Source organism: Gossypium arboreum, chromosome 3 (genome assembly GCF_025698485.1).
Source record: "Gossypium arboreum isolate Shixiya-1 chromosome 3, ASM2569848v2, whole genome shotgun sequence".
NCBI lineage: Eukaryota > Viridiplantae > Streptophyta > Magnoliopsida > Malvales > Malvaceae > Gossypium > Gossypium arboreum.
Genome location: NC_069072.1, coordinates 136763328 through 136878185, shown reverse-complemented (window position 1 = coordinate 136878185; position 114858 = coordinate 136763328). Strand labels below are relative to the sequence as shown.

The 114858-nt window shown below is 31.9% G+C and overlaps 9 protein-coding genes, 3 long non-coding RNA genes and 1 other non-coding gene across 23 annotated transcripts; 8 read left to right on the top strand and 5 right to left on the bottom strand.

Moving 5' to 3' along the window:
* The first annotated feature begins 19187 nt into the window (after positions 1 to 19187).
* On the top strand, positions 19188 to 21209 carry LOC108476084 (UDP-glucuronate 4-epimerase 6-like). The gene has a single exon (XM_017778159.2). The coding sequence runs from the start codon at positions 19480 to 19482 to the stop codon at positions 20839 to 20841; it is 1362 nt and encodes a 453-aa protein (XP_017633648.1). The 5' UTR covers positions 19188 to 19479; the 3' UTR covers positions 20842 to 21209.
* Positions 21210 to 24858: 3649 nt separating this feature from the next.
* On the bottom strand, positions 24859 to 27116 carry LOC108474743 (glycine-rich RNA-binding protein 2, mitochondrial-like). The gene is made up of 5 exons (XM_017776754.2): positions 26973 to 27116; positions 26261 to 26394; positions 26097 to 26165; positions 25292 to 25398; positions 24859 to 25206 (listed from the first exon to the last, which is right to left on the bottom strand). The coding sequence occupies exons 2-5, from the start codon at positions 26379 to 26381 to the stop codon at positions 25072 to 25074; spliced, it is 432 nt and encodes a 143-aa protein (XP_017632243.1). The 5' UTR covers positions 26382 to 26394; positions 26973 to 27116; the 3' UTR covers positions 24859 to 25071.
* A 1325-nt stretch (positions 27117 to 28441) lies between these two features.
* On the bottom strand, positions 28442 to 28558 carry LOC128291045 (U5 spliceosomal RNA). The gene has a single exon (XR_008280822.1). It is a non-coding gene; the product is annotated as a U5 spliceosomal RNA (small nuclear RNA).
* A 3292-nt stretch (positions 28559 to 31850) lies between these two features.
* On the top strand, positions 31851 to 37873 carry LOC108476036 (uncharacterized). 5 transcript variants are annotated; one of them, XM_053026053.1, is made up of 5 exons: positions 31851 to 32064; positions 32910 to 32965; positions 33262 to 33466; positions 35575 to 36637; positions 36886 to 37620. In XM_053026053.1, the coding sequence occupies exons 3-5, from the start codon at positions 33389 to 33391 to the stop codon at positions 37368 to 37370; spliced, it is 1626 nt and encodes a 541-aa protein (XP_052882013.1). In that variant the 5' UTR covers positions 31851 to 32064; positions 32910 to 32965; positions 33262 to 33388; the 3' UTR covers positions 37371 to 37620. The 5 variants fall into 5 exon arrangements, with proteins under 5 accessions (XP_052882013.1, XP_052882012.1, XP_052882011.1 ...); XM_017778094.2 differs by having other exon boundaries at positions 31852 to 32225; positions 32529 to 33466; positions 36886 to 37175; positions 37486 to 37873; XM_053026052.1 differs by having other exon boundaries at positions 32910 to 33466.
* Positions 37874 to 38707: 834 nt separating this feature from the next.
* LOC108476037 (chaperone protein dnaJ 20, chloroplastic-like) lies at positions 38708 to 41323 on the bottom strand. The gene is made up of 2 exons (XM_017778095.2): positions 40622 to 41323; positions 38708 to 39065 (listed from the first exon to the last, which is right to left on the bottom strand). The coding sequence occupies exons 1-2, from the start codon at positions 41039 to 41041 to the stop codon at positions 38916 to 38918; spliced, it is 570 nt and encodes a 189-aa protein (XP_017633584.1). The 5' UTR covers positions 41042 to 41323; the 3' UTR covers positions 38708 to 38915.
* Positions 41324 to 43397: 2074 nt separating this feature from the next.
* LOC108475935 (uncharacterized) lies at positions 43398 to 50242 on the bottom strand. 6 transcript variants are annotated; one of them, XR_001870047.2, is made up of 10 exons: positions 50133 to 50242; positions 49205 to 49759; positions 48409 to 48849; positions 47779 to 48292; positions 46022 to 47289; positions 45711 to 45905; positions 45199 to 45634; positions 44821 to 44896; positions 44494 to 44621; positions 43398 to 43905 (listed from the first exon to the last, which is right to left on the bottom strand). XR_001870047.2 is itself a non-coding variant. In XM_053026050.1 (7 exons), the coding sequence occupies exons 2-7, from the start codon at positions 49734 to 49736 to the stop codon at positions 45597 to 45599; spliced, it is 2988 nt and encodes a 995-aa protein (XP_052882010.1). In that variant the 5' UTR covers positions 49737 to 49759; positions 49945 to 50099; the 3' UTR covers positions 43398 to 45596. The 6 variants fall into 6 exon arrangements, 1 of the variants encoding a protein (XP_052882010.1); XR_001870046.2 differs by having other exon boundaries at positions 43398 to 43806; XR_008280312.1 differs by lacking the exon at positions 50133 to 50242 and adding an exon at positions 49945 to 50100 and having other exon boundaries at positions 43398 to 43806.
* Positions 50243 to 54000: 3758 nt separating this feature from the next.
* LOC108475705 (probable magnesium transporter NIPA2) lies at positions 54001 to 58215 on the top strand. The gene is made up of 9 exons (XM_017777686.2): positions 54001 to 54226; positions 54315 to 54515; positions 54632 to 54688; positions 55708 to 55798; positions 56188 to 56348; positions 56492 to 56619; positions 56894 to 57031; positions 57497 to 57589; positions 57839 to 58215. Exons 2-9 carry the CDS (start codon positions 54386 to 54388, stop codon positions 58007 to 58009), a joined length of 969 nt encoding a protein of 322 aa, XP_017633175.1. The 5' UTR covers positions 54001 to 54226; positions 54315 to 54385; the 3' UTR covers positions 58010 to 58215.
* Positions 58216 to 67119: 8904 nt separating this feature from the next.
* Positions 67120 to 68843, top strand: LOC108475359 (receptor-like protein 53). Its single transcript, XM_053026350.1, has 3 exons — positions 67120 to 68213; positions 68265 to 68464; positions 68578 to 68843. The coding sequence occupies exons 1-3, from the start codon at positions 67120 to 67122 to the stop codon at positions 68841 to 68843; spliced, it is 1560 nt and encodes a 519-aa protein (XP_052882310.1).
* A 20-nt stretch (positions 68844 to 68863) lies between these two features.
* On the top strand, positions 68864 to 69904 carry LOC128290668 (uncharacterized). 2 transcript variants are annotated; one of them, XR_008280456.1, is made up of 3 exons: positions 68864 to 69140; positions 69302 to 69332; positions 69482 to 69904. It is a non-coding gene; the product is annotated as an uncharacterized LOC128290668 (long non-coding RNA). The 2 variants fall into 2 exon arrangements; XR_008280455.1 differs by having other exon boundaries at positions 69302 to 69355.
* A 5453-nt stretch (positions 69905 to 75357) lies between these two features.
* LOC128290293 (uncharacterized) lies at positions 75358 to 76398 on the top strand. The gene is made up of 2 exons (XR_008279993.1): positions 75358 to 75402; positions 76221 to 76398. It is a non-coding gene; the product is annotated as an uncharacterized LOC128290293 (long non-coding RNA).
* A 4887-nt stretch (positions 76399 to 81285) lies between these two features.
* Positions 81286 to 84647, top strand: LOC108475355 (receptor-like protein 7). The gene is made up of 2 exons (XM_017777316.2): positions 81286 to 84120; positions 84222 to 84647. The coding sequence occupies exons 1-2, from the start codon at positions 81286 to 81288 to the stop codon at positions 84645 to 84647; spliced, it is 3261 nt and encodes a 1086-aa protein (XP_017632805.2).
* Positions 84648 to 90212: 5565 nt separating this feature from the next.
* On the top strand, positions 90213 to 90896 carry LOC128290621 (putative receptor like protein 25). The gene has a single exon (XM_053026349.1). It carries the CDS (start codon positions 90213 to 90215, stop codon positions 90894 to 90896), a length of 684 nt encoding a protein of 227 aa, XP_052882309.1.
* Positions 90897 to 110645: 19749 nt separating this feature from the next.
* On the bottom strand, positions 110646 to 111541 carry LOC128290107 (uncharacterized). Its single transcript, XR_008279750.1, has 2 exons — positions 111363 to 111541; positions 110646 to 110999 (listed from the first exon to the last, which is right to left on the bottom strand). It is a non-coding gene; the product is annotated as an uncharacterized LOC128290107 (long non-coding RNA).
* Positions 111542 to 114858: the final 3317 nt, after the last annotated feature.

The window sequence follows — 114858 nt, the reverse complement described above, 5'->3', positions numbered from 1 at the left end:
TGTATATTCGTTTCATCGAAAACAACTTTTATGAAATATTTTCAAGAAATCTACCAAACAACAGAAAATATTTTACACAAATTCATTCAAACACCAGAAAGTATTAGATTTTCTAGAAAAGTGAGACATTTTTCAGAAACTATATTCAGTTAAACAAACGGAACCTTTATATCCGAACATGTATTCTAATAACATAACAATTTCATATTTATTTACATCTTTTAAGAAGACAAAAATAAGCTTTTTAAAAAGAAATTGTACATAGGGACAAGTAGTGGATGATAACATAGAGTTGAGCTAAGATAAGATGATGAATTAAAACACACAAAAAAGACTAAAAACACTATTTTTTTTCTTAAAAATTGAAAAGAATAAAATATTAATTAAAAAAATGTGGAGAAAGATTGGTCCATATGGAACACCCTCCAAATTCCCAGGTTGTCAATTTAGTGAAAAAAAAAATGAAACAACCCACATGTCTAAGCACATGGCCAAACACATATCAATCAACAACAACATTAAGAATTGGTCCCATTATAACAAAACCCCCCCCCATTTTGTTGTCTTTTTCTTTTATTGTCTATTTCCAACTTTCCACCTTATAATGTTTAGCCACTTGTTTTGGCTTTCCAACTTTAGGTTAATCATTAGCTATATGACAAAATATTTTTCATTTTTAGCATAAAAACACAAAGAAAAGATTAAATTATGTTTTGAGCAAGGTTTAAGATTGTTGAACTAGTTAGATCATCGGTTTTTTAATTCGATCTGTTTGTTTGGTTAAATTTAATAATTTATTGAGAATTCATAAAAATTATAAAAAAAAAAAAGAAGAGCGAAATTTGATTCAATTGGATCAAACTAGATTTGTCATGGGTAGAGGTGTGCATGGGCTGGGCCGATAAAAAAATTTTGGCCCATTTTCAAGGCCCGGACCTGGCCCGCCCTGAAATATGGGCCTAGAAATTTGTCCAAGCCCGACCAGAGAAAAATGGTAGGCCCGGCCCGGCCCGGCCATTTTTTATTAAATAAAAACTTTAAAATATAATAAATCAAATACATTTAAAAACATAAAACAAAAATTAAAACAAAAATAAATAAAAAATGAGACTAAAATAATTCTTAAAATAATACATAAATTAAAAACATAATAAAAAGTAATTATATTAAAATTGAAAAATTGAAACAAATTAGAACAATATTAAGAACCAAATTATATTAATAACAAAAGTTTTACAATATCAAAATAACATTAAAAACAACAAAAATATAAAGTAAAAGTACTAAAGTTACTTAAAATTAAAATAATTTAATATTAAAATCGGGCCGGGCCAGGCCCGGGCCAAAAAAATCTTACCCGAGGCCCGGCTCATTTTCTAAACGGGCCTTGTTTTTTGTCCAAGCCCATTTTTCGGGCCTATATTTTTACCGAACCCTCCTATTTTTCGGGAGGGCCTTCGGACCGGGCCACCCGCTTAAAAAATAAGAAGATTTGGATAAAATATAAGGCTCGAAAAATGCACTTGACTAAAATTTAAGGCCCATTTTCTATATGGTTTGGACATTGGGCAAGATTTTCTAGCCCAAGCCCGACCTAGCCTGGCCCGAATATAATGTTATAAAAATATTATATTAATTATATATGTTAAATAATAATTATTTCTTTTTTATATTTTTGGCCCAAGACTTGCCATGGGATAGGCCACCCGCTCAAAAAATGGAAGGGTTTGGACAAAATATGATGCTCGAAAAACGAGCTTGGGTAAAATTTAAAGGCCCATTTTCTATATGGCTCAAGCCTTGTAAAAGATTTTTGGCTCGACCGGAATATATTATGTTATAAAAATATTATATTAATTATATATGTTAAATAACAATTAAATATTTTTATATTTATATTATATCAATAACCCAATAACAATTAAATTTATTACCCAAAACCTAAAAAAAACTTAACTAAATAACCCAATCCAAAATATAAAATTATATTTAATACAATAAATATTTATTATATTTATGATAGTAATGTATATTTAATGTGTTAAAAACTTTTATTTTAGCATTTTTTAGTGCTTTTAGTATATTATATTTTTAATATATATATTTAAATAAAACTAATCTAAAAAAAATCAAATAGGGGTGAGTTGGGTCAGGCCCAAGTTTCCATTTGTTGGATTGGATCGAGCTTAGGCAAAAAAGTAAGCCCATTTTTCAAGTCAAGTCCGAGCTTGCAAAAATGGTCTAGATACATTACGTGGGCCCTACCTGATCTCAACTCATCTTAGCCCATGAGCACCTCTAGATCAAACTGTTAGTTCAACTAGTTTTTTAATCCAATTCAACCAGTTCAGAGTGGTTCGTGAGTCAACCAGTCGATCCAGTCTAATTTAAACGACATTGGTTTTGAGTTATTGTACTCTTCATACATTTGAAATTTAGTCATTCTACTTTATTTTTTAGAATTTAGTCTATCTACTTTTTAGATTTCAAAATTCAGGTCAACTTGTTAGTCTTGTTAAAAAAAATTTTGGTTAAATTCGTTGATGTGATGTTTTAAAATAAAAAATACTCGCATGGTAGTTATGTAACAGAAAAAAATGTTGTAATAAACCTGAATTTAATAAAAAAATTTTAATAATGCTAATAATTGGATTTGCATTTTCGAATTTAAAAAGTAAAACAATCAAATTCTATGAATTAAAAAGTAGGGAGATTAAATTTCAAGTGTACAAATAAGTATAAAGACTTAGAGCATATTTTAACCAAATAAAAAAATTATATAAAGAGAGGTTACTCGAGTTTAAGGTCAAGATTTATCATAGACTTTAAAATCGACTAATGATACACTATGCAATTTTCAAAATTCAACTTTAAGTAAGGTTATTTAGTATACGAGTTGGTTCAAAACAGTCCATCTACTATTACATGGACTCAAATTAATGCATGTTTTAGTGAAAAGAAGGGATAAATATCAAAATTACACATGAACTTGGTGCCAATGTGAAATTTGGTTCACGAACTTTGATTTATTGTAGTTATATACATGAACCTTTAGTTGTTATTCATGTGTATACATGAAACTTTAATTTTGATTACATGGTACACATTTTAAAAAATAAATAGCAAAGAAGAGATTGTTGTTTGCTTGTTGTTATGAAAAATGAGAAAAATGACATACTATTTATACTGTTTTTTGAATGGCCAAAATGATAAAATAGCAATGTTAGTTTTCAAAAATAGCAGAGGATTTTCCTCAATCGAAAATATTCTAAAAAAGAAATATTTATGATAAAAGGAACAAATTCTATTTAAAAGGGAACGCACAGTACATGTCGTCAACAAGTGTTGACATGAACATGGACCGGGTCGAACAACAACGACACACATATGTTGAGCCCTTAGCCCCCAATTACTAAATGAAGGTAATAGGTAAGACTATTTTTAAACTCTCTTAAAAATCTTTCCTCAATCAATGTGAGATTACCCACTTTAAATCCCAATTTTGATACAAGATCAAGCTAGAATTTTATCTAAATTTGACTAAACACAATTAAAATTTAATAATGTTTATTTTATTTCGAAATTTAAAAAAACCGAAATTATTTCTGTCTTTATATTTAGGTTTTACCATCTCTAATATCACCAACACTTTTCTTCATATAGGAAAGATAGTTTACTTGGTTTAGAACTAGGGATGGCACCCTTGCTTCCTCAAAATGGTAAAATTTATTTTTAATCCCTTTAAAAATTATAGACTTTTAAGTGAATATAATGGTTAAGTTGCATTTTGCTTTCTAAATATGGTAAAATTTCTTTAGAATCCTTTTTAAAATTACAAAATAATATGTTAACACAATGATAAAATTATACTTTAACTCTCATTAAAAAATGACTTAATCTCGATCTCTTTTAAAATAATTTCCGACTTCATATCTGTTTAGAACTATCCATAAACCAAGCAAGACCACTATTCAACTTTTTTCTATTTTCCTAATTCAAACATCTCTGTTCGAATCATTATTCACTGTAATATCGAAAACCACAATGAGATTTTGACTTAGAAAAAATCCCATCATATGAAAAATTATAGAATATAATTGTGAATAACTTTAAAAAATTATATTAAAAAACTAGAAATTTGTTTTATTATTATTGCTTAATGCTTTATTTAAATAATTAACACTGAAATTTATAGGATGATTTAGTTATCAAATATAAATCACTTGATTTAAACCAACTAAAAATATCTCACTAAGCTTGAGAGTGACCCATTTCAATTAAGAGTTATGATTAAATTTTTGAAAATTATAAAAAAAATGAATAGACATCACTATGAAAGAGAGAATAATATTAATTAACCTATATACTAATTAGAATTATTCATGAATCGGATTGCATCGTAATAAGCAATCTTAAGTTTAAGATATAATATGAATCGAGTTAATAATTCGATTTTTAAAAGTTTACTATTGATATAAAAATAAATAAAATTTAAAATTATATATGAATTTTGATTAAATATGCATTATGATGCTTAAATTTTAGTTTCTTACAAATATGTACATGAAAAATTGTTTTTTATTCAATTAAAATCAATATATTTATATTTAATCATATTAAAATTAGCCAATTAGATTAAACTTTTATGTATAATTTTAAAATTTATCTCAAAAATAAATTTATAATCTTAAAATTTTCACTAAACTTGATAATATCCAACATCATACACAAAAGGCGAAGTCAAAACTTTTTTATGGGAGACTGAAATTAAAATGTAATTTTACAATCGTAAAAATGCAGTTTCACTATTTTAATAACTCATATATTTATAATTTTTAAAGAATAAAATCATTTTTATCATTTTTAGGAGATTAAACTGTAATTTTACCTTTAAAATTTTTAAATTACCTAAATATTTTTTTTTCATTTTAAAAGAACCGGGGCCTTTGCTAGCCCCTAGCTACGCCCCTAATTATACAATTATACCAAATTAATTTTTTATTAGTTTTAGGAGGGGCCAATGTACAATTTTAGTTTTATTAATTTAAAATTTTAAAATTTTAAAAATCTAAATAAATTTTTTATTTTTATTTTAGAAGAATCAGGACCCTACCTTTCCCCTAATTACACCCCTGATCATACAATTACACGAAACAAATGTAATTAATTAAAAATTCAGTACATGAAAAAATTATAAAAAAAAAAATCTAATCGTGACACATCAAAGAGAAGACAGAAGACAACATTTCAACGAACATGCGAAAAAATTTCAATACTTTTGAAAAACAAAAAAAAGACAGCCCATTCCAAAGTGTTGATAGCTTCCATAAACAGTAAGGAACCCAACATCCAACATCCAACATCAAACTTTTTTGCTTCGTAATATGAACCAATCAGATCAATGGTTCTGATAATTAAACTAAATTAACCACAAATTTTATTTCCATTTTCAACATACAGCCAATCCAATGTTTTAAAATTAAATTTAAATTCATAAAATTTTTATTACCGATTCAATTGATTCAATCGGATAAATTATTTATTATAAATTTATAATAAAAAATTTTAAATCAATAAATATAATGTTTATTTACCTAATTAGTATAATAATTGTTGCAGATTCAAAGGACTAATTTTTAAATTAAGAAATTAATTTTAAGTTGGCAATACATAAATATGAAAGGCAAGGTTCTCCAATTCAGTGTTCTGCCGACAATTTCTGTGGATGGAGAGAAAGCAAGGAATAGTGTTTATTTATTTATTTATTTTCAATTCACATGTGATAAATGAAAATATCTACATTTATGTGTATTTATTTATTTAAAATTATACGTATTTATATTTTTTTGAATTAAATGAATTTTTTATACTCTTGAATAATAAACCAACAAATAATAAATAAATAATCATTTATCTCTTATTCTTAGATATTAATATTATAATAAATAAAATAATCTTATTGATTATATAATAATCAAACAAGCAATAAACGAGTTTTAGATGAGTTTTAAGTAATTTATTAAATAAGTTCTGAATAAATATAAACGATTTTGTTTATAAATATAAATAAATTGAATAAATTTATTCGTGTTTTGTTCATTTAATAATGAGTATCAAAATTTTTTTGTTCATTTATTTAGCTTGATAAATGAACATAAGCGGGGAAAAAAATTGATCTTGAAAGTGTTGAATAAAAATCGATATGGACACATGAGTTTGTTACCCGATTCAGAAACCTTTAAGGTCAACTTACTTACCAAGTTGCAACTAGAATTGTTCATTGGTTGGGTTGCAGCTCGATTCTAAATCTAGGCCTATTTTTGGCCTCACTCGCCCAAAGAAACCATTTTCATTGTTCAAAATTAATAAAATACTGAAAATATTTTTTTGTGTTAATATTTTATATATGTTATAATTAAATTTAAATTTTAAAAATATTTAAATTGAGTTTGGATTGAACTAGGTCGAATTGAGATATAAAAAACTTGTCTAAGCCCAACCTAAGTAGAGCCTAGTTGTTCGGCTCTTGAAAAAGTCTAATTGTAACCTAGCTCCTTATATTAATTAAAATCACTCTTTTAAATTGAAAACCTGGCTACAAATTGCGCGTTGAATTTTCGACTAGTGTGAACGTGACATCTTAAAATTGTATTTCAGTAAAACTCTTATATGACATCAAATAAAAAAAGATATTGAATCTCATCATACAAGATAACATGATCACACATAAAATCTTCAAATAAACTCCTTGCTTGACTAATATGAGAGAAGGGCGAAGGGCGGAGCTTGAGGAACAATATGAGGTTCACACGAAAGCTTAATAATCTAAGAGTGTCATAAATCCTCTTTTTTGAGTAAGCAAGATCTTACATATGCATATTCCTAAACAAGTATCCTCCTTTAAATACCCATGAGGTAAATCATGTAATACTGTTAACACCTCTATCGATATATCTCACTCTTGAACTATATGTCACTTCGCTAGGTTTTAAAAATCTACGTGGTGATGAGTCAACAAACTTTACAAGCAACAAACGAGATATTATAAAATTTATCCTTTTTAACTCTTTTTTTTTTTAAATATCTAATCTTGGATTGATAAGGATGGGTGAAGCCACTAACCACAACAACTTCTAAAATTAATATTTCTTTTTTAAGATGGGTGACTTGTAGGAAAATAAGAGTAACATCAATCATATTTTTTTTTATTTTTTTTAAATTATGTAATTAAATTTGAAGCAAAGATATCATAATTGGTTGGTAATAAACAGCTTTCTCAAATTTTATTAATTATTTTAATTAAAAGGAATATTTTTTTTCAATCCCAGTCCTCCGTACTAAAGCAAAGGGACCCAATTCTAATCAAGACAGTGAAATAGAATATATGGATAAGGCTTATGCTTTGGGATAAGTTTTATTGATTCTTTAAAGAAAAAAGAAAAAGCAATGAAAGTGACACTTGTTAACATGTATTAACCGTACTATAGAATTAATTTTTATTATTTTATATCAAAATTTAAAATTATAAAAGTAATATTTTTTATAAAAAATACTTTAAATTATAAGATCAAGTTAACGAGAGAACGTAAGTTCGAATCTTAAAGATACTATTATTAGAAGAAATAATTACGAACATCGAACATAGGCAATGGATATAATGAATAAAAAAGAAATTCTATGTTAAAAAAGATCTAAATTGAATTCACTATATAAACCAACGGTTAAATTATGCTATTAAATTGTGTAATTTACAAAGGTTGTAGATTTAATCCTTGTATTTTCGTATCTGTCATATTTAGTATCTCTACTTTTTGAATTTTAAAGTTTTAGTCCTTACCCAAATAGTAGCGATTAAACTCGTTTGGTTAAATTTAATAACTAGTCGCCATGTGTACATTAGTATATTTAGCCCATATTCTCTAATTGAATTATTCTAAGTCTCTATACTCTTTTTTTTTAAATTTTGAAATTTCAGTCTTGATACAAATAACAATTATCAATCTATTAATTAGATTTCTAATGAGTAATATGTAAAATAACAAATCGATAAAATATTACACATATAATAATATGTTTATTACATCAAATTTTAAAAATAACATAATATAATGAATTTATTATGATTTGACGATCACTGATATTTTATAATTTCAAAAATTGCAATATAAGTAAATATATATATATATATATATATATATATATATATATATATAAAGCTTAATAAAATTTTATATTGGGTAAAGTTTGTTAGACATGGTAACATAGTCTTCAGACCTAGAAGAAGTGTCAAATTGGTCTATAATCCCTATTTCACCTAATTATGCTAATAGCTCTTCTATTTTATCAAATGAAATCTTGATTGAGCATTAACATAGTGAAATATTAATCATATATATAAATAGGAATCTCATGTGAGTCTACCTCACTATTTTATGATATTTCCTGATAGAATAATTCACGTGATTTTATCTCCTTCTTACTTAAAAAAAAAACATTTAAAAAAAGTAAAAAAAATAAAAATTAAAGAGGTGAAGTTAGATGGGTAATCTTGTCGACATGAATAAATGGAAAAAGATTTTTTTAAAATAAAATTTTATAGGTTTTGTTCATATCTGCTATTGGTTTTTTTCTAACTCATAAATAAGAAGATAATACGCTTTAGTGCACTTGAGTCCACGTCCTTTTACGTTAACAATAATGTTCATGCCAATTGAAATAAGACTCAATCGACTTATTTTTATATGATTTTCTCTAAAACTTATTGATAACATCCATTTTTATCTAAACCGAAACAAAAACAATAGTTCAAACTCGACAAGATAAAATATTTTAAAATTATTTAATTTAAATTTATGCCAAGTACAAAACCAACACTTCAAACCAAATCTAAGTATAGATCTAACTCACACTTGAATTTTATTAATGTTTTTATTATTATTATTTACAATTTCTAGGACTCATGTGATAGCACCGCCCTTATACTATGATGAAGGTAAAAGAGTTCATTGCCTCACACAATTTTATCGTCTTAAAGTTTACTCCTTTTATGCTAAAAAAACAAAACCCTAGTACAAATGAACAAAAAAAATAAAAAATACATAGTACAATCACATGAAGCACTCCTAAAAGTTCATGCATTAATCTTAGTAAATAACTTTGTGCACCCATTGGAATTATCTCCATCAATTAACCAATATATTTATTGTAACATGTACTCATTGTTACTTTCTTTTTAAAATAATTGTTGAATATATTTTCCCAAGTTGAATACTTTTAGAGAATAACTTCACGTTAAGTTAAGGATTGTTGTTATATATCATTCACATATTTAATAATCGTATTCCTGAAGCTTGAATCATCAATTAATCACATATATAATATTGTCAGATGATACTGGTGGTTTTTACGGATGGATATCTGAAGATACCTAACACGTCATACGCGATTGTCCTGAAGTTAAACACATATGGTCTAGAATAATAGCAGAAGATAAATTCAATGCTTTCTCGTATGGGGGATTACATGATGGATAGCTGCCAATTTATATAGTAAACTTGGAATGCAAATTGAAGGAGTGGATTGGCTTTCTTTGGTATGGTTGCATGGCATATTTGGAAAAATCGTAATTTATTTGTCTTCCAAGGATCATCGTGAAGTGCCGAGGAGTGGGTTAAAGTTTCATACAATTAGGTTAAACAATACACCTCACTCAATAAGGCAAGTGCCCCGAGACAGCTAGTATCAAACTCAATCACACCTTTACCTGAAAATTGAATTCAATTGAATACTGATGGTGCAATTAAAGGGGAGACTGGGGCTGCCTCGATAGGGGGTTCTACGAGATAGGTATGGGTGTTAGAACCTGGGTTACAATCGGTTTATTAGAATCTGTTTTATTTTAGATGCGGAATTATAGGGCATTTGGAATGGTCTGTTGATTGCACTGGACAGAGGATTCGACAGGTTAATAATTTTTTCAAATAGGTAAGATCAGGCGGTACAAGCTCTACAAAGCAAGCCTACACAATATTCAAGTTTAGCTTTGGTCAGAAGAATTCATCTCTTATTAACTAAGATGGTGCATTGGTCGATTCATCATGTTTCAAGAGAACTCAAAAAAGATGTTGTTTGGCTGGCTAAAATGACGATCGGTTATAATGATGGCCTTCAATTTTTTGAAACACCTCCATGGAGGCTTGAGTTTTTATGTATATAGTTCTTTATAATGTTTTTTCTCTCAAAAAAAGAAGAAGATTACTCTTAAATACCTCTTTAAAATACAATCAAGAGAATCAACTAATTCTCACTCGAATTCCCCTCCCTTTTCCACCGAGTGAACTAATTGAACCGTTTTCGTAATAATTAAAAAGAAAAGAAAAGGCAATTGGGGGAAAACCATGAATGCAAGCTAAACCCGGATTTCAAGTAGGGAATGGAATCATTAAAATTTGAGAAAGTCCCCCACCAGATTACTTTATCAAATATGAAATGTTGGTCAAAATGTTGGCTCCACACCACTTTAGCATCTTCCTTTTTATCTGTGTTATTTTTAGCTAAAGAAACTTCAATCTCAAGATAAAGAGAGGGATTTCTAATTTTCAAAGGTGTTTATACCATAATCTGACTTTTATTTTCATCAAATTGTGATTTTTATTGTGTGAGATTTAATTATAATATTTTATAATTAAACAACGTTATTGAAATAACATCATTTTACGTTGATATATTATCTACACAAACAATGATATTAATCCAATAAAAATAAATGTATGTATTTATTTATATAAATATGTACAATTGAACCAAAATCAAAGTTTACGTATAAAATTGCACATTAAACGTTTATGTATAAATTTAATATTTAACCCTAATAAAGTGAATATTAAAAATTGTGAACATAGAGGTGCCATATTTTTCCAAATTAAATTATATATTAAGCACTTAATTGAGTCGTTATCACGACTCAACTGAACACCAACTCTATGTTTAATCAAAGCCTCATTTATTATTTATATAATTTTTTTATAAATATATTTATTATATAATTATATTTTTCACCTATTATGGTGAAATTTAAATAAATAATTTCAGCAATTAATTTAACTCAAATTAATTAAAAAGTTGAAATCCTTACACTTAAAATCTTAAGACCTCAACCATACCGACACGAATGCAAACATACCGTTACGTAAGATAAGATACACATATCCCATCTCTTTGTGGAAATAATAACCCACACGCAATGTACTCATTTAATTGCATTATTCAATACGTATGCATGCAATAATTTTGTCTCAACATGTTTTTTACCATGATTTTCAACCAACGTAAATATATGGATCGGTTAACAGCTAGGTTAAATTTTATTATTAGTCTTTGTATTTTACATTAGTCAATTTTAGTCTATGTATTTTTTGAAATTTAAAGTTTTAATCATGACCCAAACAATAGTTACAGATTTAGATCATATTCTCTAATCGGATCATTCAAAGTTTCTGTACTTTTTGAATTTTGAAATTTCATTATTGACCCAAATGATAGTCATTAATCCATTAATTAGATTTTTAGTAAGTAATATGTGAAATAAACAAATTAACATAATATTATATACGTGATAATATATTTGCCGCATTAGATTTTGAAAATAATAGAACATAATGAATTTAATAATTATTGTTTGGTGATTATTGAAAATTTAAAATTTCACAACTTTTGTGTAAGGTATAAGAACTAATAGCGAATTTAACCTAGTGTGTACCATAACTCAAATTTATTATATTAGAAAATTGTATTTATATTTGATGTATGGATTGTGAATATATTTAATTAGTTGATACTGTATAAAATTATATAATGTTAATGTATCGAATATAAATTCAAAAATAATATATTAATTATATGCTTTTATAAATGTTACTTTAATCACTATCAAGATATTGATTAATAATTTCAATTAAATAATGTTTTTTAACTTAAAATAGTTACATAAAATTTATTAAAATAAATCATACGTCTCAACAATAAATGATTTCTAGTTTTCTTGAGAGCTCCTTTCTCAACCTTAATTTTGAATACTTGTATACTCTTTGACGTGATGAATGAACATCTCTAATCTCTTTTAGTAATTATATGTCGTGATTTTAACGATGAGTCATGAATAACACATTGATTATTTGTTAGAACTTTATTAATTTCTTCAACTTATATATGGTGTTTTGTAAGTAGAATTGTGAGGTTTAATGTATCGAAGGGAACAATAATTTACATGTTGGTGTTGACCATGACATTTAATATCGGAATCAACTTTAAAAATATCAATATTGTACGTACCCCTAGGGGCGGAATGTCATTGGAGCCACAGCGGGCCTTACCTTACAAAGTTTTTGACAATTATTATCATGCCCTTCAAAAGTTTTAACTTTTAATTAGGTCTCTCGAAATTTTTAGAAACTTTTATTAAACACCTTTTTTTTTTTAAGTTTTAATTAGACCCTTTGAACTTTTTCAACATTTTAATTAGGCACCCAAAATTTATTGGCACGTTTCACCTTTGTGTATGTCCGAAGATAATGAGTTAAGCATAGATAATTGGAGGCACATGTCCAAAACTTTTTCTCCTTGAACTTTAGTCAAAAAGTTAACTGAAAAATGTCACTATTCAATCACTCAATGGGTTAATGTGTCATATCAGCAATCTGTTAAAAGAACACAAAAATTTTAATGATAGTGACTAATTTGCACAATTATTTTATTTAAAATGAAAAAATTAAGAAGATCAAAATAGGATAGCCCCTAATTTAAAATGATGATGGGTGTCGTTTACCCATATATATATATATATATATATAAATGTATATATATATAATAATTTAAAGCAATTAATACCCACAGTTCCAAGAATCAAACAACTTAGTATGAACAAATTAACTACTATATTTCAGTAGCTTAAGTCAAAGCTAGTGTGTAGTTTAATACTCACCCATGAAAAACAAAGACCAAAAGAAAAAAGCAGCAAATTTTGGAACATTAGTTTGTAATTCACTGAGAATCTTGTTGGGGTATGATCTAACAATCTTATCCATATGAAGGAATTCAATGAAGATGGTCCATCCCCACCCACATCTCCATATTCTCTATATTTTACAGTCAAAACTCTCTGTAGTGTTAATTTAAGCAGCATTTCTTTATATATATATATATATATATATATTCGATTTTGTTACACTCATAATGTGAGCGAAAGAAATATTATATGTTCGGTATTTGTATTTATAATTTATAATTGTTTTGTTTTATTTTCTATTTTTTGAATAATTTCATTATATGTTTTGATCATATTTGTTCTTTTTGACAAAATGTCTAGAACTACCTATAGTCCATTCCTAACCCATAAATAGGAGAATAATGCATTTCAACATACTCAAACCCACATCCTCGAGCTAAGACTCAATAATAATAGTAAATTATTATTTAAAATAAGGGATAGTTTTATAATTTCATAATTGAGTCGGTAGCCCAATTAAGGGCGACACCAATTCAACAAAGTGCTTAAATATAATTTACTGGATATCTATATTTATTAAATCAAATGGTAAGAAGTTCGATGTCCTTTTAAGTAAAATTTTCAAAATTAAATTTATTTTATTTAAAAATCTAGCTTGACTCGACTCTAAATTTAATCAAAATTCAATATAATTATCGAAAATCATAGGATTCCTTATATATTATAAATGAAACTTCTAAAATTTTGAAAGCTAGTTCCAACTTAAGACTTTTACAACATTACAACTTCATTGTGGTGTATTCTTATTTATTATAATGCCCCCCTTGAGCCCAAAAAACAAAACGCGTGATAATTCAATTAATGTTCAAAATCCAAATTTTGGGCACATGAATTTCAACTACTAGTACTTTAAACCACTTTTGTCAAGTTAGAAATAAAATTGAGATTAAAATCAGTGGTAAAATATTTTTATTAATGAATAAACGTCAATTATGGTATTTTTATTTAAAAATAATTTAAAATTTATGTGATCGATTTGAATATTTAAATTGGGTTAAATTAAGGAAAAAATTAAAATTTAAGAAAATTATAAAATTAGTACAGCATTTAGTTGTTGACCCTAAATTTGTTTATAATTTAATCAAAATCATTAATCGAAGTCAGAAGAATGTGAATGGCTGTTCAAAAGTCTAAGTGAAGTACCCAGCTTGGAACGGTTGACCCTAAATCTGTTTGCAATTCACATTTGGGTGTTGGCATATCTTTCTCTATAGATTTGTTTCCATTTATAAAATTTTAAACTTACATATACAATACAGTACTTAAAGTATTTCGAAGGTTTAATCACGAGAATTAGATAAGATGGCAAGGGTTTCTCTTACCTTAATCAGTGGTCGAATGTTCGATCCTCGCCCTGAGTATGGAGCAGCTTTGAAACTCATAACCAGCATTTACTTCTTAATGGTTTTACAGAATGCGGAAAATTAGTTATTGGACTCAGCTACAAATCAATTCCGAACAAAAAGTTCTATTTATTCTTTCTAATAGTATAAGAACTACATCGATTCATTTAATAATATAAGGACTAATTTAATCGAATCCCTATAATAAAAAACCTTCTCAAATATTAAAAAAAATGGTAAAATATTTATTTTGGTCTCTCAAATTTTATTATTTTAATTTTTATCTAGTCTTTTTTAATATAATTTTCTAATTTCTTAATGCATCAAATTATATGTATATTAAAATGTATATATATGATATAAATTATTAAATTTATATATTTTTTATAATAAAAAATTGCATTTATATCTTCCCATGTGACCAGGGGAGGTGTCCCTAAAAAGATATGAAGAGTGGGCATTGGAGCTAGGAACCTTCTCATGCATTTCCCACTCAGCTTCTTGCACAATAGGGGATAATGACACTTTTGGTCCTGTTTTTAGTACCCGTGTCCTACGTCAACCCTTGTGTGGGTCTCTTTTACATTCATTCACTTTGGTCTTTTATAAGAATAAAATAATTGAGCTATTCAAATCCAACTTTTTCTTTTTTTTTTTTATCTAATATTTATATTTCGGTATCCGATAATTACATTAAATTTCTACTAAATTCAAAGTCGAGTTAAGATTGATCTTTATACGAGGAGCAAAGCTTCCAGCATTGTTTTTTACATTTACAAAATTCAAACCCTATACTAAGGGAGACGAGAGGGGAATAGGTAGGGCCCTGACCCCGCTAAAATTAAAATATTGTGATTTTTACCCTTTTAAATGTATAAAATTATAAATTAATAATAGTAAAATTATACTTTGACTCCAAAAAAAGTAAGATTTTATTTAGTCATTTAAAAATTATAAATATATTAGCCAATACAATGGTGAAATTGCATTTTAACTCATATAAAAATTTATAATTTAATTGCGATCCCTTAAAAGCTTTTTTTCTAACTTTACCGTACCCTAAACCTTACAAAGAAGCATCAAACTATTTACTACTCCACCTAACCAACATTAATATCTGTTGCTCTAGCAATATCAACAACCGCTACTAGCTCTTCAAGAACTTTTTCAAACATTTGCATAGTTGAGTTACTCTCTGAAGCTAATTTGGCTAGTCTATCCGCAACTTGATTTCTCTCTTTAGGAATATACTTGATCTCCCATTGCTCCATGGTTTGTAAAATCATATCGATTCTTCTAACCAAGGCTGAAGTTAATTCAGTCAGATAAATATCTTGAAGGGCTTTGACAATCTCTAAGTTTTCTGTATGAATGAAAACCATCTTCCGCCCCTTTCTTCGAGTAAATGTTAGACCATCTAAAATTTCCGATAATTCAACATAAAAAATTGAGCAAAACCCTCCAAAACCAGTTATATCCAGCAATCTATTACCCATCTATATTTTATTATTTAAGAGTTTGATTATATTCGTATCACCCATCGACTGGGTTCTAACTCAATTCTGAAATTATTAAAAGCTCGTTATTTTTACATAGTGACAATTATTATTTTTGAAGTTATTTTATCTTTTTATAAACATACAAACAATGGGATTTATACCTTAAACTTCATAATCTTCATTATCTCAACTTTACCCGTTAAATCATAACCATATTTAATTTTTATATTAAATTCTTACATAAAATTTCTACCCACATCGTAACGATACAATAATTTAATTTATATAATATGAATATAACACTATTTTTCCCACTTTATATGAGTAAATTCCCATTTTATTTCCAAGAAAGGGAACACTTAATTATTAAAGAGATCTTCAAACAAATTATTTAGTATTAGATCTACAACATTCATTAAGTAGTCAATTTCAAGCTAAGAAATCCAAAATATTAATTTACTAGAATTACATTGAATCTAGATCATGATTCACCCATTAAATTTAGGGTTTCCAAGTCAAAATCATGTAGTTAATATGAATATTTAATTTAGGGTTTCAAAGTCATTTATTTCCATAGTTAATTTGCACATGAATTTGTTTTGCCCAAAAAATCATTTTCTTGATGAAATTAATTGGGGGGTTTGAATTTGTAATTAATCCTTTGTTGTTGTTTTTTTTCAAGTCGTTTTTTGAGTGATAAATGGAATTAATTATAGGGCTGGAAATATGGTTTTCATTTTCAACCCAATTTTAGTGTCATAATATTAACTTATTTATAAAAAAGTAATATTATATATGTTTAATTCAATAAAAAATGGCAAAATTATGCCGCAAGTCCTTGTATTTAGATTACATTATTTAGTACCCTTGTTTGACACTTTTTTAAAATTTGATACCTTTGTTTTTTGTCCACTGATATGCTTATTTTTTGGCAAAAGGTGTATATTTTGGTATCCATATGTAATAAGATCGACTTTTTAGTGTTTAATTTGTACTTTAGGGCTTACTTAATGAAAGTTAATTGCTATTATTATATTTAAATTTCCATGATCTTTCTAGTAGAATAAATTCAGTTTTATTTTGTTTAATTTAATGTTTAATTTGTTAAATGTAGCATGATGTTTTGTGATTAGGATTGATTTGATAAAATTAATTGTTAATATTATTAGTTGATTAAAAATTTCATCATATCAACCCTAAAACTCAAGTAAACACTAAAGATTTAATATTATTATCTTCAGGTATTAAAATGTATAATTTTTCCAAATACATGCACCATATTAAAAAAGTATCAAGCTCGCCTACCAAATAATATTTTTAGCCTAGAAAGTTTAAAAAAAACTAAACTCTCTTATTTTTTCTCTAATTTAAAATCTCATATTATCGTTAACACTATTAATATTATTTATTAGTCAAAATTAATCATCAATACACTCATGTAATTACGTCAAAAGTAAAATCATTGTGAGCTTGATAAGCAAACCTAATTGGACTAAAATTTTAACTTTTAACTTAAAAATATAAGGATTAAATCACAAATTTTGACTTAAAATAATATATTAAATAATAATACAATAATTAATCTCTTATAAATTTATAATTTAATTAAAAAATCAATAAAAAATAGGAAAGGAAATAAACAACTAGTTTTTGGAAAAAAATTCCCAGCTCACGAAAAATAAAAAAGGAAAGTCATGATTATGACCACCGACACGGCAAGTTTCTTGTCTTGCAGTAATAGAATCTAATTTATTCATATATTAAAAATAAAATATTTAAAATTTTTATATAAAATTAGATTAATTTTTGAAAAAAATTAGAATATGAATCGAAACCTTAAATTCTTTGTCGGTCATAAATATACATTTGAAAATTAAAATTACCAAAAAATAAAACAGGGTTTTATTAATTGTTGACCTAAGTTTAATACAAGTCATGAATCATGGGCCACATGGTTTTCGGTATTTTATTTAGCTTAATAAAATATTTTAAAAATTAATCTTAATTTTTTAATTTTTAGTTTAATATTTATACCTAACCTTCCCAGAAAATGCCTTCTAAATTTGATTATTTTATTTTTATTTTATTTTTCAGTGAATTAAATGGACTGCTCTGCCCACAAGTTTTACATATGGGTCGGTCTATTTTTTATTTATTGGATAATGAGAAGATTAGAGTTTTTCTATTTATATAAATTTAACTAATTTAATTATTAAATATAAAATATTCATAGTCATTAATAAGAGAATGATGTGATTAAGCGCACTCGAACCTATATCATTTTATATTTAACAATAAAATTAATACCCGTTGAGCTAAGAGTCAATCAGGTAAATACCCTTTTATTATTTCAACACTAAAATAAATGTAAAAATCAAATTGAATAAAATTTAATTCGAACTTAACTACAATTTTCGATTTTCATTATTACAACAACTAATTTAATTTTAGTTACATCAATCAATTTTTACGGTCCATCTAGAAGTAACAAGAAGTCTAGTAGTTATTACATTTATTTATGGTGAAAATTAGATTTGGTAATTAAAAATGGAACAATAATAATAATAATAATAAAATCTATGGGAAATTGGTCTAAAAATGGCAACACGTGTGAAGCACATGGGGAGAAAATGGGGGTTTCCTCAAAACAACATAGCTGGCAATTGCAAATATCCCAATCTCTCTTTTACTCCCCATTTTCATCATAAGTATGATAAGTTAATGCATTGATTTTTCTTACATATCATAATTATTATTGAAAATCAAATACCCATTTTTATCATCCAATTTATTGCTCACTTTCCATTTGCAATTTAATCCCCACAAATCATAATGCATATTAATGTCTCTAATTAAATTTGGTATAATATGATTTTATCGATTCAGTTGTAAAATTACATAAAAACTAAATCGTAAAATAAATAATACTTTTTAAACCCGTATCAATTAAGTGTTAGATAAATAATATAATGCCGATTGAATTTTAGTTCGATTGATATAAGTATTGTTGCCAATACAGAAAGCGCATTATATACTACTATTTTCACTCATTTCACTTTTAAATGAAGAATACTGTGCTCGAACAAAAATAATTATAAACCCTAAGTAAAAATTATAAAACAAACATAAATAATACTGAAAAAACCCAAAATCGAAACTTAAATAATAATCAAATTTTCGAAAAAACCCAAAATCGAAACTTAAATAATAATCGAATTTTCTTATCACCCGACTCAACAAATATAGTATATAATTATATCATATATTCTAACATATTATAATAGTTAAGGCAAAGCTAGTTAAAGAAGAACCCAAAAACAGAAAGTGGTTTCCAACCAATACCAACCCCCTTTCCTTTGCTCTAATTTCTCTTTTATTTTATTTTTATTTTTATTTTCATTTTCCCCTTCTCTCTCTCTCTTTATAATCTACCCCTCTACACCCTTCACAACTTCAGGGCTCATCCTCAAAAGAAAAAAAAAAGGGAAAAGAAAATCAAAGTTATTTTTCTTTCAATTGAGCCCTTCATTTTTCTCTCATTTTCTTTCTTCCCAAACAACAAAGTTTAAAGAAAATGCCAACAGATACAAGCAAACCCATGAAATTAGAACGATACAATAGCTATATTCGTAAAGTCCATAGCACGAAGCTGTTGAATGCTTCATCTAAATTTCTATTTCGTGTTACCCTTCTTATTGCTTTAGTTTTGATCTTGTTTTTCACCATTAACTACCCTCCACTATCGGATAATACCCACAGTGCACCTCACCATCACCACCGTCATAGCTTTCTTTCAACTTCACTTTTCTCCGGTTCTTCCCTCGTTGGTGGTGCGGCATGGGAGAAACAAGTCCGTCACTCTTCTACTCCACGTAGAGTTAATGGGTTTTCCGTTTTGGTCACCGGCGCCGCTGGGTTCATCGGTTCTCACTGTTCACTTGCTTTGAAAAAACGCGGCGATGGGGTTTTGGGATTGGATAATTTTAACGATTATTACGATCCTTCGTTGAAAAGGGCGAGGCAGAATCTGTTAAGCAAGCACCAAATTTTCATCGTCGAAGGGGATTTGAACGACGGCCCGTTGTTGACGAAGCTGTTCGACGTCGTGCCGTTCACTCATGTGCTTCACTTAGCGGCACAGGCCGGTGTACGGTACGCCATGCAAAACCCACAGTCGTACGTTAAGTCGAACATTGCTGGGTTTGTGAACTTACTTGAAGTAGCCAAAGCGGTGAATCCACAACCGGCGATCGTTTGGGCTTCGTCGAGCTCCGTTTATGGACTCAACACTGAAAACCCATTCTCCGAACATGATAGAACTGACCGTCCGGCGAGTCTTTACGCTGCAACGAAAAAAGCCGGTGAGGAAATCGCTCACACTTATAACCATATATACGGCCTTTCCCTCACCGGACTTAGATTTTTCACCGTTTATGGTCCATGGGGAAGACCCGATATGGCTTACTTCTTTTTCACTAAAGATATTCTTCAAGGGAAACCCATTGATATCTACAGAACCCAAGATCAAAAAGCGGTGGCGCGTGACTTCACTTACATCGACGACGTTGTGAAAGGTTGTTTAGGAGCGTTAGACACGGCGGAAAAAAGCACCGGTAGCGGCGGAAAAAAGAAAGGACCGGCTCAATTAAGGGTTTACAACTTGGGAAACACTTCCCCTGTTCCCGTCGGCCGATTAGTCTCGATTTTAGAAGGATTGCTCAACACAAAAGCCAAGAAACATGTGATTACGTTGCCCAGAAATGGTGATGTCCCCTACACACATGCCAATGTCACGTTAGCTTACAAGGATTTTGGGTATAAACCCACCACGGATTTAGCTGCTGGGTTGAGAAAATTCGTGAAATGGTACGTGAGTTACTTTGGGATTGAATCGAAACGCTCAAAAGAAACCCAACATTTCGATGAATCCAGTTAAGAACAAGCTTTCATATTTTCATTTCCATGGCTGCTGCCCGGTCCTTTTTAATTTTTCATTGTTATTTAATGGTTATATTGATGTAAAAAAGAAAACCCAAAAAAAGGAAAGGGATCAAAATTGTTGCAATTGTCGTTCATGTAGAATATATAATTATAGATTTTTATATATAGATTTTGACGAAATATATAGGAAATGTGAAGAAAAAAAAAAAGGGGGACAAAATTATGAAAGGGAGAGAGAAAAGGTTGTAGATCTATCGAGATGAGGTGTAATAATTTGGTGGGGTCTGCTTAAGAAAAGGGGCAGGTCTTGACCGTTGATTTTTCATATGAAAAGAAAAGAATGAATTTGTGATTGAACAACAATGATGACATTAAGATTTTTTGTTTTTTATGCATTTCTGTATTTATTTTGAGTTTTATATATAAGTCAAGATTTTAAGTTTTTTGGGTTATGAGTGTTCTTTTTGTTTTTCGTATTAGTCGATAGAGTCTTAATTTGATTGATATTATTATCGATGTAGCGGGACATAGTTTGAGTGTGTTGAAGCGTTTATTTAAAGGTTAAAAAGTGATTATAGTAAACATTAAATTAGTAATGATAAGTTCAAATTTTAAAGATCATAATATTGTTAAGAGAAACAATTATAGTTTTAAACATAGACAGTAAAGTAAACATAAAAAATACTCTAAAAAATTGTAATAAAAAGTAAGAGTCGATTGAATTACTTGAACTAGAGGGATTTGGACTCAAACGGAAGTAAACTAGTCTAGTCTTTCTCGGAGTAATGATACTCCATGAAGCGTAACAAAACCCAAACCCCGCACAAAATGGAGGGTTTATGTGATCTTTAAATTCTTCGGTGTTTAGATATTTTTTTATTTAATAATATAGTTCAAACTGTTCGATGAATTTTAAATTTATTTATTTTTAAAAGGGAAAAGTAAGGCGAGATGTTATTTTAATCTTATATATTTATTTTTAAAAATTATAATAATATTATAATACATTATGCAATAAACCCTAAAATAATCATGTGGGATATTTCTTTTATGTTTATATGTCGAAATCTACATTAAAAGTATTAGAAATAACTAATCAATACCAAACATCACAATACGAGAGTACATATTATAGATGCATCCAATACTCATAAAAGATATTCAAGTTTTAATTTTAAGATAAGTTAACATCGGATTAAAAATAGAGTATACTTAAAGGCAAAGCTAGAACAATTTTTAGGAGGGCTAGAGGAAATTTTAATTTTTATAGTTTATATATTTATAATTTTAAAGGATTAAATTAAATTTTATAATTTTAGAGGGCTAAAGTATAATTTAATTTTTACTAATTTAAATTTTTTAAAAATTTTAAAAGTTTAAATATTAATTTTATATTTTAAGGGCAGGCCCTGTCAACCCCTTTAACTTCGCCACTGAGTATACTAACAATAAATCGATAATAAATTTGACAATATTTAATCCAATTAGATCCAATTTCTAAAGATTTCATATTTGGATTAAATACATGAAAAGATATTCAGCCCCAAAAGGAAGAAAAGTTGAAGGATGATAAAGTTGATTTAATTAATTAATTAAATTTTCCAAAAGACAATAATTGGGTGAACTTTCCAGGGTAGAAGACTTGGTAACCAAGCTTTTTTTCTTTTCTTACATAATTAATTTTAATTAATTAATAGACAACGAAAAGACCCCCGCTGTCTTTTTTGTTTTTTGTTTGTTTTTTTTCTCTGGTATTATTATTGATCCTCTATTTTGGAGACTCACCGCCGACCTTAGATTTTGGCAACCATGCTTTTGATCGTGTTAGGGAAGCGTAAATTGGTACAGGAGATAAACGTGATATGTCTCGTGTTATTTTTTAGTTATTCTATCAATTACGTTAGTTTTAATAATATAAAATAAATAATTTTTAATAAAAAAATTAATTTATTTTTAATCTAATGTATAAAAACTAATTTATTCATTTTCTAAATAGAAATAACCTCTATAATACTTTTACTAAAACTTAAAACATTCTTGAAGATAAATGTAATAGAATCGAGTTGAATTTAAATAGTAATAAGTTTAAATCGAAATTAACTCCTCAAAATTCACCAAATAATAATAGATTTTAATTGGTGTAAATGAAAACATATCATCAATCACATGCTTGGATTTAATTAAGATTTTAACAAATCAGAAAAATCCAAATTTTATAAAATCACACAATTATTTTAAGATCTAAATTTATTATTATCTTAATTCAATAATATAAATTTGCTCTCAATTATTATTAATAGCGAATTATCAACCAAACGGTTTAATCACGTGTATCTCATGTATTTAAGAACAAAAATAATGAAAATTAATAATAATAATAATAATTCACAGCACAACTTATATTAGATTTCTTTCTTTCTTTCTTTTGAGGGACCATAAATTAAAGTTGAAGCAACCTTTAAGGACTTCACAAACATGAGTTGTTTTAAAGCAAAAAAACAGAACATGTTTTGTTGTGTTAAACCCCAGAGTATTGCTTGTAATTTACTTTTGTTTTATTAATTAATTCATTCATTTATTCCATTAATTAGTTGTAAAGTTGAATTTGTGACAGTAAAATACATTATATTCAAAGATTTTGAGAATCTACACTGAGATTTGGGTTTGAATGTTGAAAATGAATATATATTGAGAATCAAATTTACAATTTTATTTTGTTTTCGGCTTATGATATTTAAAATATAAAGATTACATTGGAAAAATAGTACTACTCACGATCAAGCACCTTGAACACTCTTCGTAATCGAGGACAAAACCTTGAATATATGAACATGAAATCTGAATGATACTTTCCATTAATAGAACCGATACCATACCTTGGTAAGTATACAAGGATTCATTTTATTATAAGAAAATAAAAGATTATTGAATCAAATTAGTTTCTCTATTATTAAATAGAGCAATTTAATTATTATACTAATAAAATAAGTAAGTTTATTTACAGTATAAAAGTATCTCAAATTTTCTTTTTAATTGTATTTGAATTATAAATAAGATATTTTATTTACAAAATTATAAAAACTTTAAAAATATCATTTACAAAATTAAATAATGTTTGATAGTAATATTATTTTTACGCATGTATTAAATAGTAAATTTCCATTTATTTTGAATATTCTCTTTTTTACAAGAGTTAATCGTGCATTTTTTTAAATTTCAAATTTATATTTGTATTAATTATTCTTTACCTTATGTCAAACCATTTGTAATACATAGATAATAAATAAGCTTTTTCTTCTTGTTATTACACTTGTAAGACATAAATTTTAATTCTATTTCAATTTGACATTATTTGATTTCATTTAATAATACAAAAGTTAATTTGATCAACTCCTAAAATAAAAGGACCTTTAAAGTACATTCACCAAAAATAAAGCTTAGATAATTTAGTTATAATTTGAAGACAAATTATATATAAATATATTTACAAACGTATGAGCCCTGAAACGTTGGAAAAAACACTGAACATCCATTGTAAAAAGGGCATTCCCCATAGTTTGGTCGAATACTCATTAGCACTTTCGTGAGCACGAGCACGAGCTTGAGTCGTGTGCTCATGCTCACATCACACCATCCGAATACGGGACAGTTAACCCTATTTTTATGTGTATATATATACTAGAACATGCATTGCCAATAACTCTGGGAATGTGAAATACGTAGTAGAACATGTACTTCTTCACATTTGGCAAGAAAAGAATCTCCCTTGGATCAATAAAAGGGTAAGTTGATTCGACTTGAAATTCGAAGCTCGAAAATCAAGATCAATAGGGTATGAATCTCAACAAATGAAAGAGATAAAAACTCACTAAAAACTAGGCTGTGACCTGTGATCTTACCTCTAGTGGTGTCTGCATTTACCTTATAATGAAAGCAAACGCGATGAAATTCCCCTGCAACGAAAGTAAAGATACAAGCAATGAAGAGCATGTTAGAATCGAACCAAGCAATGTTGAAACTCGAAAAGCAAAGCTTACCTTTGCCAAACATAGATAATGTGTTGGGTAAAAACATACAAACAATGGGCAAAATTAAACCTTATAAAATAAATTATAAAGTAGTTGCATAAGTTCAGCAAATCCTTGAAACCAAATGAACACATTCTCAAAACTAAATGCCTATTAGCTATGGAGGCATGTCCGCGGACAGATGATGGTATGGGAGCCTAGAAGCTTGAATCGTCTCTGGATCCACCTCCAAAACCTCTACTGCCACCAAAACCACCATTGTTGCCAAATGAACGAGGGCCGCTAGGTCTTTCATTGGCATAACTTACTCGAATATTTCTCCCTTGGAGTTCCTGAAATTTTCAATACAAAACAGTCAATCTGTAGTTCAAAAGAAACATGTTCTGCATTTAAGTAATTGTTTGTTTTCTTCCTCACTTGTCCATCCATGGCTGACAAGGCATTGCTGGCAGATTCATCGTCAGCGAAGTTAACAAAACCAAAGCCCCTGGACCTCCCAGTGTCTCTATCGGTGATAACCCGAGCTGATAATTGTAAAATACAGAATGAGAACAAGAATAGACACCACCCTCAATACCATAAAAATTGTAATGAATTATCATCATTTAAAATAGATGGGTAAAAGTACCGTGGAGGACCCTGTATTAAGAGTCAGGTTGCATTTTACCCCCTTTAACAAAAATTGAGCATATTAGTCCCTATACATTGGATCAAAGAGCAAAGTGATCATTTATGTTAAAAATTTCGTCAACTTGTACCGTTAAAAACTAGCGTGACTGACAGAATGACCAGATTGACATGTGATGTGCCATGTATACCTCATATTGAGGTACAAGAACCACTAGAATTGAATGAAATTTTTAATAGAAACACAATTTGCTCTTTGATCTAAGATACAGAGATGGACTAATTTGCCCTTTTTTTAGTAAAGGAGGCAAAATGTAATCTGACTCTTGGTATAAGGGCCTTCATGATACTTTTACCAAACAAGATGCAAGCAACAATTCTTCCTACACATCAAACAAAGTTCAATGACCAAAAATAGTTATATTTTCTATTAAAGTAAAATGAAAGACACTCACTTGCACTCCTCATTATTCAACTTCTATGAAAAATCTTGAAGAAAGATAGAGATAAATTATGCAACAAATTACAAAAATATAGTATACAATGCTTCACAAAAATGCTTAATAGTGCCATACGAATTACCAATGCAACTCACCTTCAGTAACATCACCGAATCCAGAAAATGCTTCCTTGAGACTTTGGTCATCGGTTCCATATGAAAGACCTAAGAACCACAGAACCACAGATTCAATTCAAGTCAAATACACATTACATGATAAACATATAATTTCTGACCACCAATCGAACATGTCTAAATACCTCCAATGAAAAGCTTCTTGGTCGATGTCGACATGCAACGAAGTGTGTTAAGCATTGAAGATATCATTGGGGTTTGCCCATTTTGCCTCAAAAGGCTTCCAAGTTTGCTAGAGAATGCCATTATAATGCTTTCACTGTATCATTTTTTTTGCAGCAACAATATCAAGCCAAAGGAACAAAATCAAAACAGCATGCTAGATCAAAGCTAGATAATTTAATTAATAACCAAAACAAAACACACAAAAAAGAACTACATAATGATATGAAGCTTCAAAAATCCCTAAAAATAAATCCTATTATACTATAAATAAAAGGGTTTATGATCCCATTAAAAACTTTAACTTCTCATAACATCACTGTTAAAAACAGGGTGAAATTTTCCAGCTTTCTTCAATCATTCCTCTCATATGAAAGCATTTACACCTCATTTAAAAAAAATTTAACATGCTTCATACATCATATGAACAAGAACAATATCATATATAAGAAATTTTCCATGAAGTCACAGAACAAAGAAACATGCAACATAAACATAAATGAAAACATAAATAAAATCAACAGAGCAAGATAAATTAACTAAAAAGGCTGAAACATCAAAACAAATCAGAACCATAAACCCAGAATGAAATAATCATCTTAAGGAAAATTTAGTAAACGGGTAAGTATAATTAGACCCATATCACAAAAAAAAAAAAAAAGCAATGATCTTTACCTTGAAGGGGAAGAATAACAAGGAAAATTATGAGAGAGACCAGAGATTTAAGGAAGCGGCTAGGGGTTTTGAAACAAACGAGAGAGTAAAGCAAGCAGCTAGGGTTTAAGAGTTAGACCCTCATGAAATATCCTTTTATGTTATTTTAAAGTCGGGCTCGGTTTTGGTAAATAATGGGTAAATTAGTCCAAAATGTCACTAAACTATTATTAAGTTTATGTTATGATCACTGAACTTCAAAAAATTATAAAATCATCACTGAAGTATCAAAATGTTTTCATGTAAGTTATTAAGTTGTAGACATCTTTATTGTATGACTTTTTTTTTTTTTTTTCATTGTACCAATTGAAAGTTCTTCTTCCCCTTCACTTCTATAATTTATTTTTTTTATGAAACAACTTTCTTCTATGATGTTTTACACTTACTGTCACATCAACTTAAATTTAAGACATGTTATTCTATTTGTCGATAGATATTGACCCACAGTACCGATCATCAAATCCTAGCTTAGAGCTTGATAGGTGAACTTTTTTTTAAATTTAACAGCATTGTGACTCAAATCAAAACCTTTAAATAGTTTATTGACCATTTTGTAACTTTTTAAAATTCAGTGACTGAAACATAAACTTATTAATAGTTTAGTGACATTGGATAGAATTTACCTAAAAAAATATTACAACTTTTCCAAATATTATAAGATAAACTAGAAAAATAATCACTTATATTTGGTTAACTTTTATGTTTTTGTCTAATTATTGCAACTTGGTCACTAACGTCATTGATTTTGATCATTGTGTCATTACACAACATTAATCACACGTCTTCCATATTATTGCCAGGTAATTTAAATATTTTTATGTTTATATGAATTTAAACCAACACCGATTCATTTAAAATTGATTATCTTTATTTCATCCTTCACTTCTATAAAATATTTTAATGAAAACAATGAAATAACTTCTTTATTATTTTTAGCTTCGCATATTTTTATTTTCTAAAAAATCAAAATTTTCAACAAAAATATATTTTCTTCAATATTTTCCATTTTCTAAAACCAAACAAAGTCTAGGTAAATCAAATGATAGCAAATATATATATATTTAAATCCCTTTACTTTCACTTTGTTTAAAAGAAGAATGCTAGCCAAAGTCCAAACAAGAGAAAAGAGGTTGCTTTCTCTTACTCGTTATTTTTGGTTAATTATAAAAATGTATGGAAAAACAAAAGGATGATTATAATAATACCACAAATGACATTCTGTAATTATATCAGAATACTGAGTTAGAACTTATAAACTTAAATGCTTAAAAAATAATATATAATTACTTTATATTTTCATTTTAGTAATATTATATTATAACTACAGCTAAGAACTTACTGAAAATTGTACACTCAACTTCCCAAAGGCTATCAAATATCAGCTAGAAGCCTTTTAAACTTGAAAATATTTTAGAACTAGACTTGTTGGGACTCATCGAGATAGACGAGCCCTCCAAAAATTGGCGTATGCCGCTTAGAACGGCGAGCACACGGTATTCTCTAGTAAAAGGCGAAAGAATAGTTCGCTCTGTGCTCACCGCACGGCTCCGTGACTATACCTGAGCGATTCGCGTTAGTTTATATAGCTGAAGTTGGAGTGTTGGCCTATGTTTGTCATCGATGTGGGATACAGCTGCAATAAAGTACCATTTTATCTTTATTTCTCAGGACTTAAAATCGAAAAGGGACCACGAGTAAAATTTTCTATTTAATTATTATATATTATCAGTATAAATAAATTATTTGAATAAAATATTTATAAATATTTAACTCAAAATCATTTAGTCTAGCTCATAATAATTTTTATTTTTCAAAATTTTTATTTTATATTTGTGTAATTTTTAAAATTTTTATAGGACTTATATTTAATTAAATTAATTATTATATTTTATATTCTATTCATGTAATTTATGTTTATAAAATTAGGAATTAATTTAAAACATTTAATTATTTGTTTGATGTAAAAACACATTAGAACTGTGTATAATAAAACACATGATGTTTTTGAGTGTTTGGTCATTTGTAGAGGGAACAATTGTTGGGTTCCAAAGATATTGGAGGATTTTGGGTTTTGCCCATCCTGGCATAAGGCAAACGCCTATGCAAAGGCCCCCATTGGGCCCTTATGGGCCCTTATGGGCCCTTTGGCCATTATATCAATATATTATATTTTTATATAATTAAGGGGGGATTGATTGCATTTCGATTTCGATTTCTCAACTGGAAAAATATATATTTCGATACCTGTAAATTAGTTTTCTGTTAAATGATAATGTGATGCGTTAAATTCATGTCGAAATTTTTTATGGGTAAATTATTAAATTAGTTTCAACTATTTTTTTTGATTTAATTACTAAAATTTTTAAATTAAATATTTTAATCACTTTGAACTAATATGGGCTTTTTATTAATTTAGTAATAAAATTAGCCCTTTAATGTTCACACATTCTATTAATTGATTCTAAATGTAAAAAATAAAAATAACAAATTTAGCCTTTAATATTTTTAAAATTTATTATTTTAGTTCTAATTTTAAAAGAATTTATAAATTTGGCCTCAGCATTTACAAACTCTTTTAATTAGTTCCAACTCTAAAATTTTAAAATTTAAAAATTATTTTTATTCTTTTTTATAACACATCGACTAACCCAAGTGAGATATTAAAATGAGAAAAAAGAATAATATCTATCAAGTCACTTGCAACAATTTCTTTTATTGTAATTTAAGCTTCACACCGAGCCAAACCAATTGATTTAGAATTTATCTAGAATAATTGGTTTCATTACAACCCAAACAGATAATATTCTTTTTATTTTTATGATTTATCCCAACTTTTTAAAGTTATTTTTATATACGATATTTAATTAGCTACTAACATGAAGCGAAAAGATAAGCTTAAATTAGCATTCTTGTTTGGCAGTGTCCAATATAGTTTTGTTGTTAATCTTAAAATTTCGGTAATCAAGTTTAACTCCTAAAAATTATTTTCAATAAAATTAAAAATATAAAAAAAGACAAACAAATGTACATATATAAAAATTTATATAATATGAAATATTAAATTATTAAAATTATATTTAAGCGATGAATAATTATAATAAATGGTAAAATTAAGAGGTTGGTAGGGTTCGCCTTGCCTAAAGTGATTTATTTTTCATATGATCCTTTTAAAATTTTAAAATTTTAAATTAATAAAGGTAAAATTACATTTTACCACCTAAAAATATAAAAATTTAATTTAATTCTTTAAAATTTATAAAGATATAGTCTATTAAAATGATGATATTGCATTATTTCTATCGTAAAAATTATAACTTAACTTTAAGTTCCTAAAATATTTTCTGATTTACCCCATGATAATATAATATAAATAAAAAGCTATATAAAGGTTTGTTTGTGGTGTTTATGCTTTTTTTATATTGACTTTGTTAATTATTTAGCTTGACTTTATAATTTAAATAATTTAATTAAAAATAGAAAAATAAAATTGTAAGGATGCAATGGTAAAAGCAAAATCACATGGGGGGAGAGTCTTGGGATTCAATCATCGAACATTTTCTTCTTTTTTTTGCCTTATATTCTCTTTTTATATTCAATGAGAAAGGATAGGGTTACAGGTGTAATAAACAGATGGATGAACTCATAGACTGGGGTGTTGCCACGTGGTTATTCTCCACTACTTGAAAAGAAAATGGATTTCCTTGCTGTAACTAAACTCCTGGGTGAAGGATTCATTAATACAAAACCTCTCCTAATACATATTTTATATTTATTAATATTTTATTTAGTTTAAAATTTAGTTGATATTTATAAATAGCTAATATAAATATATTTTAAATCTACTATATTATTTATATTTTTCGAGCTTATTATTTTTTTCAATTTTAAATAAATATTTAAATTTAGACAAAGAGCGCAATCTATTAACAAATCTATTCTCCGCATTGCATAATTACTGTTTTAGTCAAGTTCAATTTTGATTATAAGATTTCAATAGATGGGTTACAATTTTATCATTTTATCAATATATTAACGTTTTCAACATTGGATTGATTATTAAATTAATTTTACTGATTCTCGATTTGATTGGTTTAATTAAATAAATTAATTTAAAATTAATATTAATATTAAAATAGAGAAAATAAATTCAATCGACTATTCACTATTCGCATGTCAAGTAAAAAGCATTTATAAGATCTTTCGAGATTAATTCAAATTAATTATTCTACCATTAAATTGATCAATTTAATGAAAATAATGAAATAAGGTTAAATGTTAATTAATTGTAATATATAATTTATTGAACCAACTAAAACTTAATCCATCCAAATTTAAAAAAAAAGTTAAACTTTTATCTAATTACAATTTAATTTGATTCCTATTATATAAATTTCGATATATATTTGGATAAAAGATTTTCTCATTCTTTTTAAATTTAAAATTGAGAAAATTGATTTCTTTAAAAAATCGGAGCAATTTAATTTAGTCAAATTTAAAAGTGAGTAATTAAGCATATTTAATCACCATATTAATATATTTCATCAAGTATACATAATTTTAATTGAGTAACAACAAGTTTAGTCCTTAATATTTACGTATTTTGTTAATTTGATCTTAATATTTACAAAAATATTGTAGACTAAAATTATTAAATCGAAACCATATTAAGAACTCAAATTATGCATAATTAATAAAAATATTAACACTTAATTACCCTTTATTTTCAAAATTAATAAAATTAAATTACTCCATTTTTTTGGAAGGACTGTTTTTTTTTTTTTTTACAAAATATTTGGGCCTTTTGTAGGTTTCTTCTTCGGCCTCTCTTAAATTAAGTAATTAAAAATTGTTTTTGTTTGGATTTGATTTTGTTGTAAGATTTTCTGTCTCGCATCGAACCTCCGAAAATACAAATTAATAATAAGGCCTTCTTCTTTCAAAGAAGAGCTCTTTTATAGTTTTCCTTTATTTTCTCTCAAAATACCCAGCACTTCAATACCCAAAGATTAAGAGAAAAAAACCCTCAAAAAAAGAAAAGAAAATCATATAACAGGTAGAAAAAGAAACTGGGATTAAACTTTACTTACTTCTTCTACTTATCTCTTTAATTTGTATTTTCTATAATTAATTTTTTATTAATTCAAGAGCAAAAAAAGAAAAAGTAAAAGAAACGATCTTGTTCCTTCCTACAATGCCCAATTTGTTGCGGGCAAGGTAATAATCTTAACCTTTCCTCATTACCCTTCAAATTTCATTTTTTGTTTTTTTAAAAGCTGATTTTTTGGCTTGGAATCAAAGCTCTTTTTTTTTTTTTTTTTGCTTTTTGATCGATATCCATTTACTATTAAGGTACTTAGAAAAAGAAAGTTTCTTTTTTTTAAAAACCTTTTTTAGGGTTTTTTTAAATTTGATGGTTAGAGAAAATTGGGGTTTTCTTAATGTTATTCAATTTTAATTTAATGGATACTTGATGTTATCTCAGCTGAAGTTTTTGTTTGATTGAATTGTTTTTTGTAGGGTTTTCATCCGGATCAACAAATTGGGGGGAATTTCCCAAATTGGGAACTGATTAGGGTTCTGATTAGAGTATAAATGAGCTCAACCTCTCGTTTTTGCAGTATCGGATTGAAGAGCTGTTTGTTTCGAGGTTTAAGTTATTAAAACAGATTGCTTAAAGGGAAATGGTGATTGAAAAGCTTTTGGACATGGAAGAAGATTGCTTTCGTATATAATTGTGTAGATAGTGATTCAAAAGCTTGAAGATTTAGTTGTTTTAGAGAAATAGGGTATTTGGGTTTTCAGTAAATCTTTTATGTGTTTGATCTCAATTTGGGGATGGTTTTGGCATTGGATTATATTATTGGGACAAGGAGGTGATGATTCTCTATTGTGCTGCAGATAACAGTGAGGGTCAGATTGTACTGGACCATTTTTGTTTCTTGAAGAACCATTTGGTATACCATAGTTTTTGAGCTAGAATTCTTGATCAGAACAGCATTTCTTTAAGTTATATTTCTATTTGGGGCATTATTGAAGTAGCTTAGGGTAAAGCAACAGTAGGGTTTAGCAGTGATTGGAAACTTGCTGTGGTGATTTTATTATTTGAAGTGATTTAGTCATAGATAGTTGACTTGGGGTTACATTTGAGGTTAGGGAGATTAAGGAGCTTGGTGGGTTTAGGAACTTTTTTTGAGCTATTAAGAGTGACAGGAGTTTCATGGAGGAACACTGAAGCTGGAAATGTATGCAGGGATATGGGGCATGGATAGGAGCATAGTTACTTGTTGTTCCTTTTCTGGGACATTGCTGTTGGAAGATAATCCAAGTGTTTTTGCGCTCAAAAGGCATTCTTATTTCGTGTTCTAAACTTCTGTGAAATGTCGCGTTGCTTTCCTTTCCCACCACCAGGATATGAAAAGAAGGCTAGGACCGATGACGTGGACTTGCTAAATAAGGTTAACACCGCTTACTTACGTTATGTAACATTTTTATGATAGAATTAGCATTCATTAGTATCATGAGAACAAATTCCCTGATCTGAATTAGACTGTAACATTTCCAAGTGATGTTAAATTGCCTTATAAGGTTTCTTCTATCTTGTCTCAATGTATTTTATGTAAATATAGTGTTCTGTGATTTTATTCTTATTGATGATTCAATAATGCCTTGCCTTGCTGAATGAAGAATTTTTATAATTTCGGATTAGGTTGATAGGCTGTATGTTATGAACATGTAGCAACTGAATCATATAGAAATAAACAGTTGAACTGCAGGCTTATTTAAAATGGTATACTGGGATTTCTTGTTCTAATTTGTATACTCACCATTAGGCACTAGCTGTGATATTTATGATTGAATGGACATCTCAAGGACTAGTTGTTAGCATCTCAAGATCTTAATTAATTGCTGAATGAACATCTCTAGCTGTGATATTTATGACTGAATGAACTCTATTTGGTCTTGAAATGTATTCTATGAAGACCCATTTTTTTGCCTTAACCAAGTGAATGCGTGATTCTAGAGAAAACTGTGTGTTAGACTTAATAGAGTAACCATTCTGGTCAGCGCATGAAAAGTCCTTACTCCTATCTTTCACTAGAAGGCACCAATTTCTCTAAAGGAAACAAAAAGATAAAGCCAGAGTACCTGGATCACTGCAGCGAGAATAAAACATTTTATTGAAGTGATTAATTAAGCATAGTTAATTGGGGATATTTATGTTGACCATGACTTTTTGTTGCTTTACTGCATAATTTGAGAGGAAGAGTATTTTCACAATTGACATCAAATATGTAGATGAAAGCTATCTAGAATTGCAAGTGAATCTGCAATTAAGAAAATGAAGTTTTTTGGTGTATTTTTCATGTTTTTCTTTCTCGCATTTTAGAACAGTTTAAATTAGTTTTGTTCCCGTTCATAATTTCCTTTCCCTTATCCCTCTGGTTTGGGTTATTGTGTGCTGGTGTTGAGAGACTACAGTCAGTAGACTATATTTCCTTAGTGTATGCAGCTTCCCCCCTCCTGCCCCCCACCTGAAAAGGCAAATCTGTTCCTCTAAGCCTTCAAGTACAATGCATGTATATATGTTAACAATCAATGGTGTCTGAAAGTTGAGTGGGACAATGTGTGTGACAAGTATATTGCGCCTTGAGAATTTCTTGTTTAAAGGATGGAATTTCAAGTGAATAGATCTTCTCTAGTACTTTGGTCTTGAAAGTGTCCAGGGATGGTAATGCTAATGTCAATGAAATCCACCTTGCTTTGGTGGCGTAGTGCTTATCTCCTTTCTATCATCTATTTTGTACTCATGCCATGAAGGCTGTGGTATTACCTGAGTTCCTATTTCTTAACAGCCTTGTTCTACTGCTCGTATATCCACAAAGTTAGGTTAACAACTGCTCCATCATCACCCTGTGCACCCAAAATCTAGAAGAGATTTTCGGAACATTTTGGCGTATAGGCAGCACTTTATGGATTTATATATCATTTTCCATGCTCAAACTAGTAGAAGTTGGTATTTTTTCCTAGTTGTTTTTGCATGGTTAAGCTCTTTGGACAAATACCAATTTTACTCATTATGTACTATGTTATGCGACGGGTATTTTGTCTGTGATTTAAAGTTTGGTATTTCATAATTGTTATAGCATACAACGTTTTATGGTAGAGGTTTGTGGAACTTAACAATCTATTCTAGCTAGTGCCGTCTGTTTGCTGATTCGTTATATTGTTGAATGATGGTGGTTCAACCTTGTCTCCTTTAATTCCCTTCTGTCGTAATTTTTCAGGATAGAATGCATAGATTATCTTCTGCACTAACTTTTAACTAATCCTGTCGATAATTTCTTGATGTACAATTGGTGTGTAATTTGTCGACTGAGGTATTTTCTCAGTTGGTATGCTTTATTCGGTATTAATTGAAACTTGGTGCTATTGGATCATTTAGTGTTACTTTCAACTTTTTAGGCTTACTGAAGATATGTTTGGTTGTTTCCAAGTTACTTAAATGTTCTTTTACATTGGATTTGTGAAACTATGTTTTTCAAACATTGTTCTCAATTTTCAGGAGAAGCAAAAAGAGAAGTCACATAAGAAGGAGAAGAAGGAGAAGGAGAAGAGAGAAAAGAAAGAAAAAAAGGAGAAAGATAGAAGCGATGGAAAGCATAAGGATAAGAAAGACAAAAAGGAAAAACACAAAGACAAAGACAAAAAGAAGGAAAAGAGTCGAGATAAAGAAAAAGAGAAGGAAAGAAGTAATCCCTCAGAGGAAAAGAAGTTTTCTGGTCATCCTGATGGTCAAAATGGGGAGAAAACCTCAGATGAGAAGAAATTTCTGGGAAAACCTGAAGGTCACAGTGGGGAGAAGTTTATCCAGAAAGAGAAGGGTAGGGATAAAGATCGAAGCAGTTTTTCAAGTGAGAAGAACTTTGCTGGGCACATTTCAAGTTTTAACGGGGAGAAGATCAGCCAGAATAGTCATCCGGCTCAAGATTTTAGGGATTCTAAATTTGTGCAGGAGTTGGCGGGGAGGGTCAGAGATGAAGGTGCTGGAGCTGCAAGCCAATTGGCAGATAAGTCTATGGGTACTAACCGGAAAAGAGATGAGGGAATGGTCGGTTTTGTGGCTAAGACTGCCAACAAACCGGCTGAAGAGAAAGAAAAGTCTAAGAGAAGTGATGATAGGAGGTTCGATGTGCATGGGATCAAGGAGGAGACCAGAGCTGGTGGAAATGCTATGGTTCCGAACCTTGCTGGGGCAGTTAAAGCTAAAGTTGAAGGGATCCCTAAACAAGTGGAGAATAATACCGAGAAGCGAGGGGAGGGGAAAGAAAAGGTTAAAGAAAAAGAAGGTGATAATAAAACCAAGGATAAGCGCAAAGATAAAGACAGAGAGAAGCAAAGTCACGGCAAAGATAAGGATAGGGACAAAGCGAAGGAGGAGAAGGCGAAGGCAAAAGGTGAACATAGGAATTTGGAGCTGGATAACTTAAAAGGAAGCAACAAAGATGGCCCTGGGGGTAACATTAATCTGAAAACTTCTCATCCTTCCAAGGATGGAAACAAGGGTGTTGTTGCTGAGGAAAATCTCCGCAAGCGGAAGAACTTGGAGAAAAATGGATTTTTTCATGGTGAGTTTTATACCATGATTGTATATACAATCCCGCTGATCACTTGAAACTTTTTTGGTGTTAGTTTAGGTAGGTGATCACTTGAAACTTTGGTGTCTTTTATCTGTTAAGAAAACCTGTGCATAAAATTGAGCAATTGCTTTCATGGCAATAATTTATCAAATTTTTTGTTAGCAGGGGCTAGAGTTGGAAAGCTCTATAATCATCTTGGTAACAAGTTCCACTTTCTTTTTTGCTTTTTCTTACAGTTGATGACATTAAACCCAATAAGTTGCCCAAAACTTCTTCCTTTCAACCGTTGACGGGCAATGGAAGGACATTGGAACCTTGTCAAGCTCCCATTCCACTTACTTTAGATAGCAAGGGGGCAGGAACCAGTCTTAAGGTCGATAATAAAGAACGCAAGGTGAATGGCATCATTGAAGCTCAGCTGTTATCTGTCTCCCCACCAAAGCAATTATCATCAAGTGCACAAGCTAGTCAAATTGATGAAGTGTCTATCAGACCGCCCCATCCAGACTTGAAGTATTTGAGCCAGGTACTTTCAGTGCCCAAAATGGAAGAATGGTCTGATTTTGATGACCAATCATGGCTATTACACAGTATTGAATCTCAATCAAAGAAACCCAAGGTGGGATTTTCAGAGATTGACGAGCCACCACAAGTATGGGCCGACGCTCTGCAGATAGAGTCGGCTGATGTTTGTGCTCTCCCATATGTTATTCCATATTGATTTATCTTTATTTAGTGAGCACATGTTTAACCCTCCTACACTGCAGCAGGGTTTTGCCCTTGTTGGGGGCGGATTCTTTGGTTTTATTCAGCATTCTTTTGTTGTCAAACTCTAGTGTTGCAGTGAATGTTTTCGAACAACTGACTGCCATATTGATCTGCCACGGCAACCATCACGTTGGTCCATCACGTCATTCCACTGCTGGAAGTGTAGGGTGCATATCTGCGTCCTGGTGCCAAGCTACTAATTCATTTCAAAGCACACGAACCGATGAAAGCAACCGAATGACTGAAGGGTGCCTTAAGAAAAGGTAATGTATAAAGCTTGTGCATATTCTTATTTGAATTGCTTAAAGCTGAGATGGTCCTTTCTAATTGAGATTGTGAGAGAAACTAGCTGTGGTCTTTGCAATTCCACTGCAATTTTGATTTGTAACATAGAACTCTTATATTTACAATAAATGTAAGATAGAGGGAAAAAAAGTAGTGGCATTCATTTATTCACCTCTCCTGTAAGTGTTGTTCATATTACCATTTTGCTTTTTGTATACGTTTATAGGTTTTTTCGATCAGATTCGAGTCCCACGAAGCTGTCTTAGTCTTGAAATTAACCACACCATTATTCTGTCTGACATCCTGTTAGTTCTCATAACTGTCTTATATTTAATCCTCTGACTGTGTCTGGGTTCTTCATGCTTGTAAGCTACGTTATTCCGACTCTTCTCATTTTTCTCAAAGTACTCGTGTCCAGACATGGATGTGAGGATATGACCGTCAAAGGTCTTCATATACAAAGGAAACTTAGAAATATCTGGTTTTACCCGTGTTAGAATATAAATCAGACCAGTTGATTCAATTGGGAACTTTTAGGTCAAGTAGTTCGACTGTAGCGATTTAATCGAAGATTTTAAGAACTGTGAAAACTGGAAACCGGAAATCAGATGACCTGGAAGAGCTCCGGTGAACTCACAATTTGTGTATTTTAAAGAACTTAAAAAACGTAAGGGGCTTATTAAGATTAAATTCGAGCAATGCTGTTGCCTGCTTGAAGTACGGTAACGGTATTTATAATCTTCACTTCTCTTTAATGCATTCACAGATAATATTACTAATTTCGTCAGCTCACTCATCTTGTTCTTCGCACTTCCATTCGTATTTGTTTCTTTCAATAATCCACTGAGATTAAACCCATTGAATCTGAAACCCTTATCGGTTTAACCTTTGTTTCAGTTTTTTTACTCATCATTGTAATTTGATTGAAAGAATGATTATACCATTTATTGTGATCATTTGTTAAAAAACAAAGCGTAAAATGAAAAATCACAAAGAGGCTTCAACTTCAAGACCAAAATATGAGCAAAGTAAAATTTAAGACGAGCAAGTCAAACTCTGATAGATTTTATGTACATATTAGAAGACAAGTCCTAAAATTAGCATTGGAAGTCATATTTTGAGCAATGCTATATGTATACAAGAGAAAGCCAAAAAAGCTAGCAGAAGGCGTTTCATGTTTTGTATGAACAGAGGTTGAAAGGGAAATTCTGTTTTATAGTTCTTTAGATAATTCTTCCCTTTGCCTACGCATTCGAGCTCCCCATGACATGTTTCCTCCGGCATCCCTGTTCATGCTTCTTCTCTTCAGCTCTGATAGCTGAGATTGCCATCTATTTTTCCACTCGCTCCGATCTTCTAGATCCTGGTTGTGAAGAAAATGTAAGAATTTAAAGCAAAAACGTAATGGATTCTCTCAACGGACGAGAAAATATGACAGTAAGTAACGCAGGAACGTCGAAAGACTCTAAACAGTTATGCGTATTTGTCAGCCCTGAAACAATTTATTACAGGCTAGAAGGAAAGCAACTTTCATCAGAAAACAATCCAAAAGTAGAAGGTTCAGAAGAAGATAACAAAAGCTTAAGATCTGCCAAATATCATACAGTATAATTAAGGGACCAGACAAAACCGAAGGACTTCATCATTAACGGTATTTAGTCACAAGCAGCAAATCCTATTGGCAAGGAAAGCAACAAATGAGGTCTCTCTGCTTTGCTCTAATAACCATGGCAAATTGAGGGAGAATGGCAGGTGCCCATGTTTGAACCCCAGACTTTTAAAGCATACAAGTGTGGCAATCACATCTCGCTCATATGGAAGCTATCAAAGTTAAGGAAATGTTTGAAAATGATGCACCAAGAAACAACTAATAAGTACCAAAGCAAAGGAGGAGGACTAGTTAACCATCATTCACATTTGCAAAGACAAGGGAGCTAACAAAGGCAGTTTCATCGTATTGCAAAGCATACGAAAACTCCAGGTAACTAACTATACAGGAACTTAATCGGTATGGTGTCAAGAAGGAAACGGAAGTCGAACTAACAGCTTAGACTCAAAGACATAATGAACACATTAAACACTATAAGTGTCCATTAGTTTTGCAGAAAATGACTTCTAGAAAATGACTTCTAGAAACGATGTCCTCGTTCACTAGTATTTCTTTCAAGAGAGACAACTTGGTCAACGAAAAATTAACCCATTTCTTCCGGAAAATGTCTTAAGCTTTAAGCACCATAGATCCCCTACGAATTGAGTTCAATCCCACTTTAAAGCAAAGCATAAAAAAAGAAATCCTAAGTATTGTTCAATCCTTTTTATATCAATAGAATTTTGCAGAAAAAACAACCACCGACAAAATTTATATTAAACTGGATGATCCAACTAATAGACTGTCAATTTTCTGAAAAAATAAGTTGAATTTTCATAAACCAATTTTCTAAAAGATGTACCTAGTCTACACTTCAATACCCTTGAAGCTTTAGGAAATACAATAATTTTTTCTATGTTCTAATTATATTGGAAAGGACCAAATTTCCATATGTTTCTCTCAATTTCAACAGACAAAATATACTAAATTTCAACCAATCCCAGCCACAATATAAATTGAAAAGTTTGTCAAACCATCAATCCAATACCCAAAATAGACATCAAAATTATTACAATTTGAAATTCCAACTTAAAAGCTACCAAAGTTCAAATCTTGGAGAAAGAAATTAGATTCATGGAATAGAACAAAAAAAAAGGTTAGAAATTCCCATAATAAAAAGTGAAAAGAAAAATAAAAAATAATTGATCAAAAACCCATTTCAAGAGCAAAACAAATAAAACCCAGATAAATAAAGCTCCCAAAAACATTTAAAAAAAAACCCAAAGTTAAAATTAATAAGAAAAATAGAATAGAAAATAAAAGAAGAATACCTCATCGTATTGATAACGTCGTCTAGCAGAGAAAGCAAGGTGAATCCCCAAAGCTAAATCCTTATCATACAAAGCCCTCCTCCTTGGATCCGACAAAGTCTCATAAGCTTCCTGGACCCGTATAAACCGCTCCGTATACTCCTCGACCCGATCCGGCGGAGAAACATCCGGGTGGTACTTCCTAGCTAGCTGCTTATACGCTTGTTTTATCTCCAACGAAGTACCCCTTTCTGATATCCCCAGTAACTCATAAAAACTCATCTCTTTCCTCGCTTCATCGATTTTCGCCTTGATTTTGAACGACCCAAATTTAATCCGGGTCGGTTGGAACGTTCTACGTAACTGGAGGAAGGAAGTTTCCGGCGAAAAGAACCGGGCGTCTGTCCCCGGTATCGCTGTCAATCCATAACTGCAACGCATCTTGCCGGGGGGGGGGGAATTGGAAAAGATTTCTTTGCCAATTATGAGGGAAATTTGTTCATTAGTTAAGTTTTGCAAAAATTGAGATGAAATTTAGAAGAAAAAAATGACAATAAATTAAGAGAAAAAGAGAGAAATTATTGGTTGTGTGGAGAGGGAAGGAAGAAAGGGAGATTAGGAAGGAAAATGATATTTTGTGGGGGGGTGAAAGTGAAAGGAAAATTTGTTTGGAAGGATTAGAACACACGTTTCCCTTCTAAACTCGAAACCTTTATTAAGCTTTGTTTTATTTTCCTTTTTAACTACGAAATTGATATAAACTTCATTAATAATTTAACATTTAGTAAGACACATGTTAACTCGATTATCATAAATATTTATGTGTAAGAAGATATAAATTTGAATATGTTAAAATATATTATTTTAAAAATAGATTAGGAGTAATTTTAAATATTATATTAAAAAATCAGATATGATAATAACAAATTTTTAAAGTTTTTTAATATTACGTAAAAATAGTAAATTAACCTAGTATTATACATATATGCTATGTTTGATGTCAGTATTATTTGTTCATCACGTTTTTGAGCTAAAAAGTTTTTCTTCTTCTTATTTTGTAGAGATCATATTTTTACATGAGTTTTTACTTATTTTACCAGTTTCTACTTTAAATTTATACTAATTATTCTTTATTTTATGTCTAGTTATTATAGTATATATGTAATAAATAAGAATTTTTCTTTATTTTATTATTTAGTAACCGAACAAGACAATAACGATAATTGGATCGTAATTAAAATTTTAAATTTTATAAATTAAAAAATATCAAATTAAAATACAAAGATTTACGTAATATTTGATAAGTTAGAAATTAAATATTGAATTTGAATTATATAAATTATATGGATATGTTTAGCAAAAAAATTATTCAACAAAATGGGAATGAAAAATAAATAAAGAGTAGTCAAATATTGAAAGTAGTCTTAGACTAAAATAAATAAATAAATAAATAAAAAATAAACTTAACATATTTTTATTAAGTGACAAAATAACTTTTATTTATCTATCATTTTCAATATTTTTATTGAAAAATCCTATTAGGTAGTTCTTATCTTAAACATATTTAGAAAAAGTAAATTATTGAAAAGACGAGCTTTCAATTAGTCAAAAAATTTTATTGACTAATCAAATAAATCCTATATTCATATATATAATTAACATACTTAACATATTATTTATATTTTAAAAGAAATTTGGGAATTATTCCTTTTATAAAAGTATAATGCTCAAAAGATTTGAATACTTATGCATTCTGAAGGACATTGGAAAGTCAAATACGCATACAAAGATTACGTTTTAATTACAAATTAACTGACAAATATTAACCTTACTTAGTAGGTAAACTTACAAATCTTTGAAGTGCCTCTTAATATTGCATCTACGGCTCTTCCACAAAGCAAAGCATTTAGTATTACTTAATAATTGATTTAATATTATTTTATTTTTTAAAACTAGAGAGAGAAATTTGGTTTTTATAAATCCTAACCACTTGACATCTCAGAACCGTTACTTTCCAGTCCAATCATAAAATCATTTACTCTGAAGTTTGGTTTTATCTATTTTCTGAAAAAAAATTGGAATACCAATTGAGAAATATCCAAATCAACTTTTCAAAATGTCCACATCCACATCCACATTTCACGTAACCCATCAATTGTTTTCAATTTATTTTGGGTTTTTTTCTATCATTATATTCTCACCTTTAATTGATTAAGTCTTAAAGCATAAAAATTAATGTTAGTACAGGAAAATGTGCTAAGTATATTAAAACATATTATCTTCACATTTAAGGATTAAAAAAGTTAATAAATAGTTTTAAACATTGTATTTAAAAAATTTACTATAAATTTTCTGACTTGGACTGTTAGTACATTTATTTTAAAATTTTAATTTAAAGGCATGCAAATGATTTTCTAATCCTAGCTGTAAAATAAAATAACTTCTACCCTAGTATTTATTCAGTGACTATCCTTTAAATATTGTAATACATATTTGGGATAAAAAACATTTATTAATTTTTATTAACTTGAAAGGCATTTTTCTTAAAATTATATTATTTCCATAGACAAATATTATGTTTCAAAAATTTTGGAACTCAAATGAAAAAAGGAAAAATGTTTGGTAGAGACTTAAGAGAATTGATCGATTTATCCTATAATGCATATATTAAAATGATAATGATTTTCAAATTAGAAGCTAAATTACAGATTAATTAAAAATGAGTAGTTAACAACAAAGAACACAGCTAGATAAAGAATATAAAAATTATGATGCACAGTGTGACATCCAATTAGGGTTTAGAGAATTAGGTTAAAAAATTATCTTAAATGCAGTGTCATTTTGATGTCTGCTTCGTCACATTCCGAACATGTTCCTAGATATCCTCTAAAGGCCCTCCAAACACGTTTAAAAAAATAACTAAAATATTGCTTCGACTCTTCATTTTTCTTGATATATCTAAACCACAAACAAATACCCTCTAAACTCTCCAAATCATGAAAATGAAAAATTGAACACAGTCATGTTAGAAAAATATTAGTATCAATCACGCACACATGAATCCAAGTAAATATAGTGCTGCATGCTAACTCAACAATTTCCAGTGTTTGACATCAAGGCTGCGCTCTTATACCACCATATCCATGCCTCCTAGAACAAAAATACAAGCCAAAAAAAGGGGGTGGGGGAGGAAAAAGAAAAAAAATCTGGAAAGAAAGGGGAAAAGAAAAAAAAAAGAAAAGAAAGAAAGAGGAAGACCGAAGATGATAAAAAATGGGTGAGATTTAGACGATACCATCACAGCCCTAATTGAAATCAACCATAACAAATCATCAGCTGTCTACCAATTCCAAATTAAAACAAAAATGGCTAAAATAATAATAATAAAATCCCTTGAATGTCATCACTTTATCTATGCAAGTCCCTATACTTTTGTTACACTCAAATAAACCCCTACCCTTTATACCTTTCATTTGAAATAAAAATCTTTAGTTAGGTACAAATCAAAGATAAAAAGACTAATTTGGGACTTGCTTAAGAAAAGTGAAATAGTTCAGAATCAATTTTTTTAAATATTTTAGCCAACAAAAATTTCACTCTCAAGTAAGTCTCAACTACAAGCTAAACCCCCAAGGAAAGGCCATGTAATGTTTCAATTTTAAAATAGGAAACTTGGAAATGGTTGACATTAATTTTACCAGGAGACAACCATGCAACAAAGTAGAATGTAATGATTTCAAATTTCTTCCTTGATCAAATAGAGTTTGAGGGACCAATTGGCATCAAACTACCACAGCCAGAGCAGTACTATCTAGGCCGCAAATGCAAGCAAATCGAACTTAACAAGTACTACCATATACAGAACTGAGACAAGCAGTATCATGAAAGATTACCTGTGAATAAACCACGAAATTATTTTTATGATCAACCAATCTGGCTATGGGGCTCAAATATAGACGCTATTCATCCCCGCGGAGTCTGGTTACACAGGACCTTAAAGTAGCTTTGGAAAAGAATTTTCCTTGGAAATGACGAAAAAAGGGAAAAAAAAAGAAAAAAAAAGAGAAAAAAGAAAGAAAAAAAAAATACAAGCAAAGTGAAAAGATAGAACCAAGCCCAAAACGCAGCAGTCACCTAATTTGAATCAATCAACACTAAAGAAATTTAAACAAAATATATATCTAATAGCATTAGCTCTCTGCCACAAAGCAACTGCATACCTTCACATAGATAAAGTTAAAAATCAACCCTCCAAACTGATCACTGACAGGTCCAACAGGAACACCGTGAATAAACCTGCATGAGTTGGGATATAACAGGCTGTCTAGACCATCAAAGGCAAATAAAACAGGTCCTATGATCAAGCACATCAATCAAAGGCCAAGAGTTGTAGGACATCAATACGGCTAGAAGACAAAAACAATCGTGGAAGATAAGCATGCGTTGGAATTTAAAGAGATGTACACACGAAGAACACTTGCTAATACATACATAAACATAAATAGAGGCAGAAAGGATAGATCTAAACAAAGAAGCAAACTTTCAAGTAAACACTTCATAAATTACAGTTCATAAGCAGAGATAATGGTCCCACATACATCTAGAAGTAAAAGAGCCTTGCTACAAACATTGCATGGTTGATTGGAGAAGAAAGCAGAACACTGCTTGAAATACTTTATCCATTGTAAATGTGAGCTCAAAGACTTCAATGCCAATCTGTTCCACATGCCTGCAAAGGATAAAAGAGCACAATGGCGTACATTTATGAAGAAACAACAATTGTCTGAAAAATCCAAACACCAAAAGAAACACTAAGCAATGTCTTAAGTGACTGCTGTTCGTATAGGAGCCAAAAGCTGTCATCGATCTTAATAGCTTGTTCATATCTGAACAAGCTTGAATTGATCAAAGGCTAAAGTGGAGACTGAGTCAGACAGCTTGGAACAGCTTTAGTCTAAAAAATCCCCAAGGTTCAGTAACACATTAAGCCCACGGCTCATTTCTGACGAGGAGAAATGGATTGATCTCCTGACCCTGCAAATAAAAACATTAATCACCAACCGTACAACTCGATTAGTGTTATTTCATTTTTGGTGATTTTTGACATTACCATTACTACCAAGCCACTGCTTACTACTTGATCTTTCAAGTCTGTCTGGTTCATCTGCATTCAATTTGCTATTTGGTGAGTGCCCTTCATCACTGTCAAATTTTGGTAAATATTTGCTTCTCAGCTCCTGATCATCATTCACTGAAACTTTCAAGTCATAAGCCTCCTCTTTTGAAACCAGCATTCCATCATCCCCTGTATTTTTCAAATAATTAAAAATGGGAGTATGCAGAGCCCATTACCGTATCCAGTCTTTCCTATTGTTTTGCCAAAATGTGAACTTTTATTGTTACGATCTAAATAATACTTACCTTCAGCTGACTTTGACCTTGAATGCCTTCTGTGCCTCGAATCATTGTCTTCAGAACTTCTTGGTGAAGACCTGCTTCCTCTAGGAGGCTGAGCTTCACCAGATGCTAAATGCTTTTTGTCATGACGTTTTGATCTTTCATCTACTTTATCAATGGATCGATGTTTTCCATCAGTAGACTTTGACCTGGAGCGCCGTCGGTGTTTTAATCTAGTTTCATCTGAATTTCTGGGGGACCTCCTGCTTCCTCTGTGATGCTTGCCATCAAAAGATCTTGACCTTGACCTCTTTCTATCCCGATGCTTGCCATCAGCAGATCTTGACCTCAACCGCCTTCTATCCCGATGCTTAGATTTCTTATCTCTGCTTCTCTCATTCCTCTCTTTGGTGTAATGCCTACCTTCAGAAGATCCTGATCGCGATCGCGAGCGCCTTCTATCACCGTGTCTCAATTCATCTTTTCTCACTTCATCAATTTTACTGCTGGAGCGAACCTTGCCTTCTACAGAAATTGATCTGGACCGCCTTCTGTGTTTTGAATTGTTTTCATCTGAACTTGCAGAAGAAGACCTGCTTCTTCTTTGAGGTCTACCTTCTGAAGATAATGACCTCGATCGCCTTCTACTGCGGTGCTTTGTTTTTTCATCTGGGGTCTCATTCTTTTTGTTATCCGAATCAACAGACTTTGACCTAGAGCGCTTTCTATATTTCAATTTCTTTTCATCATCATTCTTTGGGGATGACCTATTTCTTCTGTGATGCCTTGGTGATGTTGAACCAGGACGGGATGATTTCCTAAGCTTAGGTGAACTTTCTCTACTATGTTTAGGGGAGTCAGAATCTACAGGAGTTAATTTTCTAGTTCGAGGACTAATACTCCTATTTCTCCTCGAAATAGATGAATGACGATCACGCGATCTCTCCGAATCTCGTCTGCCACTCCTGTCATTGTCATCCCTATCTCTATATGAACGTCGTTCACTTTCATATCTTGAACGATGATGAGATCGCACAGGTGATCTGGACCTACGGTCCCTTTGGAAACGGGGCAGAGGTGAATAAGAGCGAGATCTCCTCCTTCGCCTATAACTGATTGGTGATCTTGACTTTGACCTTGACTTTCGCCTATAAATGATTGGTGATCTTGACTTGGACCTTGATCTTCGCCGATAACTAATTGGTGATCTAGACTTTGATCTTGATCTTCTCCGATAACTAAGGGGTGATTTTGATTTGGATCTTGACCTTGCATGAGAAGGGGATGGTGACCTATAAACAGGAGTTATAAATTAGTATAACCCTGATTTATCATTAAGGAAATTTAAAGCCTAGGAATATACAGACAAACAAGGGAAGACTTTGATCTTTTGATTCCCAATATGTAAAATATCATCTGTAAGACAACGAAGATTTAAAAACATGAAAGAATCGGAGCAAAAAAGACATGTTCTACTCATGATAAAATACACATCATGAACAGTATTGATTGAAAAACAATGCTGCAGACAGCAGCCTATTGTATACCCATAAGCCCAAAGGACCAAGACAGAGATACTCCAAACATGCTAAACAGTGACATTCCGCTTGCAAATCACTTAATCCCATGCAACTTTATAATAACAGCTCTTAGGCAAACATAGGAGAACACAAGTAACTCCATTCTTTAACAATATGGAAGCAAAGCCTCAGCAAATATTAAGCCTTAAGAAACAATACATGCTTGCAGGGAAATAAACTTGTCCTGATGAGGAGACATACCTAGACTTACTCTTGGTTTCCTTCTCTTCAGAAACAAGTCCATCAGCTTTCAGCTTCCTACTTATTTCTGCAGCTCTTGCTGCAGCTAATTCTGTTGCAGACTTCATACTTGCAGCTCGGTTAGCTGCCTGCTGAGCAGTCAATGTTTGTTGCATAAGCAAAGCCTGCTGGAATTGCATCTGTTGCATGGCAACAGCTTGCTGCATCATCAAAGGCAGAGATGAAGAAGTCAAGGATGAAATAGCAGGTTTCGGAGGAAGTGTTTTGGCCATTTCCACATTTAATGGTCGACCACCAATATCCATATTGTTCAATGCCAAAGCAGCTGTTGCTTCCTCTGGTTTTGAATATTCTATGTATGCAAAATGCTTTGAATCAGTGATTGTACACTCAACAACTGTACCACAGAAGCTAAAAAGCTGCTTCAACTGTTCCACTGTGAGAAGTGGGTTAAGATTGCTAACTTGTAGGGTTTTTTTCAATGCATCACCCTTTGCAGCTTTGTCAGGAGAGTCTGACAAGGAGCAGATAACTGTGAGGTTGGACACTTAGCTAAAAAGGAAATATATAGGACTTGGAAAGTAAATTAAAGAAATGACGCAGTTGAAAGCAAGATAGTATAAACAGTACCAGATGAATCTTTGGTTGACTGAGTTTGTGATTGCACCTGAGCAGCATGAGCTTGAAGGGCCTGAGCAGCAACAATAGCCTGAGCAGCAGCCATTGCAGCTGCAGAAGGTGCCATAGGAACCTGACTGAGAGTTCCCATGCTGGTTGTTGCTGCCAAAGCAGTCATCAGCAAATTGTGGGGAGGATGGTTCAATTTGCAATCAGTTTTAGCACAACGGCCATTGAGGTATTCTCGACAAACTTCCCCAAGAGATGCCCCCATTCCTGGTAAAATAGCACCACCTGAAGCACCAGAAACAATACCTGGGATCATACCCAACAAGCCGGGGAAAGCTCCAGAAACAGATCCTGTGTAGTTTGGCATGTTGGGCATTGTTTGATTTACTAGATTTGGATATGTGGATGCAGGCGCCACCCCTAGTACAGCTCCAGTAGAAGTACCTGCATTATAACAAATTCAACATCTGCACCATGAGCACTAAGAATGCAATCAAAAGCTATGCCCGAAAGTGAAGTCAAACATCTCAACACTAAACAATAACAGAAATTCAACAGCAAGTTAGATGGCAGCGGGCAAAATTATATGAGAACCACATCAGGAAATTTTCTCATTCCAATTTGTGAGGCTTCTTCACAACGAACAAGGTAAATAATACTATTTCAACTACTTGAACATTAAGAAATTTACATTATATAGGACAATTAAATAGGGTTAACGAATATAGAAAAATTTACATGACAAGTGATAGCAAAAGATACAATTAAAAATGAATAGACGTAGCCTTAACAATGTTACCTGCACTGAAGAACACTGGGAATGGGCTGCCCATGATGGGTTTCCCATTGCACTCAATGTTCACCATATAGTTCCCTCTCTTGGGCACCACATAAGTCACCGTGTAAGTCCCATCTCCCATATCCTTCACAATGCCCTCCTGTTCCGCACCCCCAACACCCACACCTGGCGAAACTTTCACCTTAATCTGCGCACCTCCACTCTGCACTTTCCTCCCATCTGCATCCTTTGTTACCACCATAAAGGTGGAGGCTGCACATGCCGTGCCACCAGCTATTCCTGGTCCTGCTGCCATGCACTTAGCAGGATCCACAGGTCCAACCGGTTTGTCCACCAAGTCATTGGTGTCCTCAGACTCACTATCCGATGAAGCTGCCACCACATCCTTGTTACGGCCCTTATCAACATCTTTGAATGTGGCTTCGAAAGCCGCTTTAGCAGCGGCAGCTTTTTCAGCCTCACTTTTCAGCTTGGCCTCTTCAGCTTGTTTCATCCATATAGGCTTTGGAGCAGCTGAGGTCCGATCCGCCATCAAATTTAAAAAAACCTAAAGACCTAAAAGTCAAAAAATAAAATTAGCAATTACCCAAATTCTAAAATCTAAAAATACCAAATCCATTTCAAGTATTGGAAAAAAAAAAGCGATCTGATGTACTTCAATAATCCTAGAAAACTCCAAAACTAAAAACTGTACCAATTTCAATTTTCAATTCGAATGCAACCCTAGAAAGAGAACCTACCGAATAGGTGAAGCAAAACCTTAAATTCGAAGCTAAAAAGGGAGAAAAATACGTTAAAATTAAGCATTTGAGATTCCATTTTTCATAATTTGATAACTTTTGGAGTCCATTAGGCTATGTTTGGATGCAAAGAAAATTAAGGAAAATGTAAGAAAATATATAAAAAAAAAAAAAGGAAGGGGCATTACCTTATGCTGCAAATCTGGGATCCGACGGCGAAGCCGGGCGGATAACGAATATATGTACATACATAGGGCTGAAAGCGATGCGATGGGGGGCAAAAGCGGGATTTAATTATAAACCTTTCGAATAAACAAAAAATATTGGTCAAATTTTAGCTTTGGTCCCTCTATTATGTAAACATTTGGGATTTAGTTTCTATAATTTTGTCTCTACTTTGTAATGTTACTAGTACGGTACTTCCACATTTCACTTTGGGTTAATTATTTGCTTGTGTCAAATTATAAAGTAAAAAATTAAATATGAAAATATACTCTAAAGCTAGGTTCTCATAACTCAGGCCACTGTTTGTATTGTTAGATTAAATAAATCATCAAAAACCTATAAAATAAAATAAAAAATTGATTTAATCAGTCAGGTCAACTAGTTTGATGCCTTTCTAGACCGATATTCCAGTCAGTTCGATCCAATTTAAATAATCATAACTTTAAAAGCTCAAAAAACAAACACAATTAGTACAACTTAAACTCAGCCCATACTTAAAATGGTGAACATCTTTCACCATCACACGATCACATGATGTTTAGACAAGCTCTTTTTTAACTCCTTATGTTAGCATAAATTTTATTTTGTTAGAAGTGGTGTTATCAAAAATAATTATGTCATTAAGTTAATAGAAATAGTTAACTATTAATTATTTAAATTAATTAATGATATTTAAAAAATTGAATAAATTATGCTAAATTAAAATTCAAAAATTTAAATTTAAATTTGAGTATAATAAAAGGATCAAAACGAAAGGAAAGGAGGATCAATGGATTATTCACATAACGATCAAAATTTTCAAAATAGTCATATAAATACTTAACATTTACAAAAGTGCTTAAATAAAAAGCTTTTCAAATGCTGTATATCATGTTTCAAATTATGTTTCTTTTTTTATTTTCTTTTTAAGCAATATCTAATTCAACTATCACTTGTTTTATTTTAAATACGTCAACATTTACTTAATTTTTACTACAAACTAAGTTAAAAGTGTGTAAAAAGCCCTTATTTGAGCATTTCTGTCAAGGTCATACCTTTATATGACCATTTTGAAAGTTTTGATTTTTATATAAGTAACTCCTAACAAGTTGATCCCTAATTTAAACATTTAAATTTTTTTTACTCAATTAAGAGGAAAAACTAGGAATTTTGTTTCCTTTAAAACTCAAAATGCTTTTTTACCCTATTAATATTTTACCTAAGTTATTTTATACAAAAGGATATAATTAAAAAAATATTATAATCAATCAATTTATTGATTATGTCTAAATATACATAAATAAAGATGTCATTTTATTAGAGATTATGTCCAAAAAGATAATATAATTCGAGTTTATAAATAACTCGCATCAATTAGAAAATATCCAACCTTCTAGATAAAGAAATATTTTTACCTTGTTATGATCCATAAAACTAACAAGAAGGGTTAAAAGAGGTAAAAGTTATTGGAGGAGCATTGGCTCTCAAAATTTTAGAAAATTTCTATTATACCCTTTAAATTTTTTGAAATTTCAATTAAATTCTTAAATTTATTAAAAATTTAATTATGTCTTTGAAAAGTTTCAAAAATTTTAAGTAGACCCTTTAATATTTTTGAAAATTTTCATTAGTCCTCACAAAATATTGAAAATTTCAATTAAACCTTATTATTTTTGAAAATTCATATTAAATCCTAAAATTTTAAAATTTTAAGTGATCTCCCAAAATTTAATGACACGTTGTACTACCAAGGACTACTATGGATAAATTAAAAGGTTGATACCACATTACGCCTTCTAACTTTTTCAATGTATTTAGTGAAAATACCTAATTACACTGAAAAAAAGGATCATGTTGAATTGAGGGATCACTTATTAGAGCTAAGGGGCTTCAAGCACAACGTGATTCTTGACAAGAAGTTTGAATTGGGCAATTGGGAGAGCTAAGGGCAAGTCCCTAACCTCTACAATCTCTACGATTGTTTTAGTATGATGAATGTATTTTTTGTGTTTTTTTTTATATTTCAGAAAAATTAATCTCTTTAAAATTTGTAACTATTTTTAATAGTGTTATTTCACGTTTTGAATCAGAGTTCTTTCATTGAAAGTGTAATGTACTTATTGGTAAGATTAACATTTTTACTAAATAGTCTAACGAGACAACTGTGTATTTTTGGGTAAGTTTATAACCATTGCCATCTTGTAGTTGGAGATTGGCTCGATGATTTGAAAAATTCATTGATTTTACTTTAGACATGAATTTTTTTAAGATTTAATAAAATTTCTAGTTTAGTTTTTATATTTTTTAGATATTCAAAATTTAATTAGTGAATTTTTACTTTTAAGAATTTAATTTTTATAATTGTCGATTTAAATCATAAAGTGCATTTAATAACATTATTAATTGATGTTTGTTATATATAATATATGGTAAGTTCTTATTTGAAAATTAAAGTTGAATTAATAAAAGATATTCAAATTTAATGAAAGCTAATTAATTGAGTTATTAATTAGACTTTATTTTTAAATTAAGTAGAAATTTTAAATTCTAAAATTAAAAGTAGAAAAACTAAATTTTAAAGCCTTCAAGAGTACATGAACTAAGAGCATAATTAAACAAAATTTTAAGCATAAATTATAAAAAAAATTATTTTTGTTTACCTTAAGTTACATTTTAGTCATTTATGTTTGAAATGTTACATTTTAATCACTTACGTTATCATGTTATAAATTTTAGTCACTAAGCCATTAATTGCCATTAATGGTGTAACGGTAAGTTGACGTGGCACTTTAAATAATAATTTCAAATGAAAATTTTAGCTTAATTGTACAATTGGTCCCCATATTTTTTCATTTTGAGCATTTTAGTTTTTTCTTTTATGTTCTTTTAACTTTCTTTTTTTTTCTTTTTTTTTTCATTCTTTTCTGTTTCTTCCTCTGTTTTCCTCCCTTCTTCATTTCTCTTAACGCAGTTTTTCTATGTTTTCCATTTTTTAAAACTAGTTCACAAGCTCGCCTCACTCGAAAAAAATAAATTGTTCAAAAAAAATGGTACAGGGACTAATTTTAACAAATGGAAAAACATAGTAAAACTATGTTAAAAGAAATGGAGAAGGGAAAAAACAGAGGAAGAAGCAAACGAGAATGAAAAAAAAAGAAAAAAAAAAAGAAACGTTAAAAGAACATAAAAAAATTAAATTGCTCTAAATGAAAAATTATGAGGACCAATTGTATAAATTAACTTAAATTTTTTGTTTGAAATGATGATTTAACGTGACATGTCAGCTTACCGTTACACCGCTAACAGTAATTAATGGTTCAGTGACTAAAATGTTACAATGCAATAACGTAAGTGACTAAGACGTAACATTTCAAATACAAGTGACTAAAATGTAACTTGAGGTAAACAAATGTGACTATTTTGGTAGTTTATCCTTTTTTTAAACATTGTCTCTTATTAAAAAAACTATTGTTTTTAGAATTGGACTGAACTGGTTAGATCATGAACTATTAGAGGGTATTGGACTAGAATAAAGGGTTGGATTGACTAACTCACAAATTTGTTGAATTGACGGTTGAATCGTGATAAAAAAATCGATTGAACTGATTTTTTTCTATTTTTAATTTTTATGAATTTTAAAATAACTTATACAATTAAACCGAAAAAATTAAGCAAACCGATTGAACTGAAAACCAGTGGTCTGATTTGTTCTACCATCAGTCCCAATTTTGAAAACATTGTAAAAAAACAAAAGAATTAGCAAAATGATGAAAAATGAAGGACTATGAGTGAAAAAAAGAGATTAACGCGGGATTCGGAAGCGATATAAAATAGTAGTTTGTTTCTGCAACGATTGTGTAAACCTAAGTAACGAACTTAGCTTATTTTACAACTCTTTTTCTCTATGCAATTCGTTTTCTTTTCAAAGAAAAGAATATATTTTTCAAGAAATTCACTATTTTTATTTTTATTTTCTCTTCAAATTCTTGATTGTTATTATGATATGAATCTCTAGTTTTCTCTCCTTTTTTCATTTTAAAAAAATTTTGCAGTGTGCCAAGAAAAAGTTGAATAAAAGGTATATATAAGTTAAAAGAATCATGCTTTTTCAAAGTGTTTTTTTTTTCAGAATTGTTTAGTGATATTTTGATTTGATTTGGATATAGGAATATCTGGATTGAAAATCTTGGCCCTGCGCAAGAAGATTTAAGTCTTTTTCTTTTTTTTGGTACGAAAGATGAAAGGAATGTCAATGGACAATATTCGTGGCCTCATTTTGGCTGTTTCATCGAGCGTTTTTATTGGATCTAGCTTTATTATCAAGAAACAGGGTCTTAAGAAAGCTGGATCATCGGGACCAAGAGCCGGTTTCTTTCTTTGCTTTCTCTTTGAATTTTTGCTGATTTTAATTTTGTTAAAATATTTGAATTAGAGTCTAATTTCAAGTGTTTTTTTAATTGATATCTGAAAATTCTGATATTAGGGCAAGGAGGACACTCTTATTTGTATGAACCTTGGTGGTGGGCTGGAATGATAACCAGTAAGTTCAACAATCCACTTCTAATTTTGTTGATTTCTTATCATTTTTGTTTCTCTGTTTTTAAGTTGTGAATTGTAATTGATGAGAATTAGTTGGAATTTCTGAAGAAATGAAGTTTTGAGATTAAGGAGGTCCTTTGTTTGTAGGATAATTTGTTAATGGATATGCGATCAATATGAATATGTTTAGTTTTTTTTTATGGTTTTCGATATATATGGATATGGGTGAGACATGTGTGTCTCTGTCGTCCATTGGTACTTCAATGAAAGCAAAAGTCGAAATAATGTAGACAATGACATGCTTTGTAGCTGCCTTTGTTGGAAATTCGCACCAAATTTTTTACACTCTAAATTATTTGTGTTCGGTATTTGTGTTTAACACCCGAATAGTTGTATAGATATACATGTATGATCAACAATACTTAAGTTGTATTAATGCTAATATCCAACACTTTTCTTCAAGTCCAAGTAACATAGATCTTGTCCGTTCAAGTGAATAACCAAATTGAAGGAAAATAATCTGTTTGCTTTTAGATGTGTTTTGAAGTGCTGTAGAATAGGAGAATTTTACTTGAACGATAATACCAAATCTGCGAAAAAATGTTAAAAGGCAGAGGGAAAAATAGCAATGAATCTTTCTTCAGTTTTCAAGGAATTTATCATCAAAGCAAATCTGTATGCAATGCCATAGGGCAGTAGTGTGCCAAAGTAGATAATTGTATTAGGTTGTTATGATCTTATTTTACTCAGACCCAGGTGTGAGTGTTGGGTATGAGTATATGCCTGAGATTGTTATGTTGAAAAATATGAAGCTTTTTTGTGTATTTGAAGGGTTATGTCCCTTATCTTTATCTAGATATGTCTTGGACAAGATGGTCAAACACACATGCTTAAAAAAATGAAGAGTCTGAACAACGTTATTTATGGCCTTTTATACTGCATGTTTACTTACTGTAGCATCTTTTTCCTTACTGCCAGATATAGCTGCTTGAGTTAAGTTAATGTGCTTTAATTTTACAGTGATAATCGGGGAGATAGCTAATTTCGCTGCTTATGCGTATGCTCCTGCAATTCTTGTAACACCATTGGGAGCCTTAAGTATTATTTTCAGGTATGTATTAAGTTCCATTTCTGTTAGTTAAAAATATGAGAGTCATTTAACAAACCAGTTGCGTTCATGCTCATATAAGAAATGGTGTTTATAAGCTTACATCTTTTTCTATGTTGCTTTTACTCATTTTCTTGAAGGACTCATGTCTAAGATTTGTGTTCAACACATTTGGACAAGATACAGGGATGTGGCCTTCTAAATACATTTAAAGAATTGAAAAAACTTTAATATACCCATGTTGGATAATTCTTGCCTCCAACATTCACACTCAAGTTCGAGTAACATAGCATATTTATTTATGAAGGCACGTGGAGAAACATGTTTGCCATTGATGGATGGGATTGGCCTGTAGATTTGACTAATTTTATGAAGAAAACATTATTATGCAGTGCAGTGCTAGCACATTTTATTTTGAAAGAGAGATTACACATCTTTGGTATGCTTGGATGTGCTCTTTGCGTAGTTGGCTCTACAACCATTGTCTTACATGCTCCCAAGGAGAGACATATTGAATCTGTGAAACAAGTATGGCATCTTGCAACTGAGCCAGGTATGTAAGAACATTCCAATATAGCTACTTATTCTTTAAGATTTACCTTAAAATAACCTATGTTGTTTTGAGTTTTTATTTTTCTTGAAGGATCTGTGTCCAACACTTATGCTGAACTAATATATGCATTTTTGCGTTGATAGGATTCCTTGTATACTTTTGGGTTGTTTTGGCTGTGGTAGCAGTGCTTATTTTTCGATATGTTCCACGCTATGGCCAAACCCATTTGGTAGTTTATATCGGAATCTGCTCTCTCATGGGATCTCTTACGGTTTGTTGATTACTTTTAAGGCTTCTTCCTCTTCCTCTTTCTCTTCTTCTTCTTTTATTTTTATTTTAATTTATATTATATTTATTCTTCAATTTTTTGAAGCTTTTCATCTCACACACTTCAGGATATCATTATGAGGATATGAATCTTCAAAGATTCTTTAAATGCATGAAAAATTTAGAAAAAAAATGAATATATCTGTATCGATTCCATATCCATATTCAACTTGCATTACAATACGTTTGTTTTAACGACCATCTTTTCGTTCTCATAGGTAATGGGTGTTAAAGCAGTAGGAATCGCGCTGAAGCTGTCGTTTGGAGGAATGAATCAGTTTAAATACTTCGAAACATGGATTTTCACAATAATTGTGATCTTTTGCTGTCTTCTGCAAATAAATTACTTGAACAAGGTGAGTGATGAGACTTAGATTTCATTACCCTTTGTCAGTGAGCGTAATTATATATTGGTTTAGTTTGTGTCACTCGAATTTTGTTTGAATGTTGAATAAGGCATATTAGACATGAAGGTTTTTATTTTTTAACTGTTTTCCATGTATATAAAGGATTTTATTCCCATACAAGAGTCTAGATATATATATGTATATGTGTGTGTGTGACAAGAGTATTTTAATGAAACTGAAAGTTGAAATACGTAAGTTAAGCGCTTTACAAGTTTTGGCGCTACTAGTAATTTGGACATCAACATTGTAAGTTACTCATTATTAAGTTGCTTATAGGATACAAAAGCATAAATGTGTGTTTTTTTTAAAAATAATTTCTTTCAAGCTTATATTCTTAATTTAATGTGATGATTAACTCTAAATTTATGTTATAGTTGTTATTCTTGATGGTAATAAAAGCTTAAAATTTTGCAGGCTTTAGACACCTTTAATACTGCTGTTGTATGTCCTGTTTACTATGTCATGTTCACAACATTCACCATTATTGCCAGCATTATCATGTTTAAGGTAAGTTTTTTTTTTTTTGTTTTTTTTTGTTTTTTACTGTTGAGCTTGACTAACCTTCTCATGGAGATATGTTTGACTATTTTCATGAACATCGCAAACACATTTATTTAGTTTATATGAATAAACGTGAATATAAGTAGACAAAAAAATAAACTAACGGATCAAACTTAATTCCTATACAATCCTACTTACAAAGATCTTGTGTTTTTGTATATAATAATGTATTTTTTCTTTTTTGTTTTCTTAAAGGATTGGAATTCACAAGGCGGGACAGAGATTACAACAGAATTATGTGGATTTATTACAATTTTAGCAGGCACATTCCTCCTTCACAAAACCAAAGATATGGGAAAAAGTTCCAGTGGCAGACTCCCTGTTTATACATCTCCTGAACCAAATACAGTCTCCGAATCTAGATAGTCAGCCCTACAGGTTTGGAATTCGCATTTGGATTCTAATCCTTAGCTTTCTTGCATTTAGTTTCGTACAAGAAAGATTAAAAAAAAAAAAGAAGAAGAGACAAACAAAAGTAGAATTAGGAATTTTTTTTTAAATTTGAGGTTTATGGACATTGTCTATGTGAAATGTTGCTACTAAAATGTTTAAGAAATAGGTTTTTTAGTTTCCTTCTGTTTTTCTATTTGTTATTTTTTCATAATATGTTTGAGTTTGATATTTAATCATTAGAACTAAAAACCCAATTCTCTACTAATAAATCAAACAATTGTTAGTTTTTAGTGTTATTTTTGAGGTCTTATGTAATTGACCTGTGTTTATAGTGGTAACTGGTCAAAATTATAGGGTATATAAAAAACATTATCATCTATAACTATACATATATGATATGTATGTATGTACATAATGTATAGTCAGCTGAAGAATTTTGTTTTGAGTTTATAGTGAGTTCAAAGTTTTTTGCAAATGATTCAAAATCGCGCGGTCAAAATGGGGCAAAAAGACATCAACATTCATTAGTATGCATGCCAAAGAAAAAAACATGTTAATAGCAAATTATCTCCGTCCCATTTTTAGATGTATGTGTTTGATCAAATCGAGCGAGAAAATTTTGAGTTAATCGAGTTAACGAGTTTTATTCATTATTTAAAAATTTTAAGTTAAGTAAAGTGAAATGAAATTAGAGTTGAATTGAATCGAGTTAAATTAAAAATTTAATGTCAAATTGAAATCTTTTTATGGTATAATTAATTTTGTGTTAGAGCACATAAATTTGAAACAATATATATATTTGAAAATTTTTCAAAACAAAATAATAAAAAATTTATTGTAATTTTGAAATTTTTATGAATATTTTGAAATTTAAAAATATTTTAATTTTTTAAAATTATTTTAAATTATTTTGTAATTTTTGTTGAGATAGATCAATTTATTAAGTTTTAAAATTGACAGAGATCAAATGAGTATGTACACCAATTTAATGTTTAAAATGGAATTTTTAAAATATAGAAATGAAATTTTTCTTCAAATTTCTCATCCAAATAGAGTCTAAAAAAGTTTGAAAGCTGAAATTTAAATATGTTTGTTTCAAAAGTGGAAAATTCTATACATTGTATCATCATACTTTCCACTTATTGTGTCCATCAATCTAGCTAAGGCTTGACTTGTACACAATGGTTCAACGTTGTTTTTGTGCAGTATTAATTACTTGGAGATTTGCATGCAATGCCAAAGACTTAATACTTAAGGCCTAAAATATTTCCACACTATCATTTTTTGGTCCAAAATTAAAGATGTTAAAAATTTTAATTTAAACCATTATTATTTAAAATTTGATGTATAATTTTGAGATATAAAATGATTTAACTCTTTGATAAATTATAACGTATTTACAAATTCAATATTCATTAACAAATTGATTTTATATTATAAGTTAAATTATTTTGTAATTTTTATTGAGAGAGATCAATTTGTTAATTTTTAAAATTGATAAGGACTAAAGGAGTATGTGCATCAATCTATTGTTTGAATGATTCAAATTATTCAGATTATAAAATTCAACTCGAAACTCGAATTGTAAATATTTTTAATAATATAAAACATAAAAATATTAAAATTAAATAATAATATAGATCTGAACATATTTCAACAAATTTCTCACCCATATACACAAAGTTTCAAAACTGGAATTTAATTAGGAATCTTTCAAAAGTGAAAAATTCTATATATTCTATTCTATTATCAAAATTTCCACTCATTGTGTCCATCAATCTATAATGTGACTTGACTCGTACACAATGGATGGACGTTGTTTTTGTGTAATAAAAACTTAGATATTTGCATGCAATGCCAAAGACTTAAAGACTTAAAAGTCCTATAACATTTCAAACTATCATTTTTTCTGGTCCAAAATTAAAGGTATTAAACATTCCAAATTAAAACTTACAAATTTAATTAGAACATCGTGAAGCTCGGGGATCAATTTAAAATTCGATGTATAGTTTTGAGATATAAGTGAATTAACCTTTTGAAAAATTAAATGATGTAGAAATAATTATATATAACATAAAAATAATAAAATTTACTTGGCTTTAAAATAATTTAAAGTTCAAATATTTATAACATCGATATTAAAATTTACTTTATCAATAAGAAAAATGAGATGAATAAAATATTAAAATCTCATTCTTCAAATTTAAAATTAACAAAAAAGAAAGACACAAGGCAAATTAAGTTTGAATTTAACAACTTATTTCTAATACTAGCAATAAATAATTTATGCATTATGACATCAGCTTTAAATAATAATTATTATATTATTATCATCCCTTGCTTTAATAAGTTGGAAAAAATTGACCAAAAAGACTTAACTAAAGTGGTGGAACAGTATTTTGATGGAGTCTTGATTAGGCAAAATGACTTGGAAATTGCATGCAATGCCAATCACTCGTAAACATTGTTCTATGGAAACTACATATTTGTGTATAAATAAGTTGTATGCCAAACACAATCCTCCTTCACACCCACCCAACATGAACACTCTTCATTCCCTTATTTCACTCTTTCTCTTCTGATGCTTCCTTCCTCTTCTCTTGTCTTTTTCACCTCCTCAAACTCATCTCCCAATGCAATGTCTTGATGACCAGAGATCTCCTCTGCTGCAATTGCAACATCATCTTTACTATGCCCCTAATTTTACTTTCTCTTCCAAATTCGAGCTTTGGGATCCCAACACTGATTGTTGCTTTTGGGAAGGAGTTACTTGTGATCCTTATGGTCATGTCATTGGTCTTGATCTTCGTTACAAAAACCTTTCAGGCATGACTTTCACTCCATATTCAATCTCCATCGTCTTGGTCGCCTTAATCTTCTTTGGAAACAACATTAATACCACTGTTTTCATATGGGTTTGATAAACTCCAAAATCTAACTCATCTCAACCTTTCAAGCTCATGTTTCCACGGCCAAATTCCAATGAAGATCTCACACTTAACAAGGTTAGTCTCTCTTGATCTATCTTATCAAGATGATTACTATTGGAGAAATGGTTATTATTATTATTTACCACCTCTGAAATTAGAGAAACCAAACTTCAAGACATTAATCAAGAATTTGAGGTTTCTCACAGAGCTTTATTTGGATAGTGTGGACATTTCAACTCAAAGTGCTAAATGGTGTGAAACCACATCTCTTGTACTTTCCAACCTGCGTGTGTTGAGTCTATCGTCCTGCGGTTTGAAAGGTCCATTATGTTCTTCACTCTCAAGACTCTCTTTTCTTTCCAAACTTATCCTTGATGGGAACCCAATCTCTTATTTACCTCCCAATTTCTTGGTAAATTCCTCTTGTTTAGTTTCTCTTAGTTTGAGAGATTGCAATTTGAATGGGCATTTTTCAACCGGAATTCTCTTATTGCCAAAAATTCAAAGCATTGACATTTCAGGCAATGACCAACTTATGGGTCAGTTGCCAGAATTTCCAGCAAACAATGCTTTACAGAGTTTGTTGCTTTCTCATACAAATTTCAGTGGAAAACTACCCCACTCAATTGGTAATCTCAAGTTCCTGACATATTTAGAGCTTTATTATTGCAATTTTTTTGGACCCATTCCATCGTCAATTGCAAATCTTAGTCAGCTGGTCAACCTATATCTAGGGGGGAACAAGCTTTCTGGATCAATACATTCTTCTTTATTTACTCTTCCATCGTTGAAGACCTTGTATCTTGGAGACAATCTGTTGCGCGGAAGCGTGTGAAAGAGTAAAATTATTGTACTGAAAAATCACACCAAGTTCAATTCCCAGGAAAGAGAGGTAGATCACGAAGATCACTTAAATACCAAGTCTTTCCTAGCCAGAATATCCCTCTATCGTAATTTAATAGCACAATAAATCACTACAATCACATTCACAAAATATGCAAAACAAATAATAAAGAACACGAATTTTAACGAGGTTCAACAAATTTTGCCTACGCCCCTGGGCACTACCAAATATATTTCACTCCAAAATTACAAGTGAAATTTACAAATAGAGAGAGAATAATGCCTTAAGTAGAGAATGGCAATTATGGGATGAAGAAAGTAAGAAATGGTTAGGCCTATTTATAGTTGAGGTTCAAGGATCAACTTGCAATGTCCCTATACAATTAGGGACCAAAATTGCAATTATCCCATGCCAACTTTTAACCCAACTTGCCAACCAATATTACTTTCTACTTTGATGCCCACCCATTTGACTTTTCAAAGAATGGTGGGTTCCAATAATCTCCACCTTGAAGATTTGATTAGGATAATCTTATCTTCACACAATTCTTCTGCTTTTGACAACAATACTTGATAGTGCCTTCTTCAACTGTTAAACTTGCAGGATATTAATCAAGTTCAAACAATGTTTGAACTTGGTTGTCATACCACCTTGGTCATCATATCTGCGGGATTATCTGCAGTCTTGATCTTCGAAGACAAATTTTCCCTCTTCAATAATTTCCGCACAAAATGGAATCGTGCGTCGATATGTTTTGTATGCGTGCATGATAGACTTGATTCTTTGCTAAATGAATAGCGGTTTGACTATCACAATACACGTTAATATGCTCTGAACCAACCCCAAGGTTTTAGCCATACCTTGTAACCAAATAGCCTCCTTTCTGACCTCTGTTATTATGCCATGTACTCGGCTCGTGGTTGACAATGCAATCTGAGATCGTAGTGTAGACTTCCAACTTATTGGTCCTCCAGCAAGTGTAAACACATAACCGGTGGTTGATCTTCGCTTGTCCAAATCACCGCATAGTCGAATCAACGTATCTAATAACACCTTTACCAAGTGTATTATCCCGCTTGAACAAGTAATCCAACATCCACGGTCTTCGAATATACCGTAGAATCCATTTCACGACTTGCCAATGTCCTTTTCGGATTATGCATATACCGCTCACTATACTAACCGCCTGTGAAATGTCGGTCTTGTACACACCATTGCATACATCAAGCTACCTTTGCATTAGAATACGGAACTTGCAACATGTATTCTCATTCCGTATTCGTCGAAGGAGATAGTTGTGCGAAAGCTTGAAATGAGAAGCCAACGGGTACTTACAGTGTTTTGTCGCTTCGTTCATGCCAAACTCGTTGTAGTACCTTTTTCAAATCGCTTCGAGATAAGCTAACTCTATTATGAGCTCTATCTCTCCATATTTCCATGCCGAGAATCTTTTAGCTTCTCCTAGATCTTTCATCTCAAACTCGAGATTGAGTTGAGTCTTCAATCTTTCAATCTCAACTTTGCTCTTAGATGCTATTAGCATATCATCAACATATAAGAGCAAGTATATGAAAGTTTCTTCTTGTAGCTTCTGAAAATACACGCAATGATCAAATTTACTTCTTGTGTACCTTTGCCCTTTCATGAACTGATCAAATCGCTTGTACCATCGCCGGAGATTGCTTCAATCCATAAAGCGACTTTGTCGGTTTGCAAACCCAATTTTCTTTCCCAAAGAACCTTGAATCCATCTGGCTGAGTCATATAGATTTCCTCTTCCAAATCACCGTGTAAAAACGCGGTCTTCACATCAAGCTGAACTAGTTCAAGATCATATTGCGCAACCAAGGCTAGCAAAATCCGAATAGACGAATGCTTCACAACTGGAGAAAACACTTCATTGTAATCTATTCCTTCTTTCGGCGTAACCCTTTGCTACCAATCTAGCCTTGTATCGAATTTCAATTTTATCAGAAATCCTTCCTTCTTTGCATATACCCATTTGCATCCAATTGCCTTCTTTCCTTGGGTAGTGTCACCAACTCCTGTGTCTTATTTTTATGAAGAGACGCATTTCTTCATTCATTGCTTGCTTCCACTTTACACCATCGGGGTTACTACATACGTGTAAGTAGAAGGAACATCATCATCTGCAATTGGAAGTGCATAGGCCACTATATCATCAAAGCGAGCGAGGGCTTACGAATCTCTCTTCTTGGCCTTCTATATGCAATTGAATCTTGTTGTTGTAGAGGTTCTTGGGTAGGAACCTCTTCATTATTTGTCCCTCCAATATTAGTTGGATCATCGTTAACCTTTTCAAGCTCCACTGCTGCAAAGTACTCTGGTTTTGTCATCCTTTGTGAATCCTTGTACTTCAACATGGTTGATTCATCAAAAGTCACATCTCTCTGAAAACAATTTTCCTTGTATTACGACACCGAGACGGTATCCTTTTACTCTATCGTTATACCCAAGAATAATGCTTTCTTTGCTCTTGGGTCTAACTTAGATTCTTTACATGATAATATGCAAGTGGAACCAAATACATGTAAAGAATCATAATCGATGTGATTTACCATCCACATCTCCATAGGAGTTTTTCCATTTATTGCGGTGATGGCAAGCGGTTAATTAGATGGCACGCATATGTAATCGCCTCATTAAAATTCTTTGTCCAATCCAAGATTGGACAACATACATCGAACTTTCTCCAGTATAGTTCGATTCATGCGTTCTGCCACCCCATTCTGCTGTGGTGTATCCCGAACAGTGAAGTGTCGCACAATGCCCTCATCTTGGCATACTTGTAGAAATGGATCGTTTTTGTACTCAGTACCATTATCTGATCGAAGTCGTTTGACCTTTCGACCAGTCTGAGTCTCCACCATCTTCTTCCATTTCAGAAATGCATCCAAAACTTCACTTTTTCTTTTCATTAGATACACCCATACTTTTCTTGAATAATCATCAACAAAAGTAACAAAATAGTGCATACCTCCCAAAGAAGCTACTTTGGTAGGTCCCCACATCATCGTGAACGTAGTCCAGAATTCCTTTCGTATTGTGAATTGCTGGACCAAATTTTACCCTCTTCTGCTTGCCCAGAACACAATGTTCACAGAATTCCATTTTGCAAGAATTTGCACCTTTCAACAAGCCTTGCTTCGCCAATGTCTGCAAAGCTTTTTCACCAGCATGTCCCAATCGCATATGCCATAATCTGGTAGCCTCTGAATCTACATTTTTTGTAGAAATTGTTGATGTTGATCCAATAACTGTACTTCCATTTAAAAAGTACAAGTTATTTCTTCTTGTGCCTTTCATCATCGTCAATTGCCCAGCTACTACTTTTAGTAATCCATCTCTCAAAGTGATTGTGAGCCCTTTAGATTCTAGGGCCCTAATGAGATGAGATTTTCTTCGAGCTAGGTGCGTAGGGAACATCTGTCAAGACTTGGATTGAGCCGTCGTGATTCTTCAATTGGACTGCACTCCACTCCCATTGTCTTACAAGCACTATCATTGCCCATAAGAACAATTCCACCTTCTAGCTCTTTAAGACTAGAAAACCAGTCCTTATTAGGACACATATGGTAAGTACATCCTGAATCCAAAATCCACTCATCCGTTTGACATGCCATTGCCATGCCAACCAAGCTAAAGTCTGACTTCTCATCATGCTCCGCTACACATGCATTAGAAATAGCCTTGCCCTTTTGTAGCTTAGGACAATTCTTTTTCCAATGCCCTCTTTCACGGCAAAAGGCACATTCATCTTTGGCGGGTCTCCCTTTGGACTTTCCCCTTCTACCAGATTTGCTGCTGTGTGAACGACCTCTTACTGTTAAGACTTCTGCGGTTGTATCTCGTGATCTCTTTTATCTTTCTTTCGAGTCTCGATCTATACAACGCACTCTGATCGCATCAAATGTGATCGTGTCCTTCCCATGAAGCAATGTGGTGGTAAGATGATCATATTCATCGAAGGAATTCAACAACAATAATGCCTTGTCTTCATCTTCAAATTTCTCATCCAAATTTAGCAAGTCTGCTAAAATTTTATTGAATGAGTTCACATGGTCATTCATCGACATACCGGAGCATACGTGAATCGATAAAGTTTCTTTTTCATATAAAGCCTATTTTCAAGACTTTTCGTTAGAAACTTTTCTTCCAGTGTATCCCATAACTTCTTCACGATGTCTCCCTCATGATGAGTACTTACGCTCTTTGGCCAAACATAGGCGGATTGTACCCACACTGTCTATTGATCTTGGCCCACTCCTTGTCATCCATCTTGTCGGTTTTTCTTCAAGGGCTATATCTAGCTCTTGCGACATAAGACATCCAGATCTCACATTGCCACATACCAAAATTATTGGTACCGTCAAATTTCTCTACTTCAAATTTTGCATTTGTCACAGTAGTCCTTGCTGATGACGATGCTGCTGCCATTTTTCTCCTCAATCCCAACTCATCGTATCGTGAACAAAGATCAGTATTCAGTAAATAGTGCCAGATATCGTGAATAGTAATTATATCGTGAATAGTGTCAGATATCGTGAATAGTACCGTAAACGGTCGTATTCCCAAGTACGAATCGCTCGATACCAATTGTTGTGCGGAAGCGTGTGAAAGAGTAAAATTATTGTACTGAAAAATCACACCAAGTTCAATTCCCAAGAAAGAGAGGTAGATCACGAAGATCACTTAAATACCAAGTCTTTCCTAGCGAATATCCTCTATCGTAATTTAATAGCACAATAAATCACTACAATCACATTCACAAAATATGCAAAACAAATAATAAAGAACACGAATTTTAACGAGGTTCAAAGAAATTTTGCCTACGCCCTCGAGCACTACCAAATATATTTCACTCCAAAATTACAAGTGAAATTTACAAATAGAGAGAGAATAATGCCTTAAGTAGAGAATGGCAATTATGGGATGAAGAAAGTAAGAAATGGTTAGGCCTATTTATAGTTGAGGTTCAAGGATCAACTTGCAATGTCCCTATACAATTAGGGACCAAAATTGCAATTATCCCATGCCAACTTTTAACCCAACTTGCCAACCAATATTACTTTCTACTTTCGGTGCCCACCCCATTTGACTTTTCAAAGAATGGTGGGTTCCAATACAATCAATTGGCTGGGAAAATTGATGAGTTCCCCAATGCATCTTCTTCTTTTATTGAAGAATTATATATAGGCAATAATTATTTAACAGGACCAATCCTAAAGTCAATCCTCCAACTTCCAAGGCTTGAATGGCTTTATATTGGAGGCAATAGCTTCAGTTCCATGAAGCTTGACATGTTTGTCCAACTCAAGAACTTAAAGGGTCTCGACCTAATCAACGTAAGCTTGTTAATTGAAAGCAACAACAGAAGTCTTACTTTTCCCCAATTAGAGACGTTATCGCTAAGGTCATGCAACCTTACCGAATTTCCAGAATTCATCAAAACACAGGACAAGTTGGTTGAGTTAGATCTTTCTAGCAATCATATCCATGGTATTGTGCCTAATTGGTTGTGGAAGAGCAGTCTTTCATGGGTAGACCTTTCTTTCAATGTGATTGATTTTCCAAAACAGCTTCTTTTGAATGATGCAAACTTCTCTTTCCCAATGTTGTGGCAATTGTGTATGGGATCCTGTAACATAAGTGCATTTCCAGAGTTCTTAAAGAGTCCAGAAAATTTAGGATATCTCGACCTTTCAAATAACAAAATAAGTGGTGCAATACCAAACTGGGTGTGGAAGAAAAAATTGTATTATCTGAATCTTGCAAATAACCATCTCTCATCTTTGGACCATTTTTTACCCAATCAGAGTTTAACTTCTTCACAAAACTCCTTGGCTAGACCTATTTGCAATTTGAGTCAGCTTAGAACTTTCAATGTATCTCATAACAATTTGAGCGGCCCGATTCCAAATTGCTTAGGCAAAATGAATGCTCTCAATTTGTTGGATCTGCAAGGAAATAACTTTAGTGGAATGTTACCAAAATTTTCAAAAGCAACCCAACTATGGTTTCTCAAAGTTAGTGAGAATAGATTGGAAGGAAAGTTGCCCAGAACATTAGCGGAATGCACTCAACTTGAAGTTTTGGACGTGGGAAACAACACGATAAATGATACATTCCCTTTTTGGTTGGAGAAATTGCCTTACTTGACGGTTCTAATATTGCGGGAAAATAGATTTTATGGTCAAATTAAACATTTCAAACATAAATTCGTTTTCCCAAATTTGGATGTGTTGGACATTGCTTCGAACCAGTTTTCTGGTGAACTATCCATTGATTTCCTTCAAGCCACTCGATTAAGGTCACTCAAAATAGGTGGGAATAAATTGGAAGGAAGTGCCGAGATCATTAGTCAATTGCACAAAGACTTGAGGTTCGGACCTTGGAAATAATATGGTTCATGATACATTTCCATTTTGGTTAGAGAAGTCGCCTTCCTTGAAGGTTCTCGTTTTATGAGCAAACAGATTCTACGGCACAATTTCAAAAATCGACACGAACGTGGGTTTCCAAAGCTACGATATTGGACATTGGTTCCAATCATTTTTCGTGACTTGTCCATTGAGTTTTTGCAAAGTTTGAAGGCAATGATGCATTTAACAAATGACGATAAAGCTAAGTGGTGTACATTGGGGAGGACTATTATCAAGACTCTGTGACAATTGTTAACAAAGGATTGAAATGTTCTACCAAAAGGTCTTGACAATTCTTACTTGTCTTGACCTTTCCAACAATAGTTTCCATGGGAGAATACCGGAAGAGATACAAATCCGAGGTCACTCGAGTGATGAACTTATCCAACAATGGCTTCTCTGGTGAAATCTCATTAGCACTTCAAAATCTAAAAGACCTTGAATCTTTGGATCTCTCAAGAAACCAGCTGTCAGGAAAGATTCCTCCACAACTTTCAAGTCTAACTTTCCTGGAAGCATTGAACTTGTCAAACAACCAACTTGAAGAGAGCATACCACAAAGCAACCAATTCATGACATTTACAAAATGATTCCTACCGTGGGAACCCAAAATTGTGTGGGCTGCCTTTGTCAAGGAAATGCAAAGAAGTTGGTCTTCCAATGCCAGCACTTCCAGGGGAAGATGAAGAATCATGGTTATATGCTATGTCTACATGGAAAATTGCGTTGATAGGTTATGCTAGTGGATTGGTGGTTGGGCTATGTATTGGATATACAGTGTTGAATGAGTTGGGAAACAAATGGGTTGAGAAATTCAAAAAGTCTGGGAAAAGAAATAGAAGAAGATGTAGGTGACTTCATCAGAATTCTTGTTTCAAAATTAGCTGGTAAGCATTAGTCTTTCTAATTTGAAAAGATAGTTGTTGATATATATAATGGTTTGCATAAACTCAATTTTTTCTTTCTTTACCAAGTTCGCTGTCATATCGTACTTGTAGCATTGACATTCATTTTTCAGATTCTATTGTAATTTTATGTTACCATTTAGCAATGCAGGACATGGAGTATCCAGTTAGGAGGTACGTTATCTTTGAAGAAAATGGTAATAGTTTCTTATGACTACAAGCATTTTTTCTCTTAATATATGTTGACAAAGTTCATTATCATATCATATCATATTGTATTTGTTCTTGTAGCAATGACAAATTTACCTTGTTGAAGTGCATAGGTACTTGATCCAAGACATGGAATGAACGGTTATGAGGTACATGAAGAATCTAGGCAGTGATCCTAACAATGATCCTAACAGCTGAGGAGATTTGGTGGCTTGATGCTGATGAAAGCCTTATCTGATGGACATTGGACTGATTGTGTAAAGAGGCACAGATGCTGCTACTCCCACCCTTTGCTCTTCCAAAGAGACATTAGCTTTATATTTTATCAATCATGTGTTGGGTTTTAGGTCCGGGTGTAAAGGGTGGACCTGTTGGTTCGGGTTTTAGTTCAGCCCGACACTTGTTTTTCTGCTAGTCTATTTATCTTTTTAATGATAATTTTATTATTTTAAAAAATACCATTCAATTAAACTTTGTATGTAATAATACGATAAAAAAAAGAATTAAAATATAATGAAAGAAATGTCGTCTTAGAATCTGGTATGCTTTCCAATGTTAGCCAAAGGCCAACAATATCTCACACTATTATTTTCTTTGTTAATCCAAAATTAAAAAGTTCAAATTAGAATGTGATTTAGAGTTTGAGGATTCAATTAAATTTTTTTGAAGTTTAGAGTTCAATTTAAAATATAATCCATAGTTTAGGGACATCAAGTGAATTAACCCTTTGATAAATCCTAACATATTCATAAGTTGCATGCTCATTAATAAATTAGGACTAAAATGCTTATTGGTAAATTGATTTCACATATAAGTTAATTTTTTTATGGGTGCTATACCAAAGTTTAATTAAAAGATTTTAATGGTACACTTACATTTAAAAATTTAAATTATATATAAACAATTATGATATAAAATTTAAAATATTTTAAGCATCAAATACATGAAAAAAATAAAAATCCAAACCCAAATATTTTAAGCATCTGAAACATTGGCATTGGCATCAATAAGAACACTTGGATTGGATAATTAAAAAAATGAAATCTAGACCCAGCTATTTAACAACGATATGTTTATTATATGATTTTGAATACAAAATCAGATAATTAATGGGACTCTGTTGAATTAACTAATACTTACAATGTTCAATTAAATGATTTTTTAAAGAAAAAATTGATTGTTTATATTTCAAATCCATTTCAAACAATAAAAAGCTAGTTTATATTTGAATGCAAAGCAATGGATATAAACTAAGGGACTCGGTGAACTAATTTTGCATTCTAAATGATGTCTTACAATGTGGTGTGCTTTCCAGAGTTGGCAAACAACCTAAAGCACTTCTTTAATTTATCTTTGAAAAGTGATAAAAATATTAATAACTAAAATTAAAAAACTGCAAGAACCATTATCTTTCACTAATTATTCAAAATCATGAAGTGAAAATGGTGCAAAAAGAATTAGACATTTGCATGAAAAAAGAAAACTCCATGTTTTAGATTTACGAGACTATATGTCATATCCTTGAGTTGAAGATGAGCAGCATACTTGATATGCAAAATCTAATATCAAGAATCTCCCTTGTGAGATACATTTTTGCTTCAATTCACAGCCATTTGTGGTACGTAATTTGTCTCTAGCATTGAACTTTCATGCCAATAATGCTATTATAAACAAGGATCATGGCTTTTCCAAGCCTTCTTTAATATGAATTTACTCTTAGTTCAGAATTTGTTGGAAATTGGCCTGCATGCAGCATGTGAAGAAGCCAAAGTTTCAAGAAGCAGCCCAAGCCATGCATGCAGCTGTAAAGAAAAGAAAAGAGATCAAATTGTTGTACTATTACCGGGTGAAGTATGCATCTTGAACCAGAAAAGTTGGCCTCCATGCAGCTCATGTACGCAAGAATTTTTTACACATAAGTTTCCGGGTAAAATACATGCAACAGGAGATGTTAATACTCTGTTTCATCTCAGTTCCATTTTGTTACCTTTTAACAATGTTTATGTAATTTAGTTCATTTTGAATTATGTTTGGATGACAAGTTGATGTAACCTGATAGTCAAAGAGCTGGTTACCAGCTTTGTTTAAGTGTGCAAGTAATATCACCTAGTTCCAATGTAATAAGTGGAGTTAGGTAGTGTTTAGGTGATGAATTTGTTGATCTTTTGACCAGCCAATGACTGGTATATGTAATGGCTTTGAGCCAAAGTTTATTTTGAATGAAATCATCAGATTTTCTTCCATATGCTCCATCTTTCTTTGCCTTCAAAATTCTGTTCTTCCTTTCTGGCAGTAGTTCAAAGCTTGAACTCCAAGCATTTTTCCTTCATTCTTTATCCGGGTAAAATACGTTGCTGTTAAAGTCTAGATTGAAGTTCTTACTTCATCCGGTTAAAGTGTGTCTAACACCAACAATTGGTATCAGAGCTCATTTCTTAGAGGACCTGTTATAGTTGGATCACATACTGATGGCTTCATCAAGCTTCTCACCAGTTGCACCTCTAGTTTTCAATGGAGAAGGATATCACATTTGGGTAGTCAAGATGAGAACCTACCTCCAGGCATTTGATCTATGGGAGGTGGTTAACTCAGATGTTGAACCAGAACCATTGAGAGCAAATCCAACAGTAGCTCAAATGAAGCAATATTCTGAAGAAAAAAGTAAAAAGCACAAGGCCATGTCATGCATTCAGAACTGTGTTTCTGATGTAATTTTTACTAGAATCATGGCTTGTGAAACACCAAAACAAGCCTGGGACAAACTCAAGGAGGAGTTCCAAGGCACAGAGAGGACAAGGCAGCAGCAGTTGTTGAATATGAGAAGGGAGTTCGAGAATTTGAAGATAAAGGAAGAAGAAACTGTCAAGAAGTATTCTGACAGAATCATGGCTGTAGTTAACACCATAAGGCTCATTGGTGAGCAATTTGATGAGACAAGTATTATGGAGAAGGTGCTCTCAACATTGCCCGAAAGATATGAGGCTAAGATCTCATCCCTAGAGGATTCGAGAGACCTGGCAACAATCTCCCTAACTGAGCTTATTAATGCCCTCTATGCTCAGGAACAAAGGAGAGCAGTAGAATGGAGGAGCATCAGGAGGGTGCTTTCCAAGCTAAGGCTAAAGTTGCCTGGAGTACCTCTGCCTACAAAGGCAAGAATACCTGGTCAAACGAGCCTAAAACAGATGGTGCAGGAAGCTATCCACCCTGCCCACACTGCAAAAGGGTAAGTCATCCGGGTAAAGTATGTTGGTTTAGGCCTGATGTACAGTGCAGATTCTGCAAGAAGATGGGTCATGTAGAAAGGGTTTGCAAAAATAAGGGCAGACCAAGATACAACCAACCCCAACAGCCAAGAGCTGAAGCTCAAGTAGTAGAAGAAGAAAATGACCAAGAAGAACAAGTTTTTGCAGTTTCTTACTCAGCTGCAAAAGGAAAAGCCACAAATGGATGGTTGATAGACAGTGGTTGCACAAACCACATGACCCCTGATGCTGACAATTTTAAGTCAATTGACAGAAGCTTCAAAACAAATGTGAAGGTCGGAAATAGACACTTCATCAAAGTTGAAGGTAAAGGAGATGTGCTGATAAACACTCCTACAGGTACTAAACTTGTTACAAATGTCTTGTTAGTACCTGAAATTAATAGAAATTTACTTAGCATTGCTCAACTGTTTGAGAAGGGCTATTCAGTTGTATTCAAAGGCAAAGAATGCCTGATTAGTGATCCTAGTGGATCCAAGCTCATGACAGTAGCTATGACAGAAAAAAGTTTTATTGTGGACTGGAATAAGAGTCCAGATAGTGCCTACACAGCTGCTGCAGATGAATCCAAGCTGTGTCACAAGAGGCTTAGCCATGCCAACTACATGTCAATGGCTCAGCTAACCAAAGAAGATTTGGTTGAAAATTTCACTAATTCAGTTGAGAAAGAAAGGAAAGTTTTGGCACTCAAAGAGGTGCATGATATGTATGGGAACCAATCATCTGCTCAGATAAAAGAATTAAAGGTACATGTAACTAGCTTGGAACTTGAGTTGAAATCATTGCAGGCAACTAACAGAGATATGGCGGAGTAGTTAGAGAACAAAGCAAGTGAAACAGAAAAACTAGGAGAACAAAATTTAGGACCCAATCCCGTATTTCAGAACTCAAAATAATGCTAGAAAAGAGAGAAAAAGAAATTTTTATTCTCACAAAGAAACTTGAGGATGATAACAGTGAATCATTGTCTGGTGTGAAGAACTTGACTGCTCAGGAAAATAATTTGCTATAAGAGAAGGAGACGTAGCAAGCTGAGAAGGCTCTGTTGAAAGAAAAATTTACATTTGAAGGTGATGAGGCATCAAATCAAGTACAGAGGTTAATGGATGAGGCAAACACATTGCAGCAGCAGTTGGAATCCCTTCATATCCAGAAAGCAAAACTGGAATTGCAATTTGAGAGAAAAAAACAAAAGTCATCCGAAAGATTGAATGAAATGGAGAATCAAAAATTGGAGTTGAAGCAAATGGTCGAGGACCTTCAAAGAGATTTGGAAGCAAAAGGAGATGAGAAAAATGATTTAGTGAATAAAATCATCAGAAAATGCTTAAAGAATAAGAGTTTGTAGCATGCAAGCCAAGGAGGAGTGTTGGAAATTGGCCTGCATGAAGCCAAAGTGTAATACCCCTACCCGTAATCATTGCTGGAATAGGGTACGAGGCATTACCGGAGTTTACGAATTAATTTTTTTTTTCAATTCAACATATTTTCATGATAGATTCATGCATTTATATAAGATAACGTCATCACATATCTATAACCAGGTTTGTTAACCATACTAATGGCTAACTTTACATTCATTTCACGTTAACATTTACTTTGTTAGCTTATACATGCCATTGATTTCCAAAATAAAGTTTCTTTATATACTGAAATCCTGAGGTTGAAAGTGTGATGTGTCTCCGACCAAATCCGTCCTTCGAGCTCTTAACACTATAAAACAGGGAAAAAGGAAACGGGGTAAGCACTTTGTGTAATATCCCGAATTAGGGCCTAATCGGAATAGTGGTTTCGTGACCACAAATCCGAGATAGAAATAATTATTTTATAATTATTTTGAGGTTTATGATATGAATGCATAATTGTGTGAAGATTTCGTGAAGAAATTTTGGGCATAACGAGTTTAATTTAAAGTTAGGGACTAAATTGAATAAGTTGCAAAATTTGCATTCTAGAAGTTTTTAGTATGAAATTACTTTGAAATATTAATTAGGAGGTCTTAAATAGCAATTTTACCAATTTTAAGTTCATGGACAAAATTAGGACATGGAAGGAATTTTTGGAAAGTTTAGTAGTAAGGGTATTTTGGTCATTTAGTTATTAAAATGAATTAAAAACAAAATTAAAAGCCAATTTTTGTCCATCTTCTTCATTAGGCCAAAATTTCAAGGGTTCTCCATAGCTAGGGTTTGTTTCAAGCTTCCAAGCTCCATAGTAAGTGATTCCAAGCCCCGTTTTTAATGATTTTTACGTTTTTGAGATACCGATAACTCGATAAAGCTTATGTTAGCAATAATTTAACCTAGGGTTTATATTTGGAAAAATACCCATAGGTGAAATTTGTGTATTTTGATGTTTTATGATAGAATATGAAGTTTTAAATTATGTTAGACAACTTGTACTACTCGATTTTAAGCAAAAACGAGTAAAAGGGCTTAATCGGTAAAAATACCTAATAGTCACAAGTACATGTTAGAGTGAGAATTTGATGTTGCCATAGAAGAGAAAAGTGATCAGCATGTTGTAAAACATAAGAAAATAGGCTGAATTTTAATTTACGAGCTTTGGGGCAAAAGTGTAAATATGCAAAAGTTTAGGGGTAAAATTGTAATTTTTCCAAAATTTGAGTTAAGGATTAATTTAATAATGTGAGTATTAAATAAGCTAAATGTGTTATTTTAGATCAAGAAAGACGTGGAATCGACCTCAATCGAGGAAAATAAAAGATTGTGGACTAGATTGCAAAATCCTTGTATTTTGGTACCAAGGTAAGTTCATGTGTAAATAAAGTAGCATAATTGTTATTTTTAAGTTATTGATGTTAATTATATGTTATGCTGAATTTTATTATGAAATGTATGCTTTGTGGTTAATTTTCAAATAATATGTAAATTATGTGAGCTACTTGTTAAATATAATTGTTACCGAGTATTGATTTCGGCATTCTACAGAAGACGACAAGGATAAGTGTTCGAGGAAAAAGCCCGTTTGAACCTTAGGAATAGATTAGGATAAAAGTGACATGTCACTAGGATGGTTGAGCATCCGAACTCGTTGAGTTGAGTCCGAGTTCACTTATGGATGCGAATGTCCGAACTCGTTGAGTTGAGTCCGAGTTCGTGAGATGTAACTAGGCATCCGAGCTCGTTGAGTTGAGTCCGAGTTCACTTATGGATGCGAACGCCTGAGCTCGTTGAGTTGAGTCCGAGTTCGCTTATGGGCGGGTTACATGATTGCTTGATTGCATATATGGCACTTATGTGCAAGTTATCCATGTATCCGAATTATATTCCTATGTGTTCAACGGGTAAAGCTCTACTCAAATGGAGGAATATTTGAGATGTAAAGGGACGTATTGGTAAGTGTTGTGAAATGGATACTTTGAACAGGTATGTACTTAACCCTCGGGTTGAAAACTCGATATAACAACAATATGGTAAGATGATAAATGAAAAGGTGATATGAATGTCTTGGTGATGATTATGCAAATGATGTTTTATGTTTGCTTATATGGTTATGTTACTTGCTATTTGCATGTGAGCTTACTAAGCATTTATGCTTACTCCCTCATTCTTACTCATTGTAGTTTTGGCCAAGCCAGCTCAGGAGTCGGGATAGGTCGAAGGCTCAGTCACACTATCCGGAAGACTTTTGGTAAAGGCTTGTAAATTTAAGTATGGCATGTATAGCAATATATCTATTTTGTGTAAATGATCTTATGGTATGGTAATGGAATGGTTGAGGAAATGTTTGATAATGATAAATTATGAAAATGGTTAGTTTAGATTATGTTTGATGATAAGGAAAAATTAATAAGATACTTAGTGTATAAAAACTCATCAAAAGGGATGAAATTTGCCATAAACAGGATACTGCAGCAACACTGACGCGAGTTTTAAAATTTACTAAAAATCATAGAAATTGAATTTTGTGATGGAATACATATCAAATTGAAGCTTATTATGTCTAGTTTCACATGAAATAAATGAAACAAGAAAAGGAATTATATGTTAGAAGATATTATAATTTTAGTGAAACAGGGTCATAGCAGTTTCTGAATCCCCTGTTCCAACTTTAGAAATTCACCATAAATTGTAAAGATATAATTAGGTAGTTTATTTTATATTCTCAGAATCCTTATTGAGTCTAGTTTCAGGAGAAATAAACCTCATATTCATATGAAGTTTTTACAGAGAGAAATATGGTTCGTAGTAAACAGAGGTCAGACCAGTCAAGTCCTGAAATAGGGGTAACTTTAACTAATAAACTGTACTAAATGGCCCAACCAAAAATTCTAGAAAAAAATTAGTAGATAGGTATATGAGTCTAGATTCAGGTAAAATTTATGGATCTTGATTTCGAGTTTCGTAACTTGAGATATGATTTTTCTTGTGACTGTGATGCAAGTAGCTTAAAAGTTGCGAATGTAGAAATAAATAATCCAAAGTTCTAAATATGTTAAATTAAGCTTAGTAACACCTCATACTCGACTCCGACGACGGTCTCGGGCGTGGGGGCGTTACACTTTGTGCTTAGTAAGCTCATGTAATAAGAATTATACTTACCTAATATTTTCAATACAATACAATAAACATCCATATATCCATTCAATGCATTATTACCCTAATATGCACAAACTCAACATTCAAGTTAGTACAATAATTTCCATGTACCAATAATATATACTATGATTGATGAGCTCGTCAATACCATGATTTCCATTTCCTTGTTATTTTTCCATATTTATCCCGTTGAATTTATCGGAATTTCGATGGATTTTCAGAGGTACACTTTTAGTGTACAATTCCGGGTCCGTCAATTCATATTCATGTGCGCACATTTCTATTTCGAGAGCACACTCATGAACCTCAACCTTGCAATGGATTACCAGTCGAGCTAAATCCTCGCAATATAAACTCATAGAGTATTGTCGGGATTACCAGTCCAGGCTAAATCCTCGCAACGACAATTACTCTAATGAGCTTGGATCTGAATTACCATCCAAAGCTAAATTCAGACCTAATTCGGATTACCCGTCCGGCTAAATCCATTTTACACATATTCTTCTGGAGGGCTATATCAGATAGGATCACCCGTCCGGCTAGATCCTTTTACCGTCAATTCCTTTTCAGAGATCCATCGAATTTTCCTTTCATTCAAACGGATTTCTTCCCATTTTATCAAATATATCAATGTTTCATAAATTTTCATACAATGAACATTCAAATCATATTCATATCAAAAACATGCATTTCAAGCATTTAAGAATATAATTCAAGTTACACGAACTTACCTTGATACTTGTTTGTAAACAAGAAAATCTATTAATCCTGAACTTTTTCCTTTCCTCGATCTAGCTTCAGATTTGAATCTTCTGGATCTAAATAAATAAATTTAATTATCAATTTAATACATTTCATGTTCATATGCAACATTCTCTATAATTCAACTATTATTTATAGTTCATTCAAAGCTGTCTACTTGAGTCATAGTCACTAAATTATTTATAACTTGAGTTACGGAACTCCAAATTAAGATCAGTTAATTTTTCCTGAAACTAGACTCATATATATTTTTACCACAAAATTTTCAGAATTTTTGGTTTAGCCAATCAGTACAGTTTATTCTTCAAAGTCACCCCTGTTCTGTTGTCTAACAGTTCTGACCCTTCTTCACTAAAAATAAATTATCTCTTTATACAGAATTCAAATGATGTTCTTGTTTGTTTCTATTAAAAATAGACTCATTCAGAATTCTATACATATAAATTTAAGTCCCTAATTATTTTTATTCAATTTTTTATAATTTTTCAAAATCAGAACAGGGGAACCAGAATTCATTTTGACCTTGTCTCATAAAATTCATTATATCTCAAAATTTACAAATCCATTGCTTACAATATTTCTTCTATGAGAAACTAGACTCAATAAGCTTTAATTCCATATTTTTTTCATCTTCTAATTCGATTCCTACAATTTTTGGTGATTTTTCAAAGTTAGTCTACTGCTGCTGTCCAGACTGTTTTAGTGCAAGCTGTTTATTACCATTTTTCCCCTAAGCTTTTAATAAATGATAATTTCGTCCCTACTCAATTAGCCTCTCAATTGAGCTGATTTTTCTCAATTAACATTTTATTCTATCACCTTAAACTAGTTTACAACCTTTAGGAATCAGAATTTCAGCAATAGACTTTAATTCCAAACACTTTCACAATTAGGTCCCAAAAATCAATTTCCATTGAAATTGCCTAATAAAATCATCTCATAAACAAATTAAAGCTTTAATTTCATTCTATTTCATCATAAACTTACAGCACTCAACCATGGTGACTTTAAATTTCATCCATGAAATCAAAAACTAATGAATTTAATAGTAGGATCTAGTTGTAAAAGTCTTAGAAACACAAAAATTACAAGAAAAAGGCAAGGATTAACTCACTTGGTGCAAAAATTATGAAATACCAGCTTAGAGAACCCTCCTATGGCGTTTTTAGCTGCTGGAATTGAAGAGAAATGAAGAAAAATCTAGATATTTCCTATTTAGTCCTAGTTTTATTTAGTTAATTTTGCAAAATTCCAATTTTACCCTTAATTTATCAATTTTTCTGCTGATTTCATACCCAGCCCAAATAACTTTTGGGTCTAATTGCCTTTTATATCCTTTCTCATTAGACTAATAAGCTATTTAATCACTCTAGCAACTTTTACACCTATTACAATTCCTAACGAAATTTTAATCCTTTTCATTTAATTGACTACCCAAACATTTTGATGAGTTGATGCTGATGAAAGCCTCATTTAACAGAGTGATTCTGCAAAGAGACACCACTGCTAGATGTGCCTCTTTGAAACAGGACAAGCTCAAGCAAAGATCGTTATCTTTGAAAACAATGGTAAAAGTTTCTAAATAATTATCTTTTCCTTGACACCTTCTTTAATTACGCTTGAATTAAGTTTAAGCATATGAAAGACATGATTGTTGGTAGTTAAATAAGAAGCTTCATGTTCTGATTTTCAGGCTAATGGTCTACGAAGACAGTAAGGCATGTTGATTGCAGTTTGTTATCGATTCTATGGAAAAGAAAACGTGCATTGCCAACATAAAGTACAGAAAGGGTATGCATAAGGTGCAAAGGCTTATCACCGAAGCAAATCTACATCTTGTTTAAGGTGGCTCATGTTCTCTTACATGTAATTTGCATGAAATCTTATTATCTTAGGATTATACTAGAGTGCCGCCAGCAGTTGACCTCACTAGCATGTGAGACACAGCAGTTGTCCAAAATTAAAGATATTAAAAAATTCAATTTAAATCATTATCATTTAAAATTCGATGTATAATTTTGAGATATAAAGTAGGTTAACTATTTGATAAATTATAAAATATTTACAAATTCAATACTTATTAACAAATTGATTTTAAATTATAAGTTAAATTATTTTAAATTATTTTGTAATTTTTGTTGAGAGAGATCAATTTATTATTTCTTAAAATTGATAGGGATCAAAGAAGTATGTACATCAATATGTTGTTCGAATAATTCGAGTTATTCAGATTATAAAATTTAACTTGAACTCGAATTGTAAATATTTTAATAATAAAAATAATAAAATATTAAAATTAAATAATAATATAGAAATGAAAATATTTCTCCAAATTTCTCACCGATATACACTCTAAGAAAGTTTCAAAACTGGAATTTAATTATGTATTTTTCAAAAGTGAAAAATTCTATATATTCTATTGTCAAAATTTCCACTCATTGTGTCCATCAATCTATAATGTGACTTGACTCGTAAACAATGGTTGAACGTTGTTTTTGTGCAATAAAAACTTAGATATTTGCATGCAATGCCAAAGTCTTAAAGACTTAAAAGTCCTATAATATTTCGTACTATCATTTTTCCTGGTCCAAAATTAAAGGTATTAAACATTTCAAATTAAAACGTTACGAATTTAATTAGAACATCGTGAAGTTTAGGGATCAATTTAAAATTCGATGTATAGTTTTGAGATATAAGGTGAATTAACCCTTTGATAAATCATAACATATTTACAAGTTCGATACTCATTAACAAATTGATTTTATATTTTAAGTAAGTTAATTTTTATTTTTTGTGCTATAACAAAATTTACTTAAAAAATTAAATTGTAATATTTTTATTTAAAAAATTAAATGATGTAGAAATAATTATATATAACATAAAAATGATAAAATTTACCCGACTTTAAAATAATCTAAAGTTCAAATATTTGTAACATCAATAAGAAAAATGAGATAAATAAAATATTAAAATCTCATTCTTTAAAATTAAAATTAACAAAATGGAAAAAGAAAGAAAGACGTAAGGCAAATTAAGTGTGAATTTAACCACTTATTTCTATTACTAACAATAAATAATTTATGCTTTAAATAATAATAATAATAATAATAATAATTATCATCCCTTGCTTTAATAAGTTGGAAAAAATTGACCAAAAAGACTTAACTAAACTGGCGATACAGTATTTTGATGGAGTCTTGATTAGGCAAAAAGACTTGGAAATTGCATGCAATGCCAATCACTCGTAAACATTGTTCTATGGAAACTACACATTTGTGTATAAATAAGTTGTATGCCAAACACAATCCTCCTTCACACCCACCCAACATGAACACTCTTCATTCCCCTATTTCACTCTTTCTCTTCTCATGCTTCCTTCCTCTTCTCTTGTCTTTTTCACCTCCTCAAACTCATCTCCCAACGCAATGTCTTGATGACCAGAGATCTCCTCTCACGCAATTGCAACATCATCTTTACTATGCCCCTAATTTTACTTTCTCTTCCAAATTCGAGCTTTGGGATCCCAACACTGATTGTTGCTCTTGGGAAGGAGTTACTTGTGATGCTTATGGTCATGTCATTGGTCTTGATCTTAGTTACAAAAACCTTTCAGGCAGCTTTCACTCCATATTCAATCTCCATCGTCTTCGGCGCCTTAATCTTGCTGGAAACTACTTTAATACCACTCTGTTTTCATATGGGTTTGACAAACTCCAAAATCTAACCCATCTCAATCTTTCAAGCTCATGTTTCCATGGCCAAATTCCAGTGGAAATCTCATACTTAACGAGGTTAGTCTCTCTTGACCTATCGAATCAAGATTCTTGTTATCTGCGATACTACACCATTATCGACCCATACAATTTCATGTACAACTATTATGAACTACATCCTGAACTTCAACAGCCTCTTAAATTAGAGAAACCAAACTTCAAGACATTAATCAAGAATTTGAGGTTTCTCACAGAGCTTTGTTTGGATAGTGTGGACATTTCAACTCAAAGTGCTAAATGGTGTGAAACCACATCTCTTGTACTTTCCAACCTGCGTGTGTTGAGTCTATCGTCCTGCGGTTTGAAAGGTCCATTATGTTCTTCACTCTCAAGACTCTCTTTTCTTTCCAAACTTATCCTTGATGGGAACCCAATATCTTATTTACCTCCCAATTTCTTGGTAAATTCCTCTTGTTTGGTTTCTCTTAGTTTGAGTGATTGCAATTTGAATGGGCATTTTCCAACCGGAATTCTCTTATTGCCAAAAATTCAAAGCATTGACATTTCAGGCAATGACCAACTTATGGGTCAGTTGCCAGAATTTCCAGCAAACAATGCTTTACAGAGTTTGTCGCTTTCTCATACAAATTTCAGTGGAAAACTACCCCACTCAATTGGTAATCTCAAGTTCCTGACATATTTAGAGCTTTCTTATTGCAATTTTTTTGGACCCATTCCATCGTCAATTGCAAATCTTAGTCAGCTGGTCAACCTATATCTAGGGGGGAACAAGCTTTCTGGATCAATACATTATTCTTTATTCACTCTTCCATCATTGAAGACCCTGTATCTTGGAGAAAATCAATTGGTTGGGAAAATCGATGACTTCCCCAATGCATTTTCTTCTTTTATTGAAGAATTATATATAGGCAATAATTATTTAATAGGACCAATCCCAAAGTCAGTCCTTCAACTTCCATGGCTTGAATGGCTTTATATTGAAGGCAATAGCTTTAGTTTTATGAAGCTTGACATGTCTGTCCGACTGAATAACTTGAGGGATCTGATGTTGTTCAACACAAGCTTGTTAATTGAAAGCGACAACAGAAGTCTTACTTTTCCCCAATTAGAGAGACTAAGCTTAAGGTCGTGCAACCTTACTGAATTTCCAGAATTCATTAAAAGACAAGACAAGTTGGGTTCTCTAGATCTTTCTAACAACCATATCCATGGTTTTGTGCCCAACTGGTTGTGGAAGAGCAATCTTTCATTGGTAGACCTTTCTTTTAATATGATTGATTTTCCAAAACAGCTTCCCTTAAGTGATGCAAACTTCTCTTTCCTAATGTTAAAAGAATTATATTTGGCCTCATGTAACATAGGTTCATTTCCAGAGTTCATCAAAACACAAGACAAGTTGGTTGACTTAGATCTTTCTAACAATCATATCCATGGTGTTGTGCCTAATTGGTTGTGGAAGAGCACTCTTTCATGGGTAGACCTTTCTTTCAATATGATTGATTTTCCAAAACAGCTTCCCTTAAGTGATGCTAACTTCTCTTTCCCATTGTTGAAAACATTATATTTGGCCTCATGTAACATAAGTTTATTTCCAGAGTTCATCAAAACACAAGACAAGTTGGTTGACTTAGATCTTTCTAACAATCATATCCATGGCGTTGTGCCTAATTGGTTGTGGAAGAGCAGCCTTTCAAGGGTAAACCTTTCTTTCAATGTGATTGATTTTCCAAAACAGCTTCCCTTAAGTGATTTAAACTTCTCTTTTTCAATGTTGAGGGAATTGTATCTGGATTCTTGTAACATAAGCTCATTTCCAGAGTTCTTAAAGAGTCAAGAAAATTTAAAATATCTCAAACTCTCAAATAATAAAATAAGTGGTGCAATACCAAACTGGGTGTGGAAGAAAAATTTGCGGTATCTGTTTCTTGCTAACAACCATCTCTCATCTTTGGACCAACTTCTACCCAATCAGAGTTCAACTTCTTTACAGGGCTCTTTCTATTTCGAAGCATCTTATAACAATTTGAGTGGCCCAATTCCAAATTGGTTATGCAATATGAGTCAACTTAGCGCTTTCTATGCATCTTATAACAATTTCAATGGCCCAATTCCAAATTGCTTGGACAATATGAGTCAACTTTACACTTTCGATGCATTTTATAACAATTTGAGTGGCCCAATTCCAAATTGCTTGGGCAATATGAGTGCTATGAGTTGGTTGGGTTTGCAACGAAATAACTTCAGTAGAATGTTACCAAAATTTTCAAAAACAACCCAACTGCAGTTTCTCAAAGTTAGTGAGAATAGATTGGTAGGGAAGTTGCCCAGATCATTAGCAAAATGCACTCAACTTCTGGTTTTGGATGTTGGAAGCAACATGATAAATGATACATTCCCTTTTTGGTTTGGTAAATTGCCTGCGCTGAAGGTTCTAATATTGCGGGAAAACAAATTTTATGGTCAAATTAAACATTTCAAACATAAATCTGTTTCCCAACTTTGGATGTATTGGACATTGCTTCAAACCAGTTTTTTGGTGAACTATCCATTGATTTCCTTCAAGCCACTCGACTAAGGTCACTCAAAATAGGTGGGAATAAATTGGAAGGGAAGCTGTCGAGATCATTAGCCAATTGCACAGCACTTGAGGTTCTGGACCTTGGAAATAATATGGTTCATGATACATTCCCATTTTGGTTAGAGAAGCTACCTTCCTTGAAGGTTCTTGTTTTGCAAGGAAACAGATTCTATGGCACAGTTTCAAAAATCGACACGGAACTTGGGTTTCCAAAGCTACGCATATTGGATATTGGTTCCAATCATTTTTCAGGTGACTTGTGTTGGGAAGAAAACGAACAACCGAAACAAAGCGAAAGCATAACCGGTGTTCTTTCTCTCCCTATAACTCCTGTCAAAATTTATGGCAAGCACAATAGCACAAAATATGTTCTCTAGGAACTTTAATTAACCACAAATCAACTAATGCAACCACAACAAAAATAAATAGAAATACCGATATTTTTACGTGGAAAACCCCTCTAAATCAAGGGTAAAAACCACGGGACTTTAGAGTCCGATAAAGAGCTCCACTATCATCAAATGTTTGACTACAAGATCACAATATCAAGCCTACAACAAGCATTCAACTCCGACAAGGCTAACAATATGTAATCTTTAGCAAAAGAGAGGAAATTGAGAGAACATCACCAAAAACGTAGCTGCTGAAAAACCGGTATTTCCAACGCTACAAGACTCGGATGAAAAATCCGACCGTACAAAGTCAAGAACACCTTATCGCCTAGCTGCTGTCCAAAAATCAGCTCAATCGAACCACGAATGGACCTTCGATCAAGAGTTGATCATCGCTGCACCAAGTTTGAAAACTGATTTTCTATTCTCTCTTTTCTCCAACGAGCTTCAATCTCACTCTCTGTTTTCTCTTCTTTAAATTGAGAATTTGACACTCAATAATAATAGAAAAGCTCTCACACTTTCACAAGACACCACCGATAAAAGCCAAAATGAATGGCTCTTTTTTTTTTGACAAATCCAAGAAGACAAAGACACTAAATATGTGGCGGAAAATATGGGTTTCCACATAGTGGGACCCACACCTAACAAATCTCCCCTCCAACTATGTGGGAATGCCTCCATGCCGGAGGTCAAACAACATGCTTCAAACTTTCCTCTTGGTAAGGCCTTCACAACATATCAGCACCAAGATCATTTGTGTGTATCTTTTCAAGCTCTAATAGCTTAGCTTCAAGAACATCTCGATCCGATGGTACCTCACATCAATATGCTTAGATCTAGCATGAAAAGTTGAGTTCTTACCAATATGAATAGCACTGCTATCACAAGACAGACATACTTCTCCTGAGTAAAACCAAGCTCATGCACAAACTTCTTCATCCAAAGCATCTCCTTACACGCTTCGGTTGCTGCAATAAACTCTGATTCGGTGGTGGACAATGCAACACACTTTTGCAGTCTCGATTGCCATGCCACAGCTCCCCCTACATAAGTGATTAAGTAACCTGAAGTAGATCTCCTCGAGTCAATGTCTTCGGCCATGTCTAAATCTGTATACCCAACAAGAACAGGTTTCTCATTGCCGAAACAAAGTTTCATGTTGGAAGTGCCACGAAGATATCTCATAATCCACTTCACTGCATTCCAATGCTCTCTGCCTGGATTAGAAAGAAACCGACTAACTGTACCAACGGCATAAGCCAAGTCTGGTCTCGTGCAAACCATTGCGTACATCAAACTACCCACGGCTGAAGAGTAAGGAATTTTCTGCATCTCTTAGGACTTTTCTGCATCTCTTCCTTCTCCTTTTCTGTGGAAGGACTATGCTTAACACTCAATCTAAAGTGCATAGCAAAGGGAGTATTCACCGCTTTAGCTTTGTCCATACTAAACCTATGAAGTACTTTCTCAGTATACCTCTCTTGTGATAACCATAATTTCTTGGCCTTTCTATCACGTGTCAATCTTATGCCAAGAATTTGCTTTGCTGGCCCCAAATCCTTTATTGCAAAGGATTTACTCAACTCTTGTTTCAACTTCTCAATTCTAGAAGCATTCTGACCAACAATAAGCATATCATCAACATAGAGCAAAAGAATAATAAAATCATCACCAGAGAATCTCTTAACAAACACACAATGATCAGAAGTAGTCTTCTTGTAGCCTTGCTCCCCCATAACAGACTCAAACTTCTTGTGCCATTGCCTTGGAGCTTGCTTCAAACCATACAAGCTCTTCTTCAATCTGCACACATAGTCCTCTTTCCCTTGTGCAACAAAACCCTCTAGCTGCTCCATGTAAAGCTCTTCTTCCAAGTCACCATGAAGAAAAGTTTTCACATCCATTTGTTCAACCTCTAAGTCATAACAAGTCGCCAAACTCAAGATAGTTCGATAGAGGACATCTTCACAACCAGAGAAAATATTTCTTCAAAATCAACCCCTTTTTCGAGTATAACCCTTGACGACCAATCTAGCTTTGTATCGTGGAGATGAAGACTTCTTCTTGCTTTAACCGTAAACCCACCGATTCTTCAAAGCTCTTTTGCCCTTAGGCAGTTTCACCAATTCAAAGGTATGGTTCTCATGCAAGGATTGAAGTTTGTCTTTCATCGCTTCAACCCATCGATCTTTGCATTCACTCTCCATAGCCTCTTCATAACATTCGTGTTCTCCCCGTCGCTTAAAGAACATATTCATCGGAGAATACCGATGAAGATCGTCGATCTCTAGAAGACCTTCGAAGTGGAACTGCTGGTGGAGCTATAGGTGCTTGTTGTTGATCATTTACAACATCATCCATGGGAGTATCAAAGTCACCTATAGTCTGATGGTCACCACTAACACCACCATGCACATCATCCTAGATAGGATCTGGTGAAGAGTCTAGAGGAACCGGATTCACATCGATCAAGTCACCACTACTTTGTGAATCCACTTTCTCCGTCTTATCAATGTCATCAATGCTCTGATCCTCAATGAAGACAACATCTCTGCTTCTCACGAGTTTCTTCTGAACTGGATCATAGAGTCTATAACCAAACTCACCATCTAGACCATAACCAATAAAAATGCATTGTCGAGCCTTGGCATCCAACTTAGATCTTTCATCCTTTGGAACATGAACAAATGCTTTACAACCGAACACACGTAGGTGATCATATGACACGCCTTTACCAAACCAAACTCTATCCGGCACATCACCTTTCAAAGGAACACTAGGAGATGATTTATCACATGTGTCATCAGATTCAAAGCTTCAGCCCAAAACGATCTTGGCAACTTTGCATCTGACAACAAACATCTGACTCTCTCAATCAATGTTCGGTTCATTCTTTCAGCTAACCCATTTAACTGTGGAGTCTTTGGTGGTGTCCTCTGATGTCTGATTCCCTGTCGCAGACAATACTCATGAAACGAACCTGTGTACTCGCCACCATTATCAGTACGAATGCACTTCAACTTCTTCCCAGTTTCCCTTTCAACTGATGCTTGAAACTGTTTAAACACCTCAAATACTTGATTTTTAGACTTCAAAGTGTAAACCCATAGCTTTCTTGAACAATCATCAATGAAAGTTACAAAATAAAGTGCACCACCATGTGATCTTACTTTTATCGGACCACAAATATCTGAATGGACCAACTCTAGCAATTCTGATTTTCTATGAGGAGGATGGCTTCTAAATGAAACTCTTCTCTGTTTTCCTGCTAGACAATGAGCACAATTCTTCAGTGTAGCATTCTTCAAACCCGAAAGTTGATTCTTCTTCACTAAACAATTTAGCCCCTTCTTACTCATGTGATTGAGTCGTTTATGCCACAACTCAGTTGAGCTGTCCTTCACTGTCACATTCACCGTTTCTCGAGAAGTCAAAGCTTGCATCAAGTATAAATTTGAGCTCTTATTTCCTCGAGCCACAACCAAGGAGCCTTTAGTCAGCTTCCACTGCCCCTCACTGAAGGTGTTACAGAATCCCTCATCATCAAGCTTTCCTGCAGAAATCAAATTCAAACGGATATCCGATACTTGTCTGACATCCTTGAGAGTTAACTTTGTTCCATTGCTACTCACCAAGCTTTAACTTTGTTCCATTGTTACTCACCAAGCTAACATCTCCCATACCAATAACCGAAACCAAATCGTCATTACCCATATCCAATACCCCAAAATTACCAGGAGTATAAGATGTGAAGAATTCCTTCCTCGATGTGACATGAAGTGATGCACAAGTATCAATCACCCAACTAGTCTCGTCACATGCTAGGTTGACCAAATTCTCATCACAAATAACTAATAGATCTTCACGAGCAACAGTAGCAACACGCTCAGATTTTTCATCGTCATTCCGATCGTGTTTATCACCACCACCTTTGTTCTCTTTCTTCCACTTGAAGCAATATTTCTTGATATGACCTTTCTTACCACAATGATGACACTCAAGATTCTTGTATCTCGATCTTGACTTGCTTCGCCTTTTATATCTACCCTTTCCATCTTTGTCTCTGTTTCTCCCACTGTTCTCAATAACCAACACCTCGGACTGTGATGTAAAACCCTGAGATCTTCTTCTAACCTCTTCATTCAACACACCACTCTTAGCCAAATCCAAAGTAATAATACCTTGTGGGGCAGAATTAATGAGCGAGACCCGAAAGGTCTCCCAAGAGTCTGGTAGAGTAGCAAGCAACCACAGTCCTAAAATCTCGTCATCAAATTTGACACCCATACCAAGCAACTGATTCATCACACTCTGAAATTCACTAACATGGTCAGCTATAGACATTCCTTCTTTATATTTCAGCGCCATCATTTTCTTCAGCAAAAACAACTTGTTATTGTCCGACCTTGAAGCATACAAGCTTTCAAGCTTCTCCCACAATGTTCGAGCATGTGTCTCCTGATCAATGTGGTTGTAAACATTTTCTTCAACAAATTACCGAATAAAGCCACACACTTGTTGATGCTCAAATTCCCATTCTTCATCACTTTTCGAATCGGGTTTTTGAGTAGTAAAGACCGGAAAATGCAAAGCCTTCACAAACAACAAATCCTTCATTTTATTCCGCCAAAGTTGATAATTTGTGCCATTCAACATAATCATCTTGCTCGTATTAATTTCCATAATTATCTGACACAATAACCAAGCTCTGGTACTAGTTTGTTGGGAAGAAAACGAACAACCGAAACAAAGCGAAAGCACAACCGGTGTTCTTTCTCTCCCTATAACTCTTGTCAAAAATTATGGCAAGCACAATAGCACAAAATATGTTCTCTAGGAACCTTAATCAACCACAAATCAACTAATGCAACCACAACAAAAATAAATAGAAACACCGATATTTTTACGTGGAAAACCCCTCTAAATCAAGGGTAAAAACCACGGGACTTTAGAGTCCGATAAAGAGCTCCACTATCATCAAATGTTCGACTACAAGATCACAATATCAAGCCTACAACAAGCATTCAACTCCGACAAGGCTAACAATATGTAATCTTTAGCAAAAGAAAGGAAATTAAGAGAACATCACCAAAAACGTAGCTGCTGAAAAATGGGTATTTCCGACGCTACAAGACTCGGATGAAAAATCCGACCGTACAAAGTCAAGAACACCTTATCGCCTAGCTGCTGTCCAAAAATCAGCTCAATCGAACCACGGATGGACCTTCGATCGAAGAGTTGATCACTGCTGCACCAAGTTTGAAAAACTGATTTTTCTATTCTCTCTTTTTCTCCAACGAGCTTCAATCTCACTCTCTGTTTTTCTCTTCTTTTAAATTGAGAATTTGACACTCAATAATAATAGAAAAGCTCTCACACTTTCTGCCCACACCACCCGTAAAAGCCAAAATGAATGGCTCTTTTTTTTTTTTTGACAAATCCAAGAAGACAAAGACACTAAATATGTGGCAGAAAATATGGGTTTCCCACATAGTGGGACCCACACCTAACAACTTGTCCATTGAATTTTTGCAAAGTTTGAAGGCAATGATGCAGATAACAAATGGCGATAAAGCTACGCTGGTTTACATTGGGGAGGACTATTATCAAGACTTTGTGACAATTGTTAACAAAGGGATTGAAATGTTCTACCAAAAGGTCTTGACAATTCTTACTTGTCTTGACCTTTCCAACAATAGTTTCCATGGGAGAATACCAGAAGAGATACAAATGCTGAGGTCACTTAGAGTGATGAACTTATCCAACAATGGCTTCTCTGGTGAAATCTCATTAGCACTTCAAAATCTAAAAGACCTTGAATCTTTGGATCTCTCAAGAAACCAGCTGTCAGGAAAGATTCCTCCACAACTTTCAAGTCTAACTTTCCTGGAAGCATTGAACTTGTCATACAACCAACTTGAAGGGAGCATACCACAAAGCAACCAATTCATGACATTTACAAATGATTCCTACCGTAGGAACCCAAAATTGTGTGGGCTGCCTCTGTCAAGGAAATGCAATGAAGTTGGTCTTCGAATGCCACCACCTCTAGGGGAAGATGAAGATTCATGGTTATATGCTATGTCTACTTGGAAAATTGCGTTGATAGGTTATGCTAATGGATTGGTGGTTGGGCTGTGTATTGGATATACAGTGCTGAATGAGTTGGGAAACAAATGGGTTGAGAAGTTCAAAAAGTGTGGGAAAAGAAATAGGAGAAGATGTAGGTGACTCCATCAGAATTCCTGTTATCCTTGAAGAAAATGGTAATTAGTTTCTTATGACTACAAGCATTTTTCAATCACGTGTTAGGCTTTAGGTCCGGGTGTAAAGGGTGGACCTGTTGGTCCGGGTTTTAGTGCAGCCCGACACTTGTTTTTATATTTGTCTCTTTATCCTTTCAATGATAGTCTTATTACGTTACAAATTACCATTCAATTAAACTTTGTATGTAATAATATGATAATAATAATTAAAATATAATGAAAGAAATTACGTGTTACAACGTAGTATGTTTTGGCCCAACACTATCTCACACTATTATTACAATGTACACATACCTTTTAGGGAAATTTATCCAATGAAACAGAGCATTAAACTAGTTTCCCTGATGCAGGGAAGAATTGATATGCTACACTATTAAGAAAAATAATAATAACAAAAAAAAGGTGTCACAGTAATTGAAATGATGAAGTGTGTTTACCTGGATTATCAGCGACAAATCTAATTGTTGCCCGTCCATTCACAGGCACTCCAACAGTGTTCCTCACAGGTGGATCAACAAGGTTGAATTTAGAACTATCCTTTTTAGGATCAAAATTTCATGTATAACATTATACAAAATCAAAATTCATATATATAATTGTACATTAAATCATAGTTTATATATAATTTTAAGATTTATCCTTTTAAATTAAATCTAAGGAAGTCGCAATTTAAATATGTTGGAAAGAAATTGTTAAGAAGAGAAAAATTGTATCATCAAAATTTCCACTACTTATGTCAATCAATCCATCTCAACTACCTAAGAAATTTGCTAAACATTGTTTTAATGCTGTAGTGAAGGGGCCAAAAGATTTAGACATGTGCATGGAATGCCAAAGTGTTGTTCCAATAGGGTCGGAAGCGTGTAAATTATTGTACTAAAAAAGGTTATGACTAGGTCTAATAATATTAAAAATATATCATAGTATCATTTTTTTTAGTCAGTCCAAAATTAAAAAATATCAAATTTTTTGTGTTTCAATTGGTTTGATAAACTTTGAAAAAAATGAAATTGGAATTGAATTTTTTAAAAAAATTGAAAAATTGTTAAATAATATAAGACATCTCGTCTGTAACGGCCTAATTTTCAGTGGTGTCGGAAATGGTGATTTGAGATCACTAAATTCGCAAATAAGATTGAACAAGATAGTAATTTAATATTTATGAGTCAAGTAAGAATTTAGAAGAATTTGTGAAATGGTGAAATTAGTGAATTAAAAGAATTTATTAGGTCAAACGGGTCAAAAATGAGGTATCGAGACCTCAAAGTTGAAAATCGAGCTATAAATATTTTTATAAATATTTATGGAGTGTCATTGAGTTAGTATTAAAGTTTCGTTAGAAAATTTTAACGCTTGGATGGCTAATTAATTAAAAGGACTAAATTGAAAATAGAGCAAAATTTGTTAAATTGTGAGTAAATAGCTTAAGTATTTAAAAGATGGATTTAAAGAGCAATTAGACCCAAATATTAATGGCTGGACGGTTTGGGTATGAAATAAGCAAGAAAACAATGTGAACAAGGGAAAAATTGGAAATAGCATAAAAGTTAATAGTTAAATAATGATGTAATTGAAAAATCTAGACATTTCTTCATATTTTCTCAGCTAAAACGCCATAGAAGGTCTGGAGAAAGCTGGTTTTCATATTTTACATCATGTGAGTTTAATTCTTACTTTTCTTGATAATTTTATGTTTTTATGACTTTTACAATTAGGTCCACTTGTAGAATTCATTAGTTTTTGATTTTATGGGTGAAATTGGAAGTTACCCTGGATGGATAAGGGAATTTTATGATGAATTATTATGAAATTTAAGTTCTAATTTTATATTAAGGTGGTTTTATTAAGTGATTTTGATAGGAAATGATATTTAGGACCTAATTGTGAAAAAGTTGTGAATTGAAGGTTTCTGTTGAAATTAAGAATATAAAAGGTTTTGAAATAGTTTATAATGATAAAATAAAGTGTTAATTGAGAAAAATTAGTTCAATTGATGGGTGAATTGAGAAGGACTAAATTGTGAAAATTGTAAATTTTGTGGTAAAAGTGCAATTTCGAAATTTGAACAGCATAAATTGTGAAGTGAAATAGAATTGAAATTGATGCTAATGAAGGAATGATTTTATAATTATAGATCAAGAAAACGAATCGAATCGTGGAAAGGAGAAAATTCAAGAATAGTCCCCAATTTCTACGACTTTTACAAATTAGTCCGTAAGTTCATATGGCAAAGTTCAATGTTTTGATATGAAAATATTATGATTGTTAAAGTATTTTATTGTTGATGAATACTATCAATTTGCATTAACTAATGAATAATGTGTAACTAAAAGTACAAATTAGTAGGAACAATGGATTTGAGTGCTTCTATTCGTGACCTCGATGAGTTGACGAAACATATGTGACAAGTGTGCCGTTTAAGACCATAGCTGGGCTATGGCATCGGTGCAATGTGATAATGTGACTCAGATAAGACCATAGCTGGGCTATGGCATCGGTATAATGTGATAATGTGATTCCGTATAAGACCATGTCTGGGATATGGCTTCGGTATGATATGTGAACCGTGTAAGACCATGGCAAGGCTATGGCTTCGGTGTGTGATGCGTATCAATGTGAAAGTCCATGGTTTACTATGGCAATGTGATAATGAAGCACTCAATTCCCTTATTGTTCCCTAATTTGACAATGAAGTAAATGAGAAATGGGCCTAAGGGAGTTAAATTATGAGTTGCCATATGGAAATTATTCCAATGAGTTATTAATGAAATTGTGATTTGGAGGATGAAATAGTTAAACTAATAGATATATGATTGTGTACGATATTTGATATGATTTGTGTTTATATGCCTATGAGCTTACTAAGCTTCAATAAGCTTACTTGTGTGTGTTTAATATTTTTATGTAGATTGACTTGAAGTGAAGTGGGTAGATCGGATCAACACAACAGGGCACACTATTCAGATCAATTCGTAGTTTTTGTTTTATGTTTAAAGATTTATATGGCATGTATAGAGTTTGAATGAATTGAAGTAAAGATGTTATAAACTAGTTAACAATATTTGTACTAAAACAGTTTTCGGTAAGTAGCAGTAGTTTGAATTTGAAAAATCACTAAAAATAGTAGAAATGGAATTAAATAATGAATAAATTATGGAATCGAATCTTGATGAGTCTATTTTCATATGGAAGAAGCAAAACAGGTATATGAGCTATATTTTATGAGATGTTTAAATTTTTGTGAAATAGGGCCAGAGCGATTTTTGGATCCCCTGTTCTGACTTTGGAAATTCATCATAAATTTTACAAAGATAATTAGAAGTCATACTTTATATGTACAGATTCCTTATTGAGTCTAGTTTTATTAGAGACAAACGGAATAGTCATTGAAGCTCTGTACAGAGAGATATCTGATTCGTAATACACAAAGGTCAGAGTAGTCAAACCCTGAAACAGGGGAGATTTTAAATAATAAGCTGTACTAATTGGCTTGACCAAAAATTCTAGAAAAAAATTGGTAAGTAGATATATGAGTACAAATTCAGAGAAAATTTACGGATTTGGATTTCGAGTTTTATAACTCGAGATATGAATTATTTAGAAACTATGACACAGTTGGACAGCTTGTCTGAAAAATATTATATAAATTATCTAAATTTGGTTAAGTGCTCAAATAAGTTTAGTAGTGCCTTGTGCTCGACTCCGGCAACGGTCTCGGGTAAGGGGCGTTACATCGTCAATTTCATTCGTCTTTGATAATTTTAATTAAATTTAAAAGAATTTTAATATGGAAATTTAAATATGTTTCTTTCAAAGAAATTGTTAAGAAGAAAACAATTTTATACATTCTATTATCAAAATTTCCACAAACTTATGCCCATCAGTCTATCTCAACTACCTAAGAAACCTGCTAAACATTGTTTTCATGCAAAAAGATTTAGACATTTTCATGGAATGTCAATTAGGCTAAGACTAAGTCTAATAATATCTCATACTGTCATTTTCTTAGTCAGTCCAAAATTAAAATTATTAAAAAAATTTAATTAAAACATTAATGATAGTTTGAAGACTTAATTGGAAAAGTTTAAAGTTTAGATACTAATTTATATTTGATTCATAGTTTGGGGCAAATGGACTGCAACATTGGAATATTATTCAGATGGAGCAAAATGGAATTGGAATTCATTTGAAAAAAAAAGTTGTTAATAGTATAACACATCTTGTCTAATCCTTCAATGAATAGTCTCCATTTCATTAATGGTTTATTTTTGTGTTTATAATGACTTGACTTAAAACAAAGTGGTAAACCAATATTGTTTTCATATAGTAAGGATCTGGCAAAAAGACTTACACACATTGCATGCAATGCCAAATATTAAATTTAGACTTGAGCCCATAATTTGAGGTGTTTGATTTAATTAAACCCATTGGTAGATCATAACATATTCATAAGTTGTACACTACATAATAAATTAGGACTTAAAAGTACTCTATATGAAATTAATTTTTGGGGTGCTATTCCAAAGTTTAATTAAAAGATTTTAACTGTAGTTTCTATTTACAAGTTTAAATATATATAAAAGGTCTTTTGGACGAAATTCTATACTTGTTATAATTTGTCTTTATAATGATTTAAACCGATTGGTTGAACATTGTTTTCAAGCAGTACTGCTCGACAAGAAGACTTGACATTTACATGCATGACATGAGAAGAAAAATAAGACTAAGGCTAATAATATCTCTCACTATCATTTTTTTTATTAGTCCAAAATTAAAAATATTAAAAAATTCAAATTAAAAGATTAATGAAGGTTTGAACTTTTTGAAATTTAAATACCAACTGCCGAATCGGAAAAATTGGGTACTATCATATAGCTTTGTTTCGGCTAAGTTCACGAGTTGGAGATAAGCGGACTCGAACCGCTGACATCCGCCACAGGATAAACTACCGCCTCTCAGGCCCCCGATTGATTCTACCATAGAGGCCAACGATAGACAATTATATCATATATCTTTAGTTAAATTTAAAGTATCATTTAGAATTAATGTTTTTGGTTGTATTTTTTATGCTAAATTTGCTGTTTTTGGCTTCATTTTATACTATATTTGTTGTATTTGGTTGGATTTTACTGCAGGAAGGGCTGGATATTGGTGAAAAAAAATATTGCAAATCTGCCAAAATTAGCGACGTTTGTGGAAAAAGCGCCACTAAAAGACGTGACTTTTAGCGGCGCTTTTACCACAAACGCCGCTAAAAGCCGTGACTTTTAGCGACGCTTTTCCTACAAATGCCGCTAAAGCCGTGACTTTTAGCGACGCTTTTCCCACAAACGCCGCTAAAAGTCACAGCTTTTAGCAGTGCTTTTCCCACAAATGCCGCTAAAAGCCGTGACTTTTAGCGGAGTTTTTTTTTTAATAAACACCACAAAAAATTGTGGCGTTACCTATAGCGGCGTTTTCTGCGACGTGTTAAAAAGCGCCGCTAAAAGTTTTAGTTGCGCTTAAAAGCGCCGCTAAAGGCTAAAAAAAGCACTGCTAAAAGTCTATTTTCTTGTAGTGGTCTTTTGGACGAAATTCTATACTTTTTATAATTTGTCTTTATAATGATTTAAACCGATTGGTTGAACATTGTTTTCAAGCAGTACTTCTCGACAAGAAGACTTGGACATTTACATGCATGACATGAGAAGAAAAATAAAACTAAGGCTAATAGTATCTCTCACTATCATTTTTTTTTATTACTCCCGAACCCATTTTCTCAAACTTCGTAGACCAAATTATCCCGAAAATATGAAAACAAGAAATAAGTATACATAATTGATAACAATAATCAAGTAAATATTGCGTAAAACATAAATTAAATAATAGGATTCATCATAGGTTTCATCTCCCCTAGGTATCTAGGGGATTAGTTCATAATCCAGAATGAAAACATCTCAAAGTCAAAAAAACCACAAGACATAAAGACGCTCAATAAAACTTCAAAATAAATTAAAAGGAGATCTTCAATCTTGATGGAGATCCATTTCCGAGTTGACTCCGATGGCATTCTTCGAGTGCTTTTTTCGATCTTCTCTCATGGCTCCATTCTCTATTCTTCTAATTGGTATTTATAGACATAGAATGCTCAAAAAGCCTAAAAATTGGGTTTTTCTGTGTATTTTAGAAGTAGGGTGTGAAATCGACACGGGCTGGCACATGGGCGTGTGTCCAACCCGTGTGAAAATGCCTAGGCCGTGTGGATCCTGAAAACAACTCTTTTTGTCGGATTTTAGCTTATTTTTCGCTCCCATATGCTCTCCTAAGTATAGAAATATGAATTTAAAGGATTAGGAGCATCAAATTCACTAATTTTCATTATTAATTGTCTAAAAACGTATTAAGAATAAGATTAAAATATGTTACTTTTATAGCTTATCAACTATTATCAAATTAGGTTCCTTTGCCTAATCATTTCTCATGTGTTCAGCATTAGATGATAATGTAGCATATGAATTTGAATATTTATATATATTAAATTTATTTTTGAGAATTTGGATATTGTGAATTAAAATAATATTTAATTTCAGATATTTTAATTATGGTCTATAACGAATTTAGAGGAAAAAAAAGGTGAATATAAATCTTGGATTTCCATTATCCGAATAAGCTTTAGTTTTATGAATTTAGAAAAATGTACAGATGCAGTATTAATATATGATGAAATTGGGTTTGATCTTTAATCATTAGAAATAAAAATCCAATTCTGCACTAATAAATCACACTTTCCCGTTGGCATCATAAACTTTGACCCGAATCCCTTTCTCAACATCCTCCTCTTCCTTCTACAATGGCATCACAGCATTCTCCGCATCAACCTTATTGATTGAAAGCCTGCATTGCTTGGAATTCACATAAGTTTCAGTGAGCTGCTTCTCAAAGGGTTGGCTGCACCTTCCGATGAGGCCATTAAGACTCGGCACCCTAGGAATGTCAATGGTGGCTTGCAAATTCATTGCACTTTCAGGGCTTAATATCAAATGCTTGAATGAACTAATACATAACGCAGCCCCATATATTTCCTTATATTCCTCATGATCAATCTTCTTAGCCTTTTTCTGCTCCATTCTACCAAATTTGGGTCTAAACTTTGGCTACTTTAACTCAATATCACCCTTCTTTTTTCTCTCAACACACATCCTTAACATTTCTTTATTCCTACATTATTTATACGAAGGTAAAAGTATAATTACTTGTGCTAAAAGCAAACAATAAAATAAAATAAGAAGTCCTATTTAACCCAAAATCATTTCTTGACTCATCCTTCAATTTCTTTAACGTCTATGATTTTATTTACTTTTACTAAACAAGAAAAAATATTAAAATAAGTAGCTCAATTTCATCCAAATTTCACGTTTAATCACTTTTCTTTTCTAAAGTCATCCTTAAATTTCTTTATTCTCTATAATTAAACTCTCCCTTTTATTAGGATTTTATTTTTCAGTTTTTAATTAATAAACGAATCTAGTAGACAATGTAAGATTTAAAGGCCTAATTATGAATTTCATCTATCTACTTTATGAAAATTGAGAAGTTAATCCTCCTGCTTTATTTTGTCAAAATTTGATCCTCATAGTTTATAAAAACTAAAAAGTTAGTCTAATGAACTGTCACTACTCAATTAGACTAACTTTGTAACTGTTATAAAATATAAAGACCAAATTATAACAAATAAAAGTAAAGTAAGTGGATGGAATTCACAATTAAACCAAAATTTAAATTTATTATGATTATCTATATATTTATTACACAAATGTATGTATATATTGATACCAATAAAAATATATTTTAAAACACTTAGTTTAAAATGGTGACTAGAAATCAACCCCAACAAAAGTAATTAGATATAAAACATGTTACAAAGTGAAATCAAATATCATGGTCCAAAATTGGAATTAACAAAAAGGCATGCGTAAAGCCAAAATAAGTGTGAAACGTGAACAAATTGATATGAGGAACATTATGATGACTTTAATATATGGGGAAGATTCAGGGAAATTGAAATCAATGATTTTCCAGTTTCTGTTTGTTAATTTGGTGGATGTTTCCCACCACTTTTCCTTTTAATGCTCCCCATTATATAATTGGAAATTGGAATTACTTGTGCCACTCATTTCTCATGTTTGTTTGGCCTCCATAAAGTAGTTTTTGCTGTTTTTAGAAATTTGAGTACCAATGACAGATTACTTGCATAAAGCAACAATCGGGCAATAGGCTGCAATATTTCCACATGCCTCTCAAACATTTTACTCCAATTTTATGGATTTTTTTAAATTTAATATCTATTTTTTAAAAAAATTAACATATTTTTTAATGTTTAAATTTGATATTTGATCCCTATACTTTAAAAGTTAAAAATTCGATTCTTCTACTTTTTCAATTTAAAAATCATAATCAAACCATTATCGTCGTTGATAGTGTGTTAAAATTTTTCAATTTAATATATTTATTTTTATCAATCATATGTCACGTCATATGATGATACGTTAATCAAAATTTTAAGTCGACAAGTTTTACAGAAAATACTTGCGATTTAATGATTGCACTGAGATTTTTAACAAATAAAGTAAGAAGACTTAATTTTTAACTTTTAAATATATGAACTAAATCTTAAATTTGGCCAAAATACAAGAACTAACAACATATTTTAACCAAAATTTAAATATTTTGTACATTGAATCATTACAATTAATTTAAGGATTTAATTAAAATATTTTAAAAATTTCTATATTAGCTTTACTTTTGTAAATAATGATATGAATATTGGAATTAATTATTAAGTAAAAAATAATGTTGTATGGAAACTACAAATTTATGTATAAAATGTTGCATGAAAACAACCCTCCTTCACACCCAACCAACATGAAGAGTCTTCATTTCCTTGTTTCACTTTTTCTACCTTTCTTCTTTCTCTTCTCATCCTCTCCTTCTCAATCTCATCTCCCAAAAAATACAAAATAAAAAAAATTATTATAATTTTTAAAAATATAAATTTTAGAATTTTATGAATATTTGAATTTTAAAAATATTTTGAATTTTTGAAAATTATTTTAAATTATTTTGTAATTTTTATTGAGAGAGTTCAATTTGTTAAAATTAAAATTGACAGGGACCAAAGGAGTATGTACACCAATTTATTGTTTAAATTATTCGAGTTATTTAAATTGTAAAATTCAACTAGAAACTCAAATTATAAATATTTTTAATAATATAAAACATAAAAATATTAAAACTAAATAATAATATAGAAATGAAATTTTCTTCTCCAAATTTCCCATCCAAATACAATCTAAGAAAGTTTGAAAGTTGAAATTTAAAAATGTTTCTTTCAAAAGTGAAAATTTTTTTTATATTGTATCACCAAGATTTCCATTCATTGTGTCCATCAATCGAGCTAAGAAACTTACTATAATTTTGTCTTTATAATGTGACTTGGTTTGTACACAATGGTTGAACGTTGATTTTGGCGTATAATATTTTCACACTATCATTTCTTTGGGTCCAAAATTGAAGATATTAAAAATTTCAATTTAAACCATTATGATTTAAAATTCGAGGTATAATTTTAAGATTAAAGTGATTTAATTCTTTGATAAATCATAATATATTTATAAATTCGATATCTATTAACAAATTGAATTTATATTTCATACTATCATTTTTTTCGGTCCAAAATTAAAGATATTAAAATTTCAAATTAAAATGTTATGAATTTAATTAGAACATTATGAAGTTTAGGGATCAATTTAAAATTTGATGTATAGTTTTGAGATGTAAGGTGAATTAATCCTTTGATAAATCATAACATATTTACAAGTTAGATATTCGTTAACAAATTGATTTTATATTATAAGTTAAATTTTATTTGTTTGGTGCTATAACAAAATTTACTTAAAAAACAAAATTGTAATTTTAAATGATGTAGAAATAATTATATATAAAAATGATAAAATTTACCGAGTTTAAAATAATTGAAAGTTAAAATATTTGTAACATCGATTATTTGTTCCTAAAAGTCCATACCTAAAATATATAATTTAAATTTGAATTATTATCTTTGCTCATTCTATGCGTAATAATGGTTCTAATAGGGTTTAATGTACATTATTATTGCTATAATTTTGTCTTTTTAATGACTTCGATTTGCATTAATAAGAAAAATGAGATGAATAAAATATTAAAATCTCATTCTTTAAAATTAAAATTAACAAAATGGAAAAAGAAAGAAAGACGTAAGGCAAATTAAGTGTGAATTTAACCACTTATTTCTATTACTAACAATAAATAATTTATGCTTTAAATAATAATAATAATAATAATTATCATCCCTTGCTTTAATAAGTTGGAAAAAATTGACCAAAAAGACTTAACTAAAGTGGTGGAACAGTATTTTGATGGAGTCTTGATTAGGCAAAAAGACTTGGAAATTGCATGCAATGCCAATCACTCGTAAACATTGTTCTATGGAAACTACACATTTGTGTATAAATAAGTTGTATGCCAAACACAATCCTCCTTCACACCCACCCAACATGAACACCCTTCATTCCCTTATTTCACTCTTTCTCTTCTCATGCTTCCTTCCTCTTCTCTTGTCTTTTTCACCTCCTCAAACTCATCTCCCAATGCAATGTCTTGATGACCAGAGATCTCCTCTGCTGCAATTGCAACATCATCTTTACTATGCCCCTAATTTTACTTTCTCTTCCAAATTCGAGCTTTGGGATCCCAACACTGATTGTTGCTCTTGGGAAGGAGTTACTCGTGATGCTTATGGTCATGTCATTGGTCATGATCTTAGTTACAAAAACCTTTCAGGAAGCTTTCACTCCATATTCAATCTCCATCGTCTTCAACGCCTTAATCTTGTTGGAAACAACTTTAATACCACTCTGTTTTCGTATGGGTTTGATAAACTCCAAAATCTAACTCATCTCAACCTTTCAAGCTCATGTTTCCATGGCCAAATTCCAGTTGAGATCTGATACTTAACAAGGTTAGTCTCTCTTGATCTATCCAATCAAGATTCTTGTTATCTGAGATACTACACCATTCTTGACCCATATAATGGCCTCTACTACTATGATCAATTGCCATACGAACTTCAACAGCCTCTTAAATTAGAGAAACCAAACTTCAGGACATTAATCAAGAATTTGAGGTTTGTCACAGAGCTTCATTTGGATAGTGTGGACATTTCAATTCAAAGTGCCAAATGGTGTGAAACCACATCTCTTATGCTTTTCAACCTGCGCGTGTTGAGTCTGTCAAACTGTGGTTTGAAAGGTCCATTATGTTCTTCATTCTCACGACTCTCTTTTCTTTCCAAACTTATCCTTGATGAGAACCCAATCTCTCATTTACCTCCCAATTTCATGGTAAATTCCTCGTGTTTGGTTTCTCTCAGTTTGAGGGGTTGCAATTTGAATGGGCATTTTCCAACCGGAATTCTCTTATTGCCAAAAATTCAAAGCATTGACATTTCAAGCAATGACCAACTTATGGGTCAATTGCCAGAATTTCCAGCAAGCAATGCATTAAAGAGTTTGTCGCTTTCTTATACAAAATTCAGTGGAAAACTACCCCAATCAATTGGCAATCTCAAGTTCTTGACAAATTTACATCTTTATTATTGCAATTTTTTTGGACCCATTCCATCGTCAATTGCAAATCTTAGTCACCTGGTCAACCTATATCTAGGGGGGAACAAGCTTTCTGGATCAATACATTCTTCTTTATTTACTCTTCCATCGTTGAAGATCTTGTTTCTTGGAGAAAATCAATTGGTTGGGAAAATTGATGAGTTCCCTAATGCATCTTCTTCTTTGATTGAAGTACTATATATAGGCAATAATTATTTAACAGGACCAATCCCAAAGTCAATCCTTCAACTTCCAAGGCTTGAATTGCTTTATATCGATAGCAGTAACTTCAGTTCCATGAAGCTTGACATGTTTGTCCAACTCAAGAACTTAAGGAATCTCTGGCTAAACAATATAATCTTGTTAATTGAAAGTGACAACAGAAGTCATACTTTTCCCCGATTAGAGTGGTTAAGGCTAAGTTCATGCAACCTTACTAAATTTCCAGAATTCATCAAAACACAAGACAAGTTGGTTGGGTTAGATCTTTCTGGCAATCATTGTTGGAACATTGGCAGCAGCAAAACACAAAATAAACAACAAATTTGCTCAAGAAGATCAAGTGAAACCAAGAGCAAAAATGAGCACAAACTTGAGCTAAAGTTGAAGGAAAAATCAGCAACAAAAGAAGGAAACAGAGAACAAAGAACAATGAAACAAATGCAAGAAACAAAGAACAAATTACTTGCTCACAAATGTGAAGCAAGGAAGCAATCGGCTTCAGCTAAGAAAATTGATTTGCTTACAGATATGCTTACTCATTCAATAAAGAAACAATACATTTATAGAGAAAACACATTACCAAATACTACCTACTCCCACTTAGTAGCCTAGGGACTTGCTAAGCATTACTTGTACACATCAATAAGCTGAATTATCAGCTCAATCATCACCTAAACACATCAAAACGTCAGCAACTTAGTTCATTTTCAACCAAACTAAACTAAATTGCAACTACAACAGACAACATGTTGTCTGAAGATGCAAGATGCATACAAGCCGTATGCACTCAACAAAAACATAACAGTAGCATGGATGGCCAATTTCCAACACTCCTCCTTGGACTCCATGCTGCAAATGTCATTCATTCATCAAGTTTTTGAACTTGGCAGTCCTTACATGCTTTCTTTCAAGTTGACCCTGCACAAGAACTTCATTCTCAACTTATCTTCAACCTTGGCCTCATTATCAACAGAATCTCACTCACACACTTGACAATCCCAGTCTTTTGTGCCTAAATATTCGTTGATCAAATGGAGTCTTCTCCTCCTTCATAGCAAATCTGACTTGCACACTTGACTATCCCAGTCTTTTGTGCCAAACATTTGCTCATCAAATGGAGTCTTCTCCTCCTTCATAGCCTCGGTTGACAACACATCTTGCCTAGCTTGTTCATTTGTTCATTACTGTCCTGTTTCTTCTTACACAAACAGCTTGCAAGTATAGTTTGCTTGCCTTCAATCTACAGCTTGCACCCTCTCGAGCTTGCATTTAGACCGTCCGCCACACTTTGGCTTGCATCCACTCGGCTTGCATTTAGACGGGCTCTCACTTTGACAAAGCTCGACTTGGTTTCTTGTCTTCAACAGCTTGCAACTTTACAACTTGCATTGAACTTCACCTTTGACAGACTTGCTCTTCACATATTGTCTTCCTTGAAACTCCTCCTTCAGCTTATCCTAAGCTTGTTTGAGAGTCTCACAGGGGTGAGTTGCTGCTGTCTTCTCCTCCTTCAACTTATAGTCTCACAAATGTGAGTTGCTGCTACCTTAACAAATAGCCCTTAAAGATGTTAGACTTTGGCAGCTTCTTTCTTAACAAGTAGCAGAAGCAAAGACAAGCCTTCAAAGATGACAGGCTTCAACGGCTCCTTGCCTTTCTAGCAAGAGAAGCAAAAATTCCAAAGGCCCTTTAAGATCATAAAAGCTCGGATACCATTTGTTGGAACATTGGCAAAGAAAACACAAAATAAACAACAAATTTGCTCAAGAAGATCAAGTGAAACCAAGAGCAAAATGAGCACAAACTTGAGCTAAAGTTGAAGGAAAAATCAGCAACAAAAGAAGGAAACAGAGAACAAAGAACAATGAAACAAATGCAAGAAACAAAGAACAAATTACTTGCTCACAAATGTGAAGCAAGGAAGCAATCGACTTCACTAAGAAAATTGATTTGCTTACGATATGCTTACTCATTCAATAAAGAAACAATACATTTATAGAGAAAACACATTACCAAATACTACCTACTCCCACTTAGTAGCCTAGGGACTTGCTAAGCATTACTTGTACACATCAATAAGCTGAATTATCAGCTCAATCATCACCTAAACACATCAAAACGTCAAGAACTTAGTTCATTTTCAACCAAACTAAACTAAATTGCAACTACAACAGACAACATGTTGTCTGAAGATGCAAGATGCATACAAGCCGTATGCACTCAACAAAACATAACAATAGCATGGATGGCCAATTTCCAACACTCCTCCTTGGACTCCATGCTGCAAATGTCATTCATTCATCAAGTTTTGAACTTGGCGGTCCTTACATGCTTTCTTTCAAGTTGACCTCGCACAAGAACTTCATTCTCAACTTATCTTCAACCTTGGCCTCATTATCAACAGAATCTCACTCACACACTTGACAATCCCAGTCTTTTGTGCCTAAATATTCGTTGATCAAATGGAGTCTTCTCCTCCTTCATAGCAAATCTGACTTGCACACTTGACTATCCCAGTCTTTTGTGCCAAACATTTGCTCATCAAATGGAGTCTTCTCCTCCTTCATAGCCTCGGTTGACAACACATCTTGCCTAGCTTGTTCATTTGTTCATTACTGTCCTGTTTCTTCTTACACAAACAGCTTGCAAGTATAGTTTGCTTGCCTTCAATCTACTGACTTGCACCTCTCGAGCTTGCATTTAGACCGTCCGCCACACTTTGGCTTGCATCCACTCGGCTTGCATTTAGACGGGCTCTCACTTTGACAGGCTCGCACTTGGTTTACTGTCTTCAACAGGCTTGCAACTTTACAACTTGCATTGAACTTCACCTTTGACAGACTTGCTCTTCACATATTGTCTTCCTTGAAACTCCTCCTTCAGCTTATCCTAAGCTTGTTTGAGAGTCTCACAGGGGTGAGTTGCTGCTGTCTTCTCCTCCTTCAACTTATAGTCTCACAAATGTGAGTTGCTGCTACCTTAACAAATAGCCCTTAAAGATGTTAGACTTTGGCAGCTTCTTTCTTAACAAGTAGCAGAAGCAAAGACAAGCCTTCAAAGATGACAGGCTTCAACGGCTCCTTGCCTTTCTAGCAGTAGAAGCAAAAATTCCAAAGGCCCTTTAAGATCATAAAAGCTCTGGATACCATTTGTTGGAACATTGGCAGCAGCAAAACACAAAATAAACAACAAATTTGCTCAAGAAGATCAAGTGAAACCAAGAGCAAAAATGAGCACAAACTTGAGCTAAAGTTGAAGGAAAAATCAGCAACAAAAGAAGGAAACAGAGAACAAAGAACAATGAAACAAATGCAAGAAACAAAGAACAAATTACTTGCTCACAAATGTGAAGCAAGGAAGCAATCGGCTTCAGCTAAGAAAATTGATTTGCTTACAGATATGCTTACTCATTCAATAAAGAAACAATACATTTATAGAGAAAACACATTACCAAATACTACCTACTCCCACTTAGTAGCCTAGGGACTTGCTAAGCATTACTTGTACACATCAATAAGCTGAATTATCAGCTCAATCATCACCTAAACACATCAAAACGTCAAGAACTTAGTTCATTTTCAACCAAACTAAACTAAATTGCAACTACAACAGACAACATGTTGTTTGAAGATGCAAAGATGCATACAAGCCGTATGCACTCAACAAAAACATAACAGTAGCATGGATGGCCAATTTCCAACAATCATATCCATGGTGTTGTGCCTAATTGGTTGTGGAAGAGAACTCTTGCATCATTAGACCTTTCTTTCAATGTGATTGATTTTCCAAAACAGCTTCCTTTGAATGATGCAAACTTCTCTTTCCCAATGTTGAGGCAATTGCTTCTGGTATCCTGTAACATAAGTGCGTTTCCAGAGTTCTTAAAGAGTCAAGAAAATTTAGAAGAACTCGACCTTTCAAATAACAAAATAAGTGGTGCAATACCAAACTAGGTGTGGAAGAAACGTTTGCATTCTCTCTCTCTTGCTAACAACCATCTCTCGTCTTTGGACCAACTTTTACCCAATAAGAGTTCAACTTCTTCACAAAGCTCCTTGGCTAGACCTATTTGCAATTCAAATAAACTTATAAGTTTCAATGCATCTGATAACAATTTGAGCGGCCCGATTCCAAATTGCTTAGGCAAAATGAATGCTCTCTCTTTGTTGGATCTGCAAGGAAATAATTTCAGTGGAATGTTACCAAAATTTTCAAAGGCAACCCATTTACATATTCTCAAAGTTAGTAAGAATAGACTTGAAGGGAAGTTGCCCAGATCATTAACGGAATGCATTCAGCTTGAAGTTTTGGACGTGGGAAACAACATGATGAATGGTACATTCCCTTTTTGGTTGCAGAAATTGCCTTACTTGACGGTTCTAATTTTGCGGGAAAACAAATTTTATGGTCAAATTAAACATTTCAAACATAAATTTGTTTTCCCAAATTTGGATGTGTTGGACATTGCTTCAAACCAGTTTTCTGGTGAACTATCTATTGATTTCCGACAAGCCACTCGATTAAGGTCACTCAAAGTAGGTGGGAATAAATTGGAAGGGAGGCTGCCGACATCATTAGCCAATTGCACAGCACTTGAGGTTCTGGACCTTAGAAATAATATGGTTCATGATACATTCCCATTTTGGTTAGAGAAGCTGCCTTCCTTGAAGGTTCTCATTTTGCGAGCAAACAGATTCTACGGCACAATTACAAAATTCGATACAGAACGTGGGTTTCCAAAGCTACGCATATTGGACATTGCTTCCAACAATTTTTCAGGCGATTTGTCCATTGAATTTTTGCAAAGCTTGAAGGCAATGATGCAGATAACAAGCGACGACAAAGCTAAGCTGGATTACATTGGAGGGAATTATTATCAAGATTCTGTGACAAATTTCAACAAAGGGATTGAGCTGTTTTACGAGAAAATCTTAACCACTCTTACTTGTCTTGACCTTTCCAACAATAGTTTCCATGGGAGAATACCAGAAGAAATACAAATGCTGAGGTCACTCAAAGTGCTAAACTTGTCCTATAATAGCTTCTCCGTGAAATCCCAAAGAGCGTTCAAAACCTAAAAGATTTAGAGTCTTTGGATCTCTCACGAATGAGTCGTCGGGAAGATTCCTCCTGACTTACAACTCTAACTTTCCTAGCGGCATCGAACTTGTCTTTGACCCACTTGAAGGTAGCATACCGCAAGGCAACCAATTCAAGACATTTTCAAATGATTCTTACCATGGGAATCCAAAATTATGCGGTCAACCATTGTCCAAGAAATGCAATGAAGTTGGACTTCCAGTGCCACCGCCTACAGGAGAAGAGGAACAGTCATGGTTATATGCTTTGTCAACTTGGAAAATTGTTTTGGTAGGTTATGGTAGTGGTTTGGTCGCTGGGCTATGTATCGGATATACAGTGTTGAATGAGTTGGGAAACAAATGGGTTGACAAGTTAAAAAAACATGGGAAAAGAAACATAGGAAGATCTAGGTGACTATGTCAGAATTCATGTATCAAAGTCAACACGTAAACATCTACTTTTGAAACCATAGTCTTTATATTTTGAAAAGATTGATGTTACAAACTAATTTTGGATTATACAACATTGCCATTCTTTAATTTAACCAGCAGGAGTGGTGACACAGTGATTTTGTTTGCGAGAAGTTATATTCTTGGTGGTTTGACTTGTGTTTCTTATTTTGTCACAGGGAAATGACCTCTGTCCTTCTAAGCTTCAAGTCATTGCATGTAAGTAGTGCTGGCATTAAATCATTTTAAGTAGAAATCCACCCAAATATGATAAAGTTTGTCTTTTTTTGTTTGGGCTTTTGGGCTATATATTACATCAAACACATGTTGGGCTTTAGGCTCGGGTGTAATGGGTAGACCTATTGGTCTGGGTTTTAGTGCAGTCTGACATTTGTTTTGTAAGAGTTTATTTATCTTTTAATAACAGTTTTATTACTTTAAAAATAAGTAAATAAAATATAAGGAAAGAAACAATATCTTAAAATATGGTCCGCTTTCCATAACTGACAAACAATCTAAAATACTATAAATATGATAGCTTATTGAAATGATTCTCCCATTATGAAACATTGAAACGGATTTACAGAAATATTTATTTACAAGAAATAAAAATTAGCCATGTTTTGCATGAAGAAAAAAAGAAAAGAGAAAATCCATAATTTAGATTTAAGAGACTATATGTCATATTATGGCGTTTTAATTGGTTTGTCATATTTAAACCTTGAAAAACAAAATCATTTGGAATTGAATCTAATTTTTTTAAAGAATTAAAAAGTTGTAAAACATGATAATTGCAAGTGAAACGAGAAGCTTCATATTCTAATTTTCAGGCCAACAGTCTGAGAAGAAAGCACAGATTGCCAGGATAAAGTTGAGAAAAGGAGAAGTATATGGTGAAAAGGTTAATCCCAAAACCGATATGCTGCACTCGACGTTCTCTTACATGTAGTTTGTATCATACGCGGATGGTTGGATCTTATTACCTTAGGATTTTGTTTACCCAACTGTGAACTTCTGCTTTAAATACAATAATCTTATTCTAAATTGGTATTTATATTAGTCTTTCAGTAGCATGGTGTCTGCAACAAAATGGAATATAGAACACAAACAATTCAGCTGAATTTTATATATGTTGGCCTTGCCATTGCGGCTAAAGTGGTAGTAATGGTTGAAGCATGCAAATCCTGTTATAGTCCATGGAGCACCGATTGTGGGCAGTAATGGTCGAAGCATGCAAAATTATTGACATTATCCTAAACTTCTGTAAAACCAAAATTTAATATTTTGGTGGTGTATTTGTTTTATGAAAATGGCTTACAGAAAATATTTTTATATCTTTATTTTACGGAAAAATAAAACTTGGAAGATATATTTTTATATTTTTTATGTTTGTTTCATAGAAAATAATTCGATTAACGGAAGATAAAATCATTTTTTTATAAATTGATTTATCCTTTTAAAAACCTAATCATTTTTCGAACAAAACTCATTTATAAGTAATTTTATTTTTATAAAATCAACTTTAACCAACCCTAATATTATTATATTATTGATATATTATTATTTTTGATACTATAATTTTACTTTTTAATAAATTTTAACAATAATAATTTTAAATTTATATTTAAATAATATTCTTAATATATTATTGAAAATATTTATATTAATATTTTAACGAGAAATATATATTACGATTTATAATTATTCAATAATAAATATTTTATAGTATAAAATATGAATTTTAATTATATAAATATGAGTATTTATTTAAATTATACTAAGCTTCATTTATCCTTCCAATTCAAATGTGTCACTATTCACTATCATATGTGTAATATATGTAATTTAAGTTAAGTTTTAGTGAGGCATTATTTATTATTAAGTTTATATATGATATTAATTATTATAAAATAAAATATGATTATTAAATCAAATTGCTACTATAATATTTTGTAACAAATATATATATATATATATATTTATATATATATTTGTTTCATTAAGAAAAACATTAAGAAAATGATTTCAAGAAAATGACTTCATGAAAATTTGTCAAACAATAGAAAATATTTGACTTAGAATCATCCAAATACTAGAAAATATTAGCTGCAGAATGATTTGGGAAACAAATAGGTTAACAAATTCAAAAGGTATGTGAAAAGAAACAAGAGAAGATCTGGGAAAGAATTTTCTAACTTAGCTTTTTCCCTTTTACAAATTATATTTGTTCTTGTAACAGTAAACTTCATCTTCAGAAGTCAGCTGTAATTTGATGCATCATTTTAAAATAAACATGAGTTGCATACATTAGGTTCAATATCACAATGATTAAATACAAATATTACATGCATATATGGATGCATTCAGAATCATATTTGTAGAGGCCCAATTTGGCCCGGACCCAGAAAATAACCAAACAAAAAAAAATAAATTAAAAGTCTAGTTTTTTTTTTTTTTTTACAAATCCAAAATTACAGCCTAATAAAATAAAACAAAACCCAATGCCCAAACTTCTTTTAACCCTAGCCCACAACAAATAAAAAAAGAAAACTGAAACCCTAACCTACCCCAGCGCCGCCAACGTCCCATCGCCCATGCCAGTCACCTGCTCCACCTGCTCCACCGCCCACCTGCCTGCAAAGATCAAAAGAGAGGGGGACAGATAATGATAAAAAAAAAATAGCATGTAACTTCGCTTTAAAAAGTCAAGCTGAAACCAAAAAAGGAGATTTTTTTTTTCTCTTTTATCAATATCAATAGATTAAAACACAAAGCAGTGATTTCAGTGATACCAGAGAGCGATTCTAGCAAAATCGTAGCATAAGAATCAGGCAACCAAAGATATCAAAGGCCAAAAGGTGATCTTAGCCTTTTATTTTATTTTTTTTTCGAGTCTATTCCTTTATACGTTCTACATATATATAAAAAATAAAATATAAAGAGAAAACCTTTCAAAGAGTAAAAGAAAAAAGAGGAAAAAAAAAGGGTTTTTTTTACCTCTGACTGTCGTACACGGCGGTCTTCGGCGACGGAGGACGGCGACGGTTCGTCGGATCTATAGCCGAAGCCCTCATCGGTGTGGGGGGCCTCTGCAGAGGAAATGAGAGGAGAAGAGAATCTTTTTTTTAAAACAGAGGAAGAATGAAATTTTTTAAAAAAAAATCGAATTTAAATAACCCCTCAAAACGACGCCGTTTTGGCCGGCCTTCTTAATGCCAAAACGACGTCGTTTTAAGCCTAGGACCCGCGCCTTGACCCGACCCGCTCCAAAAATCAGCGTGTTTTTGGTTTCTGGGATATTTATGCGCGCGGTCCTTCCGCTTTTTTATTAATTTGCAATTAAATTCCTTTTAATTCCTAATTTTGGCCCAGAAGATTACTTCGGATCTCAATTTAGTCCCCTTTTTAAACGCGCGTTTTAGAGGGTGGGGTTATTTCCCATTTTAGGCCCTCTGTTTTTTTTGAGATTTTAAATCGGTCCCTTTCTTCTTTGTTTATTTTCAAATTGGCCCCTAACTTTTACTTTAATTTCAATTTAGCTCCTTTTTTGTTATTTTCAATATTGTAATTAAATTAATTAATTAAATATATTATTATTATTATTATTACTATTATTATTATTATTTTGTTAATATTACTATTATAATTATATTTTATTTTGTGTTTATTTACTTACTGTTTTGTTATTAATTCATTAATTTATTATTATTAACATATTATTATTCTTAATGTATTATCATTACTATTATTTTTATTTTTATTACTATTATCATTGTTTAAATTATTGTAACTATTATTATTATTATTACTACTATTATTATTTGTTATTTAATATATTATAATTATTATATTTTTATTACTACTACTACGGTTATTATTATTATTATCTTATTTTATTATTATTATCATTTTGTAATTACTATTACTATTGTATTATGACTATTATTATTTTTCATATATGTTTATTTTCCTATTATTCATCTATTTATATTTCTTATGTATTTATATTTTCATTATTATTATATCTTAGGTATTATATCTATATTTAGGTATTAATATCATTATTTTACTATGGTTATATTTATCATGCTATTATTATTATTATTATTATTATTATTATTATTATTATTATTATTATTATTATTATTATTACTATTAGCACTATTTTTATTACTATTATTTAATATATTATTTTATTACTACCATTACTATTATTATTATATTGTTATTATTACTATTATATTGTTGTATTATCTTTACCTATTACTCTTTAAGTTATCTCATTTTATTTTTATTCCTTATTCATTGCATATTATTTATTTATATATCTTTTACATCATTTCAAATTTAAAGATTTTATTCCTTGCGTTATAATTACCATTAATATTATTATCATTACTATCATTTCTTAAATAGTTCTACATAATATTTATTCATTTACTACTAGTTCTTTTTAATTTCAAATATCTTTTAGTTTATTTATTATTTCCTTTTCTTATTATTCGTTTGATGCATTTATTTTATCTTTGTTTTTATCGTTATATAATCATTCACATTCGCGTTTATGCTTATTTTGTTACGGCTATCAATTTTTATTTGTTATGCATTTTTTATTATCTCGTTTCATTACGAATTTAGGTTTTATCCAACCCAATATAATTTTTTCATAAAAAGCGATACTCCGTATTTAAAATTTCGAGAAAATCGTGCCCTAACTTACTAGGTTTCGATTTTTCTCATTTAACCTAAATAACGGAATATTCTTTTATATCACAAATACGAGTTTAAAAAAAATGCTTATTCTCGGAGATATGAGATGTGGTGCCCTAACTTACCGGGTATGACATTTTGTTACCTCGAAATAAGATTTTTCGCAAATAAAGGCAATATTCAGTGCTCGAAAATTCGAGGAAACGTGCCCTAACTTACTGGGTTTCGATTTTCCTCGTTCACCCTAACTAACCGAATATCCTTTTGAAAAGAAGTTAAAATACACGGTTTTTTTAAGTAAAAGGCAAGCTCATTCTCAAAAGTTTGAGATGTCGTGTCCTAACTTACCGGATATGACATTTTGTTACTTCGAGACGAGAAGGTCTCTAACGTTCGAATGATTTTACAAAAAGAGGGATCGTATTTCAAAGCTATCCAAGCTTTCAATTTTCGACACTAAGACACTAATTAATCAACTAGGTACCAATTTTTGGGCGTTACGAAGGCGTTAATCTTTCCTCATATGTAATCGACTCCCAAACCCATTTTTCTTGATTTGCGTGGACCAAAATCGTTGTTTAAATAAATCAAATCATTTATTAAAAACAACCACTTTTACGAGGTGACCCGATCACACCTCATCAAAAAAAGATTGGTGGCGACTCCTCTATTCGTTTTCATTTCCAAAATCTAAAGTCGATCCCCGTTTTTTAAAAAAATGGTTTCGTCAATATTGTTGTTGTAGAATTTGCAAAATCCAAAGAGTTTGCAAACTATGGTACATACACATATTCTTGGAATTTCTTAACCTCATTTTTTGCATCTCTTGACAAAGTTCACTATCATATCATATTTATTTCATGTTACCATTTCGCATGCAGAAGGTAGTAGCAACAGGACAAGCTGAAGCAAAGATGGTTAAGTTTATCTTTGAAGAAATGGTAAAACTTTATTATGAATACTTATATGAGCATAATTTTTTTCCCTTCAAATTGTCATTTACTTCTTCTTTAATGCTGTCAAATTTAGTTTAAATGAGAAGCTTTACATTCTAATGTGCAGGCTAAGCATCTAAGAAGAAAATAGGGGTTGCAGACAGCAGTTTGGTGTCTAAAACTAGTAGGCCATGCTGCATCCTATTGTTAATGCACGTCAATTTTGGACTTATCGGACATCCCCTTCACAATTCCAAATATCCTCTGCTTCCTCCAGGGAATGATTTTTATGAGGAAACGAGAGGGGTTTGAAATTAATGCTTTTCCACTTTCTCTTTATTAATTTGGTGGATGTTTCCCACTACTTTTGCTTTTTGAATCTCGTCTATTTTTTTTAATGGTTCCATTATATAATTGGAATTATATTTTGGAGTATTTTTCGGGTGTAATATATTTATCTACCTTTCTCAAATTTTAAGTGAGAGTTCAAGTTTAGACGAACAATTAAAATTGAACTTTTTTAGCTAAGTATAAACGGTCACCTATAAAATTATATTTTATAAATAAATTTTAAAATTCCATTAAAAAAAAGGGCAATTTTAAGGTCTCCGAGAAAAATTAAGTTAGAAAGTTGATAATGCGTAAGAAAAATTATAGCACCAATACAACGTGTAGAGTTGAATACTTTACCGGAAAGTTGTAATCAAGAATATGACTGTACCCATCATAGATAAGAAAGTTTTTCTTCTTTATTTTCTTAGTGTAAGAAGCATGAAATAGTTGATTCCTCGTCATCTTCTCACTGATGGAGCCATAAGAGAAATTTAATTGGATTTTAGGGTCAGCCA

Coding starts and splice junctions, on each gene's coding strand:
- LOC108476084 (XM_017778159.2), top strand. CDS start 19,480: ATGCCAACAGATACAAGCAAACCCATGAAATTAGAACGATACAATAGC.
- LOC108474743 (XM_017776754.2), bottom strand. CDS start 26,381: ATGGCATTCTCTAGCAAACTTGGAAGCCTTTTGAGGCAAAATGGGCAA. Junction 25,399..26,096: donor ATTCGGTGATGTTACTGAAG/GTGAGTTGCATT, acceptor TACAATTATCAG/CTCGGGTTATCACCGATAGA. Junction 25,207..25,291: donor TGTCAGCCATGGATGGACAA/GTGAGGAAGAAA, acceptor TGAAAATTTCAG/GAACTCCAAGGGAGAAATAT.
- LOC108476036 (XM_053026053.1), top strand. CDS start 33,389: ATGTCGCGTTGCTTTCCTTTCCCACCACCAGGATATGAAAAGAAGGCT. Junction 33,467..35,574: donor ACGTGGACTTGCTAAATAAG/GTTAACACCGCT, acceptor CTCAATTTTCAG/GAGAAGCAAAAAGAGAAGTC. Junction 36,638..36,885: donor GAAAAATGGATTTTTTCATG/GTGAGTTTTATA, acceptor TTTTTCTTACAG/TTGATGACATTAAACCCAAT.
- LOC108476037 (XM_017778095.2), bottom strand. CDS start 41,041: ATGCGTTGCAGTTATGGATTGACAGCGATACCGGGGACAGACGCCCGG. Junction 39,066..40,621: donor GACGTTATCAATACGATGAG/GTATTCTTCTTT, acceptor CTTCACAACCAG/GATCTAGAAGATCGGAGCGA.
- LOC108475935 (XM_053026050.1), bottom strand. CDS start 49,736: ATGGCGGATCGGACCTCAGCTGCTCCAAAGCCTATATGGATGAAACAA. Junction 45,906..46,021: donor AAGGTCAAAGTCAGCTGAAG/GTAAGTATTATT, acceptor TGAAAAATACAG/GGGATGATGGAATGCTGGTT. Junction 45,635..45,710: donor GCAGTGGCTTGGTAGTAATG/GTAATGTCAAAA, acceptor TTTTATTTGCAG/GGTCAGGAGATCAATCCATT.
- LOC108475705 (XM_017777686.2), top strand. CDS start 54,386: ATGAAAGGAATGTCAATGGACAATATTCGTGGCCTCATTTTGGCTGTT. Junction 55,799..56,187: donor GCCTTAAGTATTATTTTCAG/GTATGTATTAAG, acceptor ATTATTATGCAG/TGCAGTGCTAGCACATTTTA. Junction 56,620..56,893: donor CTCTCATGGGATCTCTTACG/GTTTGTTGATTA, acceptor TCGTTCTCATAG/GTAATGGGTGTTAAAGCAGT.
- LOC108475359 (XM_053026350.1), top strand. CDS start 67,120: ATGAAGCTTGACATGTTTGTCCAACTCAAGAACTTAAAGGGTCTCGAC. Junction 68,214..68,264: donor CAATTGCACAAAGACTTGAG/GTTCGGACCTTG, acceptor CATTTTGGTTAG/AGAAGTCGCCTTCCTTGAAG. Junction 68,465..68,577: donor TGACGATAAAGCTAAGTGGT/GTACATTGGGGA, acceptor TTCCAACAATAG/TTTCCATGGGAGAATACCGG.
- LOC108475355 (XM_017777316.2), top strand. CDS start 81,286: ATGAACACTCTTCATTCCCCTATTTCACTCTTTCTCTTCTCATGCTTC. Junction 84,121..84,221: donor GTAAATTGCCTGCGCTGAAG/GTTCTAATATTG, acceptor GCTTCAAACCAG/TTTTTTGGTGAACTATCCAT.
- LOC128290621 (XM_053026349.1), top strand. CDS start 90,213: ATGATGCAGATAACAAATGGCGATAAAGCTACGCTGGTTTACATTGGG.